This window comes from Haemaphysalis longicornis, unplaced genomic scaffold, assembly GCF_048455015.1.
Source record: "Haemaphysalis longicornis isolate Haplotype H1 unplaced genomic scaffold, Haemaphysalis longicornis Haplotype H1 scaffold_9, whole genome shotgun sequence".
Lineage (NCBI taxonomy): Eukaryota > Metazoa > Arthropoda > Arachnida > Ixodida > Ixodidae > Haemaphysalis > Haemaphysalis longicornis.
The window spans coordinates 47,379,340-47,520,807 of record NW_027526460.1 but is presented as its reverse complement, the minus strand read 5'-3'; the positions used below and the strand labels follow the sequence as shown (position 1 = coordinate 47,520,807).

The window sequence follows — 141,468 nt, the reverse complement described above, 5'->3', positions numbered from 1 at the left end:
AAGTCATCTTCCGTGTCTGTGCTGCTGGCATCATCCACAGATTCCAGCTCAAATTCATCGGAATTTGTTGAAGTTCGCATGAAGCATCGGCGAGCAGTGTCGATGCCATAATTGAAACCATGTGAGCTCATCTCCTTGCCAGCGAAGGACATTTAACAATCATCCCCCCGCAGGGGAGAAAAGAAACTCGAAAGTGAAACAGATGAAATACTTCCTCCTTTACCCTTTGGATGGCGTTAGCTGTCCAGAAGCGCTCGGAGAGCGCCAAAATTTGAATTTGTATTCATCGATAATATACAATTGATGGGAATAGGTGTTGTCACGAAAGTGTTGAAGGAGTACTGACACGTAATTTCAAAGCTGAGACAACTGCGTAAAAAGCTTCCTTTGTATATTGAGGTATCTCCCAGGAAAAATTCAACCCTAAGCATTCATTATAACATTTTAAATCAATTTTAATCTTTGCATGCACCAGAAAGCTCGGAACGGATACCCTTTCAACATTAGCATGACTCGTTGAGCACCTCACCCCAAACTGCCAATGTCAGGGATCTTGTGACGTGGTTAATGCGCTGGCTGCTGGTGGCGTGCGCTACTTCACCTTGCCATCACGTCACAGTTCTGTGACTGACTGTCCTGCTGCCTAGGCATGTGCAACCACAGCTGATCTGGACGTACGCGCATCCAGACTGGCTGTAGTGCGACTAGAACAGTGATGTCATGAGCGCCTTCCTGTCATGGCAGTCGCCTCAGTGTTTGTTTGGTCAAAACCGAAACCGATACGAGTAAACGAGGCTGTAAATAATTATTTACGCTGTGATCAACCAACGAATGTGCATACCCACCAACTCTCCCGAATTGTCCGGGAGACTCCCGAATTTTAACCACGTTTCGATTGTATGAATGCTCTCTCAAATCTCCCGAAAAGTGGCCGCCCCATTAGCGAGGTCGCTTTTTTTTAATCACTCGCATACGTTAGTGTTTTCTGCTGCGACAGTTGCAGAGCTGCGAAAGAGAACTTGCCACCATACTTCTAGTTCATTGTATCCGTACTGTAGAGAACCGTTAAGCATATTCTAGGTGCGGGAAAAAGATGTGCGAAATGAAGTTCAACGGGATTGCCAAAAATGGAAGAAGCCAAGACGCAACTATTGTTGATGGGGAAGTGAAGTTTGGTAAAATGCAAAGGTGATGCTGCAGCTACTTGCCATTCCACGTAGCAATGCTGAATCTGGAAGGATCTTTATCACCATGAGAGTCCTTTAAATCATTGAAGGACTCTGCCATGGTTAAGAAGAACGAGAACCGAATTTCGGTCATCACTTTCCAAGAAGGCTGTTCGCGACTTCTTTACAGTAAAATGTCACCAGGCCGAACATTCTTTTTAACAGATGTATCCTGACAAGTTCTTGAAGCTTGCGAAGTCCGCGACTGCCAGGTCCCTTCACAAGTAAAGATGTTTGACGCTCTCCACTTCAAGAGCCAGGATTAGTTTTTCATAATGGAAGAACTGAAATACACACCCTTAAAAAAACCTCCAACCCCCCTTACGCCCACCCCGAAGTCTCCCGAATTTTCACGTTGCTAGGTTGGCAGGTCTGGATGTGCTATTCTATAATTACTGGGCAGGTGGCAGAAAAAAAGAGTAACACGAAAATTTTGTGTCAGCATTCCTTTTAGCTAATTGCATCAAAGCCAGTGTTTGACCCAAAAGTTCTGCATACTGGTTTGCCATCATCATGCAATTTTAATTAGCAGCTAATTTTGCTTACAAGCTTGGGGACAGTGTTGGGTAGTTTTGCACTTGGCATGCACTCTTACACTGTGTATCTCTTTCCTCTGCGTCCCATCTGTTGCGCTGCAGTAGTCATTGCTGCAGTTACTATTTCCACTTAAGTGTTTTGCGACACCTACATTGTTTTGCTTTAGTCGAAAGTGGATTCATTTAAAAATTTTGAGCATTCTTTGAAGCTTGGGAATACTATTGCTAATTTTAGGAAGCTGTGAAGTGATGCCAAAATCACGTTGAGGTCTTCATTCTCTGTTTGTTGGTGCAGTGCTGGAAATTGCTAACTGGAACACTTCTCTTTTCCAGTGTCTGGTGGCATCAAGAAGTCTGGGAAGAAATGACACTCACTCGCAAACACACGCTGCCGGGAGCTTTTTATTTTTTTGGGTACATCAAATAAAAATCTGGGATTCCCACCCTGCTTAATTTGAAAATGTGTAATGGCTTGTCTGAAATTGGTACACCGTGAAAGGACTTTAGGCTGGTAATCAGAACCGCTATCCCGGATGTGCACATTGGATGGGTGGTGGACACCGTGGTGGACACCGAGCTTCTCCTGCTTTTGAGGACATTGTGCTTCCAGTGTGGAGCTTCACCAGTTGCGAGTTCAAGCATACCGCTCCAAAACATGCACTCGCAGTATGCCTTAGAGGTGTACACGACCTTTGTTGGCCTGGGCACCGGGCTGGGCCAACCCATTCGTTTGTCAGGTGAGCCAGACAGGTATGAAAACCCGACTTGGGCCCAAAATTGTCCCACCACAGAGTTGTGAGCATTTTTTCCACAGCCCTAGTGAAAGTGTAACATATTGAAACTTCAGTCGCATCGAGGAAGCAGTGCACCACTTTGTTGGCAGTCCAGTATGATAAAGAGCAAACTCCTCTAAAGTAATGGCAGTCGGAAGAACTACATGGTGTTGCCCAATACTGCATTCTGCAGGGTTTTCATTTTTGTTTGCTTTTGAGTGCACCAGCACTAAATGTGCCATACCTGAGGAACTGTGAATGTAAAATTTGGGGCAAAAGAATGCCGGTGCAGAAAAGTGGAGGAGACCACATCTCCATTGTGAGGCAGCTCCCAGGCACATTGCCACCACGTTCAGGCTACCTGTGCCAGCTACTGTGGGATGAGTTTGCCGTGTGTGGGAGGCTTTGGTGTCTGCTGCTTGTTACGTTTGCTGTGGGGTGACTAGCCATGCTGATATAAGGGCTTCAGGACTTGCACTGAAGCTCGCATATGTAAGCTTTGTGCAAAGCGCAATAAACTTGGTTGCAGTATCGGCAGTTGATTCTGTGGCAGAATGCCGTGGTGCAAAATGAGACCCTTTCTTGAGAGAAGAAAGCGTTTTATTAGGGGAAAGCAGAGTGGTCAGAGATGGTTAAAACTCACAACTTTCTCCCATGCAGCCAGAGTCAAAGTCCAGAATCCAAAGTGATTCCCATTCCAGAATCCAAAGTGATTCCCAGTCCAGAATCCAAAGTGATTCCCAGTCCAGAATCCAAAGTAATTCCCAGTCCAGAATCCAAAGTGATTCCCAATCCAGAATCCAAAGTAATTCCACCATGTCGGAATAGTGCAATCGGATAGCTGCGAGCTTCAGAATGCAAGGGACCCAGGTTGGGTTCCAACCACGGGAAGCTTTTTTCTTGAGGCTCGATGTACCTTTGCGTATCATCATCATTTTGTAAAAACCATTGTGTAAAGTTGGCTTTTCTGCAGTGCGTCTTGGCTTGTCATCGGGTGCCATCAGCAACTCGTAGCAAGCTGCGCTTTAAAATAAACCAGTTGTGCAAACAACAGCATTACCCGTGTGAATCTACCGATCTCACTGTTGTAGAACTTGGGTAAGCGCACTGGTGCCTTGCTTGGCCTTGCCCCAGCCTCACTCAGCCATCCAAATCTGTTATAAATCACTGGTACATCTACAGCTCTCGCAGTATCACGGCATTTGCCGACTGTGTGGCTCTGTTATTTTTTATTTTGCTTGTTCTCTGCTGTTTTTGTAAAGCATTCAAGACTGCTCTGTCAGTCGGTGAGGCTGCAGCAGTCAGCAGAGTTACTAATGGCAGGGTGCATATGCAACAGTAGAAGGAGTTCCTGCTCTTCTGGCAGATGGCATGCACATAGCAAAGCTTTTACAATGCTACTTGCTATGGAGTGGGAGGGCAGATGACATCTTAAGATTTCTGGCGCCTGCTACAGTAAAAGCTCATTAATTTGAACTTCAAGGGGAAGCCACTGCAGTTCGAATCAATGAAAGTTACTAATGAAAGTAATGAATAACAGTACATATTGATTGGGGAGCAGTAGGGCATGTCATCACATTGATGCTTGAACGTGAATGCAGTCTGCCTTTTGTTCTTGGAAGTCTACGAAGCTGTTCTTGAAGGTGTGAAATTAACTCTTTGGAGGTTGGCCAGACTGAATCATAGTTTGAATGAAATTTAGAAATTGGAATTGGTGAGCTTCCACTGTACCTGCACTTTATTGCTTTATTGCTAATGTGTTGCATGCCTTCAGCTTGAGCGAGCTCTCAGACAGGACAGTAGAAAGTGGAGCGCGTTCTTTTGTGTGAGTACGATTCCATGCAACAAGGCGTGCTGCTGAGCACAAGAATGCGGGTTCGATTTCCAGCCGTGGCGGCCACATGTCTGATGGAGGCGAAAAGCAGTAACGCCCATGTGTACAAGATTTCAGCGTACGTTAAAGATCCCCAGGTAGTCAAAATTGATCTGGAACCCTCCACTACGGCGCGTTAAATACTACAATCAATCAATCAATCGATTCCATGCAACAGCGCATAGCCAGTACTATAGTGCGTAAATCCACTTCCGAAAGCGCCACATGGGAAATTTCATGCCACGGCGGACTGGACAGCCTCGGCACCTGTCAGACACATGGTCCAGGTTCGACGAGAACTCGTCAGGTGAGGGCGATTCATAAATGAAATGCAAACACGCACTCGCCTTGTCAAAAACAAATAAATAAAGACATTTCAGGGCCCCTTCGGGTCCCTTAAAACAACGCCGCCTGTATTAACATTGCCTGACGCGTCGCGTGCTTTTCAATGGGAAGGGTAGGGACGCTTAGTTCAGGCACTGATCCGCTATGTGGCGCGTGCCGGCGGACATTTCGCCTTACGTCACTGCTCGCGAGTCGCGAACGCTGCACCCACTTCTACGACGTGTGTCTGTCAGCTTGCCTGTTGGGCTTCAAGGGCCGTTTCGCTTACATCTTAGCCGTGACGGGGCGCTAGTTCTGTGGCGCACTGGGGATCTCGTTCAACGTGTCGCTCGCTTCATACTTGCTGCATTTTTCCAAAGATAAAGACGGAGGCGGACTGAAATAGTCTAAGAACATACTAATTGTCGGGTAGACATATAGCTAACAGAAAAACGATATTTCCGGATGGGGCAGCCATTATTTTACTGATATTTTTCTTTCTGGAGTATTTAGAGAAGAAAAACTTGTGTGCACGTTTTTTGTTCAGGCACTTACTTCTACGATTACTTTCCAATAATATCACGTGCTTGTAAACTTCAGAAAATTATAGGAAACAAAAGGATAAGCAGCTGCGATCCCGCCACGTTGTCCGGGCGCTTCTACAGTATAGTCCTCAATTTCAGAAGTGCGTACCGATGCGGAGTGCGAACAGGGGGGTCAAAACAATATCTAAATGCAGAGGGGATAGAGGGGGGATGCCCCACTCAGAAAATTTCAGGGCCTGTGATCAGAGTAGATAAGCGCGCATAGCCGGCATCAGCCTGCGGCAGCGCAAGGGATTTTGCTTCGTGACAAAGGAAGTTTTATCAGTGACAGACCAAGACAGACAGGCATGGTGAAAAACAAGAAAGCGTAGGAGCGCCGCCTCGGGAACGCTAAACAAACTTTCCACTATTTTGCATAGTTTCCGAGAAGCGGCGCTGGCTGGCGGACACGAAAGCACGCTGGAAGGCTACGGAGCGGGGAAGGGTAGGAGAGAGCAACAGGAGAGTGGCTGTTTGGCCATTTTTCGCTCACGCGTTAGGCACTGTTTATACAGGCGGCGTTGCTTAAAAGAACATCTTACATCTTAAAAGAAGAATTGAACAGCACCAGAACGATGTAAAAAAAGGCAATGCAAGCTTGAATGCCTCGGCGGATCGTCACCTGACTACTAACCACGTCATCGATTGGGATTTTGCAAGCATAATCGCATCAGAAAAAAGCGCCTATCAACAAGACTACTTTTAGAATCAGTACATATTCAAACAACTAAAAACACGATTAACCGGTCGCGGGGTAATCTCCCCGAGACATACATGCGCTATCTGCGCCACCAAACTTGTAAATAGCCACGCCCCTTCACACCCCTCTTCATTGTGAACAAGGGACCCGTAGGGGCCCCGAAAAGTCTGTTTATTTGTTTTTGACAAGGTGAGTGCCTGTTTGTATGTCATCTGTCGGACACATGCGATGCATATTTTCAAATTTGGGTGTTTAGGCATAGAAGCTGACCTCTACTACGAGGTGTACCATAGTGGGTCCTGTGGATGAATTTAAACGCATGCACTGCACTATATGCAAGCTCTTCCACGTTAATGGTTATGCAAAGGCTGGTATGTCACGCCTGCAGACACCCTTGTGCAAGTAGAAGTGGAGCCCTGCAAGTGTGGCTACGTTTTAAAACCCAGTGCACACCTCTTACAGCGAATGTGAAAAAAAATCTGTGCTTCAGATTTCCACCCTTAAGACGCCTCGATTGGCGGTTTGCTGGCGAAGTTAGCTGAAGAACCAGGAAGTCCACCACTGCTTACTGCTGCACTGTTGACTGGGCCGGGTTGGGCTCGGCTAGCCTAACGTAGAGGTTTGGTGTCCAGCCTGGTGTCCATCATGCTGTAAAACTGTGGCTTGAGCACTCTAATATACAGTCACAAACGAAATGAAAACACGAAAATATGAACCAAAACACTCCAGATCAAACATAGACAGTGAAGATAAAATAATGCCTTGCTAATGGTAAATTTGGGAAGACATTTTTGTTACTGTAATAAAGCTATGCAACAATTTCACTAGCACAGAAAGAAATCGTGCTATTTGTGGGTTCTCGCCGACATTTTCGCGTTCACATTTCATTTGTCAATGACTGCAGTCTTCATTTCCGTTGAACTGGTTTGTAACTGAAAACTTCATAAATTACTTCGCCACAACGTCAACTCGAGCCCGCTTCCACGAGTCTGAAATCCAATTTGCAATGGTTGCTTAAACACGGGTGTGCTTCTACTCTCATGCCAACTTTCTTTTCCAAATTTTTTCCCCAAAGTAAAGGGGGGGGTGCTTAGAATAGAGTAAATATGGTACGTTGAAAGCGTAACTAAAAAAGTTATTCCAAGACTAACCATCACAGTGTCACGACCACAAGCAGCAATGTTTGAAAAGGCCCACAGTCGCTAAACGAAAGCAATTCCGCACCACCAAACCAGGCACGAGCACGGAAAGGCTACAATAGACTGAAGGACAGGAGCACGCTTTGAAGACAAATCGCTTTATTTCCCACAAAGCAGTTACAACTTAGGTTGCATACAAGGGAAAATTGTCAAACAAGATAAAAAAACAAATTGTTACAAGAGAAAAGTCTTGCGTCTTGGTCCTAGATTACGAAACAAGCACGTCTACATAACTGGCCATGTAATACTTATATCAGAGGAATAAAGCTCGTGTCTCACTCAAGGTCCCAAAGCAATCTTGTGCAACACTCGGTTCACATCGGAAAGGACACATCTGACTCATTTGGTTCAAGCCCACAAAGAACATTAAAGGAATACACAACGCAGACACTCGTAACAAGGCTTTCGCATCAAGCCAAATAAAAGAAATAAGAGCTGAACGTTTAGGAATCAAGCTGGATGCCAGAGTGCACATACAGTAAAAATAAAAGCTGAAGCTTCACCAAACAAACAAACAATAAAACCGTAATGTGAGCAACTTAGCTTAGCAAAGGTACGACCTAAAAAACAGTTCAGTCATCCGCTGCCTTTATTTGGCAGTGGCTCCTGATGAAGCTAAGAGCACAGCGACTGCTGCGAATTTTGTCGCATGGACTTTCCATGCTGCCTGACGCGGGTGCACCTCACATCTGGCGCGAGGGGTGGAGCGACTCCAGGACTGCTCCAATGTCGCCCTGCTTCACTTCGAGCAGCTGCCTCAGCCAGCCACCCTCGTTGTTGAATCCCATGGCCAGCATCTGAGCCAGGGCAGTGTCCACTGCGAAGGGTCAAGACAAGAGGCGCGTTAGCACTCTGACAACGCAACTCGCTTTGTTCCATCAAAAGCTCTCAAGAGCGGCTTACAAAGACACCTGCAGAGCTCCTGATCTTCAAGTTTTGTCAGATTGTTTGCAACACTACAAGTCGACTTTCGGTCAAAATCATTGTGCCGACCTTTACTACATGGGTGAAGTGGCACAAAAGAAGTCAAACGCGAAGACAAGAGCGCAAAAAGTGCTCCGCCTATGTTTGGCTGTGCAGACCATGCAGCAGAAGTGCTCCAAATATTAAAACAGCTGTCCAGGGTCAATGTGCCCATGACAGGTTTGGCTCTGCATGCACCACTAAAGCTACATAAGCAAGAAAATTGCGTCTTAAACACCATCTTAAAATTACTGGTTACCAATTTTAATAAGGGAGAACGATTTGCTTCCTTGTGTATGGTTAAATAAATATGAGATTTGTTTCATAATAGTCGAAAAGGATCGTGCCTACATACACCTTGGAATCAATGCTCAATCAGAATCAGTAGAGCTGTAGGATCGCCTGCGTGCTTCTGCACTTCTGGTATCTAAGCATGGGTAAATGTAATGTGGCCGCCTGTTGCTCAACTGAAAGAGCAGCAGTAATAGTGCAATTCACCATTCAAATCAAAACGAACAATTCTTTTCCGGTTAGCCTTCCTCTGCGCTGACAGCTGTTGGCTTCTTTTCGTTTAAATGAGGGTAGTGGCAACCACTACAGTTGAACGAATATTCTCCCGCTACTGCAGTGTACAGCTTGGGTCAGTGACAAGTAGACAGGACGTCCAGATTGACGGGAGCATCCATTCCAACCCATCCTTCTCTCCTGCTTCTGCCACTTGCTTACCGATGACAAGACTCATTGAAACCCACCTGGGGAGTCCGTACGGGACTGCTGGGTGGCAGCCGGCGGCGCCGTGGGTGGCTGCACGGTGGCAGGCTGTGCTGACGCTTGGGGCCGCATGGGGGGCGGCAGGTTGCCCTCCTCACTGCTCACAAAGGAGTCGCGCAGGGCGTTCAGCAGGGTCCAGCCAGGGTACACCTCCGAGTCCTGCGTGCAGACGGGGGACACTCGGTCAGCACCAGAGTAAGAGCCCACCACGGGTATTTCGCAAGCTACACAGCGGTCCTTTGAGTTTGCCCACAAATTAAGTTACCAGCACCAATATCCACCACGGGGCCAAGCACTGCGCAATGACCTCACAAAACTGTTTGTGTAGGAGTGGCAGGGGGGCACCTAGTCTTGCGTCACATTTTCCGTGACGCCACTACACCAGGCAAAGCTTGAAGTGACCAATCTCAAACATGACAGAGTGAAAGATTGCGTGCGTTGGTGCTTTGCTGCTGACCTGACTGCACATATCTAAAAGGGCACACAAGGAAAGACACAAGACGGCGCCAGTCTTGTGTACTTCCTTGAGTGTCTTTAGGCGCTGTGCTATCACGAACCCCCACTGTGAGTGACAGCTTTGGTGAATGTGGCCCCTGTGACCGTAGACGCTGCCAAGCTGAACAGCCAGGTTCGTTTCAATAAGGCAATGGTGTGAACCAAATGAACGCTTCAAACCAACCGCCAGCCAGTTTGCCAGGGGAAACTTTTCACGGGTATTTTGCAACCGCGGCGAGGCGCAAGCCTGAACTAATATAAAAGCCCAACTACAGCTTGGCCACCCAAGTATGTGTGTCCAACGACAGGCTCACCTGTGCCGGTTCGCCGGCCCTGGGAGGACTGGCCTCTTTGGGTGCAGCCTCAGCAGGGTTGGCGGCGGCCGTGAATGGACCTCCTCCTCTCGGAGGCGAGGGGCTGACTCCTCCGGTCGGAGGCGAGGGGCTGACTCCTCCAGTCGGAGGCGAGGGGCTGACTCCCATGGTCAGAGGCGAGGGGCTGACTCCTCCAGTTGGAGGTGAGGGGTTGACTCCTCCGGTTGGAGGTGAGGGGTTGACTCCTCCGGTCGGGGGTGAGGGGCGGAAACCACCCTGTTGGGCGGGTTCAGGCTGTGGGTGCGATGTGTCCATGGGCTCGGTGGCGCTGTCCTTCTTGGCCTGCCCTCGCGCGGGGCCCCCCGTGTTGGTGCCCATGTCGTTGAGCACATCCACTGTGATGCCTGCCACGCCCATTAAGGAGAGATGAGACAGCCCAAGTTAGACCAAGGGGGTGTTCATGAACAAAGGTCAGCACTGTTTTTGTGGTTAGCAAAAACCTTTGAACTTGAAAAGAGTCGTGTTGCCTTGGTTGAAGCAAACTTTCTGATGTTGAGTACCGCAGTTCTGCACAATTCTTTAATACACAATGTAACCTCCTCTTTAAATTTTTTTTATTATTATTAAGTTACTGCTTTGTGAATAACCACAAAACTTTGGGAGTTGGCCTACGTGCTTTCACATTCAAAGGGCTGCAGATGATTGGGCAGTAGCTGTTTACTCCCCAGTCCCATCCCCACTCCCCCCTTAGTAATTTCTTAATCCCTAGGTCAACTAAAGAAGATGGCTGAAATAGACACACAGCATACAACCCAACAAAATGAGCAAATTAAATCGGCTCGACTTTCTCGCCAAACTGCTTCACAGAACACTCAGCCACTGACGCGTTTTTTTCCCACGTTAACTGAACTTTAAAGCAAATGACATCGCTGGCATCGACTTCTTAAATCACACGGCAGGAAAAAAAAATACAAGACAAGGAGGAGCGCATACCAAAGGGCTCGAGGAAGTTGGCAACAGTGCCGCCAATGTTGCGGAGCAAATCGTGGTACTGCTGGGGCGATGCCGGCTCCGGTTCGGGCGGTGGCATGGGGCCGCGGGCCCCCCATCCTCCGCCTCCCCTTCCTCCGCGGCGATGATGGCCGCAGTGGCGCCACAGCCGCTTCCACCCGGGGAACGACCACAGGGGACGCTGCAAGAGGGGAGCACCATCGTCGTCGTCATCATCCTCACCACCCCCTTGTTTGTGTACAATGCAGCTTCATACTAATATATACTAGAGGGAAATCTGTCATAGCAATCGTGTACCATTGCAGGCGCCACCATGGCAGCTGGGAGCATTCCACTTGGCTTGGCTAGCTACATCGTTTCGTTTCATTCTTGAAGCCAAAATCAACAAAAGAAAGGGGAGTAACTTTTAGGTGCGGAGCACCATAGGACCGCACAATGTCCGCCCGCGTCCATGCGCATAGCATTTACAATCGCAAGAAATCACACAGGCACCGGCAGGATTCGACCCTGTGTCTGGTAGACCAGACAGAGTTAGCGTCAGTCGTCTTACCCATTGGGCTACGACCGTGAGTTAGCACCCAAGAGTCAAACGGCTTACTCGCTCGCCTGTAATGGTGCGGAGTACCTTAGGACCTCCCAACGTCCATCCGCGTCCATCCGTGCGCACACCAACATCAAGTGAAATTCGATTTGAGCCGTGAGTTGTAGTTTCGTTTAGGAAATAATCAAGGTGCAACTCAGGGCTCAAATCGAATCACAGTCGGGGCGCAAATCGGATGTCACTCGGGGAACAACCTGGATGTCATTTCGAGTACCCGTACTCCGCCATCATCCACAGAGTGAAGATGCAGCCATATTTTTTTTCTCTTGTCTTGCATGAAGCTTCTAAAAAATCTCCAGCAAGTAAATCTTTTGAGGCTCCACTTCTCTACTAATAAAACAAATTTAATTATTCCCCTACCATAATACTGTTTTTATACAGCCACGGGCAACTTTTAAGCTCGTTGGTGAGCTGTGCCAACTAACAAGCATTTTTAGACACTAGAGCGAGATTTTTCTCGAAAATACATGGCTGTATAAAACTCCAAACACTACAGGAAGAAGGCCTCTCCCATTTATTTTTCCACCGCTTTTACCGTGTTTGTCAAGCACATCCTTTCCCACAAATTTTTTTAGTCTTCCCGTATTTCGTTTGCCAACCCCTGGTAGCCATTCCATTGCACAAATGGTCCACCCGTTGTCCAAGGGAGCACAAACTGAAAATCGCAATGGAAAATCTTTACGACCAACTTGATGGACGGTTGTACTAGTGTGCCACTGCTTAAAATTAGGGTATTGGTTGAGATTCAAAAGAATTTGCAAGACAGTGAATCCAAAATGCCAAGACACAAGGTTTTCAGAAATTAAACGACTCAACACATTTTTACAATGTGATGTGTGTGTCCAAATCTAAATGACAGAAATTTCATCGCCCCTCCTTTCGGTCTGAAAGTCAACTATAAAGGTCGTAAAAAAAAACTACAAGGGGAGGGGAAGGGGTTAATGTTTCCTGAAGCTTACTCAGTTCCAAATGGATGCCAATAACAATCATCAACCTGGAAACACGGGAGGCGCAAGCAAACATGAAGGACACACAACAGGGCACACTGTGTTCGAAGAAGAGCAGGAGCCACTCAAAACATTATAAAGACAATGGTACTACTCTGTTGCATGCAAAAGTACACATTATAAAGAGCGCATCATAATGGAGCGCCACAATCAAAGCGAGATCACGTAACTTTTTGAGCTGAGTCAATACTACAAACATTAAACTGCCAGGGAGTGGAAACAAAAGTTTGTGCATGCACACCTGCACGTATACTTCGTATGTGCAGCTGTACATGCACTGCAGGCCACTTTCCCCTCCTGCTAGGGTCATTGTGGCCTGCCCTATTTTGGAATAAATATACTTTGGCCACAGAAACAGAAAAAAACAACCAGCCAATCAACTTAGAAGAGTTAACCTCAAGCAACCTGAATTTGTAAAGTTGCAAGAAGCGAAAAAGGAAACTCACAATGCCGGGGTTGACGAGCTTCAGCATGTCATGCTGCTCGTGCGTCTTCTTGGCGTGGCACACCTCGCAGAGGTCGTAGTCCTCGCACTGCAGGCACTTGTAGCGGGCCCCGCGTATCTCCTGATCACACACGTCGCACAAGACGCCCGCGTGGACCTTTGCAGAGCCATCGCCGCTGGCCCCAAGTGGTTCGGGTTCGGGCTTGGGAACACCAATGACGGTCACAAAGATCCTCAGCAGGCCATCCTTCATGTTCTGCACGGCCTGGACTAGCTCGGGGTCGGTGGACATGATGATCTGGTCCCCCTCCGCATCTGCATACACGAACGCACAATGGACATGAAATTTTTTTAGGGTTGTTCGTTTTCAGATAAAACCCGATTTTTACGCCCCGAAAATGTGCCAGAAGGATTGGGTTAACCCCGATTTCTCCCCGAATGGACTTTTTCAATGTACCGATCCGCACAATTGTGGGCTGACGGTCCACTGTTCTCAACTAGTATTTGCTGGAAGCAAACCCCACAAACACAGCTTTCGAACTCATTGAGTATTGGCATGGCTCTACCGCTCGCTACCCCAGGCTAACAAATGCTGCACTGACAATGTTGTGCCTAGCTGCGATGTCGAGAGAACTTTCTCCCAGCTGAGGCACGTTCAATGATCGGACAGCTCTCGAACGGAGACCAACATGTCGTAATTGCAGAGGATAATGTTTGTAAACACGGACATGTAAAAGGTCCATGACCTGCTTTCTGCAAATAAAATGTTTCACTCCTTAAAAGTTATCAATGCTCTTTACTGTCACCATTACTGATTCATTTCCAAAGAAATGCCAAATTAAGAAAATATTTGCTAGAAAACAACACCAATTTTAACGCATTAAAGAAGCTCGTGACACCTTCTGATAAAAAAAAAAAAACACGGAGTATTACATAGCACATCTGTAGATTTAACCTGAAAAAAAATGAAAAAAAAAACAGAATTTTTTAATGCTTTTACACGAAGAACTCATTTCTCCCCGATTACCCGTTTGAAAAATAGCACCCAATTTTTTTAGCCCCCCCGCCCCCCTCTTCATTTATCAAAAATATAAAACCCGAAAACAAACAACCCTACATACGCTGCACTGGCCACGACCCATTACAGGAGACTGGAAGAGTATGCAGTTGTTTATGCAACATGCCCTAGCATTTTTCAGGGTTCGGGCTGGTTTATGACAAAAATTCAAGTGTGTTCAAAAACTTTTAAGGCACCCTTATATGGACTTTCAAGGACTTTATTGCCTGTCAGAAATATAAATAAATATAATTGTTCAGGGTAAAATGGAGGCTTAAGTTATGAGAAATGTCAACAAAAATGGCAAGGCTGGTGGAACCGGCAGTTAAACAAGAGGACGTGTTCCTTCTGAGGCGATTTTGCGTAATTGTTTGTTGAAGTTACACGGACAAGCACTTTCATTGTGCTACGAAATGCCAACTTTCATTTGCTAAACAAGATGAACGAAGCAACAAACACTCACTCAGACCATATGTAGCCTCATGGTGATATTATGCTTATTAGAGAGGAAAATATAAGAAATTCAAGGGGTTTCAAGGGTTCATAACAATTTCAAGGCCTTGTAAACAAGCTCTTCGAATTGAAGGGTTCTTCAGGATCCACACGAACTCAGTCTTTCCCTGTGTCTTAAAACTTGGAAACACGCATCCCAGATAACGGTTGCTTGGAGCAGCGATCATGAAACATTACCCAAAAATCTAACCGGTTTGCATCATCCAAACGTCACCTCCTAAACACCCATGCTGGTCTTATGCGTTTTTACTGAAGTGCTCAAATTTATTGATTGCCTTGGCTGTACTTTTGTGGTTTTTCTTTTATTTATTACAATCAATTACAGTAATTTTGAACCCAGAACAATGCAATTTTCAGAAACAATGTCACCAATCATTAACTGTTTTTAAAGGAGCCATTCTCCCAGTACCAAGTGACAGGCTGTTAACTCTGCAGCAACAAAGGCTAACCCAACTAGGACCAGACTTTTTTTGCACTATATTAGGTTGAACTTAACACACATTAGTCAGCCTTCATTTTTCGGAACATTGTTATATGTGCTTTGTCCTTCAATAAAAATCGCCCATGTCTTCCAATCAGCACTTTTATCACATATGCGATCCCCGTAACCATGCGCGACGGAGACCGTTTAGCAAACACAAGTGCAATTAACACCCAACCAGTGATACTTTTTAAGTGCACTTTCGGAGCTAATGTACGTCATTCGCAGGACACAATAATTTGCCCGCGCTAAAAAACTTACCTACTCCCGCAATTTATGCTTCCCCTTCATAGAGTACAATATGCAGTGTTCGTCAATGTTGCAAAGTGATGAGCGCACAGTTTCTTGTATTATGAAAGTAGCCAGTGAGCATTGCGCATGCCTGCTGTCAAGCGTCTGTCGGGACCGGCAACACGTTTTGTTTTGGCGCTACACAGGCAGCACACACAGACGCTCACTCGCTACATATCACAATTATACGGTTTTCAACGCTTTTTCGCGTGCACAAGCGCAGGTGACAACGCGACCGGCATCGAGACCTATTTTTGCCCGGCTCTAGCAGCTGTTCCAATACTCACCCTTCCACGACAAGGTGAAATCCTTGCCAGCTAACACAGGAAAGGCCGCTCGAATTCTCATGTGAAGCGTCTTGTACTCCCGCAGATCCTCGAAGACAAATCGGCGGATCTCCGGGGTGCCTAGTAGGTAGGCCTTGATTGTCACGGTCATGTTGTCGAGAAGTCGGACCTGGAAAAGGCGCGCGTTATCATGCATTAGCACGGAGGCGGCCTACAACAGGAAAAACAACTCAACTGCGCAGATATCAAGCGGGGACAAAAACCGAATGCGGCAGTGGTTTTAGTTCAGCCCTGTACCTAAGTAAGCGGTTTATATTACAACCAGTTATTTCTCGGTAGCATTCAGATCTCGAAGAGCTCTATGCGTCTATACACAGACTCCATTTACCGCTAGTCCTCCCATCTCGCCGCCATTCTGCCCGATCTCAATCCCAAGAGAAAGACTCGCCAAAGCCGGCACTACTGCTGTGAATACGACAACGGCGGCGTCATTTTTTTTAAAGATATTTGCAAGCATTCACCGTGAGCCGAAAGCTGCGCTCTATTTCCCAAAGAAATAAGTCTCACTAAAGACCCAAATCGCAGAACGGTAACAGGTGAAGCGGAACCTTCCAAGAGACCAAAGTTCGCTTACCTGATACTGCTGAAACTGCGGCCCAGTAGGACGTCCACTCCAATTCGGTGGCGGCGGCGTGTTCATCGTATATATACTCGCGAGCGAAATGACTTGCACAGGTTCAAATCTTCTGGATGGTTCTTTCCGACTGCTTCAATTTTCCTGTGTCACCACTTCAAAGGGCTACCATCTTGTTGACAAACATTGGTCCTTTTGGGTCATGTGACATGTTTCTCTCGTGCGATTGGCGGAGAAAACAAGGTTATGCTCACGTGACCACTGACGTTGTGGACAGAGTGAGAGAGAAGCGCTGGGTGATCTCATCGGTTGCAAGCGAAGCCGGTCTTGCTTGCGAGTGTTGAGGGCGAGTGCGCGCTACGGCGTGACTCATACGTAGAACATAAGGGAATGCACCAGAACAATCCGCGGCACATTTCATCGCTTGCGTTCAAGAACTCCAGTTTGCGTCATAATGACTCTAGGCAAAGTGGACAATTACCCATGGTGACGGTCAAGGAAGCCAGCGCACGCGTTTGCTGGTCGCTTACGTTGCAACTAGCCTAAACTTTGCCCATCGGAATATCACTATTTCGGCGTTGACATATGAACTTGAGAGGTTTAATGACAGCATTTAGTTTCGTTCCCGCTTGTCGTGTAGCGGCATGTTATATTCATGAACCATTCTTACATGTATGCTTGCCGCACGTTTGTGCGCATGCATGGATATCCCTTGACGGTAGTTCCATGTCTGCAACAATCGGCATAGGCGCTGCATAAGCGGTACGTGAACTTTGAACTTGCGTGAGCCTGTTTTATTTTCATTCAGTGTTACTACAGCTGTCGGCTGTTGAGTTTTGTGTCACGTAAACCGCCCGAAAATTTCAATTTTGTAAATTTGAAATTTCAAGGAGCCATACATATCGCACCTTGCGACATACTTGACCCAAATCCTACACTATAGATGGTGCGTACGTTTTATGGTGCGTACAAGAAAAACAAACGTCTTGAGTATGCAATTAGCTAGTCCAACACCAAGCTCTGGTGAGGGTGCGTACGTATCATCTGCATTATTGGATATTAGTAGCTAGTCCACAATAAACACGAACAAATAAAAGTTTCTCTCAGGTTATGCAACTAAAACAGCTTATAAAAACAATCGTGATTCGTGAGGGTGCAACGTGCTGAATGTGCCTATTGAGAATTTTTAAATGACGCCTCAGATTCCTGCCAAAAAGAATTCGAAAACAAAAAATACTTCCCTCCCACGCCTGCTCCGGGGAAATCCCGACCTCCCTAGCGCGCGATTTATATATATATATTTTTGCGACCATTGTGACGAAAGATCAAGGTAAAAGACCACGTCTGCCTAGTTTTACTGTAAAAAACGCCATTGTGATGTCCTTGCGTGCATTCCCATTCAAAGGCCTTGGTTTAAGATGCAAGAAGTCAGCACGTGTGAAAGCACAGAAGAGGGGAAAAGCCTGTATTGGAGCCGTTGTAAACAAATGAAAGGGCAAAAAAAAAGCTCCAATGCGTGTAAAATTCATAGCGAAATTAAATTACTCATTTCCTTTTTGCTCCTTTTAATCAGGCCCTTTAATTGTGATGCGCGCACAGACGCGCGCTCTTTATTCATCTGTGAGCAACACTTCATGCATAGTCCAGTGCGTGAACTGAATTCTTCCGCCGTGATTGTATCTCCGACAAACACATAGCGATTGCTCAAGCTGGATTTCCTCCATTGTAACTTGTGCTCGAAACAAAGCAATCATGGTCACAATGGCAGTACAAGTACACACATAGATGAACGTCTGTCCCTGCATTCGTCCTTTTTGCACTAGGCTGAAGTTTGAGTGAGCGAGTAGGTACAGCAGATATATATTGAATTTGGCGCGAAAGATGTGGTACGGTGATAGAAAGACAAACACCGCGATTAGATTATTGTTCGCAATCTTTTTAAGTGCTGTACGCCATGCGGTGGATGTGGGGTGGAGGAATAACATTGGCCGTGATCGCTGGAGAAGCTGATTAATTGTTCATACTGTTCACTTAAAATGAATTTCGTTCCTTTTTTCTCAAAGACCATAGTTTAGGTTTCCCAACTGCATACCTCAGGTGCGGATCCCTGACACCCCTGTTGCAAATGGCGTCGCATTGTGGTATACGCGCATTTATGCTAGCTGAATATCGTTGTATGAGCTGTTAACAAATCCAAGAAATTTGTTTACTGCGTGCCACGAAACCTGGATGTCGGAACGCACGTATACTTCGCATGCGGGGTAACACATCTTCCATGCACAGGACCCCGTTTTAAGAGGCACGGGCGCAGAAGAACGCTTCACTACAGTTGTTTTTTCTTCCGCTTTTGCGTTATGTTTACATTCTCTTCCTCCCAACATAAAAAAAGTTGCCGGGACCAGTTAAATTTCGCCTCTCCATCTTCTTGGCGAACTGATGGAGACGAAATAGTGATGTTCTTTTGATGCGCGAGCCGAGAGTACGATCTCGACTCGCTCCGATGACCGACAACCGATGCTTGGAGCGGGTGAGGGATGAGGACTGCCTTCCTTGCTGGATATTAGGTTTATTTACACTATTTACATTACTCCATGTTTACATCAGGTCAGAGTGACGGTTACATTGTCACTCTGACAGCAGCAGCCTGTTCGGCCGAGATCTATATACTGAACTAGATCCCCTCTCGACCGACCCCCGAGAAAACCCAACACTCCGGTTTTGATAACAAAAACCCCGCCTCCAAAAAGGGGGCGTACAAGAAAGAGAAAGAAATCCTTTAAACAATTAATAGAAACCATTGATTGGCCACAGGAACCAGCCAATCACACACATGTCCCCACCTGCGGTCACGTGACCCAACACTCTCTCTTATACACTCATAGTGCGTTTCCCACGCACGCTATTACACCTGACGAGCAAATACAGGACGTCTGCGTCCTAAAGTGGACACCCCATTACGTTCAGCGGGCGGCATCTGCTCCAAAGCCAAGCCGGAGGCTTACAGCGCTCTTCGCGAGGCTACCATCCCCCCGCGTCTGCCTTGCCCCCTCGTCTGCGCGCACGTCGGGACAATGCGGGAGTCGGTGCTAATCCCCTCCCAGAAAGGACGCCGCGGCCTGCCGTCTGCCCCCGGGAAGAGGCGCTTCAGGCCCAAGCGATCGTCTTCGAGGCGAACGACCCGTCAACGAAGAGCGCGCCCGGTGCCGGCTTCGCAGATGCTCAAAAACTTACACCGCGCGCCTTTCCGACACTATGAGACACACCATCATTCAGCTTCCCGCCAGCTTGTCATGCCGAATGACCCAGCCACCTCCGGCGCGACAGAGGTACTCAGGCTAAGCACCCCCGTCCTTTGACACAAAAGGACGGGCACAACACACGCTCTCCGCGGCTCCGAACTTGGCGTCCGTGAGGGTATACATGAAAGGGACACAGGATCGTAGCTACCAGCGGAGGCGACGCCAATACATGAGCCACCGGCGGCCTTCATTACATGCGGAGCCCCTGGCAGTTAAAAAAAGAAACCAAAAAGAAATTGCGCCCACCTCCCCGCGAGGGGAACCCTGTGTAGATGCGACGCATCGTGGGGTTCACTTGGTGTTTCCGTTGGATTGATTCTGAAATCGCGTGAAACGTGTCGGGAACGCGTATGATTATTATGTTTTATGATTATTATTATGTTTTATTGGCCAATCTTGGTCAATCTCTCTAAGTGGTATGCTTGGGGCTTCGCTGTCGCAACGACCTTTACTCCATCATGGTTGCTGTAAGTGGGAGCTTCTTTTCTTTTATTGCAAGTGTTAATCATTGCCCCATCATGCGTTGTATCAGTAGCATCTTGACGTAGTTTGAATGAGTCAAGGATATAAGGCGCGTTCGTAGCATTTAATTCTGTCTCGGTTTTGTGGCGCAGTGGGAAGAGCACTATGTACCTCGCGTTCCGCCCACAGTGTCGTGGGATCGAAACAAGGCGCCGCTAACTATTATTTTTTTTATAGTCTAGGGGAGGGGCGGACGACAACAACGCCGACGGCGCTGCATGGACAAGGCGAATGAATCTAAAAAATGCAAAGTGCTCGTATGTGCGCTCCTCGCGGCGGCCGCCCAGCGTCCCCGGCGCGCGCTTGTCAAGCCAATAGAGAGATTGGCCAGGATTGGCCAAAAAACTCCAGCCTTCGCCGTATCGTGTAAACACTTGTTGGGACAATTTGAAAGACCCGTCATAGCGTATGGCCCTCCAAGGTGATGTCCAATGATTGTCACTTAAAAAAAAAAATGAAAGAAGGTCACACTTATAGCAACAATGACGGAGTAAAGGTTGTTGCGGCAGTGAAGAAGGAGAAAATCGGCTGCAATCGTGGACTTAAACCTTCGTGATGGTCATAAAGATTGAGTGCAGCTTGGCTGTCTTACGCGGTGAGCTTCCTTCATTTTTTTGTGTATATGGTACGGTGAAATCGCCTGCTTATAGTGTATCCGTATTTTCACGCCCGTAAGCAAAAAATAAAGATATAAGTAGTATAACACTTGAGCAGATCAGAGACTAGCCCTGTTTCGGAGGCGAGATTTTAACGGCTAGATCTTATTGGTTAGTTTCGAGTTAAAAAAAAAAAAAAAAACAAATTTTTGGTTTAGGCGACCCGTGTAGTATTAAGCACAGCGGGTCTTTGTATCGGCTATTAATAAATTTTCTTTCAGAAATCCTCGGGCTTTACGCACCGAAGCTACATCTGGGATTTGAGACGCGCGTCTACAGTGGCTAGAATAGCGCGTCGTAATCGAGGGCTCCGGATCAATTTTGACAACCTGCGAATTAATGTGGGCGTTAATCTCGACACGTGCCGCTTTATTCGTTTTCCTCTTCCATCATGAGTTCCCATCAAAGATTGCACATATTGCAGAGGTGTGTGAGTGTGTGCGTGTGCATGCGTGCGTGCGTGCGTGCGTGCGTGCGGGCGGGCGCGTGAATTGTACCTTTGACGCGGTAACGCGGTAAGGAACGCTACCGCGTTACCGAACGAAACCGAAACCGAAACGTGTTTTTTTTTTTTGTGGCATACGTGCCACAACAACAAAAAGGTAAAAACAAATGCAAAGCTGGAGTAACATTGGTATATAAATACTATTATTGTCTACCAAAAAACAATATCAGCGCAAAAAAAAATCTAGAGCTATATAAGGTATGGCAGCGTCTCCTGCCACGCGCGTGGCAGCAGCCACGCCCCCCTGGCAACGGCTGCTGCCACGCGTGACGTCATAATGACGTCATAACATTAATAATTGTCATTATTTTGTGTAGTGTAGTCCGAAATACACATTTTTTTTATTTGCAGTACAAAATAACGCACCATTGAACTGCTAAAACTTTTCTAAACAAACAATTTTTGTTCTTGCGGGAGCAGCCGGCGATGCTGCTGCTGCTGCCAGCTGCCGTATCGCGCACATGGAGTCGCGTATCCGAAAGCGTGACGAAGCTCCGATTTTCTCGGGCCGACAACGTAGATAAACCGGAGTTCATATTGTTAGAAGCACTATCTGAAAACGTGAGAAAGTTGCTTGTGATTATGTATTGCGTGGGGACCCAGCCAGCCTTTCCAGACCGCAGCAAAATAGCCGCTCTCGAGTAATGTTGACCTGTGACCGCTTGGTTATGCTTGGTGTACGCCGATGGTACCTGCGTACAGTTTCAGCGTACGTGAGACGACATCGCACAGCCGACTGGCCTCGTTCGAACAAGCTACGTTCCACACAAGAAAAGACACCGTCCGAGCGTAATTCTGTGAACCTTCCGACGCATGTCGGCGCGGCGGCATCTGCTATCAACAGTTTGCACCACGGCAAGTCCAGAATGCTTAAATGGGCGACCTGAAATCGCGGTGTGTGTTCTCGAAATGAAGACAACTTAGCAGCGCCAAAAGATAATCAGAATTTACAGTGCCGAGGACGAAGGGTAGTGGCGGCAACCGTTTTTTACTAGGCACATGTGCGCATTACAATTACAGACAATTGCGCCGAGAATAGGAAAGGTAATCTTTGGTGTCCCCACACATGTACCACGTACGTACCACTACAGTAGATCTCCTCTTCTGAAATATTAGCAAGGAAAACTCGAAAATCGGGAAGTTCTTATTTTCTAGTGGGCGAAATTGTAGCTTAAAATTTGTTTTACACCCACGATACGTTTTATGAGCAGAAAAGTCTTGTGAGCATGCGCCACAAGGATCATAATTGCGTGATATTCAGCGCTTAAAAAGATTTCCTAGTAGAAACCAAATATTTCGTAGTAGGATACATGATTCTACAACAGTTTAGGACCTGCGACCTTCAAAAGGTAGACTAGCTAGACGCTTCATCTCATAGCCACTGCACTGGTATAACTTTCACGTCTCACTGTACCGTGGTGTACGCTATGTTGGCCAGACTTGACTGAGTCCCTCATGCAAAGGAAGTTAATTCAGGGGACACACCCAGACGATAGGGTCAGAGAAGAGGCTGTAGAGACGGCAATAGGAAGGGTATACGCTTGGCCGGCAATCATGTCTAATACACCTACATGCACTCCAGCATATGAAAACCTATGGGTTCTGCACAGGCTCAATAAGCAACGTCAAAGAGAATCTTAAGGTGTGCCTGGAACGTGAAAGCATCTACGGATTGTTTGTGTAAACAGGTATAAGCAGCGAGCATACTGCAAATGTAATTGATAGGCAAACGTCAAGGCTATCATGGGGCGAATTTAACAAAAAGAAATGGTGCAAAAGATCCCAATTTCAAACTACATTGATGTTATATGTGCATGGAATATAAACACAGTCATCAGTATGTTAACTGTACGTAAACACTCAAGTGATATGATCAAACGGAACTAGAGGCCCCACTGCAATCGCCAAGTTATGTTTCTTTGCAGTGGAATAGGTCGGTATCTGTTAGTCGCACAAACAAGATTCTCTGATGGCATGGAGAAATAGCTGGAAAGTGGCTATGGAGCTCCAGCTGCTTTACACATTTTCTGTAATACCAGTTATTTGTTTGAAGTTTGCAATAAAATTGATCTCATTTGTTAGTCTTTTTAATTAATGAACGAAACTTTTCATGGCCACAAAACAGTGGTCGATAAACATGCTCACTTTCTTTGGTGGCTTGTAACGATTCACTAGAATTTCACATGGCCAACCCAAGGAATCCATGGCTCGTACACTGCAGGGTAGTGCTAGTCTCCAAAAACATTTGTCAGGACTGGAAACTAGTGCGGCCCACAGGCTCCATAGGTGGAAACCAGTAGCCCACCCACAGCGCCATAAAACAGCTAATGAATGGAGTGAGTCTCTGCTAAATATTAAGCAGGTTCAAAGGGTAGGTTCACATTGATAGATTTTGTGCCATCGTTCACTGTGCGTAGATTAACTATTTAACGGGCACAATAGTCATTTTTGTTATTTCGGACAGTTGAAGGGTTGCCTAAATGTTCTTTAACAAAACAAAAAGTGAAAGCTCTCAGGGATTTTAAAAACATTGTTTAGCCTCTCCAGCAATTGTCCCAGCCTGAAGGAACTCAGCTGATAGTTGGTGCCGACTGTCGTCCTCGCTTGCTAGCTCCCTGACCAAGCACATGAATGCAGTGACTAAGAAAGATGGTGACCAAAGTGAGAAGAGAAGGTGGATCCCGTACAACAGCCCTTGATCATCTAAACACCAGAAAAAAGCGCCGATGACTCACAGGCCACGACTAGGGCGTTAAAATACCTTTTGACATACATTTACAGGGCATTTACAACCTTTTATCAAAAAAATCTTGATTACACACAGTCCCTCCATAGAAGGGGTTTGTTTCTGACAAGGTCGTTGAAATTTGTTATTAGTGACAACATAAACTCATCATTGGTCCCTTTCATTCAGCACACTTCCGGGCTTCGTTTTAAAAACCCTGCTGTTTCTATTTCACGTATAAATGAACTGCTTATGCAATATTCTCTTATTTACCTATGTTCGAAGTAAACTGTGTTATACCGTAAAATGTGATGTGCCGAGTGCATGCAGGTGTAACATTCTTCAATGGGACATGCAGAACATGAAGCTCAGTGCTGATAAACTTAAATCAGGGAAAATAAAGCTTCCCATGTTGCTTCTTTATTTTTGTAACTATTCTCTCTACCAAATACCTTGGTGGTAAACTCAACTAAGCTCACCTTTTCCCTAGGCCTTTATAATTGTTTTGCTCTGCAATTATACATTCTCAGCTGGAGCATGCCTGCTGAATTCAGGCCCCAACCATGCTTTACTATTTCTCAATTGCAGCTGTATGAAATGTTGCTCTCTAGGTTTTGCCAATGATTTCCAACAGGCCATTTAATTGGTGTCAGAACCATTTTATACCTTTAATTGCTATTTATAGCAAACAGTATTATATCATTTTTCATAACACATTTTGTTGTAACCTCATTCAATGATTTTGTTACCCCGCCAGCCTGGTTCATAAATCTTTGCGTGAACATGCCCGTCTTGCAGCTAATCTGCATTAACAGACACCACACATTTTGGCTTTCCAGCGTAGCTTTGGTGTCCGCAAAAAGGAATCTTTTTCATGCTCTAGGTGTGTTTTCTATTAAGAGTGGCCTGGCAAGGGTAGTGTGAGATGGGGTCTACAATCCCCCTCACAAAGAAATCACTGATCATCGATCTCCAACAAGTCATCTCTAACGATTAAGTGATCACCTCCCCCTCCTCCCTTCTTCCCCTTCCCCAACTACGGCCATGTGGCCTCCCCCATCTTAATAAATGTCATTCATTCATTCATTTCTTGGCTCCTCTGCAGCGCTTTGTAGAAAAAGATCACTTGCTGGTTTGGCTTTCCCGCAGGGCTCTAGTGTAGTGCAAGAAAGTATCGCGTGCTTATTCCTTTTTTGTTGGGGTTTTAATGCTGTGCATCTTCCAGAAGAACCCTGGCATTTTGTTTAGAAATGGAACTTCACAGCACAAACAGTGCAGAGAAAGTAGAGCTACTCACTTTTTGCATAGACACGGAAGTTTGGCAGATCACTTGTCATTGACAAGCAAGTGTTTGATTTCTGGCTTAAGGTGCAACGCTGGGATAGTTTACTAGCTGGGGGGAAAAAACACAGCACTGATAAACGGTACTGAAGTACTAGGAAAGGTGCCGTGATCAACATGGTTTCCATGTGTTGGCAGCTTTTTGGTCCAGTGTTTTTCATGAATATTTGCCAGGGGGCCTTAACATGGCCTGCTTTTGTGTAACAAAAATGTCAACAGTGAAGCACTTATCAATGCTCACATGCTGCTCATTGATACCAGAGCAAAAGTACGTTCAGCAGTCATTTTATTGTTAAAGCCACCCATGATCCATACACCTTCCAGCTGTACTGCAACTTTCACAAACACCGACAGACATTCACATCTACGCACGTGGCCTTGGCTCCAGTTCTTGCACAAGGAATTAAGAAGTACTCTTGGGAGTGGGCAATGTCACGCTCGACACCAACCATTACCCCGAAGTTGTACTTGATGAACTATTTTTTACGCCTGTTGGCTTAAAGGATTGTTTAAGTGCCCGTTTTGTGGAAGAAAAAGAAACAGCTAATGGGCACACAACACACAACCCGTGAATGTGTTTTCTAGCAGCTGGCTTCTGACGAGACTTGCATCATTGTTGAGACATTTTATAAAGCCCCTTACCACTAAGTAAATTCACTTGAGCAATTTTCCAAAACAGTTTACACAGTGCGGAGTTAAAAAGCAATAGAATGTTAAACGTCCCCTCACAATTGGAAACTCTTCCTGTTCACTACCCCAAAGGCTTTGACAGTAGACGCTTAAGCACGCTTCACCAGTTGCGAATACAAGCATTAGTGTCAAGTTGAACTCCGCAGAGTGCTTGGGATGGGCATATAGATGTCACAGCCACTTGGAATTTGTGCAAAGACTGCAAGCCTCCGAGATAAGCTCTCATCATCATTAGCCCATCCTGCTGAGAGTGAATGAAAGTATTGTGCCTGGTTATGTTCAATTCCAACCAAGCCAAACACAAGAGTAAAGAAGGAACGAGCCTATCAAAATACATACTCAAAGCAGACGCAGGAGGAAGTTCTGTTGCCTAACCAGGTTAGAGGAGGCGAAAGGTACTGGAGCGAAGGAAAGGGAAATAAAAGCCAAGCAGTAATTTTAAGCCTTGCCTATCATTTCATTAAGACTTCCTAAGTTGAAAGCACAATGGTACTAAGCAACAAATCTGAGCATAGATGAACAATAACTGAATTGTCACTTGTTAACCTTATGCACACCAGACTTCTAAAGGACTATTAGCAGAAGTTCCAAACTTGGCTCACACGGCGATCTTATCGGCTGCACTTCTCCCATGCTTGCACAGTTGGAGCTTGAGCCTCCTTGCACAAGAAGCCAGCCAGTCAGCGAATGGTTTCAGTGGTATCTTGAATAGATATATCTTTGGACGGGCAGTTGGGCTCCACCCACGGAAGTGAAACTGCGCTCCCTGCACGGATTCTGCAGCGCCACGTGCACAGATCGTTTCTGCGGAATAGTCAGGATACATTTCTCGGCGACAGTACTACTGCCCCGGGGGAAAAATTGCAGAAGCTACATGCGAGATCGGATTGCGTTCGATGATGCCGTGCGCTACCTGACGACACTCGATTCGTGCACACGCTGACACTACGACAACAGTACAGTTCTAGGAGCATGTAAAAAGCGGGGCGAAACAGCGTGCAGAAAACAATGCGTTAGGCTTACCAAGACGTGCAACAGCAAGTTCACAAAAAATACCCAATCTAAATAATTACAAGCACACCTCCCAACAAGAAAAAAGCGCCGCGAGGCAGCTGCTGTACAGGGAGATAAGGACGTAACGATGCGTCAGGCCTGCCATTCGAACCACGGGCGGAGAACATCGGGACACAAGACGCGAACACCCGGCTGCCGTCGTCAACACAAAAAAGTGGCATGATCAAATGACGTAAATATGACGTTTGTTTTGTGACGTCACAGGAAGTCACGTGATTACTTTAGCTTGACGTCACTTCTGCGTGGCAGCAGCTGTTGCCAGGGGGGCGCAGCTCGTGCCACGCGCGTGGCAGGAGACTTAACCATAAGGTATATTGTAAGAAACTCTATGATACAAGGTGCGCTAGATGTCACGTACTACCCCACTAACACGCACTCGAAAGAGCTGAGGGCAAACCGTTGTTTATTTGTCTGCGTGAGAACATGCGCGAAGTTGTCAAGTTGTCGGCGTTGTCGGGTGTTGTTTCCGTTGTTTCAGTTAAGTTGGTTAGTTAAATCAGTTAGGCGAGGTTTCCGCGCATAGGGAAATGCCATGGTAAGTGCGATACCTTCCACAAAGCCCGACGTTTACGTTGAAAGAAAAAGCTGCATCCGAATTGCTGGGTTCGCGATAACTCTATATCCAAGCGCGCGTTTCTTTCAGTCGTCTCGTAAGAGCGGAACATCTGGGGGTTACAAACGGAAACTGAGCGGCAAGCCAGAGCCGAGCGAAGAGCAGAAAAATGACATCAACGACGCCTTCAATTTATTTGACCCCACTGGAAGCGGGTTCATGGAAGCAAAAGACCTGAAGGTAAATCTTCGTGGCCTGCAATGTTTGTTGACTGATGCCAACGATCTTGACTCTTGCTTCCGTTTCAGTTTGCGATGAGGGCGCTTGGCTTTGAACCCAGGAAAGAGGAGGTGAAAAAACTGCTTGCCGAAGTTGACAAAGAGGAAACTGGTAATGCCTTTTTTTGGAACTCTGATCTTTCGTAATCCCTCTGGCCAGGCGTGACATTCCGCGCGGTCCGGCCGAAAAAGCTTTGCTAGTGGCTCTTGCCGAAACTAGTCAGCCAAATTTGGACGCATTGATAACTGAATGGTTGGGTCATGACAGGAGATGCGCCAGAAAATGGGCTCATACCCACTCAGGGGGATTGGGCAGGAAAGGAAAGCTACTCACGGGGCTTTAAAAAAAAAAAAAATATATATATATATATATATATATATATATATAACCTATTAAAAGTAGACGTCTTGGGGAAAAAGTGAGAATAATATAAACAAATTAAAATTATTTTGAACAAAGAACCTCAGTTGGGATTTCTATTTTTTTTTTTCTGACGCTTGTTTTGTTTAGGCAAAATTGCGCAGGAAGAGTTCATGAATGTCATGGCCACAAGGTTGGCGGAAAAGGACATCAACGAAGAAATCATGAAAGCATTCCAGTTGTTTGATGAAGACGGTACGGGCAAGATCTCCTTCAAGAACCTCAAAAGCGTCGCCAAGGAACTCTCCGAGAATCTGACCGATGAGGAATTGCAGGTACGCCCGGCTTGTCGCACCTTTTTGCTGTCTTCAAAGGCTGTGGGAGCAGTAATCGGTGCTTGGCTGAACGAGAAATGACAGTCAAACGTACGTGTTGTATTGCAAAAACACAGCTTTTGAGTGATGAGGAAAATCGGCCGTGGTGACTGCTTTTCAGGTGGAGGAGAAAAGCAAAAACACTTGTGTGTTGAGATTTTGGTGCATGGTAACCCCTTTGATGCCCAATGTTGCTCAGGAGCAACAACTCAAACAGATTTTTTCCTTTTGCACTTTGGGTTTTTTTTTTTTTCGAGATTTAACACCATCTGTTGAAAGACAAAGGTTCCCGGACCCTCAAAAATGAAAAGAGAGAGGGCAGCACGTACTTCCATGTGCTAAAAAAAAGTCTTGTTTATGCGTGTCAACTCACATAGAGCCTGGTGGCTGAATGGGCTAGTGACAGGTAAGCGAAATTGTGCAATTTCATTCAGATGATAGCAAAACAAACCTTACGTTATTTTCTTCACTTGAACCATAAATGATGCTGATCAAGGTAGGTTTATGGTTTATATGGGCAGCCAGTGCCCAGTGGCTTCGGCGCGTTGAACCCTGCATTCTGAGTGATGGGGGACATGGTTATTCTAATGCGTCCTTCTCTTTTACCGTTCTTTCATGCAGGAAATGATAAATGAAGCTGACAGGGACGGCGATGGGGAAGTGAACCAGGAGGAGTTCCTCCGAATTATGAAGAAAACCTGTTTGTATTGAACATGTGTACAGACATCTCTTGCTTTGGTATTGTGATACGGTTCTCGGGTGGAAATGTGCGTGTACGAGTCACCGTGCTTCCCTCAACAAACTCCTCCTGTTCAAGCCTGAATATTTAAGTTTAATGTACCAATGCCAATCAACTCCCCACCTGAAAGCATATTGTCAATTTTGCCTGCTCTTGTTTGCACAGCAGACACAGTGAAGTTGCAGCTTCAGCTGTCTCTAACTTTGTCATCAGTGGCTCACATTTGTGACTGTTGATTCTGCGACACAACTAAGTGTGCATACTGTTCGTGCACTTGTTTCATTGTACATGCACAGTTAAGTTAGTGTTTCGTGATCATTTCAACATGTGGTCTAAATTGTGCACCTAACAAATGCTGTCATTTTTTGCTCTTTGTACAGATTCGTGTCCAGTGTAATTTTCTCTGTCGTATTAAAAAAAAAAAAAGAAACTTCTGTGTTGTGAGCTTGCTGAACAGCTGCCATTTTAAAGTAAACAGCTACTTAAATTTACCAGCCAGAAAGCTGGTAAAAGCATGGTTGAACACAAGTGCTACATATAAGAAAGACTGATCCAAACTACTAACTGCTGGCATGGCTTATACGTTTCCGCATTATTCAGTAGAAGGTAAATCTCGGGCATATTTGACGCAAAGTACGAGTTCGCGACTGACATTGCTGGGGTTCTTTTAATGATGAATACATGTGGGATTGATTTTACAATCAAAAAAGAAAAAAAAAAAAGCAATAAAAACAGGTTGAAAAGATGCGAGATCAAAGTAAACATAAAAAGAAAAGATGTTGACTCGCTTGCTCCAAGCACATCACAAACAAAAGGTCTCAACAGGTGGCTTCGTACAGTGCGAGCACAGGAAAACTGAACCGACCAATCCTCCATTGTAATCGTCATGGAAGGGGAATAGCAGGAGGAGGTGGAGGAGTGAAGAGAGGGTTGTTGCAGAAGAGTCTCTTGATGGCATTTGCAGTGAAGGAAGCAGATATGCGGCCAATTTCTGACGACCTACTTCCAGCAAGGCCTCATGATGCAGCGTTCCTCTGCTTTCACCAGTTTGCATTGTACTAGTACACCACTAGGCCAAAACTAGCTGCTGCAACAAGCCAACAGGCTTTCAGCTTGCAGCATGATGTTGGATGGCTGGGTAGTGTGCTTCACGACTAAGCCGTATTGCCAGTAGCACCAACTCGGAACTGCTTACTTGAGTGTACTAGAATTGTAAAATACACCCTGGGTACTTTTGAGTCCATCAAACTGGAAATTGGCAGGATTATAGCCATAGCTGGATAAAATTAAACATACCTGGACTCACATCAAAAAAAGTTATGCCTCAGATATGCCTCCTTCAACTAATACTTGCCCATATAAGTAACCAATACTCTCGTATGACCCACATTTTTACTGATGGATCATCTACGCCTGACTGCAGTTCTTGTGGGCTCTTCATTACATCCACCGGCCAAGCGCTCTCATACCGTCTTGAGCGCCCAACATCATCTACATCTGCTGAGCTTCATGCCATCAAACAAGCACTTCGCTACATTCTCCGCCAGCAGCCAGCACAGTGGGTAATCTTTACGGATTCGAAGGCAGCACTGCAAACTCTTCGCCGTGCCAGCTGCTTCAGCATTCATGAACATATATCCCGCGATGTCTCTTACCTAAATCATCTAGTTTGTGTCGCCGGACACCGCGTGATACTGCAGTGGATCCCTGCCCACTGCGGCATCATAGGCAATGAAAAAGCAGATGAGGCTGCCAAGAGAGGATTGCAACTGCGGAACGTGAGGAACATTTTCTTCACGAAGCACGATGCCTCCAGGCTAGCAAAGGAGCTTGTTTTCAGGGAAAGAAGCACCTTCTGGTCTCTCCCGGAAAACCAGCACCCATTCCTGCATCATGTCGACCCAACTTTGGCACTGAGGTTACCGGAGCGACTTCCACATCGGCTAGAGACTTTGCTCCATCGCTTACGTCTCAACGTGGCGCTAACACATACCTACCGCTATCGCCTTGGCCTAACCTCGAACCCCTATTGTGACAACTGCGGTTCACCAGAAACCGTCGAGCACATTTTACTGGAGTGTCCTACATACTATCAAGCAAGAAACAACCTCGCACAGAAGATCGAGTGCCTCAACCACAGTTCCTTGACTTTAAAAGCACTTCTGGGACCATGGCCATCTCCCTCCTCTCAGCGTAAAGTGCTAACCGCATTATTTGAATATCTCAATGACATCGGCGTCGCTGAGCTGATATAGGACCAGACCATTCTTGCACTGTACAACCGCCCATAGACTTCTCACGTGTCGCACTGACGGACCCCAACGCACACGCTTCCTGCTTTTTTTTTTTTTTTTTCACTTCTTCTATTTTCTCCTATCCTCTCTCTTCCACCTTTCTTCCTATTGCAACTTTTTTTCCCTCCTCCCGTACCCCGCAGAGTAGCATGTCGGCGTCAACATGCCGGCAGACCTCTCTGCTTTCCTCTAATAAAGAGCTTTCTCTCTCTCTTTATAGCCATAGCTGTAAGCCTACATGAAAGGAAGACTACGGGAGGGCATTTGTGATACTAAAGCGTCATCGGATCTTCAGTGCGTAAAAGTGCTAACTTAGCATAACTGAGCAAACCCCAATTATTAACTACTGGTTCAAAAGATTACAGGTACAGTACTACACAGATTCAAAGTTTGGTTTTTATAGTCCGTACCAAAAATCCTGCGAATAACGTAAGTGATAACACTCCCAGCACAACTAAGCACTTTTTGCCATGCTAGTGCGATTATTGCACGAACTGTTTGCATAGTGAATGCACAAGTTTCTATTTAAATGCCAACAAAGTGGCAACAATGAATTGTACAATGTTCAGAAGTTAAGATAGAAAAGAAAGTCAAGCCACCTGGCTTAGGCCGCGTAGTTTGGCAATTCAGTGAGCTGTAGTATTGGCACTTCATCAAGTTGATTTGCAGCCAATGTTCCCTGATGTGGCTTAGCAGGCATTGAACCGCCATTTGTTACATGTCATCAAGAAGCCCAGATGTGCATTTGCATCTGTCACCTGTCTACTTCAGCCTCGGTCAGCTCTGGCCATCACCACAACCACCCTAGTACATCAGCATACTGAGATTTCATGAAAACGTTTAAAATGATTAACACATTAGAACTAAATTCAAAATTATTCATTGGATCAGATCAGCATTTCAGTGCACCTGAAACTAAAACCTAAAAATGCAGGTTCACAGTATCTGTTCCGAAAGCAAAGCAGGGGTTGTGGGATGTGTTGGGCTGGCTTGCAGCCGACTCAGGAACGAAGCCAATCCAACTTGTAATGAGGAATGGCTGGAGCAATGTTTGTAGGGGTTGCGGGATGTGTTGGGCTGGCTTGCAGCTCCAACTTGTAATAAGGAATGGCTGGAGCAATGTTTGTAGGGGTTGTGGGATGTGTTGGGCTGGCTTGCAGCTGACTCGAGAACGAAGCCAATCCAACTTGTAATAAGGAATGGCTGGAGCAATGTTTGTAGGGGTTGTGGGATGTGTTGGGCTGGCTTGCAGCTGACTCAAGAACGAAGCCAATCCAACTTGTAATAAGGAATGGCTGGAGCAATGTTTATTGGTGAAGCGGCGAGATGCAGCAGCACCGTGTAGCCCTAATAAAAAGCAGCTCTGTACAGCAAAATACTTTCTTCTACTGGCACTTGGGTTCCGCAGGGACGGGGAAAATGGCACATCACCTGAAAATAACAATAACAGCACTGTTCAGAGAACAACGCACTCAAGAAGGAAAAATGCGTTCATTCGTACGCAAAGTTTCTATCCAGCCCATTCCGCCTGTATGAATAGCAACAGCTTGATGTGGGCCAGTTGGTTCGACATGATCACAGGGTTTAAAGGCGCAAGAAAAAATGCGGACACTAGAAGAAAAAACGAGCAAGACAAACAAAGTGCCACTTCCAACTGAACTTTATGAAAGAAACAAACAGCATTTATATGTTATCCAAACATGACGCCACCACTGTGTTCTGGTCCGCTTATTAGGACAAACTTTTTTGCCTTTATTACGAAAGCAGCCCTGCGTAGTGGAGCTTTTGTTACATTTAAGTGACAAATTTTTTTCACTGAAACTTTTGGCCACTAAATTTTTGACATTTCGCTACACTCGAAACTCCACTATATTGAACTTTTCAACGAAGTTTACGACTTCGAGTTAATGAGGGATTGCTGTACATACAAGAGGGAGATGAGACATTAGTGTCTATGTGAGCCTTGCATCAGTGAACGTGCAGTCCTGTACTGTAGAGAAATGTTCTATCGTTACTTGGCATGGCTCGCTACCAAGCCCAAAAGTTGCCTGTGGCTGCAAAAAAACCATAATATCATTAAAATGTTACTTATAGTTTTATTCATGTCAAAAGTGGAGCTCCGGAAGATCTATTTGTCAAGATTTATTTAAAAACTTCACGCCAGACAAACAAGAAAAAAAGTTATCCTTTAAAAGCGAGAAGAAGCCACGTGGCTAGCACCAAGCCAAGTAGGAGAGGGACGTTGCTAGCTGCTATGGCGCCGCTCAAAAATCTGACCTCATTATTGTATGAAAAAGACCTTTGGCATCCAATGAAGAATCGGTTCAAATTATCCTCAATGGTCACGTTGTATGTTCCAGCCCTTCACTCAAGATACTTTGAGTTATTATCCAGGCTAATACACGGAACAATCAGACTACATCCAAGTGACCGCAGTATTTATTCAAGTCACCCACGTGCTTTGCCGCATCTCTAATCGACATCGCGGGATGAGGGAGGAAGACCTTCTTCGCCTTATCTGCGCCTTCCTCATATCACGGATCATCTACATCGCCCTTTACATTACTTGCACCAAACGACTCCGCCTAACTTAAACAACAACAGAACTGGCACTTTACAGGACCTCAAAATGTCAACCCCTCAGACCACAGACAGAAAACCTTTCCCCAATAATTGGCATCAACCCATTCATAACTGCCCTCTTCCCAAAAACACGCATACAGTTGAATCCCGCTACAACGAAATTGACGGGATGTGCAAAAAACTTCGTTGAAGTGGAAATTCGTTGAGGCGAAATCTGCCCCAGCACACCACGGAAGGGCAAGAAAATAGCCCCGTATGTAATCCGCATCATGGACAGCAAATGCAATGTTTAGAAAAAGGATTGATTCCCAATGGCACCATGTTTATTCGGATAAAAAACGTACCAATGGTTATCTGCTTTTTACCTGTGCATAAAGAGTGCATTAGGGAGAGGGGGGGTTGAAAAAATGCAGTCGCAAAACATATTACTGCACAACAAGGCATATCTACCGAGCTGATTACTTGCAGATAGCTGCTGGGCCATCCGCCCATCCGAAGCCCCCCTCTCACTTGTGGCAGGCAGGAGAGGTGCCGTTATCTTATCCTCCATGGAGTTTTCCTCTCACTAGACACCCTAGCAACTGATCTAGGCAGGCAAGCCAAGCGAGCGTGCATTTATCGCCAACACGCCCTGGTGACTAAGACAAGATGACGCGGGTTCAAGGCTAAACACGAAAACATAAATTTTTGCTTTTGACTTTGAAGAACTGTAGAAGGAAAACTGCAGTGACAGCTGCTCACAACGCATACATGAGGGCGCCATGCCAGCAGCAGAGCACATTCGCGTCATTTCAACTGCATACGGATTGGCTGTAGCTCCAGCTTGGCAAACTGGGCCTGCGCCTCATGTAAAGACGGCCAGCCACATCGTTATCACCAGCAAACAATGGCGTCCATCTAAGAGTTTTTGTTTATGAGTGGTAGCGGGGGCGCGCGGCGCACGTTTTTGGAGAAACCAAGTGCCTTGAATGTACAAAAAGTTACAGATAGGTGGCGTTACGTTTATTTTAGTCTAAAATAATTGTTCAAACCCAGTCCCAATCAGCGAAAATTTTGTTGAGGCAAAAGAAAGCCAGACAAATGGTTCGTTGTAGTGAGGACTTTGTTGCATTGACTTCTATGGCTAGCTGATGGCTAATTGGAAATATTTCGGTGAAACGGAAATTTCGTTGAAGCGGACTTCGTTGTAGTGGGATCAGACTGCACCTCTTTGCACTCCGGTCGTTGCCACGCTCGTAGCTAGGCCCAAGAACAAATCTACAAAAACAATCTTAATGTTTCATACACAGATGCCGGCCCTTAATTCAATCTGTCCCATCACTTAGCCATGGTAATCACCAAAGACAAGATCATCACCTGAGCCTTAATCAAGACCACATCTATCTGGGCCACGGAAGAATTTGCTGCGGCCCTCCCCATCTCTCAAACTCCCACAACGAATGTATTTACGGACTGTCAAGCAGTCTTTCATTTTTTCAGCAGGTAACGTGGCCTCTACAACGCGGAAGGTCCTCACTCAACATGCCCCCAGCCGGAAGATCGACACAGTGTGGACTCCAGGACACTCCTCACTAACGGGCAATAACTTTGCCCATAGACAGGCCTGCGAACTTTCCTCCCAGACCTCTGAGGATACAGCGAGTCTCGTTCCCCTGCTCACATTTCAAGACATCACCCGACATTACCACACATCAAGACAACATTTTCCACCTCCTCATCCGCAGCTCACTAAAACAGAAGTAATAGTCCAGGGGCTTCAGACAAGCACCTTTCCTCACCCAACTTGGCTACATCGGATGTACCCCACCCAATACCCTGCCACATGTAAGTTCTGCTTTTCCCGTGTAACCCATTCATATGATCTTGGAATGCACACATAACCCAGCCCTCCCGCCTTTACCCACGCCCCGTCCCCTCCCTGAGCTGCAGGAGAACCTGATGACCAACGCTGGCTTGGATGCTGGCCAGCAACTCCTGGCGTCCAGGGCTGAGACAGTACGGTCGTCTCATAGTCTCCCGGACTAAAGGACCACTCCCACATCACCAGGCTCAAAATAAAGTTTTTCCTCCCCCTCTTCCTCCTACAAGCACATGATAGCAGCAACAGATTTCCCCTAGCACATATTAGTATGAAACTCTGTGAAGGAGCACAAGCATTCTACTCACCACTGTGACCTGGGGGGGCATCAGCCTTTGAGGCTGGCCACTGCCTTCTGTGCTGCATCTTCCAGGTCTGCGGCGGTTGTGATGGGGAGGCCACTGGAGCTCAGGATGTGCCTTGCCTCGTCCACATTGGTGCCTACACAGTTGACTTGTTTTGACTCACAGCCCCAACACCACACCAAACTATCGTCAGTTACACTACAGCGATGTCCACTCGTGTCTAATATTTGTGCTACATGAGCGTTTCAAAGAACATTTGAGTCGAATGGCCTTCGAAAGTTCGAATGCCATTCGAACTGGTAGGAATTCCGCCGATCTACACGACAATTCTCAAAGGCAGTTGAAAGTTTTCACGTTCGCCTGCCATGTTTTGTTGTCGCTAGTGCTGCCCTGTTTCGTTTTCGACAAAAATTTAATTTGAGTTAAAATAGGCAAAAGAACGATTATTAGTGATCAAATCGACAACAATCTACAAGCGTGCACAAAACATGCACCAACAGCCATTTGTTTTTCCTTTTTTCGCACTGCCAGTGTTGGGAGTACCAAGTTAACTTGCAAGCGTAGACCAAGTGATAGAAAACAAACACAAGTGAAAAATTCTTACTCGTAAATAATTGTTTTTGTAATTACGGCATGAAGAAACTGCGCCCGAGAGTACTACCGTTTGTGTCAACCTCAAAGGTCGTTGGTAGTGCTACTTTGACTCATCCCAACCAAAGGCCTCTGAAAAACGTGGTGTAGCAGCTCAAAGGTGTCATTTGGGTCAAATGACATTCGACTCAAAGGCCTTCGAAACGCTCGTGTAGCACGGGTATCACATTTCCTCCCCATGGCAACCTCACCTTCTAGCCTCACCACCAGAGGCACCTTCAGGTTGATTGTCCGGCAGGCACTTGTGATTCCGTTGGCAATGGTTGCACAGTTGACGATGCCACCAAAGATATTCACCAGAACGGCTTTCACCTGCGTGCAGAAAGCACAAGGTTTGACCGTCAGGAGAGTTTGGCCTACCTTCACATACTGCTGCCGTGACACATCTTTTTCTACTTGCTTTCAGGGTGCAAAGTTAAAAAAAAAATATATTGCACCCTGTTTTGATCTCCTGAAGTCAGATGCTGTGACATGGGGTGCGCTATTGGTTACTATTTACTGCAGCTCTTGTCACAAGGTGTATGCCGTAACATTTACAACTAGAGATGATTTCACATTTTGTAACCTTGACAGCGAATGCAAGAAAGGCCTTTACTAGAATCCTAGCACAAGCCAAGTTATGGAAGTTTTCTATTCCATAACAGGTCTGTTATGGAATAGAAAACTTCCTTATAGAGAGCACATTGTCAAAGCAGCTTGAGCACTATGATTGGGTAGGCACCTGCTTACATGTGTATTGTGACTGGATGAAGTTAGTGAATTACCATTCTCTGGACACTCGCTTAAAAGGACCATGAATCTCATACAACTTCACTAAATCAGTGAATTGCCTCGTCAAATAGCCTCTGAAATTCAAATAATTAAGGACCAAATCACTCCTGTTGTTTTCTCACCAGACGCTCATGGTTCTTGCAAGTTCAATTCTACCTGCTTTCTTGGTTTGAAGCAATAACAAAGCCTACAGCCGGGCTCTCACAAGGCACATCGTTCTTACACACTGAAACACCCTGCATGTTTTACTAGGTTTGATCAGTGATTTTACATTTGCAGTTAGTTAGCAATGATTTTGAGTCCGTGTATTGACCGCCCATTTCTGGCCGCTCCCCAAGTATGCCGTAAGGCTTTTGCCACGTTATATATTGGCGCAGTGAGCTGGTAATCTGACATCTCCTTAAACACTAATTCCTAGGTGATGGCAGCACAGTTTCATGTTGAACAAGACTCTAGCGAGGTATGAGCTGGTTAATCTCCTCTAGTCGCACGACAATGATGCTTGGCCAATCCTGCATTGACCCTGAATTGACAGGTGACGACAACATGGTAAGAGAGGTTGGCCGATTAGAGGCGGCTCGAAGGCCCGAAAGCTCCAACAAAACAGCTAACAAAGGGAAGGGGAAGACAAACAATGAGAGAGATCCATACCACGCAACCACAGTCCCAGAACTGTGCTTCCTCGCTCCCAGAAATGTTCGCTGTGTCAGCCAGGGAGACAAAGACATACGTGCTTCCCAAAAGTAATAACAATGCTGCAAAGCTTACACCAGCTTGCACCATTCACGCCTCGCACTGTTCTAGAAAACTGACATATCTCGCCAACAGGCCCGGGATGCGTGGGTGTGCTTGCCTTGGGGTCGTCGGTGAGAATCTTGAAAGCCTGTGTGACCTGCTCTTCCTTGACGCTGCCCCCCACGTCGAGGAAGTTTGCTGGCGTGCCCCCGTGCAGCTGGATGATGTCCATCGTGGCCATGGCCAGCCCGGCTCCGTTCACTGCAACAACACACTGACACTGAGCCACACTGGACACTGGTGGTCCACGTACTTGGCACACAGAACCATCACTGCACATTTCACCACGTTCCATATTACAAATTTTACAACAATCACATGTGACGCACCAAATTTTAGCGCCACTACCACAATTTCTGCCGCTTGTTTATATACCCTAAACATTTTGCAAGGCCAGTCCCAACACCATCCATCCGACAATGTATCACTCGGGGCGGTGCCTCGAAAACCAGTGCATACTAAGTTCCCATGCAGGAGGCAACAAATAAAGCAAGGGCTGTTTGGGGTGCATCTTCATTTTAAAGTTACAAGCCCAGGAAAGGAGCAAATAATGTTGGTGAAAACTGTTCCGTGAATCTGCATTTGCGCCACTAGTGAAGGCGGCCATCAAATATCCACCGTGATGCACAGTCTAAATGTGGCTGCTCCCAGTTCTGCTCACTTGGTGCGAACTGATGGATGCAAAGTATCAAGTACGCAGCCAGACGTTAACAGGTTGGCCGCTAGGCCCTCAACATGCCACGCCTACATCAAAAGGGCTCCGTTCTCAGCGTTTTTGTACAGTCAAACATTAAAGCTGATATCAAATATGTTGTACGAAGTGGTTACAGTCAAAACTTTCTGGGAGTCACCTCCACTTACGCACAACACTATTTACTGTCTCTCAACTATTTCAGCTTGGAAGCTTTGCGTCAGCAAGCACTCCTTCAACGCTACCACGTTTAGGGATACTTTGAGGTCACGAAACAGTGGGAACAAGCTGTCTTCGGAAAGTGATTTCACTTCGTTGAGCTATCTGTGAAGTGTATCAGCATCCAGACACACCTAAGTACAGCACCAACAAGGCGAGTAAAATGTTATGTGGATTCGTTGTCCTAGCTGTCGCAGCCATTAATAAAACCAGTTAGGAAGCAGGTGTCCAGTATTGGAGCATACACAACAGGGGCAACAATGACAAACACTTATTGTCCCATCTAGCAACAAGTGCGACTGGAGCTTTGAAACACTTGACGGCTACCTTCTGGCTGGCAACAGAATTAATGAGGCAATAACGAGCCCAAGAGTGACATGTGAAGAACCTTCTGACCACTCGCTTGTGGTCTGTTTATAAAGTAAATAAGAAACAGAAAACAAACAAACAAACAAAAAACATGCGGAAGGCACTTGCTACTAAGCAGTCCACCTTCGCATAACTAGACAGTTAGCCATTGCAGTGTAGTGGAAGAAATCAAGATCAAACTTCCACTTCATACATTATGAAAAAAAAGGGGAAAAAAGAAAAGAACCATAAAGGGGAAAAAATGAAAAAGAAAAGAAAAGAACGCATCAAACCAAAATTCCAACATGCAGAAAACACTCCGCGTCTTTTCTCCCTTTGTTGGTAAGACAGTGTGCAGGAAAAGAGGGAGAAGAAATCATCCTCTACTAATGAGTGTGTGCAACAGTGTGCACGGCACAGGAGGGAACTCACCGAGGCAGGCAATGTTGCCGTCCATGCCAATGTAGTTAAGGTGGTGCTTGGAGGCCAGCACTTCCCGGGGGTCGCTCTCGGCGGTGTCCTCCTGGGCAAAGATGCTCTCCTGCCGGAAGGCCGCGTTGTCGTCAAAGTTGATCTTGGCATCGAAGCACACCACTGGGGGTCCAGGCAGGGGGAAAGAGATAACTTTAGTTATAACACAGTTCACATCCAAACCGTGAAAACTTGCTTCATTAGGCAGTGGTTTGATTGATTAATTGTCGGGTTTAACATGCCGAAACTGCGCAGGCGATGAGGCACGCCGTAGTGGAGGGCTCCGGATTAATTTTGACCACCTTTGGATCTTTAACTTGTGCCGAAATCTCGTACACACAGGCGTTTTTGCTTTCCCCCTCCATCAGAAAAGCGACCGCCGCGGCCGGGAATAGAACCCGCATCCTTGTGCTTAGCTGTGCAACGCATTAGCCACTGATCCACAGTGGCGGGTCATTAGGCAGTGGCAGTAGAGTTCGAACTACAGCCTGAAGGGGTGCCACTTGCTCGGGGTAACATCGTAAGCAGCAAATGAAAGCTAAAATGATTTTGCTAATTTAAAAAAAGAAAAAAGAAGAAGAGGGGGGGGGGGGGGGGTGAGTGCAAGTCTGATGCAACAAGCCTTTTGCAAATAAAAGCAAAAAAATCCTTAATTTATGTTGCATGACCTCTTGTGCTCTCTTGCAGAAAAAAAAAAAAATTCTGACAAGCAGGAATTTCCTGCTCCATTTTGAGCCTTTTCGAAATGCTCACTGCTGTTGCCTGCCGGATGTTCCCACGCTGTACCCACCTCGTCCGTCGGGTGTCTCTCCAAACGGGTTCACTTCGACCTGTGTGGCGTCAAGCTTGATGAACATGTCATACAGCTTCTCAATCTGTTCGGCTGCCTGCCAGAGAATGGGTCAGGGGAGAGAAAGAGACGGTGAACTCTTGACTTTCAATGATGCTCACTAATGTGCATAAATTATACATAAATGAGTATAATAAACACTTGATAACACTCCAGCACTAATGCTGCTCCAGTGATTTCTATTTTTCAGCTGCAACACTCCTGAAAAAACACAAACTGGTTTCACACATCAAGAGCACAATGGCATCTTGATTTACTCATCGTTATACCTTCAAGTCTGCGATGGCCAGCACAAGGTCTACAGCCTTTTTAAGAAATTATTTTACACTCCCGTTAGAAATTAGATATGCACGAATGAAAATAGGAGAGAACTTACAACAGAATCTTGTATTTAGTTTCGCACATAGTTTCTCTCAGATTTTTGTGTCCCAATGAACTTTCCTGTATTTCGGGCATTATACTACACTGCAAAACACACATCTTAGTGTGGCACATAGCATTTACGGCTAAGTAAACACAGTTACATCACAAGCTGAAGCCTTCGGTGGCTCGCATACCTTCCACTGCACCGTTTGATCAGTTTGTTCGCTATATAAAAGCTCAGGATCAATTAGCTCAGCACACTTGCATTGTTGCAGAGCATAAAAAGCTAATGCAATAGGTAGACACATAGTGCATGCACGTTCTCAGTCAAAAGTTCCTAGGCCATGCCAAGGATTACGGGCCACAGAGAGTTCAAAGCGAAGGCTAATCATTTCAGTGTGACATAACTATTTATCCACATTAAGAATGAAGGGTGCTTTTATCATCTTTATGGCATAAAGTATTGATATCCTGCTCATAGGGTAAGTTGGTATTTGGAATTTTGGGTGGCTATTGCTGCGCAGCTCTGGTCACGAGCACTCTGCATTTGTGCACTAGTTATTTTCACATGTTGGAGGGACATTAATATAGAATGCAGGCTTCCAAAGCAAGCTGCAACAACTGATAAGCTGGCGTAGCTTCCCCGTCTTACCTTGTCCAGGAGTGGTCCCTTGAAGTCGAGGTTCGCCGCAATCTTCTGCGCCTGTTCCCGTGTGATTCCTTTCAGGATATTGACGGGCTCCTGTCATCAGTGAGCATACTAGATGTCAGTTGAGCGAGCAAGTTGCAGCTGCAAATGCACTTCCACAATGCTTTCGTAATGCACTCTCAAGGGGTTAGTTTAGAACTAGAATAACACATGGATGAGCGAGACATCATCCTCATTTGACAGATATAGCAATGCTAGAAGCAGAGTTGAAGGTGGGGAAGTAAGCTCCTCAAATGATCGCCATAACTTTCACCCATTATTTCAACAGCAATGCTGTTTAAGCTAGTGGTTGGGCCAGTGAACATGCACAAGAAAACCTCGCCGAGCAATGACGCCGGCACCGCAGCTTTGCCATAGCTCTGTCTCACCACGCTCGGGCGGGACTCGTGTCGCCACCTGTCGGAGGCGCGATGCAACCGGTACAAGCACGGCTTTGAAAATGAGTCGCGGGGTGGTTCGCTCTATCACTTCTTGCGATGAGTAGTGCAGTTTTGACAGCGCAAAGAGAAGAATTAATGCCAAAGTGAAAGAAGCCAAAAGGCCGACAAGTGATAACATTAATCAACTTCTTAATGAGCATCCCACATGCCAGACCACACAAGCCAAACGGTGGCCACCGAACCAATTAAAAATTTTTAGCAAACGCTCGTCCCGCTGCACCCTTCGCTGCTATTGGCACTTCACTGCAATGCCGGTGGGCACGCATACGTTGTACATGCTTTAATGACCGAGTGTTCATTGCTCTTTTAAGGGGCTAACGACGACACCACGCATAAAACTTAATCAAGTCTCAAGGCACAACCACGCAGAAAGCTTGGCCGAGTCTCCAAATATAATCACACATAAACTTCGCTGAACCAAGAATAAGCCAGGTGGGGCCGCCAGCTTCGCTGTACGGCCAGTCTTCATGCCACTAGTGCAAAGCTGCCCTTATTTTTTTTTGTTCGATAGCTTACAATGAAATAATTTGGTGAATGAGATTTTGCCGCACAGATAAGCTCGCATAGGTTAGGGCTATACCGACGACTAAGCTTTAACGTCAGCAGTCACATAAAAACTGGCAATTTTGAATAAGCTAAAGCTCGCGGCTGGGCAAATAAGCTCAATTCATGCAGTGGCTGTAACCAATTTCCCAATCCTGTAGTAGTAATAATGTAGCAGACTCTAACTAGCAACTTTCAGTAGACGTCACTGTCAGCTCAGGGGCGTTAACAAACTTATCACACATCAATGTTGCAACGGTACAGTCCAAACAAAGCAATTTCCTTTGATTAAGCACACTGCACTGGTCTGGGGCGGCTACAGTAGCACAACAGGTAGGGCGAAGAAATTAAGCAGAAAGAGAACACGACACCATCGAAATGCATCCACGGTGTCGTTCACCTAACGCAAGAAGAACAGCAGAAGTGACAAACCTTAAAGATGAGGTGAGGTGTCTTCTCGGCGACATCTTCAATGTCCACGCCCCCGGCTGGGCTGGCCACAATTACGGGACCGTTGTACGCCCTGTCCATCAAGATTGCCAGGTAGGTTTCCTTTACAATGTCTAATGCTTCGGCAATCATCACCTGTGAAAAGTTTGTTCCGGTTTCTTTTTAATACTTGGCGCTGGCGGTGACTTCCAACAAACTTGCACAAAAAAAAGAAAAGCGCTGATATTGTCTAAAATAGCGTAGAGCAACATGTGGACGCAGGCATGCTATCACAGAACCCTGCTTTGGTATACTATATAATTATGGAATAGTTGAAACGGCACTGTTTTACTGTGTCACAAGCTTTACTAGCTAGAAAGGGCTTTTCATAACATTCTTTTCAAGCAACATAGCTCGGTACAAGTGATCAAATGTTTGGGGGGCCAAGAAAACAGTGAATAAATGTAGAAAGGCATTTACGATAAAGATTTGCACTGAACAAACCTCAAATAAGCGCAAGACAGGACGGGCATTCATGCTTTATGTGAGCCAGTTTAAGTGCTGTGGCTTAAAACAATTTGTAGCCTATTGCAGCAACACTACACAGAAGTTCCTCCAAATTCTTTATTATCATACTACAGGGTCTGCCCCAAAACTTCGTGGAATTTATTTTTTATAAATCATTTATTCAACATCAGCTTACAATCTTGCTTGCAATCGTTTCAGAACATTTCACAGAATTCTCTCCCTTCTTCGACGCACCACTGCCAATGCTTCACCCAATCATTGAAGGCACCCTGGAAGCCGTCAAAGGGAACCTCCTTCAGTAAGGTCGTCGCAGCTGCTTTTACCGTCTCCAGTGTCCCAAGCCGAGTTCCTTTCAGGGTTCTTTTGATTCTTGGGAATGAAAAGAAGTCTGGTGGAGCTAGATTTAGATTGGGGCTGTACAGCGGCTGGAGCTGCCTTTCCACAACCATTTTGGCCAGTAACTCGGAGACAGTGAGCGTGGTGTGTCTTCGTCGTCATGGTGCAAGATCCAATTGTCGCAAATTTCTTTTCGGACGAGTGCAACCCTGTTGTGCAACCGTTGAACACTTCACAGTAAACTCCTTGTTGACTGTTTGACCCTGTGGCATGAATTCACTTTGAACCACACCTTTTCTGTCAACCACCCCTTTTCAAGCGTCCCGAGCGATCTTCGTCCTTGACGGACTCCCAGCCTTCCCGGAATTTCTTGTGCCACTTGAAGGTTTAGCTTTCTTTCATTGCATAACGCTGCTCTAAAAACTGGTCCCTTTTTTATCTCGGCGATGCTGCCGTAGATACCACTGTGCGGATTGTGACCTACCTCAACAACTGCCCCCAGGCAACTGAGACTGGTCTCATATCGAAGCTTAGGTCCTCCACTAACCTTTCCGCCCAAAGCCCTGCCCTGCTAGGCGGCATTGCCGACCACAAAAAATCATTCCAGGAAGTTTTAGGACAGACCCTGTAGGTTGAATTATTCCCCCCGCAGACATAAGAAAAATTAAATTTGGTGCTCTGACCTCATTTACAGCAAATGAAGTTGCTACAACCTGATGCTTCAATAACTGTAAGGTGAGTCAATAAGAATAAATGCACAACGTTCATAATTTACTGACGTCAAACTGATGCAGTTAATTCCTGGTGCCCTCACAGACACACTATCCAATTCCAGTATTTCTACATAGCCCGTCATTAAAGGTAAAGCAAGAAAAAGCACCTTGTTTACAAGGACGCCGTCCTTCGGAGTCTGTTTGGTGACTAGCTTGTAACCAAGCATTTTGCTCACAAATTCTGACACTTGGCTGGGGCTGAAAAAGCCAAGAAAAAAAGAAAGACGAATTTGAGTAAACAGACCGACAAAATTAAGAGCATGTCGGAACTGATTCAACATTGAACACCTTCACTGCAGTGCTCTGCTATCAGAAATCTTAAATACAACATTTCAGTTCCGCGAGAATATTAGCTTCAAAAGTGGCTAAAGCTTAGCAAGTAGTGGATGCTACTACAATTAATATGGGCGACAGACAAGGTGTGGGTGGCAGGCCGTAAAAAGGTTGAGAAAAAAATTACGCCCATCTTCCCGCGAGGGAACCCTGGTGTGATGCGACGCATCGGGGGGTTCAATTGGTGTTTCCGTTGGGTTGATTCTCTAAATCGGGTGAAACGTGTTGTGACGCGAAGTCGAACGAGAGCGAGCGCTGACTGAACTGCCGCAGTGCGCTACCTGCTTTATATTCACAGCGCCTGAAGGAGAGGAGACAGCGGAGGAGAGTCGCGCATGCGCGCACTTGCGCGACAGGAGCGGAGCGAAGCGAGCGAAGTGCGCGCACGCAGCTGTTGTTTATGATAATGAGACGGAGTGAGAGTGTTGCGCACGGCTGTCGGAGAGAAGAGCGGAGGAGAGTCGCGCACGCGCAGGTGGCGTGCGGACGCCGCCGCCGCCGACGCAGGAGGGACATGCCTCAGAGCAAGAGATGCGTCGCATCTAATAATAATGATAAAAAAAGGCGGGCATTACTCTTTGGTGAGCTTGACTCCGCCGTGAAGACCACTGGAGAATGTCCCTTTTCCTCTTCCACCGGCAAGGATCTGTGCTTTGATGACAAACTCTGCCACATCTACAGCAGTGTGCAAAAGTCAAGAATTATTCAAGCTGCATTAATGACAGTAATACAAAGACATTACAACTATATTCAGTAACATGCTACTGATCACATAAACTTATGTGTGCAATAGGGTCAATGACGTAGGTACATGTACATCCCCCTGCAAACACCTTCAAAATGGTCAATGACCTACAATCATCGCTTGTATGTTTAGAAAGCGCGCCTTTTCAGATCATTTCTCTCACTTGGCATGTGCTGCTACACTGCGGAAATACGAGAAATTTCTTTCTTGCGCCGATGGCTCTTTTTTTCTTTCTTTATGCCAGAGGTGGGCATCAGCTATTGCTTGCACATCTGGTCACGCGCGGGAGCACAGCGGCTAGTTTCATCCTCCGTGCACCTCTAGCTTCTTGCACAAGCAAAACGTTTTTAGAATTTTTCTTGTGTTACTCATGAATAAACCACACGTATGTAACAACTCAAACAATTTTTTTTGTCAATCAACGGTCACCCTGTAAATAATTCAATCTTTCTTCGAAATAGATTTGTCCAAAGAATTTAAATCAGCAACAAAAAATAATTTACCCCAGGGGTTGCATTTGGCCCAAAAAAAAAAAAAAAAAAAAACCTGACCTGAGTGAGCTTAAACCTGGCAGAAGAATCATTCCTCATAGCCAATTTTCGCACTACGAGTTTCAACAATAAATGGCCCCTGACTGTAACTACCTGGTGATGCCTTATTACTTGCTGATGTACGCTGTATCAAAGCACTTTTCTTGCGAAGTCAAACACTTAATTGGCGTTAACGAGTCAAAGCAAAGGGTCCACCTTTCCGGAAGCCACGGGATGCTTTTTGCTACTTCTCGCTTCGATTATCCAATTTAAAAAAGTTTACAGCTCAGCAGGGAAGTGCATGCAGACAAAATACAAGTTTGTTTTATTCGAAATGTTTGGTGTTTTATAGTGCCCCCAGTGCTTGTCTGGCTGCAAGTGCACGACAGCAGGCAGTGCTACTACGCCAACTACAAACACAGTCAGTGATCACGCCGGCGCTCGCGCGTCACGTGTGCCCGGACGTGTACGCCAGTGACGTGTGTAGTGTGTGCGGGCAACATCGCGCAACTCTGGCCCACATTCTGTGGGACTGTGCAGTGCACCCCGTGGAAGCTGCCGACCTCTACGGCCGGCTGCCGGACACCATAACGAGTGCCGTATATTCGACGGACCTGGCCGCACAAACTCTAGCCGTCCAGCAGCTCGAGGCTGCTCTCGCCAGGCAGAAGCGGAGCGAGTCGCAGACGGGGGGGAAAGGGACGAACTCCCGAGTACCTTTCGCGCACCGCTCACGCCGACGCCGGCGGGGCCTAGTCCCGAAGACGTAGTGAACGTGGGTGGGATGTGGAGGCTCTGCGCATCCCGACCTCCCACTCCCTGCTGGCCATAAATAAAGTCTTTCTCTCTCTCTCTCTGCAAGTGATGCTTTATTCACTGAGAAATTAATCAATGCAAGTTAAAATATTGATTCTCCTGCCAAATCGTGTTTTGCGACGTCTGCCCTGACATCACAAGGACGGGTCTATAAGCGAAATTCACATGCGTTGTTCAGTACGCAGCGGACTGCGGAGCCTTGTTTACCAACACTCCTCCTAGATGGCGCCGCCATACTGCTCCGCAGCGCTGTCCACCTGTGCCTTGTTTTCGACCGTATGTGCACCTGGCTTGTTTTTGTTATGGTAGGTAGTAATCGTTTCGTGAAACTTGGGGTATGTTCGACGAACAGCGTCACGTAAGACAATGTCGCTTATTTTAATCGGCCAGTGTTGTGCAAGACAACCCCAAAGTGCCGCAGTGCTGTGCAGCTATAACAAGCATAGTGCGCACAGTATCAACAGCAGTACGCATTGGCACTTGTATGTTTACGTGTACTTTCAAAGCTTCCATTGCGTAACCCACCATTCTTACTGCTATAAAATGAATATGCATTACTCACAAGCAAAAACAGCTTGTTCTGCAAGCTTTTATATAAACCGTGCGTAACTTGTGTTTGCTTTTGCCGGCCTTAGCCAACCGCACAGCTGTGTACATGATGTCATATGTTCTAGTGCAGGAAATGAGCTAGTGAGTCGCATGGCCATTTCCTCTTTTCCCACCCCTTCATTTGCATTTCAAGTTCAAAGAAAAACAGTCGTTTCGATGATGTTCGACAGTAAACCACAGCTTGCTGGCAGAATAATTTTGTTTAGCATAACAAGCAGTTATGGAATAGTCCACATTAAGATTTATTAATGTAATAGAAGTTTCCAACATAAAAAGCCAACTTGTGCGAGTGTCAGACACTTCATTTTTTGTGAGAGCACGAATAAAAAAAAAAAGGCAGGCGTTCGGGGAAAAAAAAACGAACTCTTACTGAGGGTCTGGGAGATCTCCTGGGCTTGTGGAAGGTTTTCGGCCACTTTAAATCTTTGGACGTTGATACCATTGTCGGCCATTAGCTGCTTGCTCTGATATTCATGGAGGTTCAAACATCTCACCGACGGAGGAGCTAGGCATGCCTGGAAAGAAAAAAGAATCCCAGCAATATGATTTGCTGAGAAGCAGAGCAAGCAAGGTAGGGCCTGCACGTGTCATCACTAGAGACTGGATTTTTGGGCAACAAATATGTTAGGTGCCTAAATAGGCAAGAAAAACAATGTTTTAGGCCCTCAACATTGCAAATATAGGCATGATAAATTTTTAGATGAGTGCAAATAATGTCAAATTAAGATGTGCGCAGCCTACATCTACGAGCGCAAAAACCAAAAATGCTATCATGACGGCGCAAAAGTGTCAACAGTTGAACGTATCCATTCAAATTTCCCATAAAACTGCTAAACAAATCAAGATAAATTCTTAATTCAACGAGTGCACTGCTCACATTCATATTCCATTGCCATGGTCACTTGCTCTAGCGTCGCACATAGCAAAACAGGCTTGAAAAAGAATACTTGAGAGCAAGGGATACTGAATAATAAAGTGCTATTTTGTGTCTGCCTGACTCGAATAAATTAAGACACGACAAAAACAGGCACAAATATTAAAGACAAGGGAGACAACGATTTATTAGAATTTAGCACGGTCTCACATGAAGACTGTTAGGGACAACTCTGGCAACTTTTTCATAGATATTATCTGAACTGTACAAGCAAAGAATCTCAACACTGCCTAACACACTTCCATACATTTCATGAGCATCTTTCAAAAGGTGTTTAGCAGCGAAATAAATTTTTGATAGAAAAGCATATTTTAGAGCCTGTCGGAAGTGTGAATTTCAGGGTGTAAATAAATGCAGCAGCGTAGTGGTGTTTCGCTGTTGGCTCTTCAATACTGCTAACAAAGGTGTGTTCAATGCTCAACTGATGTGTTAAAAATTGAGTTGTACTGGAGTTCGGTTCTAGAAACGTGACTGCACATGTTTAAAGAAATCTGTTTTGGGAGCTGGCAGAGTGTAGTCTCAGAATAACTGTAAAAATTGTGGAAGCAATAGCAGACTACCCATCTTCAGGATTTTTATTCAAAAATGTGCCTCTTGCCACTGAGAATGACTGCACCATTCTATTTGTGCTAGCGGTTGTTTTCTGTGATCTGGTTGAACTAAAGGACTAGGTTGAACCCTATAAAGTTCTGAACAGCCAGTGCTGCCCAATAACGTTAATAACGATCTCAAACTACACCCGAAAGCGAAACTTGAGGCCAAATAGTCTTCACATACTTATGTGCCGATATTAAAAATGGGCATTTATCGGCATTTCTAGGACTCTAGACACAAATGCCACAATAGGCATTTATAGGCACTATTAAAACACCATAGAATTCATGCTCATATATCAAAATGGTGTGATAGGAGGGCAAGGAACCGAATAGGCATTTGCCTAAAATCTGGTCTCTATCCCCACCTTTAATGTTGCCCATGCCCTTGGAAAATTTTTATTAACCATTTATGATATTTGCAGAGATACGTGGAAGCAAAATGGGGTAAAGAGGAAAGCTTGATAGGCCGCCACGTATATGTCAACCTTTTAGTTCACTGCTTTATTCTATGAATTTCTGACTCCGTATATGCTTCAAGCAAATCTGAGATGCGGAAGTTGCCCAAAAATGTACACTGGTCTTCACAGGGTACTTCCATCTTCTAGCAGTGGTGCTGCCTAGGCCCTAGCTTATACACCGACTGCCTTATCTCACGCGGCCGGCTCCAGAACAGAACGTCGGTCAAGTGTGCTTGTTTATTGTGCTCCAGATATGCATACTGTGCATGTGTGCACTGATAACTGCAGGCGCTGCACACTGAGGAAAATGAAAGTGCTCCTCCCTTCTGGTATCTGCTATGAGCTGAAAATAATAGGATTGGCTGGGGTGGACGCTAAATGGAAAAAATGGGCTTTCTGATGCGTTACTATATAACGTGAGAGGTGCAAAGCAAAACAGGGCTGTTTAATGCGAGTGCACTAGGTGGTCCACCTCACAAAATTGCATCTGTTTTTTCTGTCAGAGTGTGAAGCCTGTCAATCGAGGCCACAGAGCCAAAGAATGCTGCACAAGCAGGAAAGAGCATTGCTAAGAAATGTCCAAGCACGTTGGGCATGCAGGGTGCAGTTTTGTATGAGCCAGTGGAGAGGATGCACAGGATGCAAAGAGGACAGTCTGGTGAGGAGCTGAGCGTATAAGTAACCAGATTACAGCTTTGTGGCCTTATCTCTGCATGTTTGCGCAGTGTATGTGTATCACTTCACAATGATTTCAGAGAATAATAAATTAACACAAGATAACTATGAAAATAACCAGGGACACCCTTGATCGCTTCCACTCGCATTCACTTCAGTGAAAAAACTTTCAATTTTGTTCTTTAATGAGCGTGCACCATAATACTTGTGGATGTTGCTTGTCACATTAGCAAAAAAAAGAGGGAAAAAAAAAACAGCGAAATTTGTTTTCCAACGTATGGAGGCATGTGATGGGTGCATTCACACAGATGCCAGCACGCACGCACGCACGCACGCACGCACACACTTCCTCAATCCATTCTCCACCAATGTGAGAAGCGGGATCTCAGTGTCGTTCCTCAAGCAGTACAGTGTGATGTGTCATTCTGCTCCACATGCTCTATTTATCCGCAAGACCTCGCATTGCTCAACCCCTCATGTAGGCGGTTGGTGAACCAATAATTCTTTAGAGGAGCAGATCATGATGTTCAGGACGATGATGGGAATGGGAATGCCGTGACATATATACATGAGTGCAGGTGCAAAAGAAATCTTTTCCCGGAGCCAGGCATTCATTCAATTCTGTGATAAAAGAAGCATTTGCAATTCACAGAAGATCATGTGCAAGTACAGGACAATTTGAGTTGGATGTGTCAAGCAGGCCTTAGGGTGCAAACGTGGTGTGTATGAGAGGTGTTGAGCAGTGAACTTTACTGAAGATTTCAAAAAACGGTCTCCTTGCAGGTTACCGGTGTAGCAGTTAGCAGCCTTAGGCAGAATGACCGAGGCACAAGCACATTGGTAAACCTTACTATTTTGCAGGTACTACTTAGGCACTACCAAAGCAGTGCAATCCGTGCATTATTAAAAGAAATTACATTGACAAACTCGAAATATTTTTCTGCGCAATTGAATTCAGTATTTACTCAAACGCTCTGTGAGGCTATATGTATGCGAAAATATTTGCATACCACTACCCCCTCCCCCCTCCTCCAATTCCCCCCCCCCCCCCCCCCAAAAAAAAAGGCAATTTTTACTAAAACGGTCTTGGTGGTTAGACAGATATTTTTATACCATTGTGAAAATATCCAACAATTTTCTTCCCTGAACGCTAGAATTACCTGTGCCTACAATGCGAAGTGTGGCAATGATCACGAGGGCGAAATGGTCAGCAGTTAGGTGGGGATGGGTACGATTATCACAGGAGGTAAAACTTACACTCGCAAAATAAGGCAAACTTTTCGCGTAGTTTTTTTTCGTACTTTTCGGATTCGCTCTCGCTTTTCTGGCGAGGCAGGACGGCATGCAAAAATACCCCAATTTTCTTGCTCTTAAGTAGGTCATAGTTAAATTCTTTTCCAAAAGGGACCTCCACTAACTACGCGTCAGCTAAACCATTGCATCTTTCACCTGATACGATGGCTAAGCGAGGACAAACACTTGTGAGGGGTATTCACCTTGCACGCACCGCTGCGCAAACGCGCTCACCAACGATGCTCGCGCAAGAAAGTAGCTCAAGTTGCATTTATTTATAACATTTTGCTTCAACTGACTCTTTGCACGAAGTTCTGGGCAGGACAGCGACGGCGGGCTGAATCGCTAAACTAGCGTTTCCGAGCAACTCATCAAGATTTGACCTATCTGCTACCGCTCCGACTTCGGCAGCTGACGACAGCGAGATCAGCCGCTAACAAGCAAAGCGCGGTTCTCGGGCACCCAAACCACAACAAGACAGAGGTCAAAGACTTGCCAAAAAAGACAGTATCCTGACCTGTTTCGCCCAAAGCCGACCCAAACGAAACGCACGTGCCAGCCGCACCACCTCCATCTTTCCTTGAGTCCGCTGAGAAAAGGGCACTGGTCACGAGAGTTATCAGGGCTATCTGGTCCCTCGGCGGGAGGTCCCGACTTATCAGCTGCATGAGGTCCCCCTGAGAGTTTTTACAAGCACTGGTAAGTGTCGCTTGTCCGTTACAGGCCACTGCATTCTCTACCGCTGGCTGCGCGAAAGTTTCACCAACAGTCGCATTGCGTAGGTCCCCGTGAAGGCGCGTTTAAAAGAAGCGCTCTAGGCTGTAGCAGCCGCCATTTTCCATCATCCTGGCATTTTCTCAGATCCCCGGATCATCGTCGAGTTCCCCCAACCACTACCCACGTTGCTAGGCGACCGCATCAGCGATTACCTCTGGGATGATTTGCGCTGTTTCCGATGTTTTAGCAAGCTCCTTCGTTACATGACTTGACGTGGTGGTGCAAAGAGTCTGCCTGTCACACGGCTGACAATGCCCAACTGAGACGCTGTAACTGTCACGCCCGCCAGTGTAAATAAAACTGTCTTTTCCCCGCACTTGCGCCCCAACTTTGTTTCTGCATGTTGAAGAAATGTTATACCTTAACGTACCGTTTTAATTTGGAGGGAACAAGCGCGCTGTTATTCAACTCGGTTGTTCCATCCAACGGGTTTGCTAGATTGGAGCCTGAGTGTTGACGTTTAATTATGAGTGGCGCCCATGTGTGTTCGCGCGCACGCTGTGAGGTACTCGTGTTTGGAAAGTGTCCTCGGAGAACTTTATCCACGTACTTCAGCATTTTGTGGTTAACGATAGGGCCAGCATTGCGACAACGTTGCTCTCAGCCTTCGTAATCGACGGCCCTTGGAGCTGAAAGAACAGTTGAAAATTGTCAAGTAGTCCAATTGAGTTATATAACATTTGTTTCAAGTGTAAGGTATGCTGAAGTACTGCGGTATTGAAACATTGTGCCGGTAAAAGTGTTCGGGCACCACCAAAAAACACAAAGGCAAAAAATGACTCGCATTGTGTTTTAGGGCATGGACCTGAGATGTGTGGCAACGGTGGGGGTGCAAGCCGACTCGCTGGATGGCCTGGACGAGGAGATTTCTGCCGGGGCCGTGTCACCGTGTCATGGCTCGCTTGTCATGGACGGCTGTGCCTACCTCACTGATAACAGCATCGAAGAAGAGGTGGTGGTAGTGGCTGACAACTGCAGTGAGTGTGTTTTGTTTGACAGCAGCTGATGCCTTTCTTAAAGCTTGGGACTGAGCTGAGCTAAATGCTCCGCTGTGGGCTGTAGCCACAGTGGCAGCAAAGAAAATTGAAGCGTAGGGACTGAAGAGGCACAACAGGAAGCTCAGAAATGCTAGTTTCATGCTTATTTAAATATTTCTCTCTCTTTCCGCTCAAACATAGTTCTTCTGGCCAGAAACGTTTGCACCACCAGACCGCATTTGTTGTTTGGGAGGTTTAACGTTTCAGAGCGTACTGTGCAGAGTGCCCTGTCTTATAAACCCGGGGCAGCTGTTTTTCAAGTAAAGGCAAAGAATTGAAATTAGTACACAGGTATAAAATACTCCGGGTTGCTTCAATTAACTGTTATCACTTCACTCTGGCCCATCTTATAGGCAAGGTGTAACTTCAGTGCCTAATGTCCTAATTTGAACTTGTTCTATTTTATTCTCCTATGTTCAGATGAATTAACGTTTGGAAACCGTAACCTCTGATTCAACTGATGCCATAGGTGCAGGAGTGAGCGCTCTGACCTGTTTTTTTTTTTTTTTTTTTTTGCATGCCAGGTAGATGAGGAGGTAGAATGTGGTTCTGAGGGGGTGCGGAGGTGAGGGTCATAAGCTACTGACTGTGGCCCTCTCTTGCCCACCAGGTGATTCGCTTTCGGGCATCGAGAGCCTGGACTCTGCTAGCAGCAGCAGCAGCAACCCAGAGGTGGCTCCCTCGTACTTCCTGGCTCCCTGTGGCGAGAAGCATCCCTTCCAGCACGAACCGACGCTGCTACTGTCAGCTCAGGGTGAGGGGTGGCCACTCCTTACAGAGCAAGAATATATGTAGGAGATGAAACAACCATTGTGGTAGGTGAAGGACAGCAACCTGATAATGCCACAATGAAAAACAATGCGGACTGCGAAGCTTTGCAGCGGCGAAGGAGATGAGAGCACCGCCTGATGGAAGAATTGATAGCGGCCACAATTCATTCCGGGGCTGCGCAGCGGTACACTGATTGCAGCGGCCGTTTGTTTCTTTTCCCACAGCAGATGACGCTAGCTTGACCTGGCCGCTGTAGGAAGCAACTATCCCTTCCTGTATTGTTTCTTTGTCTGTGCCCGCTCCTGCATTTCTTCTCTCCGCTGGCTTGTCCTTTTCGTGCCAGCATAGCCGTATGGTCGCACCCGGATGTATCAAAGTTAGACGGATGCGTTAAGTGACCTGAAATGCTAGTGTAGTTTCAGGCCAGCTTCAGAGGACACAAAAGCAGAATCCTAAATTTCTTATCAATTAGTCTTGTGTTGTCTTTTACTTGAAGGTTACTTGCCTTCAATTTCCGAATACTCATGTACACCGGGACCAGTAATTCATAAGTAAATGACAAATTTCAGCCGTAGTAGTGTTCTTCCTAATGGTCGAGTGACACCTACCCTGATGCAAGGAAACAGAATGAATCTAAGTTTCCTCTCCATGTTTGTAAATATCATTGCAGGGGAAAACAGTAATCTTCCCCTGGAACCTGTGAGTCCGTTTGTCAAGTTTGACGAGGTGAGTGCCCCGAAGCGCAGCAGAACCTGGCAGAGAGAACGGTGCTATGAATGAGAGATGGGTTGACGGGAATAGATTCCAGTCTTGTTGTCTTCAGGGCCGAGGCAGTGTGATCTAGAGCAGGCTGACATTGCCGGGGCCACTTCTTCGCAAATTTCGAGTATTATCTGTTTTGAATCGTGGTTGTTGTCAGGAAAAGAATAAAAGGATCAATACATCTGGAGTCATCGCGGTTTTGTCCCATTCGTGAAGAACGCAACCGTCGGTGCTATTCCAACCAGAGCAAGTCCTCCATAGGTCTCTCACTGTAGGGCAACCTCAAAACTTCCTGTGTTTGATTAGAAATGAAATGACTAAGGGGTAACTGTATTCCACATTCTTGACACGGTGCCTGACCTAATTAGTGATATAATTTAATACGTAAAGGTTTGGCATAGTGATCTTCACACAAGAGAAGCGGGTGTAAGGGGCATTCGAGATGCCTAGGCAGTACACAGACCTGTAGTTTATAGAAAATTGTTTTATTCAGATTGTTGGTTTATTCTAACATATTCTGGGTCCCAGCCTAATTTACGCGTGTTTAAATCTGCACGACTAGTGATGAAATGCCACTTGTAGAAGATTACTGCTCTGCCCCGGTGACTTTGTTATGATTACGGTTGACTGTATTTTCTCAAGCAGTCACCTTTGTCTATCTCTGTGCCTTTTACAGTAAAGCTTGTGCAAATGGTTACACCATAGCTACATTGAGCTACTATGTATAGAAGAATGGACTGGTTATGACATTTTTAGTGCTCAATGCAGTTGTGTGTTACTTGTCCAAAAAAAAGAGACAAAGGAAAACTGCATAAGCGTTTTTGTTTGGGAGCTCTTGCAACACCATTTCAAGTTGATCGTAAGCTTGCTCTAATGAAAAAGAAAAGGGGGGAAAGCAAACAAAACTTTGCCATCCCTTTCTAAAGAAAGTTGAGACAAGCACGACATCGAAACTGCCTCGACAGTGCGTCAGAACCTTTGTTGAAAGTGCGTCCAATCGATCTTTAAACCCCCCAAAAACTCAAATCACAAGCGAAGAACGAAACCATGCTATGGTTTTTCGTGCACTAAGTAAACGCATCTAAGATCGATCTAAATGTATGCTTATGAGATAAAGATATATACTGTTGTGCTCTTTCTTCATGATCGATGTGTGCATTGTTTTATCTAGAACCGTTCCTTTTTCACCATTTTCAAGTAGCCGTTTTGACACAGTGGAAGCCCAGTTTCACGCACGCAGTGTGTTTCCTGAGATCTCATCAGAGTTTTTCGGTCGACTGACTGTTCTATGGGGGAATGTGTTAGCTTATTGACAGGATTCCATCGGTTCCACTACGAAAGCTTTTACTTTAAAATACACTACCCTCAGGTGGGGCACCCAAGCTTTCACTTACAATGTATCTTGGTCAGGAGTCGTCCAGACTCGTTATAATTACACGACTACTTTAGTAAATGAGGCAGTCTTTGCCAATGTGAAGCCATCTACGCCGTTCCACAACCATCAGGCATGCCTGTGTCCACTCATTTGGAGAAAAGCAGATTTGCTGCTTCGTGGACTTGTAAGGTGGACTTGGAAGGTGAAACTGAACATCTTAGTTGCACAAGCTACTCTTCAGGGTTCGTAGTGAGGTGTTTTCACAAGGCATAACTGAGTGTTGATGCTCGGTGATCATTGTTGTTGGGCAGATGATGTGGAAGTTCATACAGTCAAGTGCACTGGCATTCAGGTGAACTGCCTTTCAAGTAGCTTTCCGCAAGAAGTCACAGTCACTCGCAGGGGTTAGTCGGAGAGGTCTGGACGTCTTTCCTGCTGGTTCTCACCCGGCAACAATTTCTTGGCCTAAGCTCGCTGCAAACTCTACGCTCAGAGCACTTGCAGGAGAGGCTTGCTTTTGTTTGGGGGGAAACTTCGTGCGTGACTGAAAGACAGTCTTTTGGTTCCAGACCCTCGTTGCGCCCACAACAGCTGGTGCGGAGACTGATGTCAACCAGAACTGGTTCACCACCAAGGAAGACAAAACCACCTTGCAGAGCAAAGGTACAGCGCACGGCCTTCTTTTCCAAAAAATAGGTTGTGCCAGTCGGAAAGAATGTCCGTCTGAGCAACTTTTAACTGTACATTTCAATCTTCCAGGGCACTCCTGGAAGCAAGGCATGTTCTCCAAGGAAGAGACTGATATACTGGAAGCCAACATCCAGAAGTATTGTGAGGTATGGCATGCTGCATTATCATAATCTGGAGCCAGCATCTTTCTCTAATTCTACCGGTGGCATGGGCAGCTTGCGCTGTGGAATGCTCTATATTATCACTGAAGGCTAAACAGTGAGGCCGATTAATTTAAGATGGCTGATTTCTGAGAACAAGAAAACTTCAATGGACATTGTTATTGAACTTGTTGAAAATATGTATAGGTTGTATAGTTGTGGCTTTATAGTTTCTGAACTGCCATTGGGGATCAATGGCAGAGGCACTGTATTACTGAGCGCAAGATCATAGATTCAATAATTTGGTTGCGGTGGTTGGAATTCATAGTGCAGCTTTCTATGCGTCAGTGATGACGACGTTGCCCCACAATGCACTGCTGGGAAGCCTACTTCCTGTGACAGTATTGATGATGATGATTATGGGTGAAGTGAGAGATGGATGAAAGGCGAATCTTTCAAGGAGCATCTTTTTGATGATGCTATCGTAGCTCTATCACTTGTTGATGGCGTGTACTGTCTTGGCTGACGCCACCATATGTGTGTGGAGCAGGAGCGAAACATCAGCAACCCGGCGACGGTGATCTTCTCGATGAGCAAGGAGGAGCGCAAGGACTTCTACCGCACGGTGGCCAAGGGCCTCAACCGGCCGCTGTTCTCCGTGTACCGGCGCGTCATCCGCATGTACGACAACAAGAACCACATCGGCAAGTACACCTCTGAGGAACTGGACCAGCTCAAGGTGTACGTGGCCGCTTCTTCATCCTCAAATACAGTGTAGACTGCTTATAACGTATGTCGCGCAAGATCCGCTCTATAAGCAGTACCGCAGTATAAACAAACATACGCCAATCCAATCACATCGCAACCTACTTCTTAAGTAATTCTTTGTTTATCATCACTCAAACGCATGACCCTTAAAAACGGAGGCACGGTCTTTTTTTTTTTTTTTTTTTTTCACATCAGCCGCTGCTGCAGGGTCTTAAAAACGGTGCGCACATGGCTTCAACTTCCTTTGTGTTTGTGTTTGGAAGGAGCGTGGCTGCGTTTCTTGCCATCTATGAACGGATGCCACGGGAAAACGTGATAAGAAGGCAAGCAGTATTTTTTTTTTTTTTTTTTTTTTCCACTGCATTTTGCGCTCATTCTGCCGAACACAGTTGCTTGTCAACACAACGTACATGTAGCGGGAACTCCCCGCCTCTGGGCTCGCTATCTCCAAATGTTCGAAAAGAGCTAGTGCGGTAGCTTATCTGCACAACATTCTAATAGAAACGGCTTATCGCGCGACAAGGGGGTACAGAAGGGGGCTCGCTATTTTCCGAGGGGCGCCAAGCAAGGGCAGTTGTGCATATCACGTGGGTGCAAACGGAGCCGTGAACTAAAGGGTGCCTACTTTTTTAATTTTGTGTGGCGAAGTTAGAGGAGAGCAGGAAGCACACTGTGTCAGATGATTGATTCCTTCTGTTTTTTTTTGTTTTTTTTTTTTTTCTCCTTTCTCGCAACCCTAAAACGATGCCCCAGCCATGGTGGTCAATCGGTGTACCTTCGGGCAACCGCGTTTTAAGCGGTATGCTTATGTGTTGAGTTCTATGGGAGGCAAAGCGGTGGTCACAGAAACCCGCGTAATATCCGGTCCCGCACTGTAAGCGGTTACGTTATAAATGGTCTGCACTGTAATAATAATAATAATAGACAAGTAATAAACAAATGAACAACACACAAGTGGATCTTAACTGGCTCAAACAGGACAAAGTGCGCCTCTGCTGTGGCCACCTTGGCTGCTCTCCTTTTTAGCAAGTGCCGTGGAAGAAATCGGTGTGCAGCGAGTGTGGTCGCCTCTTGCCCTGCAGGCTTCGAGCCGCCCATGGGAATGACTGGCGGGTCATTGGCAACGCCCTTGGCCGGAGTGCGGCGTCCATAAAGGATCGCTGCCGGCTGATGAAAGAGAATTGCCGGCAAGGTAAGGCATTCCACATTTGGAAAGGTCGGCGATGGCATAACAGTAGTGCACAAAGTTTTGCTGCCCCGATTTACATGAGCTTACTCGGAGTAAATGTGGGAACAACAACAACAACAACAACAAAAAGGTGCTGGCAGTTGTGGACTGCAGAGCCGCAGCAGGTGTCGTGCGGTAAAGGAAAAGTGGGTGTGTGAAAGCAAACCAATATTTTACCACATTCCAAGCAACAAGGCACACATCTGTGGATTTTGTCTGTAAAGGCCAGTGGGAGTTGTCGAATAAATGTTTGCAATAATACAGCAAACATTTAACAGTAATGCAAACATCTACAGTACCTGTGTCAGTAAGATGGATAATATACATGATATACATCCAGTGCATCCTTGGCATTTTACTAGGGTTGCCATCTCCCCCCCTCCCCTCCCCCCCCCCCCCCCAAAAAAAAGGCCTTTGGGGGTGGGGGGGATTAAACCTGTGATTTGTGTTGAAAAAAGACACCATGTTTTTTTACATGCAATGCCATTTATTGTGGGGTTTTCGGGAGAGAAATCAACATAACATTTGTACTCAAAGTGACAGATATTGATTATTGCTTTGAATGAGCTGCACTTAAAAGTAACCGCACATACTTCGTCCATTAAAGCTCTTTTTTGAATCTAAATCCACCAAAGGAACGTTAAAATGTATGAAACGTGCTACCTTTCAATGTGTTTATCATCATAGTTGCTGCATTGTCGCTTATAAAATGCAAAAAAAAAAAACGATAATCGCATCACGATAGCAAAAAACTGGCCAATAACGGCCGGTTTAAGGTACGGACCGGCAACTGGCCCGCTGTCTAAAAACCCGGTCGAGCTGGTCAAAAGCCGGGCAGGTGGCAACCCTACATTTTACTGAGCATTTCAAAAGAAAACTGGGTCACCTCAGTGAGCTACAGAAGGAAGAAGGGAAAGAATACAGTAAGAAAAAAGAAAAAGAAGAAGACACCTATATAACCGCTGCTTCTTGTCGTACATAGTCACCCCTGATGAAGGAGCCGAGTTGGCTCCGAAACGTTGGGACCGCTTTGAATAAAACGCCCTTGGTTGGTGTATTTGCCTCTTAAGTTTAACTCAACCAGACAGAGTTCTGTCGAAGATGTTCACATTCAAGTCTTTACGCCTCGACTTCGGCAAAGAGGCAGCAGCGCTGGCAAAACGTTACGTAAACGTCACCAGAAGCATCTCATCCTTCAAGAACCACCTCGCTTTTACGAAGACCTGCCGGGACTTGGACGTCGTGCCTCGCAGCCTCCAGCTCAAGCACCTGGTCCACACTCCTGAAGGAAACAACATCATAGCGCAAGCTGAACGGCGTTTAGTGCGTGCTCGAGTCCACGAGTGCCAAGCGACCCTAAGGAGAAAGGAATTGGACCTTTTCTTCCTCCGCTGGCAACTGGAGCATCGCATACCAGGCAAGTTTGATTCACTGGATTCTTTTGCAAAAAGTATCGCTTCGTCTGCATCAGAAAAACATCAGGCATCCCAAGAAAGCAAGCTTTCGGCACTGAAGAAAAAAGAGGCCACACCCGCTGACCGTGCCAGCTTTGTTGTTAATTTGTCATCCAGACAACTCTCTCATTCCGAGACGGAAGTTTTGGCCAAAGGTCATGGCTTTAACGTTACGACTACCCGGCCCCCTCTGGAAAAAAATGGTGACTGCCATCGAAAGTGGGGTTATGCGTCTTGAGGCAGGCGTCCGAGAGGAAGTCAGATTGAAGGTGATTGGCGTTCTCGGGAGCATTCCCCGACAGCACCAACATAAATTAAACGCAGATGAAGCCGCAGCCATCCGTAACCTACGAGATGATGATAATGTAGTCATCCTCCCTGCCGACAAGGGAAATTGTACCGTCGTGCTTGACCGCCAAGCCTACGAAAGCAAAGTTCAAGACCTCTTCGAGTGCTCAACGTACGAAAAACTGAAAAAGGACCCAACCCCCCAAGTTCAAAGGGAGCTTAACAAACTCCTGGCCAACATTTTCAAGAAGTACCCCGATTTCCGAAGCCTATATCTGCGAGTGATCTGCCGGAATGGCTCAGCGCCTGGTTTTTATGGGCTACCAAAAATTCATAAACCCGATGTGCCCCTCCGGCCTATTGTGGACTTCACAACTTCACCACTTCGAGCCCTGTCCAACTTCCTTCATCAGGTTCTCTCCCCTCTCGTCGGCAAAACGCCCACCCACGTCAAGAATGCCGGCCACTTCGTCGAACTTGTCTCCGAAGTGCCGATCGACCCTGGGGACAGACTCATCTCTTTTGACGTCGTGTCGCTTTTCACCAGCGTCCCTGTTTCCCTGGCCGTCGCGACCGCCACAAGTGCTCTCGAGAGCGACGACAGCCTGAGCTCCAGGACCTGCCTCAGCGTCGGCGAGATAACGCAGCTTCTACAGTTCTGCCTGCAAAGCACATATTTCTGCTACAAGCAGGAATATTTCAGGCAAGTAAGTGGAACTGCGATGGGGGCAGCTATTTCCGTGACCACAGCCAACCTTGTAATGGAAAAAATTGAAAGGACCGCTCTGGAAAATTTCCCCGAAAAGCCCAAGGTGATTCTCCGGTACGTGGACGACTGCTTTTGTGTCATCAAAGAAACAGCAGCAGACAACTTCCTGTCACAGCTAAATTCGATTGAACCAGCCATCCAATTCACCATGGAAAAAGAAACGAACAGCACCTTACCATTCCTCGACGTTTTGATAAAAAGACAGCCAGACGGACTAAATTTCACAGTATACAGGAAACCCACCCACACCGGCCGCTACCTGCAATTTGATTCCTGCCACCTAAATTCCCACAAATCTTCTGTGGTCTCAGCTCTCTTACTTAGAGCCAGAACTATATGCTCAACAGAAGAGGACCGGAAGAAAGAAGAAAAAGCCGTAATCGCCGACCTGAAGAAAAATGGATACACGAGCAACTTCATACGACGCGTCAAACGCCGTCTCCCCCAGCCGGGCTGCAACCAAGGAAATTCCTCTGCACTGACGCCGCCGGTCAACAACCCCTCTCCTGTCTCCGCCGTCTGCCCCCCCACCCCCTCCGCACGCCGACCCACCCGTATTTCCGTCCCCTATGTTAAAGGAACGAGTGAAACGTTATCCCGCATTCTTCGCAAGGAAGGCATTGTCATCTCCCACAAGCCAGTGTCAACTCTTGGACGGCTCATACCTCGACCTAAAGAGCGGCCGCTAAAAGAAAAATCACAAGGGGTCGTCTACAAAATTGCTTGCGCACAATGCCCTGCTAGTTATGTTGGGGAGACCATGAACTTCCCGGAACGCCTCCGCCAACACAAAAACGACGTTCGCAAGTCCGACACTCAGCGCAGTGCATTGGCCGAGCACTGCGAAAAAGCTGACCACCGTATTAACTTTGACGGCGCGCAGGTGATTGGCACCGAAACGAATTACTCTCAAAGATTACTGCTTGAGTCTTGGCACATACAAGGGAACCGGCAAGGCCTGAACAGATCCCTCGGAGCCCTTCCCACCATCTACGCCCACGGCCTCCGACGCGCAAGGGAAAGAATACAGTAAGAAAAAAGAAAAAGAAGAAGACACCTGTATAACCGCTGCTTCTTGTCGTACATAGTCACCCCTGATGAAGGAGCCGAGTTGGCTCCGAAACGTTGGGACCGCTTTGAATAAAACGCCCTTGGTTGGTGTATTTGCCTCTTAAGTTTAACCCAACCAGACAGAGTTCTGTCGAAGATGTTCACATTCAAGAAGGAAGGAAGGATGATTGGTGTAATGCCTAGGGATAAGAAATGACTGACGTGGGTTAGGGAATGACCGTGGGTAGGAGACATTCTGGCTCGAGTGAACTTCTAAAAAGTAAGCATAACTGGCATGTTGTGTACCAGCAACTGGAAAAACACCAAACTGGCGGAATGACTAGTGCACAACTTTATCGGAAGCAGAGTGTTCCGTCAAAGGATGCAATAAGAGAATTGTGGGCAAGGTCGAATCGGGTGGGCATCAGTGGCCAGCAGCGGTGGTAGTGCTGGTGCTGGCCATGGTGGAACGCACCTTCCCGTTGCAGGGGTGTGGCTTTCGGCGGAAGAGCGCCGGCTGGCGGAGGCCGTGTACGAGCTGAGCGGGGCGCTGCCGGGTGAGATGGTGAGCGGGGGCCTGTCGTGGACGGCGGTGGCCGAGCGGGTGGGCAGCCGCTCGGAGAAGCAGTGCCGCACCAAGTGGCTCAACTACCTCAACTGGAAGGAGGCCCGGGGCACGCACTGGTCCCGACAGGACGACCTCACCCTCATCAGCACGTGCGTATTAGAGCGGAACAGCCGCTCCAATCGTAGAGTTTCATACTCGTGTATAGCCTGTATTGAATAGCGAGGCACGCATGCAGGCAACCATGTGAGTGCGCCATCACGGGTTACGTCGGGCTCCGCGGGATGGCGGTACTTGTCCGTGCTAAGCACATGATGTATGTTGGACATTCCAAGCTCTAGCCCGCCGAACGCAAAGTATTGCCTCGACTCCAAAGTGAGTGCGATTAATAACAACTGTGTTGACACCACCGTTGAGAATCGGATTGAAACGGAGCAGACGTCATGCCGGTGTTATATTTTCTTCGGCGTGCGGCCGCAGTGGCACAAGCCGCGCCATATTCGTGGCGCTTCGGCCATGTCCGTGGCCATTTCATTGTTGCCAAACGAAGAAATTGACAGCTAAACTTTTCAATGAATACCACGTATACTGGAGGGAAAGCTCAAATGCTCAGGTGTCATTCCGCCGTGAAGGCTGCAATTACAGCTCACGATGTTCCATTCTTACCTGGCCATTCTTTTTCCACGTTTCGGAAATGGGATCCTGGAGCTTGCAAATTTTGGCGTGCTAGTTGCCATTGTTGGGTAGTCGTGCTCTTTGTGTTAGAGTAAGAAGTTTGTGCTTTAATCGCAGACAATCATTTTTGTTTCAGGCACACGCTCATTCTTACTCCTGATGATGGAAATGTGGCTTTTTTTTTTTTTTTTTTTTCGCTCTGACCTTTGACAGGGTCTATGCCTTGGGGGTTGCTGAGGAGAGCATGATTGACTGGGCCGAGTTTGCAAGGGACTGGAGCAGGTAGGGAACTTGATTGCTGCACTTTACGGCATGTCTGGCTGTAGACTAAGTGTACTACTGTGTGTAGTTCGAATGAGCAAGTGAGCCTTAAGGGGGGCATATGGGTCTTTGATAGAAAAGCTTTATTTTTACAGTTATGGTGATAAAAATTATGGGACGTGGGTAGTTTTTCATTCTGATTGTAGATATAAAATTTGTCTAAATGACTATATTCAAAGTTACTTGGATTTTTATATTTTGATTTCTGACAGCCTTTGCAAAAAAAGAACTGATGAAGGGATGCAGCTAAACAAGGTACCAGAGAACTGTGCACAAATCAAGTAGTGCAATAAAACTAACAGTATCATTCTATCTGGTCTGTAGCAGAAGTCACGGCTGTTTGAAGTTTGGGCCTGGAAGGCAAAACCGGTTTTTCTGGTTCCCACCTTCCAAGCCCAAACTTCAAACGATCAAAACTTCTGCTACAGGCCAGATAGAATGATACTGTTAGTCTTATTGCACTCCTTGATTTGTGCACGGTTCACTGGTACCTTGTTCAGCTGCATCCCTTCAGCAGTTTTTTTTTTTACGAAGGCTGTCAAAAAATCAAGTATAAAAATCCAAATAAAGCTGAATATATAGTTAGTTTACACAAAAACAAATTTTATATCTACAATCAGAATAAATAGTTGTGAAGAACCATACAGCAAACCAAAACAAAGAAAAGACTTACAGGGTTCCTGTTGATCTCTTAGTAGCTCAATGTGGGTGAGACGAAGTTTAACTGCAACAAGAGGGAAGCCTGGGCCAGTTGGTTCGGCTTCATTTCTAACAGCGCAAAAATACGGGACGAGACAGAAGAACACACGGGACCAGTGTTGGGCTCATGTGTTCTTCCGTCTTGTCCCCTATTTTGTGCTGTTAGCAATGAAAGCGAAGCCAGAACAGTGGGCATATTTTTAAAGTTGCGCCTTTTGCATTATCACTTGTTGTGGCTGCATCGATGCACTGCTATATCTGTGGGTTAGGACAGCACAGACGTCACATGGCATGGGCTCTTGGACATATCACAGCTATGCATTGGGGATTGTATTTGTTAGCGAAACTGTATTTATTGAAGCGTTAGTAAAAATTGTACATTTTGAATTGAATTGGCCCGGTCGCGGCGGCCGCTTTTCTGATGAAGGCGAAAAGCAAAAACGCCCGTGTGTTCGAGATTTCAGTGCACGTTAAAGATCCCCAGGTGGTCAAAATTAATCCAGAGCCCTCCTCTATGGCACACCTCATAACCTGTGTAGTTTAGGCGCATTAAACCCCATAATCAATCAATCGAATCGGGAAAATATTTGCTCCTAATAAATAACATGTTTCAGTCTGTACTTGGGGACAACTTTCTGTGGCAATGGAGAGAGAAAGCTAATGGGGGGGAGCCAACTTGGTTTCAGTTTCGGCGTTACAGATACGCATTTGCTAGTTCATTTCTTCGTGTTAGCTCCGTGGTTGAGTACGCTGAACCACGATCACCGAACGTGCAGGCATATTGATGTCTCCTTCCCTGCACTTCATCTGTTGCGAATGAAGTATTAGAAAGTTTTAGCAGTCCGTCCGTTCCGTCATGTACGTTGTTACCGGGTTGACCGGGACCTGTCTGGGCACTTGGGCATTCGTCGCGGTAGGGGGATTAGTTCCGCGGGCCTGCCTTCGCCATGTCCGCGCCTCCTCACCCTTCCGTGCGCTCAGGCGCAGACGGGTCCCGGTCAACCCGGTAACAACGTACACGATGGAACGGACGGACTGCTAAAACTCGCTATTGATGTACTTTCTGTGGAAGAGCAGCAAGAGTGAAACTATCCTATCACTGCACTCTTGTCTCTCCAGTAACTTTACGTGGTCTTCCGGTCGCCAAACAAAGCCTTTTATGCTTTGGGGAAGGACTTCAGGTTACCACTCACAACCTCCGCCTCGAGCCGTGCGACACTACTCTCGCTTACGCTGGCAAGCTGGCTAACCGAACAGAATGCGAAAACGACGGAGAGTCCCGGTGGCGTCAGTCTCGCTTGGGCGTACACGTTGCAGACAACCTGCTTGGTTTGTTTTGACAGATTTGGCTCTCGAGCTTCTTAAAAATTCTATGCGGCAAACGAAGTGGCGAGCTAAGCTGTTGCTGACGAGGATGCCATGTTTTTTTTCTGAAGGGAACCTAAGCGACGCCAGTGGCGAGCACCGCAACCATATTAATCCAAAAATCTAAAAAATAATGCTCTCTGTTTCACATATTGTCACCAATAATTTAGTGGCATTATCAATCCAAGGTTGAAAAATGAGATGTGCATAGTATATATTTGATAGCTTAGGTTGCACCCGGCAAATTATTTTTGTTGAGCTACTTCCAGCTGTGAAACAAAACGGCGTGGTTCGGTGCTGTAGCCTTGACTGCACTGCCACAGAAAATTGTCCCTGAGTATAATATTATATTTTTGTTTGTTTAACATGGTCTCTTTGTGCTTTCTCCCCCCCCCCTTTTCTTCTTCTTTTCCAGTGTCCGGTCACCCCAATGGCTGCGGGGAAAATGGTGGAGTCTCAAAAGGACCGTGCCAAATGCTGGCCAACTCTCATTCCCAGGTTGGTGCCTGTTTCGTACCAAGGCTAGCCCATAAATGCCGATAAATGTCATGCTGGGCAAACTTCACACAGCAATTGTTAGATAACACTTCATCAGATACTCATTTAGCAGCGCCGTCCTACGTTGTAGTGACTGAATTGGGCCGCGAGATACTACCGCCATTATACCCAGCGCCCGAAAACTTGGCTGAAACATCGTGTTTTCGGTTTCATCAAAGCGTTTATGGTTTCGGTTTCATCAAGGCTATGAGCGGCTACGGAACTTGGCTTTGGCCTAGCCATAAGGCCGCAGGCACTATGCGCCATCTGTTTGAATTTCTCTGTGTGGCCAAATGCCTCCTGTGGCATTTGCACAATTGTGTTTGCCGGTGTCGGCTGCTGCGCCACAATACCTAAATGAAAAATGACCAAAAGAAAATGGTTTTTGTGTCTTATCGCAAACAAATAGAATAATATCTGCGTGAAAGGTTGGAGGTTATTGGAGGTGAGCATAAATTTAGTCGCCCACTTTTGGCGACCCTTGCTCGCTGCCCGCAACATTCCATTGCTGCATGTATTGAACAAACAGGGTCTCGGACGTTCTGCCCTCGTTAATTAGGTGCGCTTTTGTTTTGTGGTAATTACTCACTTTAGCCTGTGAACTTGGAACGAAAATGAATTTGAAACTTCAAAATGAACTCCCTGTGAAACGAAGGGAAGGCCGGTTGCCTTTTGCCTTCCCTCCGTTTTCCCGCGTTCATAAAAGAACAAGTAATCTTCAATTCAAGTTTGGGGTTAACTTTGCTTAGTGGAGGATGCAACAACTTAACGGAGGAGTGAAAGGATTCGCATCCTTTCACAGTTGTCATCAGCGGTGCCTGGCCAGTGTCAGCAGTTCCACGCAAGACAGATGGAACGTTGACTCCGCAGCTGGGCAGCCGCTCGTTCTGGCCGGGCCTACGCAACCTAAATAAATGTAGGAAGCCGCATCAGTGCACCAACTGAGTGTGCTTCCTACAACCTTTAAATGTGACAAAGTTATTTTATGACAGTAAAAAAGAAAAGCTTTTTTTGTAGCTTTCGGGCATACAATGTTTCAGCCTCGCTCGGGGTGTAAGCCTGTACATCGAATTGTTTGCTTCATGCGCATTTCCGGATTGTCCTAGAAAATTTTGACAAGGACTGTACCTATTGTCGTCTTGATGTGCGTGCAGACGCTTGTATTTTCTGACAAAATCCCTACTGCCCCAACAGAGATCTGCGACTACTTGTACAAGAACTATGGACCGAAGATGCAGCTGAGTGACGAGGTTGCCCTCCTTGGTGGCATGGACATGTGCGCGCGGCAGCCACCCAGGCTGGTCGCCGCCCCCACCACGCCACTCAGGATAATCAGGGCTGCGCCAACGCTGGGCCCTCCAGCAATCACCACCCTCCCAATCGGTAGGTGGGCTGCTCCCGTTTGCAGGGGTCCTATGCAGGTGGACGGGAAATGGCCGGTTTTTTGCTCCACTATTACACCGCCCAGGCTTAGTTGTTCTCACTGCCTCTCTGAATGCAAGAATTTGGGAACACGGTTGTTTGGGAACACGGCTGGGAACACAAGCTAATGTGTCACCAGCAGTCTACACAGCCAGGCTCAAGCTAGTGCAATCCAGTGGGGCACCTAGCCGTAGCACTTTCCCCGTGAATGAAGTGGCCCTGGCATTGCGCAAGCTTAACGGTTGGGCAATGAATTTTTTTTTTAACATTTATAATGTCCTGTGGGTTTGTATCTGAAAGCAAGTTTCCATCCAGTACTGCACGAATGCTTGAAAATATAACTCACAGTCGAATCCGTTTACATCAAATTATCCTTTATATCGAATTATTTGTGGTCACGGTATGTTTGCAGTGAGAATATAAAGCAAAAATTATGCCTATATGTAACAAAAATACCAGCAACATCTGCTATATCGAATGGCAAATGCTGCAGAAGTGCCCCCTAAGCTGGCACTTTTTCCTCAAGGTGGAGGAAAAATTCCACCAGCACACCCCTAAAAGTGATTTAGCCCAGCCGCTCATAAGCAGTGGGCAAGTCTTTCCCCCCCTTATCCCTTTCCCCCGTGCTGTCTAAGGCGAGCTGTTGCACCCCCATGCATAAAATGATCCTGGCCCGTCCGCCATGTTTTTAATTTTTTTTTTTTTTCATTCGTTGTGTTTGTGCCATTTGCACTTTGTGGGCTCCCCCCCCCCGAAGTTTAGCTGTGGTGGCTAGCGCTAGAAATGCTTATTTGATGGCTCTAGCTAGCGTGATGGGGCCAAACTTTGCATTTCACCGGGAAGCTGGCAATCGCAAGTCGAGTCGAACGCATTGAGAAGTCCATTATTCCTGTGATGCGCGAGATTCCCAAGAGCCTCAAGATTCCCAAGGTTTACTTTCTCGAAGCAGGTTCTGGGCAGATATTGCTGAAGAAAGCGCCTGAAATTGCTTCAAATCTGCTGCTTGTGCGTGCCAGTGATGGCTTCAGAAATCCTGAGGAGTGCAACGGAGCCATCGCCGGTACTGCCGAAGTGTGAAGCAGGCTGTTGGAAATTCCAGATGCCGCTGCTGGATTGGTCGGCGAGTTGATTGGTGCACTCGCACTAGTCCGGCGCTTCGTTGCGAGTATGATAGGTTAAGACCTCAGCTGCCCGACTCTTTAAACAGTGTGGAGATGTGCATACTGTCTCAGGCAGTAAAGGTTGTTCAAGCAAAAGATGCAGGACTATTTCATGCGGAAAGTAGGGCAATTTCACCAATAAAATGTTTTTATAAATGGCATCTGTTTTTATGACGGTTAATTCCTTAACTTTCTTATATCGAATTATCCCCTATATCGAACTGATAGTTTTTTTTTTGCAAGTTCAATATAACCGTGTTTGACTGTAGTATTTATGGCTTGCTAAAACCACTTCAAAGCCTAGTCTTGTGCTTTGTGCCCGCAGAAAGTTGGGCGCCTTTTTCAGACTCATTTGCAGGGTGTGTAGAGATGTAAGACAATCGTGTTGAGATGAGACGGATTTGATTTGATTGGTTATGAAGTTTAACGCGCCAACGCTGCACAGGCATCGAGGCATATTGTGGTGGAGGGCTTCAGAGTAATTTTTACCACCTGAGATGTGATGGAAGTGAGATGCTTTCTTGACCTGTGACCGGCTGCTCAGTCTTTCACGTCACACTTTTGTCCGCTGTACTCTCGCAAAATGCAGCCAGTGGCAGTGTTTGGACTCTTTATTATTGTATCATCCCCAGAATGATGCGGAAAGTTGTAAATGTGCACAAGAAGTACGTTCGAGGGGGCAATTCCTCTTTCAGAGGAGTCTGTAAGAAAGAATATAATGACCAATGAGCACTCTTCATGTACCGCCTGTTCCTCTTTAGGTGAGGGTTTGTGATACCATCTCTCATCTCTCTGAATGGCATTTCACCATTTTGGAAGATTGAACAGCGCTAATTTTTTGTACAGGGACAAAGCTGACATGTACACAACACAAGCGCTTGTGTTGTGTGCTTCTCAGCTTTGTCCCTGTACAAAATATGTGCACTGTTCCATCTTCAGGTTCTAGTCATAAACTAGCCCAAAATGTTACATTATTGTACCCCACTGTTGATCCTTGGGAGAGGTATTATGACTTGCTCATAAACATGATGTGATGCCCCCCACCCCTACTTGCAGGCCTGGCTCCTCCCTTGGCTGGTACACTACCGGGGCCCATCACACTGACGGGAGACGGAATCCTGGAGGTGATCCCGCAAAACTTCCAGCCGGCCCACCCCCAGGCCATTCTGTTGACCGCTCCGGGCGGGGCCCAGAGTGCCATTCCAATCGCCACCCTGCCCCAGGGGCAGATCATCATTCAGACGCTACCAGTGATGGTGAGGGCTTGTGGTGGTCTCACATGAGCCGCTTGACACGGCAGACTTGATTTCCTGTCCTGCCCGTTTGATTCGTGGAGGAGGAGGTTCCTGCACATTCGATGCTCGATTGCAGTGGCTGTGTTTCTGACGGAGGCAGGAAAACAAAATGCCCGTGTAAATGAGGTCTGGGAGCGCATTAAAGATTCCTCAAGTGGTCTAAGGCCTCATTCACACAGCCGTCACCTTCTTCGTCACGGCACCGTCGCGTCAAAAAAGCGGCGACGGAGACGTAACAGAGTAGCGTTCGTATTGGAGCTCTCTGTCAGAGTACAGGGTCATTTGCCTAGTGATCAGTTTACCCTAGAATTGAGCGTGCTTAATCTGAAAAGTAAAAAAACATGTCGGGATATTATGATACAGGGTGACTACAATTGCTGTAATGCAAAAATAAGCTTCTGATTGGCTGGATTACTGCGGGGCGTGGTCCCGTCGCGTTGACGTAACGGGAACGCACAGCTCGGCTTCTTGTCACCGTCGAACCGTTTTCGGTGAAAAATTGCCTGAGAAGCTCTGTGAATGATACCTAAGTGAACCCTTAGTCATTTACTACGGTGCACCTTGCGTAAGCAGTAGGCTGCTGCTCTTGGCACTGGTGGTGATGATGAAAATAAGGCCTTTGCTAGCCAGTTGACTGAGGGAGTGCTGACTTTGCCGTGCAGACTGAAGCCCTCCAAGAGAACCTGCTAGTCCAGATGCAGCTCAGTCAGCCTCCGCCGCCGCCACCGCCGCCCACCGAACTGGTGGTCAACGCCAGCCTGGTTCCACCACCACCATCGCCCTTACCGGTCGAGCAGGACTCCCTGGATGCCTCCGACAGCGCTTATGCGATGTGCTGCATCGACGGAGAGGAATTTCGAGTTGAGGTTCGTTTCATTGCCTCCTTGCAAGCACGTCAGCCCTGGCTTTAGTTTGCTGTTTATTGATGGTGTTATGAGAGCAGTTACTTGGTAAGCGTGGCTATGCGGTATCAAAGATACACGTATCCTAGGTGCTACATTAAAGGGGCCATGAAGACAAAATACGTTGGGTTATTATAAAAAACACTTTGTCCCGATAACAGTGATCTCAGTTCTACCTGTGACACACTGCTCTCCCTCTGGACGTTCGGTCACGAGGCAGGGATTGATCGCTGCATGTGATTGTGAGTGTGCAGCTCATACACATGTGTGTATGCTCTTCTTCTCTTTCTGTCTTCTCCCCTACACCTTTTTCCCCCCTATTAGGCCAAAGAGCCGTCCTTCAATAAATGGAGACATTCATTCATTCATTCATTCATTCATTGCAAACTTCAACGAAATAATCTAGAACCTCGTTAATTCGAATTCCGAGGGGATAGAAAATCTGTTCAAATTAGCCGGAGTTCGAACCAGCGGGGGTCCCTTTGATTGTCGGTACTAGAAACCAGTATTAGAAACGCATGCACGATAAAATAGACGGTATTGCACGTCCTCCGAAATGCACTTTCAATAATTACGTGCTGCGAAAGTACAGCACACACAATGGCCAGTTTGAGATGCGAACCCGAAGAAGCAGGCACGCACTTCCGGACTACGATCCATAGTGCAAAGGTCGCGTGGTTTATGACAGCTGCTTCAGTGTACGTGGAGCAAGCGCACGGTTACAGATTTGGAAAGCTGCAGAGGCTAGTGTCGCATTGAACTTTCGCCTTCAGCTTTCAATTTTATGAAAAAGTAGTCTGTGCAGATAAGCAATATTGTTCGAATTAACCGTGGCACGTGTATCAGGTTCGAATTAGGGAGAGTTTTCCCCCATTCAAATACACATCACTTTGCCGGGACCAATGGACCAGTTCGAATTGTCCATTGGTTTGAATTATGTGACTTGGAATCACCGAGGTTTGACTGTATTAAGTGGGGGTGTGCGACTGCCGAATGGTCACTTTCGAATCGAATATCGAATATCAATTTTTTTTTTTACTGGCCTCGATTTTTGATAAATGTTTGTGAAAAAGCAGAAGTTACTTCGCACGTTCGGGAGAAATGACGTTCTTTTTCAATCCAGAGAACGCACTTTTTGACTCGTACCGGCGGTACTCCAGGAATATGGAGCGGGCATGATACACACTTGGGAAAAAAGACTGGCACTGGAGTTGCTGTACTGCAATCATAGACAATGACTATACAGTGCTTCATAACTCAGAAGCGAGCGCACTGCAGGCATGAATACTAGGACAGGAAAACACGGCACAACCACAATCATGGACCACGATGAGGCACTTCCTCGGAAGCACATGGGCAGCGTTAAAATACGTAGTGGAAGTAAAGCTCGCACTACAGTCGCCGTGTACAAGCCTGCACTGGCCACTGTGATCTAAAAAGCAGTACACCAGCTGCATTAAAAACAACCAGAACCGCTTTTGATTTTAAATTAATGGATTACTGTCAAAACGGTGGCGGTCTTTACCGGAAGCTGCCCTAACATGTAAACATCCGGTCGCAGAATTGATAATGGCGGCCAGAGTCGATGATGACGGCTTGAAAAAAAGATCTGATGAGATGCAATCGCAGATTACTCCATGCAGAGGGAGGAAATTTATAGCCTCTGCAAGGTGCGCTTGTCAAAAGCGCGATTTGGATGAAACTTGCCGAGCAGACGGTGTAGCAGCAGTGCTTTAGCGTGCGCTGACGTCTCTTACTTTCGCAAAGCCAGGGAACGTTTGGAAACTCCATTCGACTTATCTGAAACATCGAATAGTACATATTCGATTTGCGAATATGTTTATTTGCAGAGGTACTATTCGATTTGTATTCGAATATTCGAGTATTCCCACACCCCTAGCATTCGGGAAAACAGACTCCCCAGCTGCTTTCGAGTGATTTCGCTATGAAATCACAGAATCTCGTTTGTGCGATTGCTGGCTGCCGACCAAAGCCACCGCCAAGAAACATGGCTGGACGATTATAGTGGGGCCTCTAGTGTTATTTGAACGTATCACTTGAATTCCAACAAGCAGTTAATACCCATGTATCTGTGTTTTTTTTAGCGCTGGACCATGGTAATGTCACTCCTACCCACGCAACATCAATGTAGCATGAAATTTGAGTTTGTCAATAGTTTTTTGCATTTTTTCGGTACAATGATGTCTTTTGTGGCTGGAATGAAGCTGGCCGAGTTACCAAAGGCTAGTTCTCTCAAATTGAACAAAGTTGTATTTTCAATTTGCCATCATAGTCCCTTTGAGTACAACTACTTGAGGAATTTGTGCCAGATGCAGTCCGCATGCAAGGCGGCTTCGGTAGCTATGCCATTTCAGGAAAGAATGTGCAAAGCAGCTTACCCATGCCGTTTTTGATATTTGACTGCTTCTTGCAGGAGATTCACGACAACTCTGCGATTGATGAAGTTGACGACTCATCCCTTGTCTCTAGTCAGATGGGCGAGCACAGAGCAGAGAGTGTCATATTGTCAGGTGAGAACAGCAGTCAGTTTTCCGAGGATTTGTCTATCGCATATCAGCAGACTGATCGCCTGGATGTACTGAATTGTAGAACTTGCCCTTCCCCCCTTCTTGTCATTTTTCCTCCTCCCCCTGCAGATCCCATGCTAGCAGGAAGCCCCGAGATGCTGGGATCAGTGTCGGACATCGACAGTGAGAAGTCCCACGTTGTGGATGATGGCCTTGACGATGGGGTTCCTGAAGACACCTGACCGCTTTCCTCTCCTTCCCCTCATCATTCACCGATCTAATTTATGATTTGCACCTGTAATTAAAGCAACACTGTTGGAAACCTGTCTCGTCCTTGCTTGTATGACGGGGGCAGGTTTGGACGCTTGCCTCTGAAGTGTCAAATTTTTTCTGACCTAGGTGTAGTTCCTAGGTCGGACTGGGTCGACAATATTCCTGGGTCGGAATACATGTGGGCAATCAGCCCAGATGTATTCCGACCCAGGAATATTGTCGATTTTAATACTGGATTCGTTTTCCAACTCCACAATAATGGTAGCCTTTTCTTGTCTTTCTAGTTTTCGCTTCCTAGGTTTGCCAATTTCTGGATCAATCCAGTGCTGTTAAGATGCCTTTGTGCTTGATAGATTTGCAAGTATTATGAGGCAGCAAGAGGACCATGTTACTTTACAGCAGTTGTATCTTAGAACTGTGTGCCAGGTTATGCTCCATGTTGTGTCGCATGCGATGCTTGGTTACAACATACCCCTGTCATGTACAACAATATGGTGGCGATTGTCATGTTAACCTTGTTACAGTTCAGACAGCCTGGACGAGCTACTGTGGCTTGACTAGCAACGAATTCGCTTGCTAAAGTGGAGATAAAAACAGGCCTTGAATGAGTCTGTTTCGATGTGCTCCCCATTTGTGATAGACGTCACTACTTGCATTCCGCTTTTCCCCCAGGTATCTATCCAGGTGAACATGACAGCCGGCTCTGTTACCTTGATCCTGGCATCAGGTTTTAGCTGCCCCTGTTGTGGTGAAACACGTGTGCCACTATATCAGTATGAGACAATACGACACAACGTGCCACACTTGCGCCAGTCTTAGATGTGTTTGCGCTGAGAGGCTAACTAGTCGAGGGGAATAGACAAAAGCTTCTTTTTAGCTGGGCCATATATAGTCTTCACTCGCCCCTGCTGCTGACTTCCTTTACGTACTATACCTTTTCTTTTCCCTCGCTTCCTCATGTTTTCAATAGGGCAACATAGCTTTAATTTCTGGCCGTCCCATCCGTGTTTTCTACAAGTTCATCCTACTGCCGTGCCTGAAAATCCTAAATATTAAAATTATGTATCTTAAAATCTTAAAAAAAGAACAAAATAACTGGCCGGATTGCGAGTTTCCTCACGGGAGATATGTTTATGTAGAATTTACATGTTGTTTTAGTAGATGGCGATTGTTACTGTAACTGGATTTCACTTTGGCCGAAGATTAGTTGCGTCGAGCAGCAGCACGCGGGCGTGATGGACGTCCGCCCATCACACCCATGCAGTTGTTTGTAGGCAATAATTGTTACTTCCAGCATAAAACAGTTTTCGTTCATCTTGGGTAGTTTTTCTTGTGAAAAGTATTGTGGCCTGTGAGATGGGTGTGCCTCTATGGGTCCAACCAGAATATAAAAAAAAAAAAGTCGCACACAAAAATAAGAACCGAGCCTGCCAGGATTCGAACCTGGAATCTTCTGATCCGTAGTCAGACGCGTTATCCGTTGCGCCACAGGCCCACGTGGCGGTGAATGTGTTAAAATATATTTGAAGCAATTAGCCAACTTTACGTGCTGTTATTAATACATTTTATTTATTTACATTATTATTTGCAAGCAATAAACAAAATATTTCCAACATTTACGCTGTTTTTTTGCAGCAAACAGCACAATTCAAGGCCTTTCTATTCTTATGGCGACGCGTGGTAGATTCGACCGAGATTGTGTGCCGGCAAATTTGTGTCGTTTGTGTGGGCTTCTCTGGTTGCATTGAGATCAAATGTTACGTTTCAGTACTGTTAGCGCGTTGGCCAATTCCTTCGTGTCAACATGCTCCGTTTTCTGCGTTTAAGTGATGAAGTCGAAGTCTACAAATTGTACCGCTAGTAGGTGTCCCGATTTCCGAGAACGAACTGGGTGTCGGATTTTCCCTTTCGACGAACGAAACGAAGCAGCAAACTGAGCTACGTTGCCGAGCCAGCCTGCCTGCGTTTCCTCACGGTAATGTGCAACGTTTCGCTCCTTGAATATTTATGTTAATGCGGCCAGCTTGCATAATAACTTCAGTCGGACCATCATTTCCTCTACGCTCCATTGGGGCGCACTGCTAGCAATAAGGTCAGTCGATCGCCGGCGCAAAGTATATATGTTTTGAGAGATCATCATTCTCCATGCGCCAGAAAGCGGTTCTAGGTGCATCGAGCTTTGCTGAAAATGGACTGAACGTAAAGGGGCGATCAATCCTGTTTTTGATTGCCCTGAAACACGATACACCTGCATAGCTCTGACCGCCGCAACGCTTCGACTGCACTACCGGTTCCAAACAGTTAGCTTCTGGCCATTGTAGGCAGCTTGATTGATTTCTCTGATGTGCTGTTTATAAGTAGTGGCCTGGGGCATAATTTCAGCCGTCTAGGCAGAGCTCTAGTTGCGATAGTGGAGAAACAGCAACTGATAAACTGAGGCGCCGAGGTGGACGAACCGCTGTCGCAGTACGACTCGGTTCTGGACAGCTCTGATCTTGGCCACAGGTGTTCTTTTGTTCACAAAGACGCAGCATTCTTTTTGTGAAGGTGGACTTCGACACTTGCTTGCCGTCTCCCTATCTCTCGTGCCGACGCGATGGACACTTTGAGGCCCATCTGTCCGTTACTAAAGCGGTAGCAGCGTTGGCGTACTGCCTCTTATCCGGAAGTCTTATTCCTTCGCGCCTTCTCATCTCTCTGGAGTGGCGAGCTTGATATACGACACCGCTTGGCCCCCGGTAAGAATTTGTATCTCTTGTGTTTTCTCTGCTCCGTTTTGGGAGAGTCCGGCACGCTGTCACATCGCCGGAACCCATGCAATTGAATTTTTTTTTGTTCCCGACAACCGTCTGTAATTGACGAACAGCTTGAAGACGTGTGCTGTGGCACCACTGAGCGGTGTGGCAGTCGATTTTAAAAGAGTTAACAAGTTTGTATTTAAGCTAGTTGCGAAGCATTTATATAGTTGGTGCCTTATTTGCCTGTCCAGAGCAGTTCATGGGCAGCCCAAAACTGCGCCCTTAATTGAAAAATCTATGGGCAACTAAAATACGGAGCTGCCGTAAAGTAGTTCTGAGCAATCCACAATGACAAATAAAAGGGGCCTATTGTCTTGTTTTTATGCAGTTCTGTGAAACAAGAGCACCTGTGGCAGCATTGTGTGGCTCAACAACTTTTAAATTTGTATGAATTGAAAGGCCATACCTTTCTTAGTTCCTTCAGCTTTTGCTCTGTTTGTATCGGATCAAATAATTTGCCTCTCCAGTTTCCCTTCTGTTCCTTTAATTTTTTAGTGGCGTGATGGAAAATATCACAAATCGTGCAGGATGTAGTTGTTTGGTGGTGGCAACTGGCGGGTTAGCGTGCTGGGAACGGTAAACCAGCTGCTGGTTTGGTAGCCTAGTTTTCTGTAGTTCGATCACTGTTTTTTGACAAGCGACAGAAGCTTGCGTGGTCACGTTCGCTGACCCCCCTTTTTTTTTTTCTGTGCTTGTACACTTTCATGAAACACACATCCAGAATGAAAATTAGCAATGGTGACTACCTATGATGTTTAAGCAAGTAGTCTGCTTGGTAACGTTCACAAGCCGCAGCCTGTGCCTCTAAAAGCATGTGGAGAAGAAAAAAACGTGTTACCGGATACGTTTATTTTTCATTTGTTTGATTTCGTGAAACTAAGAGTTTTGAAAAAAAAAAAAAACAGGTGAATGCAGCAACACTGAAGTCATTGCGGGAAAAGCATGGAATGAGAAATTTCGTGTAGTTCTTTTCTGGTTGTATACGTCCTGTTTTCTCGGCAAACATTTACTCTCCTGTTTTGTGAGGTTGAAAATTTTTTTTGTAGGGAAAACTTCGTTGTTGGGAAAAAGACAGGAAATGGGGTGGTGGACAGAAAAGCTATGTTAAAAACACGTACTAGAGTACAAGAATTCAATCTTCTTCATCGGGGCAAAATAGTGTCGCTAAATAAAGGCTTGGGAAAAGCTTGCTTTCAGTAAGTTTTATTTGTTTACACAGGTGCAAAAAGCATTCGGACAGCCCTGGTAGGGTGAACTAGCCCCACAGAGCCCCTCGGTCACGCTGCATGTGACCTTTGTGTCTTGCTGATAACACAGACGCACGCACAAAGATAAACCTTGCAAAGATAAATCCATGGGCAAAGATAAACATTGGAAGCATTTTTTATTTCGGTGTTTGTGTTGCTCTGGGCTGAGCATTCTTTGACGCTGTGCACATTTGAGAAGACGCGTGTCATAATCGAGTAATTACGGTAACCGCTTTTTGCATGCTGCTGGTCTTCCGTTTGAAAAAGTGCCATTAAGTAATCGACACCTGTTCCATGGCACTGCTAAATGGTTGTAGTCAGTTATCAGTTTCGAAACTACCGTGTCTTTATCACGGTCCATATGAAGGATTGTTGAAATTTCATAAAGTTAGCTTCCACTTTTATCTTGACAGCGCTGTGCTTACAAGCCAGATTATTTTCACGAACTCATAAAAAAAAACATCGCTACAAAGATCAAAGGTTTAAGGTGCAAGAAAAAACGCGGACACTAGAAGAAAACGAACAAGACAAACGAAACCATGTCGTACCAACTGGTCCACATCAAGCTGTTGCTAATCACTAAAAAGCATGCTGCGCTAGGGCACTGAGAACCAGCAGCTCTCTAACAAGGAGTTGGTTGAGGTGCAGTTTAATCTCGATATGGCTTGGCTGTGGCTCAACAGGAAGTAATTTGTTTTACAAGTTGATTGTAGCTACATTACCTCTAAGCAATGGATTCCTTCGTAGCAGTGGCAACGACACCAAGTGCTGTGGTGTTTTATGGGTAAGAAAGTGACGGTAATGACTCCATGACTCTGTGTACATCCACGGTGTCACAAACATACAGTATTGAGAGTTTTTGTTACTCAATATGCAAAAACCATTTTTTCTTTCACAAAAATATTGTTGAAACAAAATAATCCAGAGAAAGTTGTCCTATACAGATATCTTTTGTACATTGCCTCTTATGGGCGACTGACAGGGAATTGGAAATATTTCGATTTAGCGGAGATTTCGTTCAAGAGGAGTTCATTGTAGTGGGGTTCAGCTCTGGTTCTATCTTGTCTCGTAACATTTATTCAAATCTCAGCTAAGTGTGAGGCAGAAACTTGAAATTTCAGACTGAGTGGAGCATTTGAAATGGATTGTGAGAGAGAGAGAGAGAGAAACAACATTTATTCAGGCCTGCGTAAACCCGGTGGGTTACCTACTGGCGCTACTCGCCGGACCCCGTGCAAGGGGTGGTGGAAAGTCGCACTTTCGGCCGCTGGCGTTCGATGGCCGCGAGCGCGAGCTCGGCAGCCATCTTTTGGAGTTCGTAGTTGACGCTGGTGACCGCGTCCCTCACGCTCGGTGGGAGCGGATCATCGTCCTCCTCTGTTGTTGTTGTCGGTGGTTGATTGAGGCAACCCCACAGCATGTGCTGCATGGTCGCACGAGCGCTCCCGCACAGCGCACACTCGTCCGTTGGGTATAGTTCGGGGCACACGTGCTTGGCGACCACGGGCGTCCATATCGCCCGCGTTTGGAGCTGTCGCACGAGCACCCCTTCCCTCCTGGTGAGTTTACGGTGTGGCGGCGGGAAGGCGCGCCTAGTCTCTCTGTACCACGCAAGCACATCCTTGTAGGAGCTGACCGGGGTTGCCTCCTCTTCTTCCCTGTAGTAGTCTTCCGCGTTCGATGGAGTAGGAGGAGGAGGCAGACTCGCCTCGGCCGCAGCCGCCGCCCGAGCCGCCGCCGCACCCTCCGCGGGCGCAGCAGCAGCAGCCGCGGCAGCGGCCGCACCAGCGACGGCGGCGCCATCGTGTCTCGTTAGCACGCGCGCCGCTCGGTCCGCCTCCTCGTTGCGGTTGGTCCCGGTCCCCACCGGTCCCACGTGTGCCGGGAACCACTTGAGGACCACCGGTAGCGTTCGTCGGGGCAGGGCCCCGCACACCCTGTTCGCGCACTCCGACACCGAGTTCCGAGCGTAGCTCAGTATCGCGTTTCGCGAGTCACTGATCACTGTCGCGCACCGTGGGTCCACTAGGGCCAGCGCGATCGCCAGCTCCTCCGCTTGCGTTGAGTCCCGGGCCCTGACGCTGCCCGCCGAGCACAGCTTCCCGGAGGTCGCTGCAATCACGGCCACAGCGTACGTGCCCCGGCGGCCTGGGTATTCCGCCGCGTCCACGTAGAAGGCGTTGGTGTCCGCCGCGTGCACGTCCGTCAGGGCTTTCGCTCTGGCCGCTCGCCGCTCTCGGTTCTCTTCTGGGTCCATGTGCTTCGGCAGCGGCGGCACGTGCATCAGGTCGAGCAGCCCGCGCGGCAGCGACCGCGCCGGCTTCGGCATCGGCGGCCGGCTCGCCGGCCCCCCCCCCGCCTCCACCACCGCGACCACCGCCACCGCTCCCGCCCCCGCACCCGCCGCTCTCGCTTTCGCCTTCTCGCGTTAATTCCGACCGGTAGCCTACCCTACGTAGAATAGCCCTACCAGTTCTCGTCTGCGTAAGCATCGCGATCTGCGCTGTGCCCTGGGCCTCGGCTATCTCGCTGAGGGTGTTGTGCACCCCCAGTTCGAGAAGCCTTTTTGTGTTGGTATGTGCGTATAGGCCCAGGGCCGTCTTATAAGCTTTGCGTAGCAGAGCGTCCACTTTCCCTCGCTCCGCCACCGTCCAATTGTGGAATGCAGCTACATATGCAACGTGGCTGACGGCGAACGACTGGACCAGCCTGAGGAGATTTGCCTCTCTCATGCCTCCGTGTCTGGACGCCACTCTTTTGATCAACCTCAAGGCCATTGCGACTTTTGATTCCAACTTGGCAACGGTGAAGCCGTTGTGTCCGTGGGCGTCGATGTGTAGTCCGAGGACTCGCAGCGTCTTCACCCTCGGAATGGCCGTCCCGTCCCGCGTCTTCAGGTGGATGTTATTGTTTCTTTCTTCTTCTCCTCTCTTGTGGCTTCCTCTTCTCTTTGGTGTTAGTACCAGCAGCTCCGACTTGGTCGGGGAGCACGTCAGACCCGTGTCTTTTAGGTGATCTTCGACTGCGTCGATGGCCTCTTGCAGGGACGCCTCGATCTCGCCGTCACTGCCGCCGGACACCCACAGCGTGATGTCGTCCGCGTATATGGTGTGTCCGACTTTCGGGACGCCCTGGAGGCGCTGGGCGACCCCGATCGTTACTATGTTAAACAGCGTCGGCGAGATCACGGCGCCCTGTGGCGTCCCCGTGCTCCCCAGGCTCTTCTTCGGCAGCTCCATGTCACCGGCAACGATCCTCGCGGTGCGGCCCGAGAGGAAGTCGCGAATGTACGCGAACGACCTCTCCCCCATGTTGAGGCGCGAGACCCGGTCCAGGATGGCTGAGTGTCGGACGTTGTCAAACGCCCCTTTCAGATCTAGGCCGAGCACCGCCCGGTTGTCCATGGAGCCGGCCGGCCGGTTGATGACTTCGTTCTTGAGCAGCCACATTGCGTCCTGGGTGCTTAACTTGGCCCTGAAGCCCAGCATGGTGTCCGGGTACAGGCCTTCCTCTTCGAGGTATGTCTGCCACCTGTTGAGCAGGACGTGCTCCAGCACCTTCCCCACGCAGGACGTCAGGGATATCGGCCGCAGGTTGTCTATGCTCGGTTCCTTTCCCGGCTTCGGGATCAGGACCGTCTTTGCCTCCTTCCAGCTGGCCGGGAGCTAGCCGGTTCGCCAGCACTGGTTGTAGTACCCCGTCAGCGATTTTATCGCCGCATCGCTCAGGTTGCGTAGCGCTTTGTTGGTAACCCCGCCCGGCCCTGGGGCGGACTTGCTGTTTATCGTTTGGATGACTGCCCGCACCTCCCATTCCTCGATGTCGGCGTCGAGCGTGGCGTTGGCCTCGCCCGCGTAACTCGGGAGGGGGGTCGGCGGGGTGGACGGGAGGTACTTGTCGTTTATGCGCCGGCGGACCTCGGCCTCGCCGAGCTCCCTTTTCGCTTTGTGCAGCGTCCGTGCGAGGGTGTGATGTTGGGCCCCTTTCGTTTTGCCTTCGTCAAGGAGGTGCCGGAGCAGATGCCAGGTCCTGCTCTTATGGATCTGGCCGTCCGCTTCCTGACAGACCGCCTGCCACTGCTGTCGGCAGAGCACCGCGCTGTGCTTCTCGATTTCGATGTTTAATGGTGCTATATTCTTTTGCGGAGCCTTCTGTTGTGGCGTTGCCTCCGCCATCGAGCCTTCAGCGCGTTCCTCGCCTCCAGCAAGTGCGCGAGGCGGCTGTCCAGCTGCGGGGTCTCTTCGTCGACCTCGATTTCCTTGGTGGCTGTTTTCGCGGCCGCGTTCAAGGCTCGCGTCCACTTCTCGATGTCTCCATCCTCCTCTTCCTGGGCCTGTCCGATGATCAGGGCGTTTAGCTCCGTTCTGTATTTATTCCAGTCTGTGATGGCCTGCTTGCGGGTGACCGGGGGTCGGCCGTGCAGCGGCACCGCAATTTCCAGGACGCAGTGGTCGCTGCCCAGCGTCTCGCCCGTGTTCCGCCAGCTTACTCCCGCGGTGGCTTTGCTGCAGAAGGCGAGGTCCAGATTCGTATCGCGCTGCACCGACGTGCCGTGTCGCGTGTAGATGTTCGTGTCGTTGAGCAGGTGGAGTTCCGCCTCGAGAGCCTCGTCGTGCAGATTTCGCCCCTTGGCCGTGGTCTTCTGGTACCCCCACGCCGTGTGCGGCGCGTTAAAGTCTCCGCACACGAGCGCGGTGTCGTCCCCGGCAAGCTGCTTCGTTCTTTGCATGAGTGATCTGAACTTTTGTTGGGATTGCTTGGGGTTACTGTAGATGTTGATTAAATACGTGCTTTCTTTCTTCTTTCGGCCCGTCACGACTTCGATTGCCAAGTGTTCAATGGTACTGTTCTGCAGTAAGCCGTGTTCTATGTACGTGATTCCTTTCCTCACCAGGGTACACACTCCCTGCCCCGCGCCTTTCCCGGCCTTTCTTGCGCTGGGCGGGCTGGCATAGGAGCGGTACCCCGGCAAGCCTGGGGAGGGGTCTTCCATGTGCGTTTCCTGTATTAATATGACGTCTGGTCTCTTGCCGACACTCTTGATGTATTGTTGTAATGTTGCCTTTTTTCCTCGCAGGCCATTCGCGTTCCACTGCCAAACCACAAGCTCGCGCGTTAGCGTTGTTCTGGCCATGTTGGGCGAGTGACGTTGGCCACCTGCTGTTGCTGCGGCGGCTGTGGTTGTGGCTGTAGTGGTTGCTGTGGCGACTGCGGCGACTGCTGTTGTTGTTGGTGGTGGGTGATGTCAGGGATTCTCGCTAGTAGTGGTTGTAACAGGCTTTCCACATTAGCTATGCGGGTACTCATGTCCGCTGTCACTGCTTCTACTTTAGCTATGCGGGTGCTCATGTCCGCTGTCGCGGCTTCCACCTTTGCCAGCCTCTGGTTGATGGCTTCCAGCTCTTTTTCCTCGTGGTCGACGCGCTCCTCCACCCGCTGTTGGCGGCATTCGAGCGCTTCTAGCATAATAACCCGCCTCTTGGTTCTGGGGCTGAAGTCTTCCATCTCCTCCTCTTCCTCCTCTTCTTCTTCTTCTGTAGTTGTAAAATCGCTTCTCCTATTCGTAGCTGCCATTACTTCTTCCTCTCTTTCTTCTTCCTTCTCCTCTGTGGACGCCGCTGTCTGCAGGCCAGCCGCGTACTCCGGCTCCGACTCTTCCTGCAGCTGCATTCGTTCTTCTCGCGCGTGCGCTCGCCTGGGCGCCTGTCTTCGCGCGACCTGCGGTGGTTGAGTTCGAAACTGCAGCGATGGCTGTTGTTTTAGCTGACATTGTTGCCGTTGTTGTAGCTGATTGAGGATCATGTCCATTTTGGCACTGAGTTCCTCTATTTGCCTGTCTTTTTGCGCTAGCTGCGCCTTGAGACGTGCAACCTCGTTCGTCTCCGCCATTGGTTGATGTTGTTGTTGCAGTTGTTGCCTTTGCTGTGGCCTTGGCTGCGGCGGTGCTGGCAGCGGCGGTGGTACCGCCGCCGCCTCTCCTGCCACTGTCCTGGCCCACGTGATTCCCTCTTGCAGCTGTCCGCCACCGCCGCTGCTGCTCCCTCCGCGGTTTCCCGCGCTGCCGGATGACCTTCCCGCCGCCGGAGCGCTGCCATCTGTTGCGTTTGTCGTTGCCGTTGCGGCTGCCATGACCTTTCGAGCGGGCTTCGCTCCAGCTGGCCCAGCCGCTGCCTCTCTGCCGTTATTGACGTCAGCCGCATTCCTTCGTGGAATCGACTGCCTTGGCTGCTGCATTTTCGCGCCTTTTTCGGGCGCGTGCTGCTGCTGCTGCTGCAGCTGCGGGAAGTCAGCTAGGCCTAACTTCGGCACGTGTTGCTGCCGCTGCTGCCTTTGTACCTCCTCTGCACGCCGGCGCTCCCACCTTCGTTGCTTCACCAAATGGGGGGTCTTATATCGGTTCTTACAACCCGCCTCCCCGGTGGGGTGAGCCCCGCCGCATAGCTTGCAGCGGGGGTTGCATTCCCGCTCGTGCGCGGGGCCCGGGTTGGACGCTCCGCACGCAAAGCATATCTTAGTGTTTGGGTAAGGGCACACGTCCGCGCGGTGCCCCAACCTGCCGCAGCACCGGCACACTTCGTAGTGCTGCCTGTATAGACTGCATTTGGTGATTGCCACTCCGAACTTTATTGTATTTGGTACCTTGGTGCCCTCGAAGGCTACGATCACCGTGGTGGTATTGCCTATTCTGTGCGCTTCGAGCGCCGTTGGATTCTCCTCGCTGACTATAATTTCCTGCAGGTCCTGCTCCGTATACACGGTCGGAATGCCCCTGATGACTCCTTTCACGGTGCCCTCGGGTGCCGGTGCGTACGCGAATACTTCGTGCATCCTGCCCGCTATCCTGAGCGAGCTGATGCTCGAGTACTTCTGAGCTCTCTGCTCGTTCGGGGTGCTAATGACTATAATATTCTGCGAGTCGTTGGTGCAGATCGCGTCCTCCCTAGACTCTTGCAACGTGGAACCCATCATCTCGAAGATGGCCTCCATGAGTAGCGGTGCCGCCGTGCGAGCTACGTTAAGCCCACCACGTGGCCGGAGTATTACCCTAAAATCACCCTTCGGTAGCTCGCGCGGCATGCGCGCTGCCTTCGTTAGCCTGGCCGCGACCTGCCTAACGAACTTTGCCTGATTCTTAACGGGGGCTGCGGCGGGCGCGGAAGCGGTAGAAGAAGTGGGGACCGACTTACCGCCGGCCGCTTCCTCCCCGGTCGTCCGCCGCCTCATCCTTCGCCTCGCTTCCTGCCATCTGCCTTCTCCGGCCTCCTTCGGTGTTGGATCCTCGCCGGCAACTGCGACCGACATCCTCCCTTGCGTGTAGTTGACTTGCATCGTTGGCGCTTGCCGGTGGTTGCCGTCCCTCTCGAACTCGGGAACCTGGGTGGTTGTAGTAGCGGTGGTGGTGATGGTAGTAATAGTAGCATTGGTGTCCTCGATGTCGGTGTCCATGGAGGTGGACATCTCTCCTTCCAGGATGGTCTCCGTCTTCGCCGCAGCGGCCGTCAGGGAGGCGCCAGGAAGAAGATCGGTTTGCGCCAGTGGAAGGGGTGCGCTAGCGGCCACAGCCGCATCACACGCACTGTCCAGCATGGGGCACGTGCCGTCGGGCGCGAGGCTCGTGCCGTCGAGCATGGGGCCACCTCAGCGCTCTGCTCACGTGCTGCAAGCAGCCGGCGAAGCTCCTAGGCCTAACCCACCGAATGGGCTAGAACTTGCCCGGTAAAGCGTCTACTCACGTGAAACGTCCGGGATTCGGTGTCGAGGTGTGCACTAGACAACCGCGCACTCAGAAATCACGCGTACATGAGCCTGAGATGAAAAAGATCATTGAAAAGTCAAATTCACCGGAGACCGATGTGAGCGCATCTTCACTTTCCTCGCCCCCTGGCGGGACCGGTCAAATGGATTGTGAAGCTTTATATTTTCTGGTTCTGTGAAACTAGAACTGAACCAGACCAGTATGACTGAGTTTGACACCCTGGTTTGCAGGTGCCTATCTTACTGTTCTCTGAAAATGTTTAAAAATGGCGTCAGCATTCATGGTTCGTTATGCCACAGGTTGTAGTGCGGGAAGTTTTATGGTGCAGTGAAACCATTTTTTACTGTCCCTCAGAACTCTAAATTACCAATAGTTACCAATTACCACTAACCATTCTTGACCGGACAAGTTTCTATCCAACCATGGATTATATCGATTAAAAGAGAATTGTGTCTACATTGTTTGCACGCACAAAATAATTAAATTAATTCGGCTAAACAGCCTCTGTTTTAATAAGACTTGATTGCTGGCTAGCTGGTTCATGATGTAAGAAGGAATAAGTTTGCGCGAAAGACAGGGACGAAGATATAGAGGACAAGACGAGCGCAACTTCCAACTTTATTTTGCATGAAATAATATGTGTGTGGTTATTTCATGCAAAATAAAGTTGGAAGTTGCGCTTGCCTTGTCCTCTATATCTTTGTCCTCGTCTTTCGCACAAACTTATTCCATTGTAAGCCCCTGTAATTTTGTGATTTTATAATTTCTCCCTCTTTTAATGTAGAATTGTAATTGTTGTTTAATAAGGATTTCAGAAGCTCCATTGACAGTCGGAAATATGCAGATCATTGTAGTGTTTTTCCTGTCGTTACCAAGATTGCAGCTCACTGGTAGTGAGTTGTAACACCCACGTGTCTTTGTCTGATCTTTCATTTTATGGGCTCAAGTTTTTCCACTAAAACCTTTTTATGTGTTGCCCTTCCCACGGTTTACTTTTTTTCTTTTTGGGCGCATAATGAGAAAATTGCAGTCGCCAGAACAGTGACACGAACAAGGGCTTGTTAAAGGCGCACTATTGTCCCTTTATTGCAACATTGATAAGGCAGGCATTGCTGTTGATAAGTGTGCATATCTATACAACGTGAAGGTCGAGGACACCACTATACGAGATATGCATGTGGTACGTGGTAGTAGAGTTGGCATTGCAGCTGAAGAGCATGGTAAAGTTCTTCGGGGCTGTGTGGTCTGTAACAGCAGTTCCATTATGAGTTTGCCTCATTTGAGGAGTGTTTGACAGAGGCAGTAACAGACTTCCTGCATTTTTCTTTTGCTATTGCACAAAAAGAGAGAACCTGCATTTCTTCTTAAATTCCTTATTTTTCCAGATATTTTTTATGGAATAGTAGCTTTACTGTATGTATTTACTCTGTTATAGGTGTCCTTCCCTCCTTTTTTTTAAAGTATTAACTATATAAAGTGAGCCTAGAAAATTGTTTTGTTTATGCTATATTGTGGTATTATAAATTAAAAGGGGAACTTGCAGCTGGTTAAAGGTACTAACGGAGAATGTTTGGCATAAAAGAAACGTGAGTTGCAGACATAGAATAGACTTTTTATGGGAGAGAGTCATTCAGTGCATTGTCAATGTGCATGAATTTTGAAGCAAACGAGTGGTATTTTTTTCCAAATACAACATTCTCCCAGTTATTTTTTATAGTTATGTGTGAATGTGTAAGAGCTCTTGTCACGCAGATTAGTAAAACCTAGAGGGTGTGAAAGTAGGAAATTTTAATTGAATTGAATACAAATACCCCAAAGAGAAAGAAAAAAAAGGGCTTTGACAATGACATCACTAATGGTAGTTCATAGCGGGCGACTTGAAAGTTTTCCAGTACTACAGTGAAAGTGACTCTGCTGTAACTGCAAAAAGCCACCAGTACATAGTGGCTGCAGGGGTGTCCCATCCTATTTCGAGCAATGCTTGGGGGTGCATGCATGTGTGCGTGCATTTGTCTTCAGCTAATCATAAGTGCGTATGCCATGTGACACTGCTTTTAGTAAAAGCTGAGCGCATGGTCTTGTGACTTCTACTCTGAGCACTCTACATTGAGCTCGTAGGCAGCATGCAGCAGCGGATGCCATGGGGGTGTGGCTAAAACACATCAAGTTGGGTTTGGGGGATGGTGCATGTTGCAAGTGGGAAGGAATCAATTCCGCAGGAAACTGCTTGGTACCTGTTGCGTTGAAGCAACACTCCCCACTATCAGTTAACGGGTGTTGCTGGGGGAAGCGACAGCCAGTTATGCAGGGATTCGTCAATAGTGGGTGGGACTGGCAAACGCTGTTTGATGGAGCTCGAGAATACGTACTTCGCTATAACTGTACATTTCACAATGCACCTGGATGGAATTTACCTGAAATTTTTGCAGTGGTCCTGGTGCTTTCTTGTGGCCCGCTCGTGGGAATACTTTTAGTGGATCCAGGCATAGGGTAACGCATTCCGCATTGAAACCTTTTCAGGCGGGCATGGTGCCGTGACGAGGCAGCATGGAAACCAGCAAGCTGGATGAGCCACCTCAAGTGCCAAGCCATGAGGAATCTGCGAAATCAGAGAGCAGCTCCAAGGGTAGTGATGAGCAGGAGCTACCGCAGCAGCAGCAGCAGCAGCAGCAGCCTGTCGTGGCGACATTCCAAGTGCACGATGCATCATCCACATCTAAATTCGGGCCCCGCGGAACTTGGGCTACCCAGCTGGACTTCATCTTTAGCTGCATCAACTATGCGGTTGGCCTCGGCAACGTTTGGCGCTTTCCCTACCTCTGCTACGAGAACGGTGGAGGCAAGTACATGCAGTCTGCCTGTTCCCTGGCTGCTTTAGGTGTGGTTACAAATTCAAGTGAGAGATCGTTAACCTGTGGGAGGGACACAAAATGCTTGTTTGGTTCATTAAGAAGCCTGATTTGTCCCGATAACAATGAGAGTAGCTTTATCGCAAACATAAAACAAATATCCGAGGTATTAAAGGGACCCATAAAAGCTTTGTGAAGGTGGCAATCAAATGCATTCAGGTGGTAGAACACATAACGGGGGATTTTTGAGCCAAGTGTGAGCCCCGTACGTTGTACGGATAACTTGTAAACAATTTTTGAAGATACCCTTTCTCAGCCGATGAGCGCGCCGCCGCAGCGAGCCTACCGCGGCTGATGCAACGCCGACCGCGGCTGACGCAACGGCGATCGCGGCTGACGAAACGGCGAGGCGCCCCCCTGATTCGGCCGATCGTCGGTCGCCGGCAACGTCACTGCCATTGGCTTCCGGCTGCTCTTCCTCCTTCCTGCGCGATCCCGAGGCAAAGGCGGGTCTGCAGCGATTGACGCGTGCCTAGGCGCAGATATGCAGCTATAAAAAAAGTCGAGCGTCGCGATGTCACATGGCTATTCCCAGTGTTTCCAGCTGCTTTGAAAGAAGCAGAGAGGGAGGAGGAATCGACCGGCAAGGGGGGAGAGGTGCACTTAATTGCTTCTGGCGCAGCTAATACTGAATGTAGATCAATAATTCCAATGGCATTGCATCGCTATATTGGTACTACGCGACAATAAAGGTCTTTTGCAACTTTTACAAAAGGCTTTTCTGGGTCCCTTTAAAGGCCAACTGCACTCAAATTTCACCCCGCCCAAATTTACTTTGAGCATACAGTACATGCCACCAAGCAAGCTGGCGCATGACTGGTAGCCCCGGGCAATGCATTGTTAATTAGTTAAAAACGTTGAAAATAGCTCCGTTGCAGGCAACGCTGCACCTGCCGGCTGATCATGCAAACAAACATGAAGCGGAAGGGACATTGCAACCGGCCGGGTGCTTTTTTCCATGGCCAGCCAGGAGAACCAGTCGAGCTCCACTGGGTGCGCTTTCCTTAGGGTTGCGGTGAGGGCGAAGCGTTGCACGCAGGATTGTTCTGGCTGGCCGGCCATGTGCGGCCGCTCGCTCGCCGACCGGGCCAGCTGGAACGTCACTTCAGCGTGGCCGTAACGGGCACGCTCTTTTCAATTTCGGTTTCAAAAGGTCATTTGTGTCGCGAATACGCGTATTTCCACTGTCATATTTTGTATCTTGAAATCTTTTTAGGCAGACTATACAGAGATAACGTTTTCAAGAGGTTGCAATTTTGAGTGCAGTTGGCCTTTAACGAAAACATATCAAGCAGTGGTGACCCCCAGCCACTTTCTAACAATTTCTCTGTGATGTCACAGAATCTTGTTTGTGCGATATGTGGCTAAGCCACTGCTGAAAACATGACTAAGAGATCGTAGTGGGGCCTCTAGTTTTTTTTTTTTCAATTCTACCACTTGAAGGCTAACATGCAGTTACACTGATAATTATACATTTTTAGTGCAGGCCCACATTACGTCATTCCTGTCCACAGTCCATCACTGTAACACAAAATTTGAAAGTACGTTAATATTTCTTTAATTTGTTCAGTTAAACTAACGTCTTTATGACGGGAATGGAGTTGAGTGAGTTACCAAGGGCTAATTCTTTGCTGACAAAACACATTTGGTTCATTCAGATTCAAAAAGTTGGCTCATTAGAATCATACTGACACCACTATTAACGTAAAGTTTGCTCAAATAGGCTTTATAATTAAGAAAATAGGGAATGGCCATGCAACTCGCTCATTTCCCGCGCTAGAACATATGACGTGATATGCACAGCCGTGCGATTGGCTGAGGCCGGCAAAAGCAAACGCAAGTTAGGCAGGGCTGATAAGCTTGCAGAATGAGCCATTTTCGCTTGAGTGTAATGCATATTCATTTTATAGCAGCAAGAATGGTGGGATAAACAATAGAAGTTACGACCCAGTGTGTACTGCTATTTGTACTGCGCGTGCTGTGCTTGTCATAGCCGGACAGCAGTGAGGCGCTTTGGGGTTGTCTCAGCCGACACTGGCCGATTGGCGTAAGCGGCATTGTTTTACGTGACCCTATTTGTCGAACATACCCCATGTTTCACAAAACGATTGCTAGCTACCATAACAAACACAAGCAAGCTGCAAATGCGGTCAAAAACAAAGCAAAGGTGGTCAGTGATGCGAAGCAGTATGGTGGCGCCATCTAGGAGGACTAACAATAAACAAGGCTGCACAGTCCGCTGCAGACTTAGCAGCGCACTTGAAGTTTGCTTAAAGACCTGTCCTTGTTCGTCATTGCATATGTTACAAAACACGATTTGGTGGGGGGAATCAAAATTTTAACTTAAATGAATTAATTTCTCAGTGAATAAAGCATCATTTGCTCCTGGACAAGAGCTGGGGGCACTATAAAACACCAAATCTTTTGATTAAAACAAACTTTTAGGGTGACGTGAATCTGATCATGGGGTCAGAGATCTAATTCCACCTGGCTACAAGGGCTGCATTTCAAATGGAGGCGGGAAGAACAACAAAAAACATTCAGGCGCCCCTATGCTACCATGTAGGATTTCCTAGAGGGAAAGTTTGTACCTCTGGTGTTTTTGTAGTTGCATCTTCCACCCTTTTCGGCGTGCAACACTGCCAAACAGCGCGGTGGGAGAAACTGTCTTTTGGCAGCTGTGGCAGTTCCACTTCCAAATGATTTCAGACTGATCGCCTCGCTCTGTTGTTACAGCAACCGGGATTTCCTCTTTTGAATGATTTCCTTCCCATTCCTTAAAATCGTCCACACCGAATGTACATCTTCTTGCATATAATACAATTATCCGACCAATGATAGAGTATGCAGTAGTAATCTGGAATTCATTCACGAAGTGCGATGTAAATAAATGAGAAAGGTTGCGAAAAAAGGCTGTAAGGTTTATTTACAATTCATATAGGCGCACCTTAGTATCAGCTCCTTGAACAAAGCGGGATGTTGCCCGTCTCAGAAAGAAACCGGATTTGTAGCCCAAGTTCTTTTTTTAATTAATTAGAGGGCATTACTTCATTGACACTCCTCGTATTTTAAAATATTCATCCGGTTATAATACAAGACGCCCCCACGCGTTTTCTATAATCCCCTTGAACCCTCGAAATAACTGTTACAAATATTCCTTTTTCCTCAAACTATTGTTGAATGAAACAATCTCACTAACGAAGCGGTTACACAGCAGTCATTAACTTCATTTAAAAAGCGTTTGTAATAAGATGTGTATTTTTATTGTTGCACTTTTTATGTTCTATTGTTTGCTTGCCTTGTTTTTTATGTATGTATTTGTATTTACTTATCTGCACCCACCCTGCAAAAGTCTCGAGAGAGACTGCAGTATTTACAAATAAGTGACTAAAATAAATTTCAAAATTGCCTACTCCGCTGATAACTATGTGGAGCGGGCAACATATTGTTGTTAAAGCAACTGTACCTCTGTGGGTGTAGCAAGCATTTCTATTTCGTAGCATTAAGAGCATCTGTGCTGAAACACCCCGTCGTGTTAAGATTTTGGCACACTGAAGATCCTCACATGGTCTAATTATTTAATCCATTGGTCTCCACTAGCACAAATGTAGCTAAGGCCTGTTGGAAGGCCTATTTAGCACTGAAGAAGTGGGTCTCTTTTGCATAAAGCTGTGAAGTAAGGACTGGAAGTCTGGAAGTTTCTCTGACTTTTATTCCAAATCCACATTGAAAAAGTGAAACTATTTCTTTTTTGCCATTTTTGGTGTTACTGAGTGTTCGCTTTCTTTGGCGGTGGATGAAGGCTTGCAGCTGCAGTATTGACCACCTTTTGTAGAGCACACCCTAATATGTTAGTAGAGCTGGTATGTACCTGCCAAAATGGAGTTCGATGGAGACGCAAGACTTGTGCTGGCGAGCAGAAGCGTATCTAGAGACTGACCCATCATAGGCTTATCCTTGAACGTTGACACAATTTTCACCACTAAACTTCTCAGTGGGCAGAATTTGCCACTAAAGAAAGTTCTGTGATGGTTGGTTTAGAAGTTGCTGGAAATTAGTCGCACAACATTGGTGCGGGGTTGTGTGGCCCACTTCACAACTGCATTGGCAGTTAAGTGCAACGACATGGCTGTGAATGCGAGCCTTGAGTTTATGCTTGGCAGTGTTACCTTAGCTCCCACTCAGGCATGATGAGCGGCTCAGTAGTTAAAGCTCGTTAAAATGGAAGTGTGCCGTGTTGGATTAATGGCATGCCTGCCGCGATGGCTCAGTGGCGAAGGCGTTGTTATAGTGCCTAAAATATAGCATTGCGCTGCTGAGCCCAAGGATGTGGGCTCAATTCCCGGCCTTGGTGGTCACTTTTCAGATGGAAGCAAAAAACAAGGATGCCTGTATGTTGGGATTTGGGTGCACGTTAAACATCGCCAGGTAGTCGAAACTAATCCGGAGATTTTCACTGCAACGTGCGTCATAGTTCAGGTGCAGCTTCAGCGCGTTACGACACCCAAAGGGTGAAAAGAGATGTGGATCTATGGCCTTCCGTACCCCGCAGGTGCCTTCCTGGTGCCCTACTTTGTGTGCCTCGTGCTTACGGCCGTCCCGTCCTTCTTCCTGGAGGTCGCTCTGGGCCAGTATGCGTGCAAGGGTGGCATTGGGGTCTGGAAGATGATCCCCATCTTCAAAGGTCGGTCACTCTCCCAATCCTCCTGGTTTTCCCACTGATCCCGTGTGCCTACCGGCAAGTGTGGAAATTTCACAATGTACTGCTGGGGCATCTACCATCTTTCTGCCATCGTTCAGACATCCATCTACCACCTTTCAGACAGTGTAAAAGCTGCATCTGTACATCCAGGCATGGTTTTTACAACAATTATGGTGGCTGCGTGCACAACATGTTTTCTGGAAGTGACTTTACTTGATTTTGGCAAACAATGCAGGGAAGCGGTTGGTATTTGCTGCTGGAGTGCCTACAGATTGGGAACTGCTGGAATTGGACTTGTTCCTGTGGCCATATTGCATGCAGTGTCATTTTTATTAGTATGTTTTATTTTAACCCATTACGGTGTACAAGTTTTTTATTATGCTCATTTTTGTGGTTACTGCCAGTGCATCTTTGTGGTGTTGTGCTGACGGGACGAAGTAGGGAAACAGTAGGCATTTGCTTGAAGTTGCCTGCTATCATGAGGGGTGCTTTGTAATCTTTCTGAATGTCACCCTTGTTCTGATGGTGTATTTTGCTTTAAAGACGATAGTCTTTCTTGGGCTACTTAAACCTAGAAATTTTGGTCTGTCTGTATGTATGTATGTCTGTCCGTCCGTCTGTCTGTCTGTCTGTCTGTCTGTCTGTCTGTCTGTCTGTCTGTCTGTCTGGGACTTGATTCAGCCACCCGGCCAAAGTAAAATTGATACTGCACAATAGTCTATATACTCACAGCCAAATGTAACCGTCTAAGCCCGGTCTATATGTTCATATTTGTCAACTTTGTTGAACAAGAACAAGACATTACGCAAATATAAGACAGGGAATTAGTACACAAGGAACATTTACAGTGTTCCTTTATTAAAAAATTCATGGATGCTTGGTTTTTCGATAGAAAATGATATTCTACATCATTCTACATCTACCGTAGAAAACTGCCGCCTGCTGTTGCCCGCGACACCTCCTGGCGGCATATGAGAAATCACGCGGCAACAGCAACGAAACGTTCCACTAGCTAGCTTCCACGTTCTGCTTGGAACGCACGTGGAGCACGGCAACGCGGTTCTATAAACCTTGAAGTCGGCCGCCTCGATTCACGCGCGTCTCCGCCGTACTGCAGCGCTGGCATCGAGGAACCCGGCCTGTAGCAGTGGAACGCGGTAAATTCAAATTGCCTTGAGCAAACGTTTAGTGTGTTTACCTTGGGATGAGCGCGCCGGAACAGGAACAGCATGAGAGGAGAGCGGGAAAGGAAAGGGGGGCATTTCCTTGGCAAATGTCTACAAATACTATCATCTTTTGACGACATTTGCAACGAAAGGAGCAGATACGCGGCCAATTTTTGTTATGCTGCTTGTGTTTAATTTTTTATGCCCATTTGTAGCAATTTCAGCTGAAGTACCTACCAGCGCGTTTTCTGCCACCATATTCTTTTGTGACGTCGAGTTGTGGGTTAGGCTGTAGACCCATTTCACGTTTGTTAACAGGACGGCGTGAAGCTGTAGGCATTCCAGCAGTGAGCGCCTACACAATTTCGGCCACCTATACCTCGATGGCAGTCTTTTTATGAGAGGTATTGTGAGTATGGAATGCCTTCACTTTTGCTGCCCAACGCTGTACTGACAACAGTCACTGTCGATGCCAGAGCCCCACTCGCCCTCACGTCTCTGTGACATATAGTAGCCTTTCAGGGCTGCGACAGAAAGAAGTGAAGCCAGTGCGTCCTGCCCTTCCTGTCTTCACGCCCCTTTTCTTGGCTTTCCCCCTCAAACGCAGGTGTGGGCATAGCGTCCATGGTGATGGTGTTCTTCTCGAACGTGTACTACATCATAGTGGTGGCGTGGATCTTCTTCTACCTCTTTGCGTCCTTCACGAGCAACCTGCCGTGGCAGTACTGCGACAACGACTGGAACACCGACCAGTGCAGGGAGCCCGGCAGCAACGGCACCCTCAATGGCAGCTTCCGCACGCCGGTCAGCGAGTACTGGGAGTGAGTTGACCATGAGGAAGAAGCGGGATGTTTGGGGAAACGCGTGAACAACTTGTGTATGAACTATGAAAAAGCCACTGCTAAATGGGTCCTTTTTCGTAATGGGCTGCCGTGTATTGCTACTCCGGAGAAGAGAGCCTGGCTGAATGCCTGATTTGGATTACTTGAGTAGCAGAATGGATGCCTATTGGCAGTGAGATGTTTGAGTGGCGCCCCCTGGCTCTGGCGTCGGCTTAGGGACTCACGCCGCTGTCGTCTGCTACACTCCGCTTGTGAAGGGAAACAGTGCCTGTACTAGAAATCGCCTGCATTAGTGCTTTAGAGCATTAAAAAGCATGTTTCTAGTAACTCAGTTATTATTACCAGCTTCCGACTCATTTGAATAATTTCAAGCGTAACCCCCACAAGTTTGCAACACACGAGAAGAGAGAACAACTGTCTTCAGAGCATCGGCCAGAAAATCCTGTGTAACTCGTCCTTTCTCGCTGACTCGCGAGGTTCAGCGCTCAGATCTCCTCGTTAAGTATTCAAAATGCTATAGGCTTCCCTACAGTATTTTTGAGATGCTCTAATGAAGACCCAACAGTCTAATGCTACGTACCAAGCAGCGGGCCCCTACACTCCTATCGCACAGCGGGAAATAAAGCAGCTGTCTTCTATTTTTTTCATTGTTGTTGACTTGTATCAGATGAATGTTTTTTTGTGCACCCAACGCATTAATTTTTCTGCACCATCACAAATGTGTTATTAGTAGGTTAGGGGATATTTGGGAGGCTCACAAAGATCGCGTGGATGTTTTGCTGTATGGCATACATTCCCTCCTTCACATATTGGCTTCCGTTATGGCTGCGTGAAAGTAGGTGCATACCCACAGCATGCGTTGTCTACTCACATGCAAATACAATGAGAAGATTTGCGCTACGCCACTGCGATCGCGCCCCAGACAACATTGTCCAGAGTACTCGAAGGCGGCTTTTGTGCTCCGAATTTCTATCGTAACCATCATTATTATAATGAACTGACTCTCAACCTGAACAGTTATGAGGTTAATTTGGCGTTAAAGGCTTGATATACCCTCTAACGAATGCAATAAATAGTATACGTGCATATATTTCAAGAATGGAAACCGGTGAATATTTCCAAGCAGCTCTATTGTTTTCCAACCCTTCCAGGCGTAAAGAACAGGTTTTGGTCTACTCGGGGTGGTGTTTTATGGATTGAAGAAAATTAATCTTAATCTCTTGTCCTGGCTTCGGGACCCGTACCACTAATCAACTCGATTTTACTGTTAAAAAGTCGTCTCCTCGTCCTCCACTAATCAGCTCGAGTGCAGTTTTCCTATAATGCATATCTCAATATTGGGAAGATACGGCTGTGGGAAATGCACTGAAATATCCCTCCAGGTCTGAACAAATATAGTGTTACTGTATCTGTGCCATAGACGTGACTCGTTCTGCTAAATAGACCTCCATACTGGTTAGAAGACTGGTATAAAACCAGCACGTGCCTATACACAAAGTGGGTTATTTGGAACTCAATACCTACAGTTTTTGCAGCCCGTAGTGCATGTCGGCATAAGGCTTTCTTGCCATGACAACGTAAAGTGATGTGATGCAATACTTTCGAGCGTTCGGCAAGTTTGCAAAAACTGTTTTACTTTACATATGATTACGGAGAATAGTAACGCCTTTTGCCAAAACCCACAGCCCCGAAGGCCTGGAATTTGTTTTGGTCTTGTATTTTCACTGTTGTTGGTTACTAGCACCTGGCTGTTCCCTTTGTTCGAAAGATTGCTTAATACAGGAGCTGACGCCTGGCTGCGACTCTTCGCGCTCCGCACAGGACCGGTTTTGTAAGGAATAGGGCGACGCTGGCAATGTTTGTTTCATAGTGGTATCCAAAACTATACTTTTACACATGCCTTGAGCTAGTGTATGCGATTTTAAGTTTATTATTAAGATAAAAAGTTACGCACACGCATATTCTGGTACGGGCAAGCATCAAAATTCAAACGAGCGCAAAGAAACAGCAGGGAGAGCAAGCCCGAGTGAAGCAGGTGACAAATGCTAGAATCCCTAAGCCGACGTCACGAAGGCACGCTTCGCAGTGCCGCCCGTGGTCGCACTCACTGCCAATGAATGGGATGAAAAGTTTGGGGCAGGCCAGAGCTTTGTGGAGGGACGGAATGAGCAAATTTGGGAACAAAGTGGGTTAGGACGATGCTTTGCCCTTCAGTGGGCATCAGCAGAATAGCAATGGACCTTTTTTTAGTGTAGCCCTCTTGCGGTGACCGCCTGAACCACACTTGGGGTATTATAGAAGAACACGCCCCCTTTTTTTCGCCTGCCCTGCGCAGTTGAGGAACGCATGGTTTTGGTGGCAGACAAATTTTTCAATGGCAGCCGTGTACCGCCTACCTGTCTACCGCTTTCAGGGCTCAGAAAGCTAAGCCGAGCACTAAGCTGTCTCGGCGTTCACGACTGGCCAATCCAATATGGCATCGTGTTGTTTACATTTTGCCCCCCAATAATGGCGGATTGTTTGCTGGGAGCAAGAGTAGCGCATGCGCAGAGCACTACTGGAAAAAGGTCCAATGTTGTGATTGGGAAGATCGTGTTGGGGATGGGACCTTACTCACAGGGACGGAAGTGTTTCTTTGTGTGTGGCGGCGCATTGGAGGCTATGAGTGCGGGCCAAAGCTGTCTTAGTCCATGCCTTCTGATCAGGGGTACAGAAGTCAGAAGCAAGAGAGGAGTGTGGTGCCAGCTAGCTGCGTGTGCTTCTAACCTCTAAGAGTGGCTGCCTTGTGCATACATCTCTGACACAGCATGGTGGCTGATTAGGCAGTGCTCACAGCATCAGTGTCCCCCTTAAAAAGGGGCCATGCAGACAAAATACAAGTTTGTTTTATTCGAAAGATTTCGTGATTTACAGTGCCCCCAGAACTTGTCCGGCAGCAAACGATGCCGTATTCACTGAGAAATTAGTCAATTTGGGTTAAGATTTCATTCTTCCGCCAAATCGTGTGTTTTCTTAACGTCTGCCATGCAGTCAAGAGGGCGGGTATTCAAACAAACTTCCAGTACGTCATTAGGCTCTGCAGCCTTGCTTACGGTACCGCCAGTCCTCCCATCCCAGATGCCACTACCAAAGTCAGTCACGGATCGTTGTCCGCCGTTGCTATGTTTTTGACTGTATTTGCTCCTGGCTTGTTTTTGTTATGGTAGAAAGTAATCGTTTCTTAAAACATGGGGTATGCTCGTCAAACAGGGTCACGTAAGACAACGCCACGTACGCCAGTCGGCCAGTGTCCTGTAAGACAACTCCAAAGCGGTGGGCTGCTGTGCAGTTAAAAAAGCGTAGTGCACCCAGTACCAACAGCAGTGGGCATCGGAACTTCTATGTTTCCGTGAACTTCTATGTTTACGTGTATTTTCGTAACTTTCATTGTTTACCCCACCATTCTTACTGCTATAAAAAGAATGTGCCCTATATTTAAGCGCAAATAGCTCGTTCGGCAAGCTTATAAGCCCTGCCTAATTTGCGTTTGCTTTTACCGGCCCTAGCCAATCGCACAGCTGGGCATAGGACATTATAGGTTCTGTTGCGGGAAGTGAGCTAGAGGGTCGCATGGCCATTCCTCCTTTTTCCTAGTTATATAGCTTATTTGAGCGAAATGTGCGTTAAAAGTGGTGTCAGTATGATTCTAGCGAGGCAATCTATCGAATGAACCAAACGTGTGCTTTGTGTGCATGGCCCCTTTAAAAAGGGGGACTCACCTGTTAACATTCCTTTGGGGCTTACTGCTTCATTACCCACAGGCTTAAAAACCGTAGTGCACCAATACAAAAAGTTTCTCAAATAAATAGGAACATTCACAACAGCTTAGTTTGTTTATTTTAGAAATATGTCACGTTTGTACTGAAATAAAGAAGTAAAGCTGCCACGTGCTACACAGATAGCGCCAGCTAGTGCGAACCAGATAAACAAAGATGTGTCTCGTTTAATTTTTGTTTCAGTAAGGAAGTGATATGCATATTTCTAAAAGAAGCAAACTATGCCGTTAGGAACATTTCTATGGATTTGTAAAACTTTTCACATCGGTACGCAATTTTTTAAGTCTGAGGGTCATGAATTACTAATTACTAGTCCCATAGGAGTGTTAACTGGTGAGTCCCCCTTAAGGGGGGACGCGGGGATCAGATGGCGAAAAGTGACCAAAAAATCGTTTTTTCGGAAGTCACATTTTCGGATTGCACGTTTTATATTCTATGCGTCTGCAAAGTTTCCCCGTCGAAAACGATCGCGAAGTGCCAAAGAAAAATATTTACGTCAGCTGAGGTGACAAATTATTTCCGCAAAATGACGAAAAAACGGCAATTTTCGCAGCGCTGTATCTCCGGAACGACGGCACCGGGCGCCGCCATCTTGGTCGCGTTAGATTGGCAGAGTCTTCAACTTCCGATTTCCTGTCGCTGCTTTCATTGTCGCTCATTCACAAACGCACAAACGGCGGAAAATGAGAGACGGTGAAACGAAGCAACGGATAGAATCTAACACGCGATTGGCTCTCCGGCCGCGTTAGCTAAGACGGCTCTCCGGATTGGGTGCCGCCATGGCCACAACAAGATGGCCGCCGGGCGTTTTGGCTGACGCGCAGTTCGCACGCACTCCGTGTCGCTCGGTTTCGCGGTCGGCTCGGTTCCCGTTCAGTGGTTTCATGCTTTGCGATTCCGTACAGTGACGCTATCGTTATCGCGGCGATAATGCTTGAGATCGTGCGCCAGATAGGGAAGTGCGCGGCTCGAAAGACGCATCGAAAACGTGCCCGCGACATCGCCGTGGTGCGTCCTTGAGTGGGAAACTCGGTGCGTCCGTGTACAATTGGTGTTCGTGAAGTGAACTTTTGGACGCATTGCCGTGTTATAAAACGCTTAGTTATTGCTGTGTTTTACAGCGAGCTCGCGAGCTTCAGGAATGGAATGACCGGCTCGCCAGAAGTTGCGGCGCGCGCTGCATTGGCGCGACGTGTTCGGGCAGCGGCCGATAGCGGGATCGGTTGCTATTGCGCGCGAGTACTAATAATTGATGTACGCAAAGTGTAATTTAATGGCAAAAGTAAAGTTGCTAAACATAGTAAGGTTACCTAAATTACGATCGTGGTGAACGTGCGCGTCGGGGATTGTAGGGAAGGGGGGGGGGGGTGCAATGAACCACGTAACCCGGCTTATTTGAGAAACTTTTTCCGTGGCTCTAAACTAGTTCGTACAACCAAGTCTGGGATTACACAATTATATTTTCAGTATTAAATTAATTAGAGAAGATGCCGTAATGTTACTGCGTTTAAAAAAAATTTAGTGTCACTATTTTTTTTCTATTTTTGCAATGTTTGCAATTATAATGTCCATTTTGCAATGCTTTTTTCGCCTGAAGAAGAGCATGGCATTCTTATAATATTAATGTTGTAATTATGTAAAACAAATGTATATTCTGCCTTCAAATAGCTCATCTTATGCGTGTGATGCCCTGATATAATTTTTGACACTGAACAGCCTCATGTACTAAGCTGTAGCTTCATCAAGGTTATGACACCCAGAAATAAGCTGAAAGTCTGCTGGCACATTAATAAAAAAAAACCATGCCTTACTCTTCATTTTGGAGACAGCTATGCATTAGGCATACATGAAGTAAAATATAGGTACCCTAGTAGCCCATAGTAAACTTTTTGGTACACTCTGCGTAAAACTGGTGCTTCTGCCATCTAAAGGCCTACACATAGAAACCTCCAATGAGCCAGGAAGGCATCCCAGATGCACCAAATCAAAGGGCAAAGGTATGCGAGGTTGTCCCCAAGCAACGACAGCAAGGACTATGCTGCTGGTGCAGTTTGAAAATTGTGACATCATCGTAAACTTTAAGAGCCGTTTTCTCAAAAGTGCATTTTACGAGTTCTTCGTTGCTCGTGGAAAGGATAGCGTGGCAATCACTGGGCAGATTTTGACCCTGTCTGTTTTATTTCGATCCTTGAAGAGTTCTGCAGGGCGAGACAGTCTTGGATTTTCATTTTAGGGCCTCGTTATTTTTTAATGTGGAATTTATGGCTAGGTCAATTATGTCCTATAGGTTACAAGTGAAATTATTCTTTTCTGTAAAAAAAATGAAGGGTGTAAAAAAAATTTGAAGACTGTCTTGCCCTGTAGTGTTCTTTTGACTATAATTGAGAAGTATTCAGAACTTCCTAGCATGTGTCAATACCTTGCTAGGCTTTCCACGAGCGGGCAACATGTAAACCTCTGTAACACAAGAACTACTGAAGGTATCATCATGAAATTTTAAATTTCACCATTTGGAGTGCTTTCCAATGTGCTTGCCGAATTTCATCACTCTACGCCAAAAAACAAAAAAGTTCACTCCGATCCCCACGTCCCCCCTTAATATACTGTCAAGGATTGCAGCGTCAGAGGGGCGTGAAAGTGCGTGGTGCTTTGCAGGCGGCGTGTGCTCGACGTTTCGACGGGGCTCGCGGATGTGGGGAGCGTGCGCCCTGAGCTGGCCCTCTGTCTGCTCCTGGGATGGGTAGTGGTGTTCTTCGTCACCTGGAGAGGCATCCACCAGAGCGGCAAGGTCAGTAGTAACTGCTTTGTTGGCCTAGGCGTGCGCATCTGTGGCAAAAGCGGGAAGGCAATGTACATGTGTGTGCAGATTTTTTTTTGCATCGTACTGTTTACTGTTCTGAGCACTGTTTTATTTCCTTGATAACAAGGCGTGATGCCAATTCGCCTTATCCTCACTCGAGTAATTTGCACATACCCATTTGGGGGATTGGCCAATGAGAATGACTGCTGTCACCAGAAGTCGAAAATGACTCTTCGAAAGCAGTGGCATTCCAAACTTGTTGAGGCCTGTTGCGCTGCAGCGCAAACGTACCTTTACTCAGTGCCAAACAACCAGTCTGTCCAAGCGCCTGCACTGGAACGCTTATGTTAGAACCAGCTCAACTGGCCGATAGCTTTGACGCTGAAGTGCATGTGTGTCCGTCTGTCCGTCCATCAGTGTCGAAGCAAGACCAGTTGTTCCAAAGCGCCTGCAGTCGAGCGCACGTGTAAGAAACGGGAGACGCTGTTCTTGCGTGCCACAGCGCACATGGGCCAACTATGATTGTGCTGTTTCCCGCTCTCCCTCGCGATGTCGGGGCTTAAAAGCAAACCTGAGCTCCGCCGCTGGGTTCTTTCTCTCTCTTTTGTGGGCAAGTGAGCCACAATAAACGTGGCTTCTTCAGCGTCCGGTGTCGACCTCCTGCGTCGGCCTGGAGTCCAGCTTGGCCAAACGTAACGGGCCATCATAATCATCATCATCACAACTAAATCGTTCTTTCTCAGTTCGTACATGCCCAATCTGGGAGATTTGCCAGTGATGATGACCATGCTATAATGGTCAGCTCTGCAGGACCATCATTTAATTAGTGTGCACAGTCATTTGTGCGCATAGGCTTTCTTGCATCTTGCACAATTGCAGGTTTCCTTGGGAACCTATGGTGTTGCTGTTACCGACCTGAGGCTCTTGACTTTTGAACTACCTGGATTTGATGTTCTGCATTTGTGGTGATGACGCCGCAGCCCCCCTAATTCTTAATCTTGGATGTTAACTGTCGTTTCACTTGCCCGTTTGACACCTTTTTTTTTTTAGCTTGCTGACATCAGTCATTTAGCTATAATGCTGTGCAAAATTTCTGCGTTAGCTTTGCTACTGCCTTCATCCCGGTGTTTTCTTTTCTTCTTTTTACTTTAAATCGTTTGCATGAAAACATTCGCAGTGTCAACCTAGGTGCCAAAAATTACAGCACAATTTGCTTGGGTTGGGTTGGGAGCATCAGGTGTGAAAGCTAGCAAACAGAGCCATCATGCTCTGAATGAGTGGCCATTTGTGGAGCCTAATTTTGTTTGCGTGTGTACCTGGGTATCTGTGCAGAACTTAAGCCTGCTGTTTGCTTCAGCAAAGCCAGGTCTTTCTGTTAGGGCAGTGCAGGGTGAGGACTATACTTTGAGGGGAGTGTGAAATCTATCGGTGATGTCGCAGATCATCTGGTGCACGGCCCTGTTCCCGTATGTGATCCTGGTGGTGTTGCTGGTGCGGGGCGTCACCCTGCCAGGTGCCACACTGGGCCTCCAATTCTACGTGACGCCCCAGTGGGAAAAGCTGCTGGAGCCACAGGTGGGCCCTCTCTCTGGCTTTGTTGCCTGCTACCTGCTGTGGTGAAAGTGTTGAGTCTGATCTTCGTTTCTTCTGTGGAATAAGACATCAATATGGGCGGGCCAAAGGAGCAGCCCTGCGGCACACCACGCTCAGTGCTACACTAAGGCTGCAGCCGTAGGTTTTCATCACTAATAGAACAGCTTGAAGGAAAGAAAATGAAGGCCATCTGCATTTCTTAATCCAGCCCCTGGCCATGCATACCTGAATAAAACCCTGCTTGGAAAGGAGGGTGGGTAGCTGGCTTTTGGAGTCGCTTGAGAGAAAATATTGACGGGGTGTTCCACGTAGTAATAGTGATGTTATAATTAGTCAGCATGGTGTTCCTTTTGGCCAGTGGGGTGTTTTTGCATAGCTTGCCTGAGTTTGTTCTGGATTACAAGAAGTACATTATCGCCCAAGAGATAGGGGCTTGGAAAATACAGCGGTTATGTTGATGAGCCTTTTTCTGCATCCTGGCTTCTTGCACTGGAACCTTTTGATGCTGGAGTTGATCTGAGCTTTTCACCTTGGGCAGTGTGGCTTAAGGTATGCTCTTCATAGCACCAAGTCTTGGGAAAACTGATTAGTGCAATGACTTTTATCGAGGATTTGATAGCTGCTAGGCTGTGAGTTGGAAGTGTACTGATATTATTTTTGTAGGTAGTATTTGGTTTATCATTTGTAGCAATCAATTTGTTCTGACTGATACATGGGTACTACATCGAAAGTTGAACACGTGTTTTAAGGAAACCAAGTGCACCTGCACTCTGTGCAATTTGAAAAGGGTTTCAGGTTGTTTGCAAAAACTATTTTTCAGTTCAGTTGGTGCCCATTGTAAAAATGGGTGAGACCTTTTCGCAAGAGCTCTTTAATCTTCAGGTCTGGATAGCAGCTGGCACCCAGGTGTTCTACACGTTTGGCATTGGCTTTGGATCGGTGATTGCACTGGGCAGCTACAACAAGTTCAACCACAACTTCTTCAGGTCAGTCTCCCTATCTTGCCTCCTCCTAACAGCTGAGCACCTGCTTGTTGCTGGCAAGTCTCTTAAAAAGACCCTGCAGCCCTTAACATCGACTACTCGAAATGCTTTTTGGGGCAAAGTCTATTGTCCCAGATACTCCTCCTGCAACAACTACGAAAATCCGCTCAATATCACCAAAACTACACGTGATGAGAAATCGCGCATAATTGTTTCCTCTCAACTCAACCGCGGACAACGCGACGAAAGCTGCGCGCTCTCTCACGGAGAGGGAGGCGGTGTTCTTCCGCGGCCTTCGATATATCACAGGCTCGGGAGTTTTCTCCTTTTCTCCGCAACGTGGAGGGGTCTATTTCCGGTCTGGTGGCACAAAAAGCAGGCATGGCTGCCTGCCCGCAAGCGCGTTCTCAGGCTGGTAGGGCGTATTTGAAGCAATAAACGTTTGTTGTCGAGTGGTCTGGTTGAAAGAGGAGTATTGAGTTCGTCACTCAAACTCCGTGCACACTCAAAACAAAAAATTGTGCGTACAGGTTCAGGCATAGAAGAGGTTGGTACACAGTACCGACGATGACGGATCGTCGCAGTAAATGCGAGAAATAAGCCGCAAAGTTGACCAGTGACAGCCAATAGGACAGCCTTGGCCGCAATGACGTCATTTAGGCCATGCTAGGGGTGCATAATGAGAAAAATTGAAGAGAGCGCGATTGGTTTTGCCACGTCTTTCACAGCAATTTGCGCACTCGCTGCTTCACGTGCACGTGTAATATTTGGCTCAGGTATTCCTGGCAGTGTAATCTAAACGTTGCACAGGTTTACTTGCACTGCTCAAAGAGTGTTGCAGGGTCCCTTTAAGTGCACATGGGAAGGTGTCTTTCATGGACAGCGTTGGGAGAAAGTTGTTTTTTTTCGTCCTAGCAGTCCTGCTGTAGTCCGTCATGCATCATGTTCCGGTTTATTGATGAAGTTTTGTTTCATGGCGGTTACTGTCGGGTAAAACTTGCAAGTTTAATAAGAGCCTAATTGTCATGGCAGCATTCCACACATGCAAAAGAAAAAAATTGCGCCCACCTCCCCGCGAGGGGAACCCTGTGTAGATGCGACGCATCGTGGGGTTCACTTGGTGTTTCCGTTGGATTGATTCTGAAATCGCGTGAAACGTGTCGGGAACGCGTATGATTATTATGTTTTATTGGCCAATCTTGGTCAATCTCTCTAAGTGGTGTGCTTGGGGCTTCGCTGTAGCAACGACCTTTACTCCATCATTGTAGCTGTAAGTGGGAGCTTCTTTTCTTTTCTTTTATTGCAAGTGTTAATCATTGCCCCATCATGCACTGTATCAGTAGCATCTTGACGTAGTTCGAATGAGTCAAGGATATAAGGCACGTTCGTAGCATTTGATTCTGTCTCGGTTTTGTGGCGCAGTGGGAAGAGCACCATGTACCTCGCGTTCCGCCCACAGGGTCGTGGGATCGAAACCGGGCGGCGCTAACTATTATTTTTTTTTTTTAGTGTAGGGGGAGGGGTGCGGACAACGCCGTATGGAGGGACAAGGCGAGTGAATGAGATGCAGTCGCTTCTAAAAAAAAACACGCTCTTTTATGAGTAGGAAAAGCTTTGCCTTGTTGAAGGGCACATGTTTTTGTGCACGCAGATTTAACTGCCCATTAGGGTTGCCACCTTTCCCCGAGAAAAAAACCGGCCATTCAGGGGGGGGGGGGGGACGTGTTATATAAAATATTTAATTTGTATTTAAAAAAGAGGCCACGTTTTTGACATGCGGCTCCATTTATTGTAGCGTTTTCTTAGAGAGAAATCAACATAACATTTGTACTGAAAGTGATTGAGAGCTTGGTTATTGCTCTGTATGTGCTTTACTGAAAAGTAACCGCAATTTCTGACCGCGGCGGCAGTATTTCGTCGTTTTGTTCCTACCTTAGTTCCCTCTTCATCTCAGGCCGCACTCGCCCGCGTATTTTCTCTCCTCGCGTGTCTTTGCGCAGCTTGTCGACACATATTTGTCGTCTTAGTTGTTGAATTGACGCTTATAAAACTCCAAAACGGACATAATCATGGCACGAGGGCCAAAAAACCGGCCAATGATGGCCGGTTTTAAGTATGGAACGGCAACCGGCCCACTGTTTAAAAAACCGGTCGGGCCGGTCCAAAACCGGGCAGGTGGCAACCCTACTGCCCATGCCTTCGAAGTTTTTGAACATTCTTGTTCTCCTTCTACGGTGAAGAAAACCATCTAACAAGGCATTTGGAGAACTGGCGCTGCTTATATTGTGGCTCTCTCTCCTCACATGCAGGGACTCCATGGTGCTGTGCGTGATCAATCCGCTCACCAGCATCGTGGCTGGCGTTGTCATCTTCTCGGTGCTGGGCCACCTAGCCCACCTGACTAACCAGCAGGTTGGCGATGTGTTTCGCTCAGGTAAGTGCCATTTTGGCTTGCGGGCTGCCCTGCTCCCTTTTCAAAGGGAGTGGTCATGTTGCGGGAGGGGGCAGACCTTGTTCCCTCAGTGCTGGTGTAATCTTACCCTGGTATTCCGACTCCTTCCTCCACTCGAGCGTCCAGTGGAGGAGGTCCTTGAAAGCGATTTCCCCATGCATAAGCAGTGCGGAATCCTCCCCTCAACTGAGTGAAGGGAGCAAATGGAGTGGAGGAGGGACTCGGGATACGGCCCTTAGTGGCACACACAAAATACTTTGAAGTGGTAGTAAAAGTAGGTCCTATGTGGTAATCATTGCTTTGGGTGGACTAACTGCAGTGAATAACACTTTGGCAGCAATGAACTCTGTGATCACTTCTACGGGGTGATAGCTTAGTGGACCAGTGATTAATTTCAGGGGGAAAATAACATTGTCATTGATGTAAGGAGTATTGAAATACGGTAGCTTGATTTAAAATAATGTGTTAACTTTTAAGAAGCACTTCTGGCATTATTCCCGATTAACTTTGAATTGTGTTTCCACAGCAGTAAATACATTGTTATTAAAAGGAAGTAGGTGTAAGAAATGTGGATGTCCTATTTATGTCTTCAGCAGGTAGTATAGGGAAGAGGCCCTATTTATGTCTTGCGGCAGGTAGTATAAGGGAATAGGCAGGAGTGAGTGACAATCCGTCCGTACATTACTTTTGTAATGTAGCTTTCAGGTCATGAGCAGTTCCATGCGTAGTTTCGGGGACTGTGCAATTAAAGTCATGTGGGGGCTTATTTAAAGGTGTATTGACAGAGGCCCTAAAGGCAGTTAGCCCTTATTCCCTTGAGTTCCACCTTGAGAGGTCTGCGAGGACAGCATACAACTTTATTCGGGTTGATGAAATGCACTGGTGGAACAACACTCGCGGAAATTTTAGTGAGAACTTCTCTAAAGTAAGTTACGCAGTGAGAAAAACGTATGAAAAGGTGGCGGTTTACCAGCTACTTTCCTTCAGTCAACTTGTGATGCTGTAACTTACCCAATTGGCCAATTACGACCAAATGAACCGAATATCGAAATAGTTTGTGGCATACTCACGGTGTCTCACAATGAAAGTAACATTATTTTGTGACTGCCCGGCAATTCACAAATGGCTACTGCAGAAATAACGTTGGGGGACCCGTATAAATCAGAGGCAAGTGCTGTCAGTGGGGATGCTGCCCCGTTTCTTGGGTGACTCTCACAACAGCATGAATGCCTTCGAGCCGAAACAATTTTGAACCAATCATGCCTGACATTTTATTAGAAGACATTTAGGGTATCTCCAGATGAGCTTAGGTTGTCCAATTCTACTCTTCAGTTAAATAGTTCTGTAAAAATTTAGGGCCCTTCCACTCTGTGAAGAAGGATGACCAGCGAAGCTGAGCGCAGGCCAAGGAGTGCCTGAAGCAAAACAGTGAACACGGTTGCTAGTATATTGCCATTGAGCATACTTCCACTAGAGTTTTGTTCTAGCAGACAAACATTGAGCTGTCGGTCTCCCTCCTGTGGAATCCCATGTATTGACAGCAGATCGCACTTGCACAATATTTATAACTTTACCCTGAACCATGTAATTATGAAAAGTGAGTGAAACTCAGTATGACGTATAGCATTGGAGTCGTCTTAGTGGCTTATGGTATATAATTTGTTTCGGGATAGTGTCAATAAAATGAGTCACAGCCACTGTAACCATGCTCCCTGCAGAGATGGCCACCACGTATTGCCAGCAGATGGGGATTCCACAGTGTTTACAACTTCAGTGTGAACCAGCTAATTATGACAAGTAAATGAAACGCAGTACAGGAGTGAGACAGCTGCGCATATTGCACAGTTTTGATAAAAATCTGTTTTCCTGCGCCAGGCTGCTCTGAAAGCTTGAAAATTGCAAAAATTGCTCCAAACTGCTCCGAAACAGTCCGAGAGCCAAGGATTTTAACGCTCCCGTCAGTTTCAGTGGGGAAAAATACTTACTGACGGCATAATCTCTCAGCACCCCCAAGGCTGTTTGTAAAGGTTTAATTGATTGATCATTCAATAAAAAACTCATAAAGATGTCCCCAAAATAGTTTTTTCGAAAGTCACAATGTAGGGTTGCACATGTTATATTCTGTGAGTTTTTAAAGTTTTCCCATCGAAAACCATTGCGAAGTCCTGCAGAAAAAATGCTTACGTGTTCTGAGGCGACAAACTATCTCAGGAACGACATTACTTGGCGCTGCCATCTTGGTGTGGTTAACTCTTTCGCTACCGCGCCTATCAAAATCGATCAATTTGATCGATACTTTTGGGAGCGCCTTTTCATAGCGTTCCAGGCGTTTCTCGAACAAGTAAAGCTGTTCGGAGTTAGATCAGAAAATGGCCTTTCAAAATCAGTTTTGTTTTCATTTTTGCTACGGAAACGGGATTTTTGAGACGCTTTTGAATCACCTGGGTGTGGAAAAGGGGCGTGGTCATCGCGCGTCACTGCTACCAACGAAGAATGCGCGCAACTCGTAATTACTCTGCACCAGCGGTTGTTTTTTGCTATCAGGGCGTGAATGGGGAACTAACAAACGATTTTAAATCGTCAGGTTCGCGCTCTGACAGTAATAATCCCAGAAATCGGCTGAAAATGTCAAGCAGTGCCTGGTTGCAAAGCTACTTTATGATTTTAGGCAGTTTTATTGCCTTTGCGCACGTTGTTCTAAGTACTGTGGTAGTTCTACTTACCCCAGGACCATTCGCAAACAGTTTACAACAGTTTCGGTTTCGTTTCTGCATCGCGAAATTCATATTTAGCGCTACTACGCAGTTACCCAACTTCAAGGCTACCTGCCATGGCGCCTGAGTGTCCGCGACTGATCCTCGAACAAAGCACGGCGCTCCGGATTTCCCCCCACCCTAACCCGATTTCTGCGATAAGAACTTCAGATGCAAGTCAAAAGGTCACACCCAGTTGCCAGATATCTGTTCCGCCGAGGACAGCGCTTCAAACCGGTCTTACACTGCCAGCTGTTCGCCTTCCAGTTTCGTTTCCATGCGAGGGTATATCCGGGTGTCTAATGTTGCTGCTTAGTTGAACTGTCTATTCGGACGGAGTCTCCGATAAGTTGTTGTACTGTTTAATTTGAAAAATGTTAGGTGGCGCTGCAATAGAGGAGGCTCGTTGTGCTGATCTTTTTTATCGCGGAACTGCTACTCGGCCAAAGATCGCAGGGCACGATTCTAGCTCATCGTACCTCATTTTTGCGAGCAAGGCTACAATTGCGAGTAAGAAGATGATAATAAAGCTCAGCTTTATGTTTTGAGAGATAACTGACCGTGAACGACAACAAGCATCAGCCACGGCGTTCCGTTTTCAACTTCATGCATGTTTTTTTCCGCATCGCGTGCTATTCCCAAATATTGTGCTCGCTGTAAATGAAAAGTCAGCCATTGACGTGATGTTTTTACGTTATGTGGGGGCAAATTGGTGCCTCTGATAATGACAAACCGCCAGGTTTATTCCAGGAAACCACCCAAAATTGCACATTTTGAATTGGAGGTTGGGCTTCACCGCATGACACGAGCACTATGCATGCAAACATTTTTTTTTTATATCTGACAAACTGTTCTGCGCAAGTCGACATTTTTTCTAGGGAGTGTTTTTCAAATGTTTCCCTACAAAATGTATATTCTAATTTTTTTCTACTACAGGTGGTTTGTTAAACACAACTCCTTTTTTATCATTTTTTTCGACAACTTCACAAAAATTTTGATTTTGATATTTTTTTTTACAACTATGATATATAAAAACCTTCAAAAAACTGGTGTTATTGGAAAGGCCGTTAAATAATCTGCATTTTGTGTTCCTGCAATTAGTGCCTAACCAATTTTTTAGCAGGAAAAAAAATGTTTTCTTGGACCCCTAAAATTAGTATATTTTCCGGCGGTAGCGAAAGAGTTAAGATTAGAAAACATGGCAGCCGGGCGAAGCAGTTGCTCGTGGTTCATTAGGCAGAGCGCTCTTTGCTTATTTCTACCGTGGTTTTGGCTATGGAGGGCGGCTGGGTTTACATTCAGTCGTTTGATCTGTTGCCAAAAGTTGCGCGACTCGAAAGACGGGAGTTCATCAAAAACAACATGGTGCCCGCGAATTCACCGTGTTTCGGCCTTGAGTGTGAGGCGCGGTGCTGCGTGCTTGAAGTGAAATTTCTGACCCATTGCGGTGTTATGAAAAGCAGAGTTATTGCTGCGTTTGACAGTGAGCTTGCGAGTGGCAGGAATGGGACGATCGACACTGCAGATGTGGCGGCGCAGGCTACATCGCCGCAAAATGTAACGTTGGAGCAGTGTCCGTAGCAGGACAAGCTTTTATTGCATGCTAGTAATAATGGTTCATCTACCCAAAGTGAAATTTAATGTCAAGAGGGAGGTGGCTAAACGTACCAACGTTACTCAAATTTGATCGTAATGGGCGTGCACCTTGGGGATTGAAATGGGAGGGCTGGTGGGGTGCGACGACTGTCACCTCGTTTTGCGCAACTTTTGTCATGGCTCTACACTTGTGTGTAAAGCCAAGTCTGGGATTACAAACATAATAATTTCTGCTAATAAAAATGCCTTATGATTGCTTAGTTTTTCTATTCGATATTTTCAGCGGCCCTCCATACGCTATTTATGCATAGAGCCTAAGAATTTAAATATGGTTTGCAAAAAGGTAGTGCAGTTCGTACCTTGTGATACTCTGGTAGAAAAAAAACTTTATTGAAAGGCTGTTTCAGTGTTATGTACATTCAAAATTGGTTAAAAAATGCACTCCCCTTCCCCCAAGTTGCCACACATGTGATTCCTTAGGCTCCTAAGGTGACATAATAAATGTCAATAACTGCTCCAAATCAAGGTTCTTCTGCTCCAAAGTCGAGATTTCGCTGCTCCAGAAACTGCTCCCAAATATGATTCAGCTGTCTCACCCCTGGTAGTACAATGATGTCATCCTGGCGGGTAATTCCAGCACAATTTTTTGCGAGGTATCCGCGTTACATTGAGAGCTACAGAGCATTCACCTGAAAGTTGGCTTTGTCGCAAGATTGTCCGTGGACGGAAAAATTTTCAGAAAACTAGCCACAGACAGCTTCTCTGTGAAAAAAATACCCTGTTTGCGGCGTTGGTGTGCATGCGTGTTTTTGATGACTTGTCCCAGGGCCCGGGCTGGCCTTCCTGGCCTACCCTGAGGTTGTGGCCAAGATGCCTGCCGCCCCCGTCTGGTCGGTCCTCTTCTTCCTCATGCTGCTGGTCGTGGGCATCGACAGCCAGGTGGGGGATGCTTTCCCGTCATCATCATCATCATTGACATTGTCATCATCGTCATGGAAGGGAGTGCTGGTCGGATCAAAAGGGGACAAGACAGACGTAGATGCTATTCTCTCTGCATGTGCTGACGTTGCACAACAGAGATAATGATGACGAGGGTGTGGTTGCATTTTGAATCGTGATAATGGGTGTGTGATGCTGCTACGGACATCCTAATGTTATGCATAGCGTGGAGAAAAAAAAAAAGTGACACAAGAGCCCTCTCTCGCACATGCATGCACACACACCTTCTTCATCTCTTACCTTAGGTTTTGTGATTAATATCTTTCCCCATGCAAGTGTGTGTGGCATGTTTCATATTTGTTAGAGACCTACGTAGGTTTTTATATATGATGTACTAATTGTGTGCACGTGTGTCTATATACAAATGTGCTAATAAAACCTGCCTGAGTTCAGAGCAGGAGCCGTTGTCAGGCTGCACCTCTTGCTATTGCTTTGATTCCAGTTACCAGGAAGAAAGAAAGAAAGAAAAAAAAATGCCGTGCTTGTACCACATAATCTTGCAGCACAAGCGTGTCAAATTGCATTCTGGGCCCTGCCATTGGCTTACCGCAATGATTGGCCACCGTTCCTCCCACCCAAAAGCATCGTTCCTTCCCTACCAAAACCCTCAGTGTGTTAATACCAGCATTGGGTTGCCATGTTACTCAAGAGGGGTAACAGGTCTGTATGCTCTGCTTCATTATTTGATGTCTTGATGTCGTTTTCTTGTGGACCAGTGCGTCTTGAGGCCTTACTAGGCGAGCCTTTGATGGAGATTTAAAGGGGCCATGGAGACAATGTACAAGTTTGTTTTATTCAAAAGATTTGGCGCTTTATAGTGCCGCCAGCACTTGTCCGCCAGCATATGATGCTTTATTCACTAAGAAATTAATCCATGTAAGTTGATTCTCCCACCAAATCTTATGTTTCGTGACGTCATCTGCGATGACGTCACAAAAGCAGGCCTTTAAGTGAACGCGAACGCGACACTAGGCATTCAGCGAACTACAGAACCTTGTTTACCATCAGTCCTCCCAGATGGTGCCACCATACCGTGGCTGACCATTGCCTGCCTTTGCTTTGTTTTTGACCATATTTGCGCCTGGCTTGTTTTTATTACGGTAGAAAGTACTCGTGTTGTGAAACATGGGGTGTAGTACTCGACAAACAGGGTCACTTAACCCTTTGAGGGTTTTTGCCGTACGTGTACTGCGGCAGTTTTCCGTCCTGCAAGGTCTTTGCCGTACGGGTACGATTTCGAGCATCCGTTTGAAATTTCGCGCCATATTAACGATGCATGCTCCCTGGGAGGTGCTGCCACCTCCTGGGACTTACAAGAAGTGTTTGAAATTTGATTGTGCTACCTCCTTGCGGTGAAAAACAGAACTCTCTGGCTTCGGCGCGTTACAGCGTCTGTACGTGTCAACGTGTTTCGTGGTTTCAGTTTCGCCACGTGATCGCATTGGAGGCGCGCGAAACTTGATCGGCGCTCGCTATCAGGGGCGGCGGAAGTTGATTTCAATCTATATTGGCGCTGCTCTTATCTTGTTTATTACCCACGCTCACTAGGTATTCTTGCCCTCCTTGCTTGGAACTGAAGTAACCTAATCGGAGACTCCGTTGCGGGGGCGGCGGAAGTTGATTTCTATCTATATTGGCGCTGCTATTAGCTTGTTTATTACCGGCGCTCATGAGTTATTCTCGCTCTCCTCGTTTACTGGGTTGCCTTCGAGTTCTTCAGATGCACGGCAAAGCGGCGATATAGCCCAACGAACTGCCCGCTCTGATGACACCGACCGCGATGACTCTTCTGACTCTGAGTTTGCTCCTTTCACCGAGTCTGAATCGGAAGACAGTCTTTCTTCGGAAGAAGACAGCTCATTTTCGGACATGCGCTTTATGCGTGCAGCCTGCGATAAGGCACTGTGCATAGACCTGTGTTTCAAGGAATACCACACTCTGAAATACTATTGAACATTTTTCAGTTCTAAGTGATTCTGACCCAAAAATACTGTTCCTGATAATTTTTTACCATTTAATCCTGACTTTAAACATTTTGTACATTCCAAATCCGCAATAAACTAATTTGACCACCAGGGAAAGTTTTTAAAAAAAACATTCGACCCTCAAAGGGTTAATTAAAGGAGCCATGAAGACAAAATACAACTTCACGTAATTTGAAAGAACTAGGATTCAGTATCTCACTCAGCTCCATTAGAGCCACAAAAGATGTTTTTTAACGAAAAAAAAGCAAGAAGTATTTAAAAACTTTCAAATTTTGCACCACAGTGACGTGTCATGAGCAAGAATGACGTCATACGGGCCAACAATAAAACATAATTTTTAGTGCATTAACTGCACGTTAGCATTCAAGTGATGCAGTCAAATGGAACTAGAGGCCCCATTACAGACGTCCAGTCATGTGTCGTCGCGACAGGTCAGTTAGGCGGCCGCCAATCGCACAAACAAGGTTCCGTGACGTCATAGAAAAGTTGCGGGAAATTGGCTAGGGGGTCGCGACTGCTTCACACGTTTTCTTTAATATCTCCGTTATTTGTTCGAAGATTGCGATGATATTGGTATCATTGTTATCGGGACTAAGCAGTCTTTCTAATAAACCCACATTGTATTTTGTCTTCATGGCTCCTTTTCGCTTACGCCAAGCGGCCTGTGTGATGTCAGACAACTTGAAAGCGCCATACTGCTATGCAGCAATAACAAGACAAGTGTGCGCAGTACCAACAACAGGGCGCTCTGGTACTTCAACGTTTACGTGTGCTTTCGTAACTTCCATACTTACCCCACCATTCTTACTTCTATAAAAGGAATATGTGCATTACATTTAAGTGCAAATAGCTCGTTCGGCAAGCGTATAAGCCCTGTGTCATTTGCGTCTGCTTTTGGCGGCCTCAGCCAATCGCACAGCTGGGCATATGACGTCATAGGTTCTGTTGCGGGAAATGAGCTAGTGGGTCGCGTGGCCCTTCCCTTTATTCCTAATTACGTCGCTTATTTGAGCGAAGTGTACGTTAAAAGTGGTGTCAGTATGTTTCTAATTAGGCAATCTTTCGAATGAACCAAACTTGTGTTTTGGGAATTAAAGTGAATTTGAATTCGAACCCCTGAATAGCCAGCCCGTCAGTCACCTGCTGCTGGTGCTGTCTTCTTGCAGTTCTGCACGGCCGAGTCCCTGATAGCGGGTCTGATCGACGTGTGGCCCGTGTTGAACAGGAACCGGCCGTACGTGACCCTCTTCTTCTGCACGCTCCAGTTCCTCTTGGGCCTCAGCATGGTCACCCAGGTGAGGAGCACTCATGTTTGAAAGGGGGGAAGGGGGGGGGGGGGGGTTGTCAACTAACCCTTGCTAACTAACTCCTGGGGTGCAGTGTGTTGTCCACATGTGTGTGTGAGTTAATTTGGCAGAGTGTTCCTTACACTGTGTATTGTGAAGAATTCTGCATCCAGAAGTCATGTGGATCCTTGAAAAACCTTGAAAACCCTTGATTTTAAAAAAGAAGGTCGTTGTCAAGGCCCTGAAAGTCTCGGAATTTTCACAGACTCTTGAAAATCCTTGAATTTCTTGAATTTCCCTTTCTAATAAGTATAAAACCGGTAAGGCCCTAGTGAATGTTTGCTATGTGGTTGATCTTCTTTAGTAAATAAAAGTTTGCATTTTGTCACAAACTGGTAGTACTTAATGATGAAAAAATCACTGAAAAAAGAAATGTTGCTGGAGCCATTGTTTCAACAAGGCAATTTGTCTGAAGATAGGTCGTCTTGTTAAAATATTGGCTCTAGCAATGTTCCAATTTTTGACATTTTCTCATCATTTCAATCCTTTGTCTTCCCCTGAACATCGTTTTTTTTTTACATTTCTAACAAACAATCTGGTCCTTCAAAATCTCCACGGAGATCCCTGAAACATCTTGAAAAACCTTCTAATTTTGTCATATCATAAACCAGCATGAACCCTGTACACCAAGTCACCCCACTTGCTTCTGTTCCTTGTCTCTCTTATAAGGAACCATGTGTGGCACGTATGAAGCTTAAAATTATGTGTCTTGTACCAGCATTGCAAAGCGAGCTTTTCCCAGTATCGGTCATCCTAGCGGCCACCACGGCAAACTAAAAAAATGGCACTCCAGTACACCGCGAAAGGCCTCGCTGTCAGAAAACTCGTGAACAAAACATTCGCATCTCTCAGTCCCTCCCACACCCACCCATCACCGGTACCTTTCGCATGAATGCCATGGAAGCAGGTTCATATCCTCAAGACTAATCTGTAGTGGGCAAAGTGCCTTTTTGTTTGCTTTTCTTGTCTTTGTTACTCCCTCACTGAGAGTCGTGTACTCGCAGCGAAATGAGCCTCAAATGTCTCTGCCCCTTTCCTTTGTAAGCTCTTTTGATGTGCGTGTGCGAATTGGCCACGAGCTGTTGAAAAAGAGCACATAAAAACAAGCAGCGCTAAAAAGCATACCCGCCCCCCGAGCAGCAAGCTGAGGGTGTGCTCTTTTGTTCATATTATCCGAGGTGACTGCTGACAATGCTGAACTGGCAGCCCGAGATCGCTACTGGAAGAAGGTCCATTCTTTTCATGTTTTTGTCGAGCTCGTTGAGAATAGTTCAGAGAGCAACGGTGTCTGCTTCCGGAGTTTGGGGGGATTCGAGTATAATAAGACATGGGAATGGGAAATAGAATCCAGGTGCCTTTTGGCGCCATGGCTCAAACAAATTACCGAGGCATTTTCAACGGGAGATTTCTCTCAGGGTTGGGTGGTCTGTATTCGAGTGGTGAGCGGAGGAGTCGTTATGAAGGAATCCTGTACGGTGTGGACCCTTTTATAACGTAACTGCTGTAGTGCGGGAGCGGATATAATGCATGTTTTCCTGGCTACTGGTGGGCCTCCCATAGAACTCAATGGATAAGTGTACCGCTTATAATGCAGTTGCCCGAAGCACAATACAGTTTATAGTGTGATTTTTGGCGGGTCGGTGCAGCTAAGGCATTGTTTCGGGGTCGCAAAAAAGATAGAAAAAACATGGTTCAGCCATCCAACGCAGCCTCCACCCCTATTTCTCCTACAGCTTAGACACAGAAAAAAAAAGAGGCACCATTTAGTTTGCATGATAACTGCACTGGCCCTTGCCGCCGCGGGCGTGGAAAGTTGTGATTAGAACCTTGTGCAGATAAGCAACCACTCTTTTCCTTTTCAAACATCTGGAGATAGCTAGCTGGGCCGCGACGCCAGAGGTTTCCACTACCTCTAGTTGTGCTGATAAGCAACCACATCTGCAATCCCAAACGTGAGGCTGAAGCACCAATGAAAAAAAAAAAAAAAAAAAAAAAATCCTACTTGCGTTTTTATCACATTGTCTCCCCAGCATAAGCTGGGCTGCTCCCCTCTCTGTGGCATTCGTTCTTCTAGACACTAGGAAACGCAGAGCCCTAAAAACATAAACACAAAGTGTAAGTTGAAGCCGTGCTTGTGGTTTGTAAGACCGTGCAGCAGCGTCTGATGTGGAAAAAAACTGAAATAGAGACCGTACCTCTGTTTTTAAGTGGCATTTGTTTGAGTGATGATAGACACGGAATGATTGAACGGCAGCTTGCAATATGGTTGGATTCATGCATGTTTTGTTTATGGTGCGGTACCGTTTATAGTGCAGATTTTCGTGGCTCCCCCGACATGTGTTATAAGCAGTCTATACTGTACATTCACACGACCTACTGTTTTCGCTTCATTTTAAGCTGAGCTTGGGACTTGTGGGCCCCCATAAGTCTGGTGGAAGATTTTTTTTTCGCTTGCTCTCTCTCTCTCTCTCTCTTTCTCTCTCTTGCAGGGTGGCATCTATCTGTTCCAACTCGTTGACAGCTATGCAGTGTCGGGAATGACGCTCTTGTTTATAGTGTTCTTCCAGACCGTGGCCATCTCCTGGTTTTATGGTGAGTCGCATCATGCGCACTACCTCTTTGCAGATTTGGTTGCGTCCAGTGTTTGATCATTTCAAGTAGAGGTGCCAGTATAATTCTCTAAAAGGGAATGTTGGGTGTGTTGGTGCACTCTAAGAGGAATAAACAGCACAAAAACAACGAAACACGATAAAGAGAGCACGAACAGATGCAGCGCTAATTGTTTGCTAATTGTTGCATAATTGTCATTTAATTGTTGTATAACTGCTTGGGATTGAGCGAGTTGGTTCATATTGACTTCAACCTTCAGCTTGAACGAAAAAACACCGGGCATTAGAAGAAAACACGTACACAATGCTGCTGAAGTTTGAAGTTGTATAATTGCTTGCTGGGTAGACCTTGTGAACTTACAAAAGTGGTCTGGTGTCTCCACACAGAGATGGTTTCGGTGGGTACAGGAGCTCTTGTGTGGGTCCACGACGACTGTCTTGGCAGTGGGATTGCCCGCAATACAAGCTACAGTTGAACCTCGATATAACGAACCTCGATTTAACGAAATTCGCGATATAACGAATTTTTTCAAGTTTTCTAACAAAATTTTGCTAAATGCATGTATTTTTGTCTCGATTTTACGAAGTAATTTTGTGCGGCGCTTTCGATTTAACGAAGTCACGGCAAGAAAGGAAGAACGAAATTCCGGTCGAGGCACGTTTTATTTTGCCTCTCAGGCCCTACATTGAAAAAATTCAGTGCTCAAATTGACTCTTGAAGGCTCAAATGAAAGAAAAGCGGTGAAATCTACGGTTAACAACAATTAAAAGCGAAGAACGAAGCTGCACAAACCGCTAGCGGTCATAGACGGTTTAATAGTGCGGCCACTATTTTGACGTCTCCATCGTTGCCTACGCCAGCGCCCTCTATGCTTAGGCTACCGAAGCTTATTTCAAGCTTTTTTTTTCAACGCGTCATTGCTCACGGTGCTGCTGCTCTAGGTTGTGCTCGCTGATAACCAAATTAATATTTTGTTCGTGCATCGTTAGGTGAGTTTTGTAAGCAGCATGAGCACTCCAAGAGAAAGAAAAGTGTTCCGAACAAGAGCCTGAGGAAGTTCGGTGAAACTGACAGCCACCGAAGTGTGATGGATGCCATCGATGTTCTGCGGAGGCACGCAGGTGCACACGAATGTTAAGACCTTGTTAGCGCTGTCAGCATACGACCGTCACGTAAAGCCCGCCCTGGTCAAGAAACGCCAAGCACTGCTTACGGACTTCTTCACTACGGCTTGAACATCGAGTGCTGGTGGCAATAAATTGCTCTCTTTGAACGTGGTCATCTTCGTTTCACCAGCGTTCATTAGACAGCTGCGGTGCGGAGAAATCCGTTTCGTAAGGGCTCAGTGGGCATAAAAGTAATTGCTTAATCGAATTTGGCCGGAAGAATTTTATTTAATGTAAGCTTTCCGCTTTCCGGAGCACGTAAGCGCTGCTCCACACAGTGAAGCGGTCCGCGTGTACTCCGCTGAACTCGCAATCATGGCTTTATCTCGAGTGTTGTGGTTGCATCACGCGCCTATACTGCAGAGCCTTTGTACATGAAAAAAGTCTTTCGAAAGTTTCATAGCAGCCTTCCGCTGTTGGCCCGCCGCGCCTAGGCCCCTAAGCCTACCACTGAATAGACGAAAAGAGGCGTAACTTCGAACGAGCACCTCGGCGGGGTGAGGTTCACGGGACATGGACGCGGGCGCGGGTTCAATTGACTATAACAGCGGCATTTAGTAGTGACCGAAATGAAAAACAAAAAGTGGAAACCTAGTCTGCTATCATATTTAATGAGGCGTTGCGGAAAAAGCACCGGTTTTACGATGACACATGAACTACCGTCGGCTATCCGAATTCCATTGCCCAAGTGTTGAAACTCTTAATTCACACAATTTTCGCGGCCAGTTTTAGTACAAATTTCGCTTTAATTGGAGAGGTAACAACATAGCAGTTGTTGCCTGGCGAGGGCCAAAGTGTTAAAACCCCAATAACTGGTTAAATGAACCGTAAATTCGAAACCTCGATTTTACGAAATTCTCGATTTAACGAAATTTGCGGCCCCAAGTACGACTTCGTTATATCGAGGTTTAACTGTAGCACGCTTTAGAAGCTCAGGAATTTGCTTACTATTTATGGAAAGGGGTTCCTGAATCAGTACTGTATCCAGCTGGCATGCTGTTCTGGTTTGTTACAAGTTTAAAGGCCAACTGCACTCAAAATTTCAACCTCTTGAAAACACTATTTCCCCATAGTCTGCTGAAAAAGAAAGCAACATGCAAAATACAACAGCTGAAATACGCGCGTGGATGCTGCAAGCGGTCAGCAAAAATCGGCGATGTTGAAGCCGAAATCGAGGAAAGCGCAGCCATTGAAATGACGTTGCAGCCGTCCAGCAAGCGGCCGGACGGTCAGCAGCTCGAGAGCAAGCCTGCACACAAGCTCCACGCACGCACGGGGCAGCAAATGGGTGAGGCATTCGCAGCAGAGCTTGACCGGTTCTCCAGCTGCATGGCTGGCCAGAGGCTGGAGCATCATAGGCGCGTCATGGCTGTTTATGCGATCTGTTGGCAGGTGCAGGGCAGTGTGGTCTGCGGCGGAGCTTTTTAAACGCTCCTGACTGATTAACGAGGCATTTCACAGGGCTACCACTCGTCTCTCAGCTGATTTGGTGGTACTTACTACACATTAAAAATAAATTTGGTCAAGGTGAAATTTGAGTGCAGTTGGCCTTTAAGTTTCATCTTTTGAGCTTCCCCTCACCAGCCTAAAGTCCCTCCTCTTCCCACACCCAGGGTCCAGCAAGTTTGCCAGCAACGTGAAGGAGATGATTGGCTACAAGCCAAACTGGTTCTTCCGTGCTGGCTGGGCGGTGTTTGTGCCCTTCTTCTGCATTGTAAGTGGGCCAACCAACATGCCACAAGGGCCTCGTAAGCAGTGTTTTGGCATTGCACGGTGCAATCTGAATAATTTCAGGTAAAGTAGCTCCTTTTACAGTAAAACTTCATTACAAGAGACACTCAAGGGACCCATGAAACATGTCTCTTGTAACCAAGGTTGAGGTGAAACCAAAAATTCTAAATACTGTGTGGAGTTGAACATAACCACTTTGTTACAAATCAGTATCAAAGTGTACTCGAGAGGTTGACAAGAAAATTATCACTATGGCTTAAGTACCGTATAAACCGGAATATAGGTCGATCCGGTATATTGGTCGACCCGCTACCTTGAGGTGGGAAAAGTTTACAAAAAAGATAATTCGGCACAGAAGCGCACACACAATGTCTATATTTATTTTCGACGCCCGTCCATCACTGCCACCCACTATGCCTGCCGAAGTCACTCGTCGGAGCTGTCGGAGTCGTCCGAGGATGACTGCTTCTCACTGTCATCTTCAGTGCCGTCAAGCGCGTTGCTGATGGAGCACTTCCTAAACGCTCGTGCAACCATGTCGTCGGGCAGCGACTGCCAAGAGAAGGACGCCCAGCTTGACACGGTCGTGAGGGATGGTCTTCGCAGCCGGCCTGTATGGGTCTTTTTGTTGTCACCGGCTATCCACTCATTGTACAGTTCGCGGAGCACGTCCATGGATGGCCTCCCATGGATGGCTGTAACCGGGAGCGATCCTGAGCGAAGTTCCCGGACAAAGTTCGCCACTCTGTTCTCCAACTCGGGGTGCACCGCTTGACGTCCACGGAACGATCAGTTCCGGGGGTTGCACGTGCACAGCTTAGCTTTCTGGCTCCGCCAGTACCGCACACTTTTCTTCGAAATGCCTAACTGGCGTTGCGCCGCCATATTCACATTCTGCTCGGCGACTCAATTGCCTTCAGCTTAAACGCCGCCGTGAACTGCCGTCGACTGCCGCCACTCATCTCGGAACAGACACGTGCAGAATGTACGCACACACACACAATAGACGAGTAAAAGATGAAAAACTAGAGAAAAGCGAAAAAGCAAATAAAGGCCTGATAGTGCGAGAGAGCAGTCCGACACGAATGGCGATGGCGACCATGGAGGAAGAAAAAGTTAGGAGACGGCGCTACCGGAGAAACGTGAAGCCTATACATAAAAAGTAAAATCGAAGTCGGCCCAGGCGTCACTGCACCACGTGACCCCACCGTGCTGCCGCCGCGAGCTCTTCAATTTCGTCTGCTCGAAACTCGAGCCTGCTATATGTTGGTTTTTTTCCCACGGCTTTTGCCTTTCGCACATACGCGGCACTCCTGCCCGCACGCGGGCATGAGATCACCGAGCAAACAAATGCAGGAAGGACGGGGAAAAGCTACCGCCAACCAAACACGAAACACGAGAGATGCGCCGGAGTCGGGTGACCGCCGCCGCCGCCGGCCCACCCGACCATGGAGGTCACGTGCTGGGCCGACTTCGGCGGCTTGAGAAAGAGAAACGGCGGAGGGAGCGGCTTCAACGGAGCTGGGCTTGCGAAGGCTAGCTGCGTGACGTCATGCCGTCTCCTAACTTTTTCTTCCTCCATGATGGCGACGGACTACACTTGCACATTGTTGCCAGACAACGATTTACATTCTGCCAATGACCGCTGTATAAGACATTTTCGTGCGGATTTTTTTGGAAAAAAACTGGACCTATATTCCGGTTTATACAGTAAGTCATTCATAGTAGTTTGTATTATAGTATAGTTTGTTTGCAGATTGTATTAGCTTTACTTTGCAAGCGTTCTTGTTCTCGCAATACCGTTAAAGCACTCTTAGACAATTGTCAGCGTTAACTGCTGACATTATCTGTCCTACAATGCCCTCGTCATCCTACTCCTCTGGTTCATCCTCTAGGGCACCATTTACTTGCTTGAGGATCACATGATTTGTAGGCTCCTCGAACACTCAAGGTCCACATCTGCAGGCACAAACTCCTCAAAAGTTTCTGAAACCTCTGCGGTCTCTTGGATGCAGGCCTAAGCTTCATCTTTAGGGCAGTTTTCCTCATGGTCCTTCATATAAAGCCCCCCTTTCATCGCATCTCTTCTAAATAGTGAAGAATTTACTCTAGGGACCCCAAAAAGTTTTAGATGCGAAGCATCTCATGCTCGGGGCTGTGTCCCTCCCTTCCTCGTTGTCGTTGTCCGCCGTCCACACTCTACTGCGCATGCACGTCTCTTCAGCCCCGTCAGCGTTTGGGCTGATGTCAGCGCAGTCCACTATAAAAATAAATAGTTATGCGGCGCCCAGTTTCGATCCCACGACTCTCTGGCCCCAACGGGAGGTACGTGGCGCTCTTCCCACTGCGCTACAAACCAAGATGGGAGCATGTGCTACGAACACGCCTTATGTCCTTGACTCATTCAAACTACGTCAAGAAGCTACTGACACAACGAAGGCACGCGAAGCTGAACGTCAACGGGAACGACGAACTGAAAACTAATGGGAACTTCAGTCGACCCCATGGCTGCTTCGCATACTACTCAGGGTTCCCCTACGGGAAGATGGTTCCCACAAAAATGGCATCAATCACTGATTCTTCTCTAGATCTAATATATAATTCGGTAATCGTTTCCCCAATTCCTACAGGCTGATTGTATAAGGCTATGAGGTGGGCGTTTTAGCCCCAAAAAGCCACCCCGTTTCTTAGCGAGTCCCCCACGTGGGTATGTGCCACAAGAAGAGGAACAGCAACAACAACAACAATGACGCCGGGCGATCCTCCTAAAGCGCGTGCTTGCTTCGCATACTACTCAGGGTTCCCCTACGGGAAGGTGGTGTAATTTTTTCTTTGTAACAGAGTGTCTCTTGTAACCTTGTCTCTTGTATGCAACGTTGCTAACATGGTGAACATAGTAAAACCAACCAAACCATTTTCAAATGTCTGTTACAACCAAGTGTCTCTTGTAACAGTGTCTCTTGTAACGAAGTTCTACTGTATATGAAAATTGATTGAATGAGCTGGCTGGCATCGGGGCAAGGAATCTTCAGGAAATTTTCACTGCTTTGCCTGAGAATTTCAGCTGGGTTGTTCAGCTCTGCAATGTGACAAGGGAATATAAAAGTTTCACAAGTGCGGGTCTTCAACAACCCCATGCGCTTAAGAAAACAGCCACAGCCCTTGCAATCTGGTCCCCAGCAAGGTCTCTAGCTAACTATAATAGGGTGCCTTTGCAGTACATGTCTGGCAGCGCGAAAAAAGGGCTCATGCAAGAAAGAAGCGTAGATATGTGTTGGTGCCCATTACCCTGAAAGTGGTGGCCAGGGACCAAAGGAGCTTTGTCAGAACTTGCAACATTAATGTACCGGCTAATTGCATGCTCTGTTTTTAAAAAGGCTTAATAAAATCGACTACCCCCTCTGTCGAAACGACAACAAAGGGGAATGCGAAGCTTTCCAAAATAAAGTCCGACCCCAAACGAAGCAACCCAAAAGTGAGCGGACTGTATTTTTTATGATAATTAGTATTGTGGTAATGTGGTTCCTACCTTATGTGTATGGTAAGGTGGTGGGGTGTGGGTCCGCTCACTACTGATGCAGGCATTCCATGTCTTTCCCTTAGGGTTCAACCATCGTCGTTTTTAGACAGAGGTGTGCATTTTCTGTCCAATTTTGCGCGTCCATGCACCCTTCTCCAAATCCAAACTGCTTCAACCTTGCCGGATCGGTGCAATTGGATAGACGTCAGTTTGATAATTCCGCAAGGGACCCACGTTCGTTTCCGAACATGGAAACCGGTTTAATTTTTCACTTCACCCACAATCAGCATCATCGCCAGGGAAAGTTTGCTTCCCTGCAGTGTGTTTTGGATGGGCTACAGACTAGGTCAGTGAGAGGCTGAAAGCTTCGCTTTAAAACTTGAGGCTTCTTTAATTGGGAGTTTCTTTACCTGATCAATTATTCCGGAGTTATAAATAAATTGCAAAAGGGTGTACTGGAGGGCTTGTTAGTACATTTAGCATTTAAAAACAGGCTGGAAGATGGGACTAAGGAAGGAAGACGGGACTAAGGAAGCAGCGCCTGTGTCGTCTGTTCCTTCCTTAGTCCCATCTTCCGCGCTGTTTTTAAACGTTATAAATTAAGTATTGACGAATGCCATGGACCATGCTACGCTCAAGCAGAAGGAATGTTCTTCCTCTTAGTCACACATCTTCAAGAACTGTCGCGTTCTGTTAGATTGATGCCTGACACATTGGGTCGCTGTCTCTCTCCCCCCTCCCCCCACCCCTTGCTGCAGACCATTTTCATCTCGTCCATCATCAGGTACAAGCCACCCGTGTATGCGCGCACCTACTTCTACCCGTGGTGGGGCGAGATGATGGGCTGGTTCATGGCGCTCATCTCCATGATGATGATCCCGGCCTATGCCGTCTACTACCTCCTCACTGCTACGGGGCCTCTCACTGAGGTGTGCCCTCCCTTCTCTCGCACCCTGCCCTCTCCCGTCTCGCGTGCCACCTCGTAGACCACATTTTGAGGGAGTTGCAGGTGTTGCAGAACACAGTACCCTGTTCAGTGTTGGGAGCAGTCATTTACACTGGTTGGGGGAGGATGTGCATACGATAAGTGGAAAGCATTAATTCCATTCGCAATGAAGTAAGCACCGAGTAGTCATTTCCAGTTTTGCAACCAAAGAGGAAAGTTCTGTTAAAGGCAAATTGCACTCAATATTTCAACCTCTTGAAAATCTTATTTCCGTGTAGTCTGCCTAAACAGACTGCAAGATACAAAATATGACAGCTGAAATATCAATGTCGCAAACGACCATCAAAGATTGGAGGTTTTGAAACCGAAGTTGAGAAGAGCGTGGCCATTAAGCCAGACTGAAGCGACATTCCAGCCGGCCGAGCTGCCGAGCGAGCACGCGGCCTCCGGAGAAAACCTTCGCGCAATGCTTCGCCCTCTCCGCAGCCTTAGGAGAAGTGCGCCCAGTGGAGCTCGACCGGTTCTCCTGGCTGGCCATAGGAAACAGCGCAGGGGTGGCCACAATGTCACTTCCACTTCATGGCTGTTTGCATGATCCACCGGCAGGTGCAGCAGCACCTGCAACGAAGCTATTTTAAAGGTTTCTAACTAATGAACAACACATTTCACGGTTGCCAGTCATGTCTCAGTCGATTTGGTTTAGTAGTACGTACTGTACCGTCAAAGTAAATTTGGATGAAGTGAAATGTGAGTGCAGTTGGCCTTTGAAGTTCATTATTTCATCAAGGGAATCATTGCAATGAAAGCAAAGTTGGATGTTGTTTCCCTGGCCCCTTTGAAGATCTTTACCGAAAATGCCGACTTCTGTAAGGTCACAATTATACTTCGGCTTCCTGTTGCAACAGTAAAAATTGCCTTTGATTTCAGCTTTTCAGCATACGTGCTGCAATTAACACTCTCTTATTGCGGTGCGCTGATCTTGTGTACTCAGAGGCTTGACACATTCCACGGTCAGTGCCTTTGACGTTCGGTTGGAATGCACTGCAGAAAGCCCACTTCAAATGCATTGATTCTGCAATGCGTATGAATACCGAGGGTGTTATGGCCATGTTCGCACTGGGTTCTTTTATGGTGTTCACACGTATGTATGTGTGCCATCCAAACTTTTTTTCTTTAATGTCAGCTGTTCAGCTCATAGCCAAACTATTGCAGCTTATTGTCCGAGGTTGAACTTGGGCTCTTATCTCGTTTTATACATTGCGTGTTCCTCGCCACTAGCTTAGTTTTAGTCAAGCATCTAGTTGGTGTAGTTAACTAGTCCTAATCCTTTTTATATACAGTCCTCATATACACTCAAATGTTTATTGTCGTCTAGAAAAGGTTTCTGGTTCCTATTCAGTTGTGTGCCAACTGTTCAGTCACTTGATCGCAGAAGCTACGTGGTTTAGATGTAATGGTGTTTGTTCATGATGATCCTGATGTGTATTGTGCGTACAGTGGTGTGCCTGGTTAGTTTGCACTTGTTTTCAGCCCGGGTGGGAGGTGTGTGACTGTACACATCCTGCACTTCCCTGCATTTCCATGCGGGCATTTGAAAGCACCTCTTGTCATTGTTTTTCTTTATTTTTTTCCTCTTCGAAGGGATGCATCTGTTCTTGAGAAGGCACAGCCAAAATGATGCATTTCATTTCATTGCTAAAAATGGACCATTTTGACACAAATAAGTGACCTTTTGCTAGCACTACCAAGGAAAACCTATTAGTGGGCTGAAGAGTTCAGAAATTGCCAGTACAGTATTAATGATGCAGCTAACTCCTTTCTTGGTACAAAATCAGCAGCAGAATAGATTCAGGGGGGGATTTGCTGGTTTTTATGGCAAATAGGCAGGGTGTTAAAAGGACCATGCAGACGAAATGCAAGTTTGGTTCATTCGAAAGATTATTTTATTTATTTATTGGTACTGCGGCCCAATATTTAGCCCCAGGCAGGAGGGGCAACAACAACAACAACAAGAAGCAAAACAAGTCTAGCATAGTCAGAGGCAATGAAGGCGGTACATAAGCGACATTGTCTTCTGTGGCTCTGTTTGTCAAGCCTACCCAGTGTTTCACGAAACGAGCACTGTCAACTTCAACAAACATTAGCCAGGCACAAATCCGGTCAAAAACAAAGCGGTGGTGGACAGTGGTCCCGAGTGGTATGGTTGCGCCATCTAGGAGGACGGACAGCAAAAACAAGGCTCTTTTGCTGCAGCCCTAGTCTGCATACTTATGTTCACTTCAGTATTTGCTTGGAATACGTCATTGCAAGCATTACGAAACACACGGTTCAGCGAGATAATCAAAATTATGGCTTAAATTTTTTAATTTACCAGCGAATAAAGCATCGTTTGGTGCCGGACAGGCTCTGGGGGCACTATAAAACACCAAATCTTTTGAACAAAACAAACTTGTATTTTGTCTGCATGGCCCCTTTAAGGCATGAAGTCCCACTTGTGCATATTTTTGTTCTTTGGGAAGGAAAGATGTGGCAGCCACTTTCCAACACTCGTGGTGCATTGTATTTTTCCATACGAGTGGAAGGCAATACGGAACACAGAGGAGTGCAACTTGGTCAGAGCAAATTGCCTCCCAAGAAACACAGCAGTCGCAAATATTGGGCATGGTGGGAGCTGGTCAAACTGTAGCATACACTCGTTTTTGCTCCTAAGCGCTTCTTTCTGTAGTTATTACTCCGAAACTGGCAACAAAAAGAAAGTGAAGAAAAACATCAAATAACGTGCCCATTCCATTGTTGAATTGACAACCAGCAACACTAACCAGATTGCCAATGCGATGCTGTAGCAGCACTCAAGTGTAACAGTGACGTAGTCGGTGTAGAGTGCAGACATTACATGCACACCGCAATGCAGGCATTACACGCACACCGCTCAGTGCAGCAAGCAAATGTGCAGTGCCCTGGAAGGCCTGGCAATAAGTTTGTACAAATGCGTATCGTGTTGTGCGCATTGCTAAGGACAGTTCTGAACGAACTGTGGAGCAGAAATCTGTGCATGTTTCCAAGTGTTTCCCTCATTCGTCGGCACAGAGGAGTTAGTTAGGGGGGGTGCAACAGAGAGGTGCATCCTCCCCACATGATCGTTGCCAGCGTGGCTCGCATTACTGCACTGTGCTTACGTGCCGCACACATCCTCTTATCCCCCTCGCATTGTTGCTTGCTTGCACGTATTGTTGCTTGCTTGCTTTGCAATGAGTGTGAAGTAATGGTCGCAAGGAGGTAACAAAATTTAGCTTGTTTGGTATGAGGACCAAACCTGCCGTGGTGGCTCAGTGGCTAAGGCGTTGTGCCGCTGAGCACGAGGTCGCGGGTTCGATACCATGCCGCGGCAGCTGCTTTTCTGATGGAGGTGAAAAGCAACAGCGCCTGTGTGTATTAGATTTCGGCACACGTTAAAGATCCCAGGTGGTCAAAATTCACCCGGAGCCCTCCACTACGGTGCGCCTCATCGCCTGCGCTGTGTCAACGCATTAAACCCTAAAATCAATCAATCAAAGTATAAGGACTGAGGGTGTAGCCAATTATATTTAACGTGTGTTTTTTGGCAGTGGCTTTCAACTGTCGTCTTCGGCTTAAGGCCAAAGATGACAGTTGAAATTTGTTGCTTGAGGACGACTAAAACATGATATGGGCTAGGGCAAATACTGAAGTTTCAATATTATTCAGGGGTGTAATTAAGCACGAGGCCTGAATGTCGGATTTTACAATTCAAATCAATCACTGCGCAAATAATCTGATTCCAGGTAAGAATTCCTAATGCTTAAATTCACGAAAGAATTATAAGTTTTTTTTTTGTTTTTCGAGTATTCAAACAAGTTTGGTAATTCTGTCAACTGTTGCTGCAAACTTACAGATAATCTGCCAAATCTATATCTATTAAGCTTGCACTAACTGCAATTTTAAACAGTAATGTGTCTAAACATTTTTTTTTAACCCAGCAGACAAGCGTGGATCACCCATATCTTGTTCAACCTATGTAAACCTACTCAAATTAAAGAAAAAAGGGGGCCTTTTACTCAGGTTTATGGGAATTTACTTTTGTGGTTAAATTACGAGACTGCATTTTTGGCAACTTTGGGATGAAAAATGCAATTATGATCTAAACTGCCCTGCCTTTCTTGAGAGCTAGCTGCATTTGCTTTGTTTGCTTAACAGAGCATTACATAAATTAACTTCTTTTCAAGGTCATTTGATGGTGATTGTGCTGTTTCTTTCTGTAAATTAGACTAGCTATATGCCAAGCATACTCTGCTGGTGTAGATTATAGTATTGGCTCCCAAAACTTCCAATTGCAAAGGGTAAAGTCTAGCAATTAGGATGCTGGAGTTGTAGTATTTCTTGTTTTGCATAGTACTGTAAGACATGCCACTTTCTAGTTTGCTTTGCACAGGAGAGTACATGCATCGGAATCTGATAGGTGTGCTGTAGTAGTAGCCTTCTCCTATCATGATGAGTTATTGGCTAAGGTGAGTTCCCGGATTGGATTGCGTGCTGCGGCAGCCATTTTTCTAACAGCAGAAAAAATAAAAATGACCTACATTCGAGGTTTTTATGCAGAGCTCTAAAACTTAATTTGTAACCCTCTGTTGCAACATGCCTCATAACCCAGGCATGAAGTCCTTAAAGGCCAACTGCACTCAAATTTTTATTTGTCCAAATAAGTAGTCTATGCTCTTAAAATCACCATGGCGAAATCCTTAGCTTCGTAATCACAGAAAGCGCTAGGTACCGCCGTTCAAAGTAACTCCAAGCAGACGATCTTTGCACCTGGCGGGGAGTCGTCCAAGCGGCCTGTGACGGAGGTTGGGGAACCTGTCTTGTGAAGCTCGTGTTTCTCCGGCGACTTGCTGGACACTCCACCGGGCGCAGGGATGCGTTCGCCCGGGGTTTCTCTGCTACACCCCCATGCGGTACCGCCGTCACCATCACGTTTAAAACTAACCGCATAGGTTGCAATATCCTCCATTTTTCTCAATGCAATAAAAGAGATTAGAAGCCTACAAACTCTTCACGCGCTTGCGAACGTCTTGGAGTTAGCAAAACTCTTTTTACTTGAAAATAATATTGTTACTCAAAGAAATAAATAGCGCAAAACGAGCACTTGCCTTACATTTGTCATTCCTTTTGCATTTATACCACAGAAAAAAAAAAAAAAGATATTTTATAAATTCTTGACCACTTGCACTTCCGCGTCCAATATTCGCCATATTTGGGCTGGCCCAACGCCACCTCCATCCTTTAGACCTTTCCAAAAGTTTGGCGACCTAAATAGAGTTGTTGTACTTGCGGCTATAAACAATTGTGCGACTTTGCCTCACTCGCTAAGTGAACCAAAATCAGCCTTTCTCGTAGTGACAAATAAATCAGCACAAATATCGGCCGTCGTCTTCGCAAAGTGCGAAAACTAACGAAACTGCTCCTCTCCTAAATAATAGACTAGATTTTTGTTCAGTTCCCAAGTGACGAATTTACTTTGAGCGTTAGATTTAGTTTATTTGAAAGTAAAATGTTTTCAACAGCACCTGTTTCTGGTTAAAAAAACAGCGGTAGATGGGAAATGTTTTCGTGCTTTAGTGCATCATTTAGCTGTGGAAGCTGGCTTATAGTTTCAGACCTCTTTTATAATTTGATTCTCGATGTGCAGCAAGGTGAAAAATACTGGGCCGGTATTCACAAGCTGTTTGTACGTAATGTATAGTAGAAATAGTGATTGAGCGACGTGATAGCCGAGGCGTTGGCTATAACGAAAGCTGCTTTTCGAAATCGTACGAGCAAGTAGCTTTGTAAATCAGGGTCCACTTTTTTACTCCCAATGCCAAAAATTGCTACTCCGGCAGTTATTATGATGGAAAAAAATTACTGTCGGGCGGTCAACTTCATCTTGACTGATACCAACGGAATGCTGGAATTGCGCCTAACTCCATTATTATGGGCATATGTTAGTGGAAGTTCTTCTGTGGAAATAACAGTGCGAAACGCAACGCTACCACGCACATTTGAAGGCGGCTCTGAGCGTATGTCACATCCGGCCGCTGCTATGGCCACCTTTTCCATTCAGTTGCGATTCCGAAAACGGCAATGTCGCGAGTTGTTTGTGTCGCGCGCGTTGATGCTTGAAGTGCAGTATTTTGCCTTTCGTACCCTTTTTATGTGTACTATTAGGTGACATTATTTTTACGTTGTCGAAAATTTGAGTGCAGTTGGCCTTTAATTAAGTGGGGACACTTGTCTTCAAACAACTTCTTTTAATTTTCAAGTAAACTTTGTAAAACTTATCAGTCTTGCTGCTTTTCCCCCACTGATTTCAAATATGCCATTATTTTTTTTCAGCTGGTCAATTAGTTCCCAAGATAATTGGAGATAATTAGCCATTTTTGGTCAAACAATAGACAAAACAGCGTTGGTCATAGAAATGTAACCTTTATATTTTTCAATACTATGAACCCTGGTGAATGCAATAATCGAAGCAGTTTTTTTTTATGCAGCAGTTGGAACTAATTTTACAGCTCAATAAACTTTGGTGGCACCAGTGATGCAGAACCATTTTGAGTGCCCATTTCAAACACCAAAGTTTAATAAGGCGTAAAATCATTTCCGAGCGATGCATCAAAAAACTGCTTCAATTATTGCATTCACCAGGGTTCATAGTATTGGAATATATAAAGGTTACATTTCTATGACCAACGCTGTTCTGTCTATTGTTTGACCAAAAATGGCTAATTATCTCTAATTATTTTGGGAACTAATTGACCAGCTGAAAAAATAATGGCATATTTGACATTAGTGGGGAAAAAGCAGCAAGACTGACAAGTTTCACAAAGTTTATTCGAAAATTAAAAGTTGCTTCAGTGTCTCCCCTTAACATTATTAATAGCATTTGCAACCTTTGCCAGATTTTCCAAATTTGCTACAGGTGTAAAAGTTCGCAGTGCATGGCAACGCTAGTTTGTTGCACAGAATCTGTCTGCACGCAGATAGCAGATTACATGTAAAGTGGCCGTGAAGACAAAATGCAAGCTTTTTCAGTTTGAAGAAAAGAAAACAAAACGAGCCTTTGGTAACTCACTCAGCTCTAGTTCAGCCGTGAAAAAAGAAAGAACGAAAAGCTGTCAAATTTTATGGCATACGTCAACAGTGACGTAACCGTCAACATACAAAACAACAGTTATCAGTGCCTGGACTGCATGTTATAATTCAAGTAATACACTCAAATCAGAACTAGAGGCTTGCGCTGCTGAGCACGAGGTCGTGGGTTCGATTCCCGGCCGCGGCGGCCGATTTTCTGATGGAGGCGAAAAGCAAAAACGCCCGTGTGTACAAAATTTCGGCGCACGTTAAAGATCGATCCCCAGGTGGTCAAAATTAATCCGGAGCCCTCCACTACGGCGCGCCTCATCGCCTGCGTTGCGTCGGCGCGTTAAACCCTACAATCAATCAATCAACTAGAGGCACCGTTACAGTGCGCCCAGCTTGGTTGACCGCCGCCAATCACACGAACAGCTCCCTGTGACATTATTAGGACACTGTGATAAAGTGGCTGTGATTCATCACTGCTTCACCTGCTTTCCTTGGTATTTAGTTGATTTGTTGGGTGTTTGCCTTAAAATTGAAGTCATTGTTATTGGGTCGATGCAGTCATTTTAATAAATTAAGCTCTTGTTTTGTCTTCATGGCCCCTTAAAAAATTATGAGCGCTAGTATTCATAACCTTCACCAAATTTCCCTATTTTGCTAAAATTGTGACAGTTTGCAGTACTCTGAAATCCAAGTTTGCTGGACATACTCTGTCTGCGTGCAGATTGCGAAGATAGCTGTGGCAACCATGTTAGTGTTAGCCGCAAGCTGCAGTCACCCCCGCTTACGCTTTGTTCCTGCTTGCCTCTCTTGCACGACGTTGGCGGCTGCAGCGACTTCAACATGGCTTGACGTCCGAACTAACGCCTGCGATCAAGGATGTTGGGGAACCCTCGGACCCGCTGCTGAAAGCGAGCGACAGAACCGACTGACCGTTGTCTAGGGACGACTGTCGTTTGGTGCTTGTGTGCCTTCATTGACCAATGGCGTGCCCGTGACAACCAAGTTGCGTGAACTGTGACACTTGTCACGCCTTACTTTGCCGTTTTATCGGTACACGTTTACGAAACGGAGTGACTCTGCAAGTGTAGCAAGGTCAACACACACCTTGCCGTCCCATTGTGTGTGCAATATTGTCACACGCTTTTTCCACGGAAACGCTGTATTTTTGTACTATATTGTATTTGCCGTCGTGTTGTATGTTGACAAATGTTATATTTTCTTTATAAAGATGTTTAACGCATTAAGTAGTGTTGCGTGAATTGTTTGTCTCTTCTTTTTGTTGGGGGGCCTTCCTGGAGAAAGAAGGGACTTGGTGTGGGGAACAGAAAAAGGAAAGGGGAGGGAAAAGAAGTGACGGAAGTGCATGTCAAGTGGGAAGCATTGAGTGCAGACAGTTGCAAGTACTGTAGTCGGGATGATACGTATCTCTTGGGGTATCGAAAAAAAATTGGCGCACCTTGCACTACTGGTGCAAGGCTGGAAAAACAGCGGAGCTGGAGGTTGACCTAGCTTCCTCCAGTTTTGCTAAGTTTTGCTAGGCTTTCCTAAGTTTTGTTAGGTTTTGAAATTTTCTTGTTGGGCTACGCTAGGTGTTGAGGGGTGAGGCCAAGTTTAGCCGGTTTTTACAAGGCCGTTCCGGGTGGTCCCCCACACTGACAGCAGATCCCAAAGGGGAAGAAGACAGGTCGACTTCCAGCTCCGCTGTTTTTCCAGCCTTGCACCGCTAATGCAAGCTGTGCCAATTTCTTTTTGTGTGTGTGTGTGTGTGTGTGTGTGTGTTTTAGTATCCCAAGAAAGAGTATAACCTTCAAAATGGTATAATAAGGGGTAACAAGGGCTTGACAAGTTCTAGTTGGTTGAGCATACTGAAAACAAAGGCACTACACAGCGGGGACTAGAAGAAACCTGTAGACGATGCCCCTTCCAAAAACTTTATTTGGAAAAACCCTTGGTTAAATACACTGTTATGACATCAAATCGTTACACCAACAACATGTCCAACTTGTGGATCAGAGATAAGCAAGAGAGAGAGATTGTAGAGGCATACTTCATAAGGTAGGAGACAAGTGCACCGTCATTTGCATTGTCAGTCAAGAAAATCTCGTTCTTAAATGGTCACATGTAGGTTTGCACACGTTGGTGTGACGATTTGATGATGTGAAAACTGTATTGAAACCAATGATGATGTGAAAGCCAAGGGTTTTCACAAATAAAGTTTAGTTGGGAGTGGTGCCGCGTCTGGTTGTACATGTTATTCCTGGCCCCGTTGTTTAGTGCCTTCGTCCTCCGTGTAGATGGTATTCACTGAAAAGTTAAGCTGTCAATTTCTTCACTTGGCAACATTGGAAACGGCCATGGACATGGCGCAGCTTGTGCCACTGCGCCCACACGCCGCAGAAAAAAAACACCGGCGTGCGTCGTCTGCTTTGTTTCAACCCGATTCTCAACGGTGGTGTCAACAGAGATGTCATTAATCGCACTCAAATCGGAGTCGAGGCATTAATTTGTGTTCGGTAGGGTAGAGCTTGGAACGTCCAACACGCATCATGTGCTTGGCACGGACAAGTACGGCCATTCCGCGCAGCCCAAAGTAACTAGTGAAGGCGCGCCAGTGAAAACAACCTGTAGTTAGAGGTGCACATATGCGTATGCCCCTTATGCTCGCACTCGAGCAGGCGTGAAAGCCGGCTTCACTGTTATAATACTATATCTGCAGTGGTGCACCTTTTCAGGCAGCGCAGTTTTTTAACAGCAGAGCTGTTTAGGCGCACACAAATCCGTCTGGCGGAGACAAAAAACCCCGAGCGCACGTGAGCGCGTGCCTCGTTGCTACCGCCGGGCGTCGGCCAGGCTTGCGCATGCGTGGGCTTACGCCACATAAGGAACTCCCGCCTTCGTCATCGATCTCTTCACAATCCACACGTGGAGACGGCCACCGGACCAGCTGACAAAAAAATGGAGGTCTATGAGGCAAGGATGCGCTACAAGAGGATTTTCCCTACGCGGCTGTGCCACTGGAAGACAACGACGATAGGGATGACGATTTTTACTGTACATACTTTAATAGTCTTTGCTTTACAGTGCCGTCCAAAACGACATTGTACTTCTGGGGTCCGGCTGCTCCCACTCTCCTGGGATCTGCTGTCAGTGTGGGGGGAAGCTAAGCCGAACCCCAGCTCTGCATTTCTCCATCGTTGCACCACTAGTGCAACCTGGGCCATTTTTTTCTTGGTATTTTTTTGCCAACGCCACCGGACCAAGCTCCCGCTTAAACAGCTCCGCTGTTAAAATTGGTGAGCCGAACCATACATATGGTGGCGTACTACCCAGGGAAGCTGGTTCGGTTTCATTCGATTGCACACACTCGCGAAACAAAATACGGTGGACAGGGAGTAGTCGGAAGGAATGCGCAAAACTGCTGCGTTCTGCTGGCCGGCAGTGTCCATATGAGTGGCGGCGGGAGCGGCTGTGTCGCGTTCAACGCTACACTCTCTCCCTATTCCCCGCCTTCTCCCTCTCCGCGGCTTTAATGCAGGTCCGAACGCCAACGCCACACACTCTCCATCCGCCTCCGCTTCATCCGCGCCCTCTCTCCCTACTCGGATTCCTGGCCGCGGACGCAATTTTTCCGCTGCCATTCCCGGACTCGTGTTCCTCCGCAGGAATGTATGCGCGGGTGCATACAGGGGCAAACAGCTTCGCTGTATCAATATTTGTATTATTCGAAGTTCGTATTACGAGAAACGCACTAAGCAGACGTACGCAAAAAATATTAACATTTATTTTTCAACTTGAACCTGCAGAAGTGTGTTACACTTATGTCGTTTTCTTTACAATGATATAGTCGAGCGATTCTGACTTGGAAAACACGCGCCGCTTTATTAATTTTGCGTTCGTGGCACGACAAACGCACTTGGCCTTTATTTTTGCGTACTTTTTCCAGGCGCAATACTGATTGCTCTCGGCTCTCTGACCTTCTGTTGATGCTGCAGAACAGCGACCCCGCCATACCTACGTCATAGCAGCAGTGAACCGCGCCTCAACCCCCTCTACCTCAGTCGCCATCCGCGCTGCCCATCCCCGCTATCGTCCTGGCCACCGCCCTCCACCCCACCCGTACCACCATATTAACGGATTCACCAACGGCTGTTAGAAATTTCTGCAGGGGCACCATTTCGCTCCTCACCAACAAAATTCTCTGCACCCACCCCCTCCTGAGCGCTCCATCTCCCTTTTTTAGACTCCTGGCCATATGTGCTTTGGCTGCGCGGAGAAGGCACACGAGGCGGCCCGAGCATTGATTCACCGGACCCCGGCCTCAACAGAGCTTTCGCATTCCCCTCCTTACCTAGAACTACTACTCACCTTCCGTGAAATCACCCTCCATCAGAGGCTCTCACGACCCGCCGCGGTGGCTCAGTGGCTAAGGCGTTCTGCTGCCGAGCACGAGGACGCGGGTTCGAATGCCGGCCGCGGCAGCCGCTTTTCTGATGGAGGCGAAAAGCGAAAACGCTCGTGTGTTAGAGATTTCGGCGCACGTTAAAGATCCCGAGGTGGTCAAAATTATTCGGGAGCCCTCCACTACTGTGCGCCTCATCGCCTGCGTTGCGTCGGAGCGTGAAAAGGCTAATCAGCTTGCCCGAGACGCATACATCCGGGCTCCCAGCAACGACTGCCAAAGTCCGACATCTCAGGAACCAACTCACCCGCAACTTCACCTTAAAGAATACAAAACAGCGAAACGTCTACTCAGAGCTCCCCACCCTAACCAGCCCTAACCTAGCAAGACAGCAGCAAACCCTATTCCGACAGGCACAAGCCGGAACACTTGAAACACCTGCGAGGCTACATCTCATCAGATATGGCAGAGCAACACCCTTACCATCATGTTCACAGTGCAAAATTACAAATAACCAAGACCACACTCTTTGGCAGTGCCCTCAATAGATCCACATTAGAAAACAATATAGTAGAGAGTGGCTGACCTCACCTAGAAGAGAGGAGGAGCAACGCGGCCTAATTGACTTCGTTCAAGGAGGAGGAATCAACTTTTACTGAGCCCAAGAAATCGGTGATGCGCGCTGGCACCAGACGGGGTGGTTCCCTAGTTACGGGACCCATATGTTCCCAGCAGCTCCTGGCCCCTGTCTGTCAGTGCGAGCTGAGTCGGCAGGGCGGGGCTGGTCAACAAGGTCTCCCATCGCTCAAGGGGTTGGGGATTGGGGGTGTTGTGGGGAAGGGAAGGAGGGGGGGTCTTGAGTTCTGTACACTCTGCCAAGATGTGCGGCAGGGTGCCCCTCTCTCTTTTGCAAAACGGACAGAGCGTATCGTGTTCCGCAGGGTACATGCGGTTCATCAGTACGGGATGCGCAAGGGATCCCGCCTGCGCTCGACGCAGGATCGTCTGTTGCTGCCTAGTCAGTTTGGGGTGCGGTTCCGGCAGTCTGCACCTCTCCTCTCTGTACATCCGGGTAATGTCCCGAAAGCTGGTTACCGGGTGCGGTAGCTCTTCCGGCTCGTTCTCGGCCCGGATTGACATTTCTCGGGCATGGCAGTCGGCGATGGTGTTGCCTGCTACCCGCGAGTGAGCCGGGACCCACACGAGCTCTATGGCTCTTCCCGCATCCGTTATAGCAGAAGCCTGGGCCGAGGCCTCTGAATTTCGCAGCGCTCCCTACAACTCCTCACTTTCTACGTGTAAATAAAATATATATCTCTCTCTCGAGCAGGCTCGAAAGCCGGCTTCACTGTTATAATACCGTACCTGCGGTGGTGCACCCTTTACAGGTGGCGCAGTTTTTTTTCTTGTTTTTTTTTTTGCCCACCGGGCCGAGCTCAAGCTTAAACAGCTTCGCTGTTGAAAATGGGATCGTCAAACCATTATTAATAAATAATTACAGAATAAATCTTTTCCACGAAATCGACTCAGTTTATGATTATGCGTAATAAAACCAATAAAAACTCGTTAATTCGAACCGGAAGGGGACACCATCTCAGTTCGAATTAATGAAAGTTTGAACAGTACACGCTAATAGGGAAGCAGTACGGCATGTCAATGATGTATTCCTTGAAAAACGTCGTAATTGTCGCCTGCCAATTGCTAGGCCTATAGCGCGACTGCGAGCACGTTCTTGCTCTAAGTAGCGGATAGGGCGGAAGGCCTCCTCTTCACATTTTTCAAAACTAAACAGGAGACCGGCGGTATTCCATCAGACCCCGACATTCGAGCGTACGGCCGCACTGGTGCTGCGTCCTCCACCTCTTTGTTGTCACTGGCAGCGACAGGTTTTGCGTTTAATGACCTACGAAATGATGTCCTGATATGTCAGCTCACCACAACACACTGCACTCGCGTTCTCACCGACGTAGTCCGCAAAGATGACGTCTTCGAAAGCGTGCTCCATGCGGGTTTTAATGTGTCTTACCTAATTTTGCCTCCCCTTTCCGTTTTTTCCCACTTTCCGGAGACGATGCAGCGCCGGTAGCACGTAGTTTGAATTATCCGTGGCGGAATTTACGTTCGAATTGACGAACTCTTTTATACATAGGCTGATACGGGAGCTTGGCCGGACCAAATCGTGCAGTTCGATTTATCCATGAATTCGAATCATTGAAGTTCGAATTAGCGGGCTTTCACTTTAGTAGGAACATAACAAGCGTGTAATTCAACTGTTCGATTTGTTGTATTCTTCAGTCAATTATTGGCACGCCAGAGTCTCTTTTTGTAGCTAAATCGCCCTCCAATGAAACGTCCTGGGGCGGTATTCTCGAGTTTTGTCCCTTTTGCGTCCCTTTCAAAAGTGTCCCTTTTGGTGAGCCCTGATTGGCTAACAGCAAACAACCGGAAGTGACGTAACGCAAGCGCGGCAAACCTACTGCCAACCTTCCTCCGTGCTGCCAACGTCCACTTCTTAACCGGAAGTACGTCACAATGAAAGGGACGCAAAAGGGACGTTTTCAAAAGGGACAGTTACGAGAATACCGCCCCTGGTGCCTAACCGTCCGTGGGCTGATATGTCCGCTCACCGAAAGTCCGTCAAAAAATAACCCAATGAAACCGTGTTATTCTATTCCTTACGTTCTGTAGATTACGGACTGTTGTAGTTAATCGTTTTACTTCATTTAACGATTCATTATCACAACTATTATGTGAGCAATCGGTGGCAGTAAAGTCCTCTTTTTTACAGTGAAGTGGTTCTTCGCTCGTTCGTATGCATTTCTTCTTGCCGGGGTCCGCCAACAGGATTGTTCAGCAGAATACGCTTTGGAGCAATGCGGTATTTCTCTGAATCTCGACGCTTGGGCGGTCTGTTTTTGCCGCCATCAGAAAGCGGCCGCATCGCCCGGGAGCAAATCGGCGGCCTTGGGATCAACAGCACAACTCCTTAGCCGCTGAGCTACTCCAGCGGGTTATCCACTAAACCTGATTAACACGGAGAAATTGCAATTATTCATCAGCCACATAGGCTGTTCAGCGCTGCTTCTCTATCGGTAACCATCGTGCATAACGCCTTTTATCGGCATGCAGAGATGCCACCATTTTTTTTTGTTCCGGTGTCCGCTATCACTGCATTCGGGGCTTTCCCAAACGCGGGCCAAGAGCCGTTCATTTGTCCTTCA

General features: G+C 46.9%; 6 protein-coding genes and 1 non-coding gene across 10 annotated transcripts in view; 4 read left to right on the top strand and 3 right to left on the bottom strand.

Annotated features, from left to right (window-relative positions):
- LOC144152496 (translation machinery-associated protein 7 homolog) overlaps positions 1 to 2,223 on the top strand; it is an 11,699-nt gene extending 9,476 nt beyond the window's left edge. Inside the window, exon 4 of the mRNA XM_077683773.1 lies at positions 2,096 to 2,223. Coding sequence (XP_077539899.1) covers positions 2,096 to 2,130 — 35 coding nt within the window. The 3' untranslated portion in view covers positions 2,131 to 2,223. The remainder of the gene's footprint in view (positions 1 to 2,095) is intronic.
- Positions 2,224 to 7,297: 5,074 nt separating this feature from the next.
- Positions 7,298 to 16,272, bottom strand: LOC144152494 (sequestosome-1-like). The gene is made up of 7 exons (XM_077683772.1): positions 16,086 to 16,272; positions 15,452 to 15,620; positions 12,824 to 13,137; positions 10,752 to 10,950; positions 9,759 to 10,162; positions 8,931 to 9,108; positions 7,298 to 8,032 (listed from the first exon to the last, which is right to left on the bottom strand). The coding sequence occupies exons 1-7, from the start codon at positions 16,149 to 16,151 to the stop codon at positions 7,899 to 7,901; spliced, it is 1,464 nt and encodes a 487-aa protein (XP_077539898.1). The 5' UTR covers positions 16,152 to 16,272; the 3' UTR covers positions 7,298 to 7,898.
- An 11,023-nt stretch (positions 16,273 to 27,295) lies between these two features.
- Positions 27,296 to 29,317, top strand: LOC144153622 (uncharacterized). The gene is made up of 5 exons (XM_077685273.1): positions 27,296 to 27,432; positions 27,541 to 27,690; positions 27,759 to 27,840; positions 28,240 to 28,424; positions 29,085 to 29,317. Exons 1-5 carry the CDS (start codon positions 27,430 to 27,432, stop codon positions 29,172 to 29,174), a joined length of 510 nt encoding a protein of 169 aa, XP_077541399.1. The 5' UTR covers positions 27,296 to 27,429; the 3' UTR covers positions 29,175 to 29,317.
- A 3,458-nt stretch (positions 29,318 to 32,775) lies between these two features.
- On the bottom strand, positions 32,776 to 52,805 carry Scsbetag (Succinyl-coenzyme A synthetase beta subunit, GDP-forming). Its single transcript, XM_077684284.1, has 12 exons — positions 52,666 to 52,805; positions 48,563 to 48,707; positions 46,068 to 46,167; positions 45,267 to 45,357; positions 43,526 to 43,678; positions 42,054 to 42,143; positions 40,979 to 41,075; positions 40,150 to 40,311; positions 38,518 to 38,660; positions 37,085 to 37,205; positions 36,246 to 36,378; positions 32,776 to 32,927 (listed from the first exon to the last, which is right to left on the bottom strand). Exons 1-11 carry the CDS (start codon positions 52,720 to 52,722, stop codon positions 36,266 to 36,268), a joined length of 1,272 nt encoding a protein of 423 aa, XP_077540410.1. The 5' UTR covers positions 52,723 to 52,805; the 3' UTR covers positions 32,776 to 32,927; positions 36,246 to 36,265.
- LOC144152813 (uncharacterized) lies at positions 52,709 to 75,048 on the top strand. 3 transcript variants are annotated; one of them, XM_077684280.1, is made up of 16 exons: positions 52,709 to 52,847; positions 53,722 to 53,902; positions 54,573 to 54,716; positions 55,404 to 55,459; positions 57,440 to 57,533; positions 57,630 to 57,706; positions 58,251 to 58,441; positions 59,551 to 59,660; positions 63,746 to 63,974; positions 64,711 to 64,779; positions 67,298 to 67,380; positions 68,614 to 68,802; positions 71,058 to 71,257; positions 71,959 to 72,162; positions 74,633 to 74,729; positions 74,856 to 75,048. In XM_077684280.1, exons 2-16 carry the CDS (start codon positions 53,725 to 53,727, stop codon positions 74,966 to 74,968), a joined length of 2,034 nt encoding a protein of 677 aa, XP_077540406.1. In that variant the 5' UTR covers positions 52,709 to 52,847; positions 53,722 to 53,724; the 3' UTR covers positions 74,969 to 75,048. The 3 variants fall into 3 exon arrangements, with proteins under 3 accessions (XP_077540406.1, XP_077540408.1, XP_077540407.1); XM_077684281.1 differs by lacking the exon at positions 52,709 to 52,847 and adding an exon at positions 52,993 to 53,215; XM_077684282.1 differs by lacking the exon at positions 64,711 to 64,779.
- Positions 75,049 to 76,421: 1,373 nt separating this feature from the next.
- Trnar-acg (transfer RNA arginine (anticodon ACG)) lies at positions 76,422 to 76,494 on the bottom strand. The gene has a single exon. It is a non-coding gene; the product is annotated as a tRNA-Arg (tRNA).
- A 170-nt stretch (positions 76,495 to 76,664) lies between these two features.
- On the top strand, positions 76,665 to 135,092 carry LOC144152180 (sodium- and chloride-dependent GABA transporter 1-like). 2 transcript variants are annotated; one of them, XM_077683404.1, is made up of 14 exons: positions 76,665 to 76,974; positions 89,321 to 89,639; positions 94,262 to 94,393; positions 96,185 to 96,398; positions 102,890 to 103,022; positions 104,475 to 104,609; positions 105,510 to 105,613; positions 107,920 to 108,044; positions 113,238 to 113,350; positions 116,562 to 116,690; positions 119,231 to 119,333; positions 122,131 to 122,231; positions 126,527 to 126,697; positions 134,679 to 135,092. In XM_077683404.1, exons 2-14 carry the CDS (start codon positions 89,348 to 89,350, stop codon positions 134,775 to 134,777), a joined length of 1,851 nt encoding a protein of 616 aa, XP_077539530.1. In that variant the 5' UTR covers positions 76,665 to 76,974; positions 89,321 to 89,347; the 3' UTR covers positions 134,778 to 135,092. The 2 variants fall into 2 exon arrangements, with proteins under 2 accessions (XP_077539530.1, XP_077539531.1); XM_077683405.1 differs by lacking the exon at positions 76,665 to 76,974 and adding an exon at positions 77,056 to 77,737.
- The last annotated feature ends 6,376 nt before the right edge of the window (positions 135,093 to 141,468 follow it).

What these genes read in the sequence shown, in the direction of transcription:
- LOC144153622 (XM_077685273.1), top strand. An exon ending in AGTTGACAAAGAGGAAACTG is followed by an intron (nt 27,841 to 28,239) that starts GTAATGCCTTTT and finishes TGTTTTGTTTAG; the next exon opens with GCAAAATTGCGCAGGAAGAG. An exon ending in TGACCGATGAGGAATTGCAG is followed by an intron (nt 28,425 to 29,084) that starts GTACGCCCGGCT and finishes TCTTTCATGCAG; the next exon opens with GAAATGATAAATGAAGCTGA.
- LOC144152813 (XM_077684280.1), top strand. Translation starts at nt 53,725, where the DNA reads ATGGACCTGAGATGTGTGGCAACGGTGGGGGTGCAAGCCGACTCGCTG. An exon ending in CGTTTGTCAAGTTTGACGAG is followed by an intron (nt 55,460 to 57,439) that starts GTGAGTGCCCCG and finishes TTTTGGTTCCAG; the next exon opens with ACCCTCGTTGCGCCCACAAC. An exon ending in TGGCCAACTCTCATTCCCAG is followed by an intron (nt 67,381 to 68,613) that starts GTTGGTGCCTGT and finishes CTGCCCCAACAG; the next exon opens with AGATCTGCGACTACTTGTAC.
- Scsbetag (XM_077684284.1), bottom strand. Translation starts at nt 52,722, where the DNA reads ATGGAGGTGGTGCGGCTGGCACGTGCGTTTCGTTTGGGTCGGCTTTGG. An exon ending in GTCGGCTTTGGGCGAAACAG is followed by an intron (nt 48,708 to 52,665) that starts GTCAGGATACTG and finishes TTTTCTTTCCAG; the next exon opens with GCATGCCTAGCTCCTCCGTC. An exon ending in AGAGACACCCGACGGACGAG is followed by an intron (nt 40,312 to 40,978) that starts GTGGGTACAGCG and finishes CTGGACCCCCAG; the next exon opens with TGGTGTGCTTCGATGCCAAG.
- LOC144152180 (XM_077683404.1), top strand. Translation starts at nt 89,348, where the DNA reads ATGGAAACCAGCAAGCTGGATGAGCCACCTCAAGTGCCAAGCCATGAG. An exon ending in CTGCTACGAGAACGGTGGAG is followed by an intron (nt 89,640 to 94,261) that starts GCAAGTACATGC and finishes CGTACCCCGCAG; the next exon opens with GTGCCTTCCTGGTGCCCTAC. An exon ending in TTGTGCCCTTCTTCTGCATT is followed by an intron (nt 122,232 to 126,526) that starts GTAAGTGGGCCA and finishes CCCTTGCTGCAG; the next exon opens with ACCATTTTCATCTCGTCCAT.
- LOC144152494 (XM_077683772.1), bottom strand. Translation starts at nt 16,151, where the DNA reads ATGAACACGCCGCCGCCACCGAATTGGAGTGGACGTCCTACTGGGCCG. An exon ending in TTTCACCTTGTCGTGGAAGG is followed by an intron (nt 13,138 to 15,451) that starts GTGAGTATTGGA and finishes TCGTGTATGCAG; the next exon opens with ATGCGGAGGGGGACCAGATC. An exon ending in GGGCCGGCGAACCGGCACAG is followed by an intron (nt 9,109 to 9,758) that starts GTGAGCCTGTCG and finishes GTCTGCACGCAG; the next exon opens with GACTCGGAGGTGTACCCTGG.